At 42.4% G+C, this 144,179-nt stretch overlaps 2 protein-coding genes and 1 pseudogene across 3 annotated transcripts; 2 read left to right on the top strand and 1 right to left on the bottom strand.

Annotated features, from left to right (window-relative positions):
• The first annotated feature begins 32,387 nt into the window (after positions 1–32,387).
• Positions 32,388–135,518, top strand: LOC148016023 (uncharacterized). Of its 2 annotated transcripts, XM_087664126.1 has the most exons (8): positions 32,388–32,796; positions 86,319–86,556; positions 86,709–86,886; positions 86,989–87,105; positions 87,186–87,293; positions 87,389–87,661; positions 134,809–134,916; positions 135,058–135,518. In XM_087664126.1, exons 1-7 carry the CDS (start codon positions 32,487–32,489, stop codon positions 134,887–134,889), a joined length of 1,305 nt encoding a protein of 434 aa, XP_087520252.1. In that variant the 5' UTR covers positions 32,388–32,486; the 3' UTR covers positions 134,890–134,916; positions 135,058–135,518. The 2 variants fall into 2 exon arrangements, with proteins under 2 accessions (XP_087520252.1, XP_087520254.1); XM_087664128.1 differs by lacking the exons at positions 134,809–134,916; positions 135,058–135,518 and adding an exon at positions 87,820–88,279.
• LOC148016025 (uncharacterized) lies at positions 33,680–36,432 on the bottom strand. Its single transcript, XM_087664796.1, has 2 exons — positions 36,061–36,432; positions 33,680–34,767 (listed from the first exon to the last, which is right to left on the bottom strand). The coding sequence occupies exon 2, from the start codon at positions 34,217–34,219 to the stop codon at positions 33,680–33,682; it is 540 nt and encodes a 179-aa protein (XP_087520922.1). The 5' UTR covers positions 34,220–34,767; positions 36,061–36,432.
• Positions 117,821–120,480, top strand: LOC148016024 (uncharacterized; annotated as a pseudogene).
• Positions 135,519–144,179: the final 8,661 nt, after the last annotated feature.

Below are 144,179 nucleotides of genomic sequence, written 5' to 3'. Positions count from 1 at the left end.
TTATGTTTATGTGAAATGTTAACTATAACATGTTAAGAACTCTAAGTAATTACATTTGGGGATTCATGTAATTAACAACCCCAAGTAATTACATTAGGGATTCATGCAATCAACATTAAGATTAGTCAATGTTAACATACCAAGTAAAAACCCAACATGTGATAGATATGGTGGCCTAGAGTTAGCATAGCCCTCATGGCTTTTATAGCAACTTGTTGAGCTCCATTAGGATTTATAGTTAGCCTATCATGCTACTGCTCTTGCCCAATGAGGTATTTGTTTTCACAAAAATACTAGCCTGTCAAGTTTATCAATTGTGTGTTTGGGGGGATTCATCTAGGTAGCACACCCTTGCTGACAAATGGTTACTCATTGTCCTTAAGAAATACCTCATAAATGATTTGTTGATCAAGCCATTTGTCATAAACTTGGGCTGTGTTGGTCCTCGATATGGCCATTTCTTTAGACAAAATTGTTGAGACCTACCCTATTACATGGATTGGGCTATTTGTCTTTCATTGTATAGACTTAATCCTCAATATGTAATGTTGCATGAATGATTAACACTCAATAGGGGATGACGTGTGTCTAAGTATTTAGGCTATTTGTCTTACTTTCGGTAAGCATGGTCCAAGTGTTTAGATACATATGTGGGCTACTTGTCCTATAATTTATGTTTGTATTTGATGTGTTTGTGTTCTTCTAAGTTTGTGCATGTTTGTTATCAATGCTACTTCTAGATAGGTATTATTGCAAAATTTAAAGATCATTGGTATTGTTATAAGTTGTGGTTATAAAGTAGTTCATTGAAAGTTGGAATGTATCAACTCATCATAAACTTTTTTATTTTAAATATTACACAATATTATATGTGTGTGTGTGTGTTTGTGTGTGTGTAGGAACCTATGGACTCATGGTAGTTTATTTTATTTAAAGCTTTATAAGAAATGTAAAAGATAACTTGGTGTTGTAAAAGGCTAGTTAAGTATTTAAAATTTTTAGTCTATTACAAAATTGTAAAGATAGCAAGGAGGCGTGAATACATTTGAGAATAAGATTTTACATTATAAAGGCACAATATTATTTTGAGGAGAATTCAATAATGCATAACTACACTTTTGATTGTCATGCACAATTAAAATAAATTGCGCATATATCATTTCAATGAACTACTGAAGTAGAAAGAGATACATAATTGAGGTAGATCAAAGTTACACTACTTGGTCCATTAGGGATGATTACATTGGCTTCCTTCACCTCCATTAAAATCTTTGAATAAGCCACACACGAAACTATTATTAGGTGGTGCATTATCCACCAATGTATCGTAATATAATTGCAAATCAAATAGATCATATAGTGTCCTTTGCATACACATGACAGTGTGTAGAAATGAGACCAAGAGTCCAATTGCTTGTTACAAATGAGACATTGATTTAAGTTGTTGCTATTGTTCTCGAATACAACTTGAATAGCCTCATGCACTACAACAACAAGACCTTATAGACGCACATTTAGACGTGATTTTTGAATATAGAGAAATTATTACGGGCGCGTCTATCCGCCCGTCTATTTGCGCGTCTACCATTTCGCATATATAATCGCATGTATCAACGAATTTACATGCACAAATAGACGCGCAATAGACGCACACATACATGCGCATATAGACATGCTGGTAGACGTGCTTTTACAAGCACTGGTAAATGTGAACGAAAAATTAAAAATGTCATTTAAAAAAAGATATTTAATTTATTTTTTAAATTTGAATTATGAAGCGCGTGTAGTCTGCACTATAGACGCGCGTATAAACGCAAATTATCTACAATTTACACGCGCGGATAGATGCGCAAAACAAAACTTGAAAAAAAAAACCAGAGAGCATGTGGTTGCTTTGCCCCTCCCATACATCAGATTGTGCATTTGGGAAAAAGACAATGTATCTTACGAGCACGAGAATTGAAAATAAAAGTCCATGTATTCATTATATATCAAAAGCATTTACAAGGAAAGTTTAAGTGCTTGTGACCTAAAGCGTGGCCGCAAGCAATAGGCTCAAAGAGATATCATACATATACAAGAAAAGAAGGCCTCATGAGGAGGTATGGTGCTCCTCTACGAATCTGAAGAGGAAACATCTTCGCTAGTACCACCATGGCTATAAGCGTCGCTATCCCCCTCCTCGCTATGCTCCACATCCGGGTTCACCTACACACACAAAAGATCAGGGTTGCTTACATAGACAAGGTGGAGAAAAAGTTATAATTAGCTATACTTTTAATAGGAAAGTAAGAAAAACATACATTCTCTCGCTGTCGAATCCTCATGGCCCGGTTGTATTGGTCCTCAATGATGAGACCCTTCTCATAGAAGTGAAGCCATGTCGCTGCACAGTTATGGCCTTGATGGTAACCTACCTCTCTAGGAGTAGGTGTCCTACCAACGATGGTAGTCTGCAAAACATTTAGATATATACAAACAATTATGAGTCACAATATATTAGAATAAAATATATAAAAAATTGAAAGAAATATAAATTTAAAAAAACTAGATATCAAAATATACTTACAAACTCTGCCTCCCACGACTCTCTGCTGCCCGATTTGTAATGCGACGATCCCATGGTCTCCATTTGGATCCGTCGCGCCTTTGCGTGCTGGCGACTCTTCACTTTCTCTACTGCTTTCTTATTGGCTTTCTTCCACTCTATGTGGTGGCACATAGGTGGTTGGCTATAGGCTCCACGCCCCTCCTCCAGCCTCCGTAGTGAGTCCCTGGCCCGTGTCATGAGGTGGGATCTTTTGTTGTGAAGCATATCCCTCACTTTTGTGCATCCCCAATCATCCGAGAATCGCTGACCCTTAGGATTTGGGTACCTCCTATGGACTGCCCTCAACACCTCCTGCCACAAGCCGCTTTTCAGACTTTTAAAGGCAATGAAACAATCTTTATACGTCGCATGCACGACGCTCCTCATGTACGCCATTACATCCCTTCCCTCATCATCATGAAAGATGCCACCAGCATCTGTAACTCTATAGTACTGGCGTACAACCTCCTCTACGTGATCTATTGGTGAGGGTGATCGCTCGCCACCTCCTACGCAATCCCCACACAAGCCTCATCCTCCCCCTCGACTCTCCCTCCTTCCTCTCCATCGACTACCCTCTGCCTCGCTGGACGCACGAGCTTCTGCAGATGCATGTGCTTCAGCCGATGCACGTGGAGCACGTGGAGTACCTGCATGTGGAGTACCTACATGTGGAGTCTGGGAAGTAGTGCCAGGCAAAGATGTTAGAGGCGTCCCAGACATGACACTGAACACCTCGTTCGTTGTGGGAGAGCGGCCAAGGTGTCTGGTCATCTCTCCCATGAAGTCTTCCCTACTAGGAAAACCTCCAAAAAATGCATTGACCCCCCTGCCAAAGGAGGCCAATGTATCATTCATGCGATCCACAGCCGGGTCATTGCTAGATGAACCAAGATACGACATCTGCAAAAAAAACACAAGAAAAAGACAAATTTATTTGCATACAAAAAATCATATATTACCTACATTTTCAAAGAGCTTTCTTTAGACATTGAGCATAAAACTTAAGTGCTAATGCTTCTCATAGACAAGAAAAACTGATAAACACAAACATGGGATTGGTCACATTCATCATTGCAAAAATATATTGTTTACTCTCAGAATTGAGAGTGTCTAGTGCGTGTATCATCGCGTGTACACTGCAGAGCACACGCACCAGCACACACGCTCTACGACGCGCCCTCAGACACTATGAGAGGAAACATTTTTCATGTCTATATCTGCATCTACACTGAGATGTAGACGCGCTATCACGCGCTCGGTCAGCTGATTTTAGGCCGACGACCATCATTGATGATTTAAAAAATGCAATACATAATGGAATCACAAATCCTAAATACACAGACAGAGTAGAGAGAGGAAGAGAGAAACAGAGAGAGAGAGAGAGAGAGAGAGAGAGAGAGAGAGAGAGAGAGAGAGAGAGAGAGACTCACCTTGGGTGTTTGGTGTGGCGGGTGGTGGCTGTGGGAGCTTTCCCTCAACCGCCAAGACCCACGGACCGCTTATTGTTTCAAGCGTTCCAAGCCGAGCACTAATGGCTACCTCTCCCATAACCGACGCGCAATGCCTACCTTACGGGTGTAGTGAGCTTACCTCCGTGCCGTTCGAGTTACCACATCTCCCGCGCACTCCGGTAGCTCCACGATCGAAGTGCAAGCTTGAAGCAAGCTCCATCCTCAAGCTCCACGCTCCAAGCTCCGTTGCCGCGAGCAAGACAAGAGAAGAGAAGAAGAGAGGAGAAGATGGAGAGCTTCTCCTCCTCGGTCCCTCACCCTCACACACTCACTCCCTCACACTCTCACACTCCCTCTCTCAAGCACAAGCTCAAGCAAGCAAGAAGAAGAAGAAGAAGAAGAAGAATAGTAGAGCTACTTTTGGCCACATATAAGAATAAGCTTCTCATTCACTTTTCAACTTTATATGCAAAACCCTAAATCCCTTTTGGGCGGTCATCCCCTTTTCCCCTTTACATGCCCGGCCGTAGCCTAGGCCCTTTTTCCCATTGTCCTTCTATCTTCCTAGCTTCCTTTCCACCGCCCATGTACATTTACAAATTGCACGAGTGAGAGCCCGACGCTCTTTTACAAGATTTCAGGGTGCGTCTTTTTATTTTAAAATGCGCCTTTTCCCTTTTGTATTTGCCTTGGACTTTTAAGGTTGCCCTTGCGCTTTTGGCCTTTTCTCCTATTCTTTCTTCAGTCGGGCTACCTTTTTTCTGCCTTTGCCCTGCGTCTTTTTTATTTTCTTTTGCTTTATTCATATTGGGGTTAACATTACCCCCTCCTAGACGAGTGCCAGTCCCATGGCACTCACCGTCGTAGGTAGCAGGCTGTAGCATGCACCGAAGACGTGGGTGACAAGGATAGGCGAGGAGAGCTCCCGAGGTATGTCCTGCCCTTAAGGTGCCCTGAACAATTGTGGGGGATGTACAAAGGGCTAGGGGATTAGGAATGGAGCCAGCCGACCAAGGTCACTGGACGTACCTAGTTTGAGGACCCCTAGGTGCGGTGCTGTGATGGTGTGTGTATTTGTTTGTTTGTTTTTTTTCTTTCTTTCTTTCTCTTTTTTTTTTTCCTTTTTCTTTCTTTTTCTTTTCTATTTATTTTCTTTGTTTTATTTTCTTTTTCTTTTTCACCTTTTTTTGTGGTGGAAAAAATGAATATAATCAATGCCATACTTTGAGGCTGTTAGTCTTTCATTTGGATTTGAGAAATGTTGGGATCCAAAGGCTATAAAGAATGGATATCACAAAGATGATTGTGTCACCAGCCTTGATGCTAGAGGAACTGTTGTTGAGATGAAGAGATACACTTGAGATTTTGCAAACCTCTTTGTAACATGTGAGACATCGAACGATTGAGGTAGCACTTGGAGTGAGTTGTGCATGGACAACGGCAGAGCATCTTGCGAATTGAATCTTGGATGATGAAGAGACGTTCGCCCTTGTTGAGAGCGTGGCTCTTGCTCGAACATAGAGTTTGGCCAAGAAGGAGGAGATAATCGATGATTATGCTTTGGCCATGCTCAGTTGCAATATGTGCTTTTTCTGCAAAGGTGTCCTTGGGTTCTCATCCAGTGGCGTTTCCGTCATGGCTTTTGTTTCTTGGTATCTTGTCACTTCCTCCATAATGGTTCTTTGTGGGGTTGGCGGTCTTGTGGTGACTTGGATATTAAACACTTCTAGCCCTTGACCTGTGTCATTCTGCATCCACTTGTCACTTTGTGAGAGTATATGCTCGCTTGCCTTAAGTACATCGGACCAATGCAATCATGTTAAGACATAATTTTTCAGAATGCTATGATGCCTATCCCATTACTTGTTAAGGTCGCATACATTAACGGTAGGTGAAGGAATTGTGTACAAGTGGGGATCTTGCCCCTTTACTCATAAAAAACAAAAAGCTCTGGCATGATGACTTGCCAAGCTACTTGTACATCATAGGGCTTAGTCGATAGGTACTAGGCGGGATGAGTCCGGTTGGCCATGCGATCGGGGCAGTGCTAGTGCGGGGCTCCCGTGAGGTTGGGCAGGAAACATGTCGGCTGGGACATGAATGGTGTAGTCCCGGGCCACAACCGTTTCCAAAATGTCCGTAAACATCTCATTAAATTCTTCCCTATCCCGGGCCGCCTTTTCTACCCTTGAGCATCTGATGCTCGAGTGTACGTTGGGGGTTTGTGCCACTGGTGTTGCCATATTGTGTGCGTCTCCCAGAGCGTCTGCTCCCCTGGCCCGCGAATTCTTCGGCCTTCGTCCGGGGCGGTGTCGCTTGGGGCCGCATTTCTTGGCGTACCTTTGAAGAGTGGGCACGTAGCGCACTGGCAGAGAGGCGTGTGCTGCATGTTTTTGTCGGCTGCAAAGAGCGTCCTTGTAAGCTAGCTGCCCTTGGTTCTCCATGCTTTCCTTGCAAGGGGGCTTGTAAGGTGCAAACCAAGGGTTAGACCTTGATACAGGATACAACTATTCGCATGGAAGGGATTTTAGTGTGGTTTATCAAGTGTATATGACAAGAAGGGGAGGGGTGAGGCATGCAGTGTTTGTTGTAGAGGGATGGCCCCCATGATGATGTTCGTTTTGCCTTCAGTCATTAGCAGATATTGGCTCATGCTAAGTTGTGTGGACTGGTTATCATGGAGTGGGACAGGGCACATCCTCGAAAGGATAGACCAAAAAGGAAAGAAGGTGTATAGAAAGGGACTACGCCCTGTCTACACCATCAGAGTTGTTGGTCAAGGCTTCCTATGGCGGTAATGTGGGTTGCATGCCCTTCACTTGGAGGTGGGGATGGTCACACGGCTTTTAAATGTGTGATGAGAGGAGGACTTGAGGAGCTTAGCCTCTCAGACCCAACTCTTCTCCCTGCGCTTGACTATCATTACTTGTGTGTGTTGATATTGTTTATACAATGTGACACAAGAATCAGTGTTTATTTATATACATAATGTCACTTCACGAGGATTAGAACCAATTGTAGAACTCGGGGTTGTACTGGAGCGTGGCACACGCATCCAGCACTCATGGCAACTTACTTAGTACCAATAGATATTTTGCCAGATTGAGCAGCATGGATCCTTGTCCGAGTCTACTGGCAACATGTAACTCCTCCTTAGTGGAGAACCTTATCAAGCAGAGGGCTCTCTAGGCTAGTTCCAGCTAAGTCCGTACCCCAAATGGCAATCAGCACTCGAAGGGAAGTTGCTGCCACATATGTTGGGTTCCTTTGGGATCGCCATTTGGCCAATCGCTCCTCAGAGACTGTCATGATTTGAGCCCCTAGCTCGGCCATTGCAGCGCGGCGTTCACACCAACGCTATTCAAATTGACTTCGGCCCTCTGTTAGTCTCTTGAGTTGCTCTATGTCTATGAGATTCGGTCGGCAGAGCACTTCATTGAACGTGACGGTTAAGCGCAGTTTGTTAGCCTCCTCGTCAGAGATGAGTTGCATGCGTTCATGTAAGAGCTTGTTATAGTACTCATCAAGATGTTCTTGCTCTTCCCAAGATAAGGGGAATGGCAAGTATTCTTCAAGCTGCTCCTTAGGGCATGCGCCTATGTCTGCAAGGATGTAGATACGTGCGAACACATTGAGCTTAGCATCCAACTCAGTTAAGCATTCTGCGACACTTCCATGTTCAGCGAGGGCTTGCTCGGTTGCCATTTCATGCAAGGTTCTAGGAGTTTGCCTAGGATTTAGCATAGCTGGGGGCTCAGGCCTAGATGAGCAAGATTGGTCAACGTTGGGATTGCTCATGCCCTTGGGGTTTCCATGTTTCTCTAGAGGCTTCATTGTTGCGTTATGGTTCTTCTTGGACATGACTAGTGTGAGTTCGTCACCTTGTTGTGACTGTGTTGTATCCACTCTTGATTGGTCGATGTGGGTTCTATTGTCAGTGGATTGAGCATTGAAAGCAACTGTTGATGGCAACAGCTGCTTTAATTTTTCAGAGCACACGGATGTGTCTGAGGTTTCACCGCTATTAGGGGAGACATCTATGGGTTCATTGGTGGATGGACTCGATGCTTTATTCATCATCTCTCCAGTGCTCTTCGTCTCAATGTTATTGGGGTCCACAACCACCTGCAACTGTTGTTGTTTTCTCTGCTTTCTCCTCTTTTTCTTGGTCAGTGAAGGTGCATCTCTCAACGACTCAGGACCCTGGACTAGGTCAACCGTTGATGTGCTTGGTTGGGCCTCAGCATTCTCTTTCTCTAGAGTATCTTTACGGGACATGGACATGGCCTGCTGAATAGTCTGGCTAGGTTGTGAGAGCACAACTACCTCCCTTTTCGGAGAGTCTAGCTCTTCAGCCAACTCCCTTGAGTTTAGCTCCTCCAACCTAGGCTTTAGGCGCTTTAAAAGTGCTGGAGTCGTCGTGGAAGTTGGTTGCGACACCTCCTCCACATGTAAACTACTAAGGACACGTTCCGCACGGGGTCTTGTCACAGCCAAGGGTTGTGACTGCTGTGATCCCTGATTTGAAGTAGTAGCAGCTAGTTCAATGGACTTGCTACTATTGGTGGATTGCAGTGTCAAGTCCTTAGAGCCATTGGAAGTAGTGGTGTCTTTTGTTTCCCTCAGAGCAGTCACTTGCGTAGATCGAGTATCCGTTGATCTAGCCATGACGGATTGTACAAGCACATCTTTAGGTTGAGAGCTAAGGGTGGTGTCGTATCCTACCTCTTGGACATTTGGAAGCTTTGATGTAGGTCGAGATTGGGATTGACTAGTCGCACTTGACGAGTGTTGTGCTTTCTGTGTCCGTTTAGGGGAAGAGGGTGTAGGAGGCTTGGAACTCCTAAGTGGCTTTGACACTGGCTGGGAGATTTGCTCGTGGAGATGGTTGTGCTATTTGCTTTGTTGAGCATTTAACCTTGCCCTGAGCAATGTTGTGCCTATGATGCTTGCTATCCTCTTGGGGAATCAAAAGCTCCTTGGGCACTAGTGGCTTTTGCGTATCCTCAACGATTACATCTGATGTCTGCTTTGTCAAGCACACTAGGCTGAGGATCTACCCTCCAATTGGTCTTGTTGGGTTTCTTGATTTCGACCATGAGGGGCTCGGTCACTCCACTATTTTTGACTTGGGGCTTGGTTTTTCGTTTAGTTCTCCTCCTACGCTTCTTTGCTCTTGATACGTCCTGGCCTCAGTCAACAAACGAGGTTTAGCAAGGGGTTTTGGTACCCAAATCCATCGGTTGCCTGCATAATACCCTTGAGCACGTAGCAATGCTTTGGATATCCATCGCAGCGTTGCATTGACTCTCCATAGATGTCTGCATCTATAAGGCTTGGGCTTCTTTTGGGGTCTTCTACGATATTTGTAAGTCCAGAGCCCGTCCTTGGCATTGTCTCTTGACCTTCTTTTTTCAGGCCTGGCCTCACTCACTGGTTCTCATTGTTCGACCTGTGCTTATATTAGTTTTTCCAACAAGTCCTTGCTCTCGTTAGTAGGCTTGACTGTTATGTCAGCACCTTGCTTGCCTTTCCCTCGAGGTTTGATGAGGTCACCCTTGCTAAAGGTTGTGACTATCCTCACACCCAATAGTGTCAGGTGTATCCTCTGTGTTACATAGTTGGCCTCACACTTGTTCACTTTTTGAAGGGCCTTCCTAGGAGGATTTCCTTTCCACAATTCTCGCTATTTGGAGGAACATAGAACAGGACTGGCAAGCTTTCTGTTTCAATAGTTACAAGGATTCTGCACTTCCCTAGAAGTGCTTGTGGGTGTTCCCCGTAAGGGTTAAGAGTTGCATCAGTCGGTTTGAGCTCTGGTTGACCTAGTAGAGTCCATGCTTTGTAAGTCAAGATATTGAAATCTGCTCCTTCATCAATGAGAGCATCAACACTATGCTCTCTTTTTGCGGTGAGTTTGACCCTAAGATAACCAGGTGGTACTATGTCTTCATCTTCCGGGTCTTGTCTTGTAAATTTAAGCCTTTTGACAAATGCCCTTGAGTCCCCGACTGTATGACCAGATGTGGATTCTCTAATGGTGCCTTGGATCGTCAGTGTAGTGATATTCAAGGAGCATCTATTGTCAAGACTGTCATATCTAGTTATTCTCGCTATTGTAGCTTGATGTTGTTGCTTTCCGCTTTGACTAGATGCAGTTCGAATGCAACACATATGTGTTTTTGCAGTGTGGCCTTTTTGCCCTTGTTGGTTAGATGGGCCCATTGAGGTTCTATGGTCTTTGGTTGTCTCTATTCGGGTATGGGCTTTTGGTTGCTCTTTTGCAAGTGAGAATCCATGCTCGTGTAGAGTCATTACTTCACTAGGGTCCAATTTGGAGGACCTGTCATGACGCGCGTTTTCCCTCCAACCTACTTGGGGGAGGTGCGGAGAGCCCCCTTTGCAGGGGTCCGGGGGGGACAGTCCCCCCTGGCCCGCAGGGCCGTTACGATAAAAGCCATGCACAATTTGAAGGACCGTTTATAGCCAAAATTTGAACTATGTGCTCTAAGTTTCAGCCTAGTGATGGATTTGTGATGTGCCTTTAGCTCTACGTGGTCTTTGGGGTCAATTTCAAGGTTTAGATGTGTCAGAATTTGTGTCCAGGATACCTATCTGATTTTGATAGTTTTTGGTTCGATTCTAAGATGTCCGATTTTCAGGAGTTTGATTATCAAAATCGGACGTCTGATTTTGGGTTGGTCCAATCGGCTCATTGGTCCGATTTTTGTCACGTTCGATTCTGGGAGTCGAATAAAAAAAGTGGTCCGATCCTAAGAATCGGATCGGATAGGGTGGTCCAATTCTAGTAGTCGAACGGTTCGATTCTGGGACTGGTTCAATTCTGAATTTATCCGATTCTGGGACTTGGATGGCCTGGTCCGATTCTGGATTGACTGGTCCGATTCTGGGATTCGGACGGATTGGTTCGATTCTAGGACTCGGACGGCCTGGTCCAATTCTGAGTGGTCCGATTATGGACTGGTCCGATTCTGGGTGGTTCGATTATGGACCGGTCCGATTTTGGGTGGTCGGATTCTGGGACTCGGACGGCCTGGTTCGACGGCGCGGATGGCGGCACGCGAGTTGCACGCGATGCCTCTAGACTGACGTATACTACACCGAATCGGCCAACGCCTTCCAAATAGGTACAAAACACTACCAAGAAGTGCGAGATATGCCTGGAATCACTATAGTGCTCGAATCAAGCGACACTCCAAGGATCTGTGCCCCTATTTTCCTGTTCAGCCTGTTATACAGCAACAGAAAACCCTATTGTTTGCTTCTTTTTCTTTGTTTTTTTCCTACCTTAAATGCATACAAATCACAAAGTAAATACCTATACTACTTCATTCCATAACATAAATCTCAAGAAAGAAAAAAACCTACTTGCGAAGGAGATCGAATACCCTCTTCAACCCCCTCGCTTCCTATCTATCTACCTCAAGCACCGGTTCGGGGAAAACCCTACCTAATGCTCGATTCGAAGTGCGCAAGCGCTCAAGGCTTGAATCCGTTGGTCCTGGCAACGGAACCAAAATGTGGGAGCTTTTCCTCAACCTCCAAGACCCACGGACCTCTTATTGTTTCAAGCGTTCCAAGCCGAGCACTAATGGCTACCTCTCACATAACCGACGCACAATGCCTACCTTATGGGTGTAGTGAGCTTACCTCCGTGCCGTTCGAGTTACCACCTCTCTCGCGTACTCCAGTAGCTCCACGATCCAAGTGCAAGCTTCAAGCAAGCTCCATCGTCAAGCTCCACGCTCCAAGCTCCGTTGCCGCGAGCAAGAGAAGAGAAGAGAAGAAGAGAGGAGAAGATGGAGAGCTTCTCCTCCTCGGTCCCTCACCCTCACACACTCACTCCCTCACACTCTCACACTCCCTCTCTCAAGCACAAGCTCAAGCAAGCAAGAAGAAGAAGAGAAGAGCTACTTTTGGCCACACACAATAATAAGCTTCTCATTCACTTTTCAACTTTATATACAAAACCCTAAATCCCTTTTGGGCGGTCATCCCCTTTTCCCCTTTACATGCTCGGCCGTAGCCTAGGCCATTTTTTCCATTGTCCTTCTATCTTCCTAACTTCCTTTCCACCGCCCATCTACATTTATAAATTGCACGGGTGAGAGCCCGGTGCTCTTTTACAAGATTTCAGGGTGCGCATTTTTATTTTAAAATGCGCATTTCCCCTTTTGTATTTGCCTTGGACTTTTAAGGTTGCCCTTGCGCTTTTGGCCTTTTCTCCTATTCTTTCTTCAGTCGGGCTACCTTTTTTCCGCCTTTGCTCTGCGTCTTTTTTATTTCCTTTTGGTTTCTTCGTATTGGGGTTAACAGTGGCTCTTCTTCCTTCTCCTTCTTTTTCTCCTTGGTAAGTTACCCTCCCTTGATGCTTGCTTGCTTGCTTGTTGCTTCTTCTTGTTCTCCTCTCTCTTGTTCTCTCTTTCTTCCTCTCCTTGGCTTTCCTTTTTCCCTTCTTGTGTGTTTGAAATGAAAGAAGAGGTGAGGCATGAAGAGACTAGGTGAGGCATGAAGAGACTGCATGTCGGCTAAACTCAAGCTTCAGAACCGCAAAAAACGCAAGAAAGGAAAGGCGTAGTTTGAAAAGAAATGATTGAAGTATGGTTTAAATTTTGACGTATGCGTCTATTTTTGCGTGTATATGCGCGTCTATTGTTCAGGTAGACGCGAGTTTAGACGCGAACATAGATGCGAAAATAAACGCTAATATAGACGCGCATTTAGGCTTTATCATGATTTTTTGTTTTTAAGATAAGTTTTGATAGTGAATTCTTATCATAAGTTTTAATATATTTATAATGATTTTTGTGTATTTAAAATTGTGATCTTAGAATAATTAATACGCTAGCTTTAAGTTTTTATGTAAACATATGAATGATAAATATTTTGATGTTGTCATGAATTAGGTTTAATCATGTCGACGTCGTCATCACCTAGTGCGGTGCAAGCTGATGAGTCAATGAGCACATCCTCAAGTGAGGATGAAACATTGCGTCTTCATAATCGAGATGTATGGCTACGATGAAAAATTAAATGTATATGTGATCGTTGTCGAGGGTGTATTTTTCGAGCACGTCGAATTGCAATGTCACACCTCAACTTGTATATAGAATGGGACCGAGAAAAATCACTGGTATTCATTGTTTTTTTTTTACCACTAAGATTGCATGTCTATGTTACGGAAATTATATATCAACGTACATGAAACCCCCTTTTGTGGTTGAGCAGGATGCGGTGCCACATCCTCAGATACTCCCTCCTGGGTGTTGAGAGGCTGCAAAACGTCAACGCGAGGAGGCAGAGTTTTCAAGAAGAGTAGAGACTGATGACCATGATAGTAGCCCTCATGAAATGCCCCATTAAGTCGTAGAGAATGAGATTTTGGACAACGTGATACACCATCTATTTTCGCAACCAGTTCAGGGAGAAGGTCACTCTACGAAGCCAGATGATCCACTATATGTAGCATCATCTACTCCATTGTTCGAAGGTTGTACGTACTCCGTTCTTCGTGCGTCCCTTGAGATACTTAACTTGCAAACAATTTATGGATGGAGTAATGTTAATTTGGATGCGTTATTGAAGTAGGTATCAATTCAGTTTGGCTTATGAATCATAATATTAATTGTTCTATTTTGAAATCAGACAAAAATATATGTTGGTGGTTTTTTAACTCACTTTTAAAAATATATGTAGGTTATTATCACAAATGCTTCCAAAAGGAAACAAATTGCCAACCAAGAGAGAGCAAGCAAGACATTACTTGACATCTCTAGGAGGCCTAGATTATGTCAAGATCCATGCATGTGTCAATGATTGTGTCTTATTTCATGGGATTCATGAGTTCGCACGAGAGTGTCCTGTTTGTGGCGAATCAAGATACGAAGTGGAGATGAAGTCAATGGATGTGCCTCGTAAGGTTTTGCGACATTTTCCGATTGTTCCACGTATAAAACTTATGTTCAAGTGTAAGTCTATTGGAAAGCTCATGTCATGGCATGCTAGTCATCGTTCAAGTAATGGAAAATGGAGGATCCTTGCAGACACATTGCCATGGTAACATATGGATAATTTTATGCCCGTTTTCAAAGAAGAGCCAAGAAATTTGAGATTTGGTTTAGGTATGGATGGAATCAATCCATTTGGCATCAAAAGCACATCATACAGTGTATGGCCAGTGGTATTGGTGAACTATAATATTCCTCCATCCATGGCAATTAAAAAGGGACATGTAATGTTGTCCCTTCTAATTCTTGGAAAGCACAAGGTAAAAAACATGGACATTTACTTAGAGACTTTGATTGAAGAGTTAGAAATGTTATGGAAAGGTATTGAGACGTAAGATACAAGTGCATCTGCATCCTCTAGAGATTTCACATTGAAGGCCATGTTGTTGTGGACTATGCACGACTTTCCAGGATACGGAGAGTGTTTAAGTACATGTATATAACTCTATATTTGAAATTCAAGACTTGAATCAATTGCATTTTATTAATTCACTTGTTTTTTCAGGTTTAACCACGTCAAGATATCATGCATGTCCTATTTGCGGTCCCTCTCTAATTTCCTCTAGGCCGGCACGTTTAAAGAAGGTTATCTACGACAATCATCATCGATTTCTTCCTATTGACCATCCCAAATATGTTCTCTCTACTAATGGAATGACTCCACAATCTCTAACCATTCGAGATTGGAAGGAGAGATGGATTAATGCCGACAGTCACCCTCCACTCGGCATGAGTCGGTAAGAAGTGCATTTCTCTTGATTGACTTTAAAGTATTTAGCATGATGAATTGTTTACATAATATATTGTTTGTTTGTTGGGTTCTCTATATTTTTCATCTTCCGTACTGGACTGAACTCAAGATCAATCACATGTTGGATCCCATGCACATATTCAAAAATGTTGTATCTATATTATGGGATCACTTGATAGGGGCTCGTGATTCAGTTAATGTAAGGGAGGATTTACGTAACATTGGTCGCATGATACGAGCCTAGCCACGCATTGGACCCATAGGAAAGATTGAGCTACCCCATGCACCTTGGATGTTGTCAAAGAACGATGAAAAAATAGTGAAGGAACAAATATATAGCTTTTGAACACCCACAGGATGTATGAGATGTCTCAAGGGAGCCTTCGTAAAGAAAAAGAAAAGAGGTGTGGAGCAACTATCTGGTTTGAAGTCCCACGATTGGCACAAAATGATTCAAGTAAGGGTATCTCTAACCATGAATATAGTAATTAGTGGAGTAACTATGTGTAAACTTTGGGGTATGATGACTTTTTCCTCAACTAATCATTTGATCTATGAATATTATTTACATTCAGTTCGTACTTCCTACTAGCATATCCCATTGTGTATCCAAAGATGTACGTGATATCATTTACAAGATGGGAGAGCTTGTGAGGTGTGTATACATTGTATTTTTTCATTATATATCTTTGAATTTCTACACAAAAATAAACAAGCACATTATACATATTGACAGATACGTGAACTCAAAGGAAATTGATCCAAACACATTGCAAGATGCTCGAGTATTATCTGTTGAGGTGGTTTGTTTGGTGGAGGAAATTTTTCCTCGATCTATTTTAACTACTCAATTACGTTTACTCGTACATTTGATTGATGAGATCGCACTTTGTAGGGCAGTTCATGTAAGGTGGATGTTTTTTCTTGAGCGCTTCATGAAAACCTTGAAAGATTTTGTGAGGCAAAAAGCACGGCCTAAGGGAAGCATGGTTGAGGATTGGTTAGTGCAATCATCCCTTGTTTATATCTCTGAATATCTTGCTGAAGTGGATCCCTCTCAACCACGACTATGGAAAGATGATGAAGACTTGAGGATGACCTCTATGGTACCTCAAGGAAAATGAATGAGTAAAGTACTAACAAAAGAAGAACTTCGTAAGTTAAATAGTTTTTGTGTGCTCAATAGTGATGTAATGAGCAAATGGATGACACTATATAATGAAGCAAGGGCAAGAAGAAAAAACGAATGACAAGAATTTCGCACTAGATATGGACGTAATGTCTCATTTCCAGATCATCTAAATGAGTTCCCACGTCATATTGATATAGATTGGTTACATGAGGAAATTGAGAGAATGGAAAAAGAGAAGGAAATTAATATATCTCAAGAAGAGTGGGAATACGCACGAGGTTGCTTATCAAAGGTGAGACATACTATCAATTAATTTGTTTCTATAAGTTTTATTTTATATAAATAATTGACATGTTTGATCTTTTATCTTTTACTACTAGTGCACATTATTCAATGCACTTTGGTGTGAGGGTAAATATCTTCGAACTCAACGTATAGATGAAAAGAGAAATACCCAAGATTGTGGTGTCCTTGCTCACTTCGAGGATGCCAATGGTACCATGGAAGGTTATTGTGGCTTGATCCAAGATATTCTGAAGCTTGAATTCAGACGACTCTTTATATATGTACTGGATGTGAAGTGGTTTAAAGAAGTGGTAACAAATGGTGAGCATTGCACAATCAAACGTCATCCAAGTGGTTTTGTAATCATTGACTCTACAAAATTTCATCAAAACAATAATGACACATTAGTACTACCTCAACAATGCGAGCAGGTATATATGCAAAGGCTAATTTTTGTATATGTATACATGTGATATATATACACAATATAATAAGTACTTAAGTTTTTTGCATTTGTTTTTCAAATACAGGTTGTGTATCATCCAATGGTAAACAATAACCGATGGTGGTATGTCATCCCTATATCTAATCGTTCAAAACCAATATATGGTAATATTACCGACATGGAGATAGTAGATGACAATCCAACAAATAATGATGATGTGCATGATGACACCATAATGGATGATATGCGTGATATAGTATAAGATAAACCTCGCGAGGATGTTCAAGGAAAGGCAGAAGAAGACAATAATGTGATTGTCGATGATATTGATGAAGTTATTGAGCAATATAGCAACACATCTGATAGTGGGATAGACTTATTTGTTTCGTTACCTCTTGGTAACATAGACCTAGAAGTAGATCGTTTAGCAAGGGCTGATCTCATTGAAGATGAGATGGATCATTCACTGTAACATACTTAATTTGCTTATTGATTCAATGTGTATTCCTAATTCTATGGTTTTTATCATGCGCACATGTGCATACTCAAGAATCAATAGTCAAGTTTAAAGCTAAATTGAATTTTCCATAATAAAAAGGAAGTATCTTTTATCATCTTCAAGTACGTAGAGAAATTACGAGATACATATTGCAATGCTTGCTACTAATTGTAAGGTTTCTGTCGCTTGCCGCTAATTACTTATATCACGCTTGTCAACAGCAGCTGGAGGAATTGCCATTCATTAGAGAGCAATGAAAAAGTAATTATTAACTCTATTTTTTTAATTCAATGATTCAATGTGTATTCTTAATTCTATGGTTTTTATCATGCGCACACATGCATGCTCAAGAATCAATTTCAGGTGGTTAAATAATTATTAACTTTGGTTTTTTAATTATGTGAATTGCCAATTTTAGGTGATTAAATAATTGTGCGTCTGTTGGCGCGTCTATTTGCGCAGATATATAGATGCAAAATTCGCGTCTATTTACATGCAGGTTTACACGCACTTATAGACGCAATGATAGACGCGCCCGACTTTGCACGTCTAACATGCGCGTCTATGCCTCATTTCTGTTGTAGTGATGGTGTCTGATAGACTTAGGTTAGTTCTTCCTATTTACTAGAGTGTCTCTATTAACAACCATACTGATTGCTTAAGTTTGGCCATCTCTCTAGATTGTTGGCATGATGTTGTGTTTGTTCAAGAGAAGAAGGTATTTTGGACAAGCAAAATCATGCGATCTCTTGGTCTCTAGCACTTGCACGTTCATTCTCTCCAAGAGGGAGGCACTATCTCCTCGACTATATCCCTTTAGTTCAAGTGATGCCCCTTGCAATTTAAGGTTGAGCTCCTCTCTTGCAAATGTAAAATTATCTCTCATAATATCATGAAAACTTTGCATAATTTCTATAGAGATAAAGCTGATACTCTCCCCAAGAATGAACCACATGCACAATATACTCGTGAAGAAAAGCAAGCAATTTGGATGATGGAGAGGAGGTCCAAAGACTTCAAAATAGATTATTTATTAGATATGCACTTACTAATGTATTTTCATTGATGCTATAGTAGATCAACTCATTATCTTACATAAGGTAGTGACATGTGTTGCTTCTCTTTGCCCTATGCCTAACACTAATGATCTCATCTATTCAAATGCATGCCAGGCTCTCTCCTTGTTGTGACACAAACAATGACTTTTGGTGAAAAAATAACTTGCTAGTGAACATCTAAATGAATAACAAGTCAATCTTCCACTTTACATGTGTAACAACATTACATTTATGATATATGAAGCTTAACAATGTATTGAGTTTACAACTCAAACAATACTAATTTAAGCTTTGGAACTTAAAATTTCCATTTATAATCAATAGAAAATGCAAAATTATAGCAAATTTAGAGCCGATTGCATCCATAAGAGAGAGCAAGTAACAACATAAGAGTTTGTAAAATAGAATGTCTAGAATATTTACATTATCAGGAGTTGTGGTCCCATTCTATGATATTTCTTGTGAAATGAGCATTTAACATAAGCCTACTAGACTCCTCTTTGGCTTCTACAAAGGGCATTCTTATGGACTTATCCTAAACAATAAAGGAGTTGTAACACCATCTTTTCCAATGTTCAATCATCGAAGTAAGGGAATGCTATGCGAGGTTCACTCCTATGCAATTTGTAACATCACCCAAGTCAAAACTAGAAGACCCACAATTTATGTGGAGGTTGCAAGTAGTTCTGTTTGATTTCATAAGAATTGTATCCACAATGCCCAAAGTGGAGTGTAAAAAGAAGGACCAGTCACAAGAGAAATAGGATAAAAGGTGCCCAAACTTGAAAAGAAACCTTAATGTATACAATGTGTAAAAGGGAATAGAGAACTTGTTATTGTATGAGCCCACTTTGAGGCTCTATCTTCTTGATTTACTTAAGAGACTGAGGGAGAGTGAGGGAATAATGAGGGCAAAGATATTTGCTTCTTACTTCCATCTCTTCTTCCTCTCTTACTTCAGTAGCTTGAAAGGATAAGAGATTGAGTGAGAGGAAATGTGTGAGGGAGGGAGTGTGAGATAGTGGGGGAGTAGTTGGGGAGAAGTTCTTCTCCATCCTCTTCTTCTCTTAGCTTGTAGCAAACGGTGACTTGAAGGGCATGACTTGGATCATGAGACCACCAACAAATCACTCATATTGTTTTGACTACAATGCAAGAGAGTGGTAATTGGGTGCATCCACTGCTAACTCATCGATTGCTTTATTTTCTTGCTTTCATAGAAGTGAGAGGGAAAAGTATAGATGGTTCAAAGACCATTGTATGAAAGGCTAAGGTAGTTTGAGCCATTGGAAAGTGTGAAGTCTTAAAATAGCAAAAGTCCATCAATGTCCCATTGGTGAGCTCCATGTTAAGCCTAACATGTTGGTTCCATTGTTGGGACCAAGATGGAATTAAATCTACCAAAGATGCTTGTATTCTTAAAGTGTTTTATGCTTATATTCATACACTTTGCTTACATCAAAATATATACAACTAGGTAGGAGGCCAAATAAACGAGGAATCAGTTTGGAAGATAGAGGTAGGATAGAGTAGATTAGGTCAAATCATACTCCTATTGAACAAAACGTAAAACCTCTAAAAGAAACAACTCAATCTTGTATAAGTCATGTTTTACATTCCGATTCATTAGGTATAGTGCATAGTATTGGGTGTCCTTCAAGTTTAATCTACTTGAGAGATTTAAGAGGAAGTATAAAGGTGGTTTATGAGTAGATAGGTTGACTATGGGAGAGCTCTTTATTGAGCAAAAAATGACCACAATTGTGCATAAGAGTGACCACTTGACTATCTCAATGAGTGATTGAGTGACTTGATGAGTGCTCACTACTTTGGGTACCACACCAAATGACCACAATTGCACGCTCCTAAAAGGGACACTAGGACTCCTCCTACACTCATTCTAAAGACATAAACCCAATTGTGGAGCTACTAGAGTGCACACTCACCACATAGAACTTGACTAGACCATGCATGTAGGCTTGTTTTTTTATGTTGTACCCTTCTTTTTGAGTTTCTAGTAGCTACTTGTGACACGATTGGCCACTAAAGGCTTAGCTTTTTTTGTGAAACCCTAAAAATTAGGCCTACCTTTTGCAATAGTACTCCTGAATTGGTGGCCACAATATTGTGTTTATGATCTAGAGCATCAAACTTGAATACTTTATGAATTTTTTATTAAGAAGTTGACCACAACTACAAAAAAGCCGACAACACCTATAAGAAAGCTAATACAATTGCATCTTAGAGAGGTTATACCATTGAAACCTGAGAAAATAAAAAAATCAAGCATGCTATATGGTCCTACAATTATAGATTTTAATGAAGACTAGTGTAACCATTGCTAGATAGCATAATTACCACCTGCCTTTTTTTTTTTTGTGCTTGAGAGATAACCATGATTGCTCCTTGAATGTTTAAACCAAAAAGTAAGTGCACTACACTACCCTAAAATATGTAGAATCTGGTCAATATTGCTTTAATTACTACCAAACAATACAAATAGCATTTTCTTCTCTATTTTTCATTCCCAAGAGTGATCTTGACTCCCTAAAGGATGAGCACTATAGCCAACCATAATTACTTGTGTGATATTAGCTAGACATTTAAAAATTTAAAATTTATGCCATGACTGTGTATAGAAAGCAGCCATAAGCTGACCACGACTTGAATAGTGAATCCTAAGTGCAACATTATTATGCATGTAAACCCTTGAATTGAATAGTGAATCGTGAGTGCAAAATTATCATATATGTAAACCCCAACTTGAATAGTGAATCTTGAGTGTAACAATATCATATATGTAAACCCTAGGTGAGGCTCATGTGGGAGAAAGGGAATGCAACACACACACACACACACACACACACACACACACACACACACACACACACACACACACAAAACTTGAAAGAACAAGTTCTAAAAGAGAACAAGGGCTTCATGAGTAGATAAATTCATCCTATACAGGAGGATAATTGAGAAAGTGGAATGGGATCCTCATTCGAGAAGGAGCTCCATGGCATAGTGCATCGAAATCAAAAGGTATGTCCCACATCCTGTCTTTGTTGGGGGTAAAGACGCCTTTGCCTAGTCGCCCGTGTATTACTACATTGACAGTCACCGCCACTGCACACTGCAGGTGGCGGGTGTCTGTCACCGTCACTTTATTCTTTATTCTTTTAGTGACAGTTTGAATAAAGGAAGGCCCGGCCACACATTGTGACTGTTGAAGTTCCCATTTCTAGTCTCTCCCTTTCTTGCTCTTGCTCTCCTGCCATAGCTCTCGAGTCCAAGTCGCTCCCTTTCAACTCGTATCAAAGCTTTGCTTTCTGACTCTTGAGCTTGGTTTGTGGCATTCTTAGCATCCCATCGACTCCCTACTTGCATTGGGTCTCCTTCCACGCAGCCATATCCAGCTCCTTCGAGCTCCCGCAACTCACCGGCTTCTCGAGCACCTTCCCGGCATTGTTGGGCACCTTGAGGGCATTACATCAGAGGTATTTGATCATTTTCTTCAGGTTTTACTTCAGTTATCAGGTCTCACAGGCTGTAAACAAGATTGGGGCAGCCACCATTGAAGCTCCCTTGCTTCATATCTCACTTGCCTTTGAACAAGACTTGCTGGAGCTTGTTTGAGGCCTTCCTTGGCTTTAACAGGACCCCTCCGAAGCTTGGCCACCATTTTCTGTAGCCCCAGGACCAGCATTTACAGTTGGCAGAATCGCGCAGCCCTCCCATATGTGTCTTCAGCATTGACAGTCACAACAACAGCTCTCCCCCACCATTGGCACTTGGAAAGGCTCCATTTCGGGCATATGAACATGCTTGATGCTTGCTTTTGATGGTTGATGTGTTGGCATAGTATTTGGACTGATTTAACACTATTTTGGGACTGTCATAATAGTCCACATGCAGTTTATGATAGTGTTACACTGTCATTTGATGCTACAGCTTGTTTGACATTGTCATTTGATGCCCGGTTGGTCTCATTTGTTGCCGGGATGTTAGGGGAATGTATGCCTATTGTTTGGCAACTATTTGGAGCTGATTTTGGTGCTGAAATTCTCAGTTTTGAACAGTAAATCACTGTTGTACATAGCTGGGCTGAAGTCATTTTATTCATGTATACTTATGCCTATGCTTTTCGGGCTATGTTTCAGATATATATGGTGATGTATTGACACTTGGGGCTTGACATAGAGCTTGGTTTTGATTCGGGATCGTTGGTTGAGCTTGAGCTTGCTTTGCAAAGCATTTGGATGCTCCGTCTTGGATGTACTTATGGCATGTATGTTGCTTATGTCTAACCGGTCTTGACATGCTTAGCCTATGCCATTACTACATGCTAGTTACATTGTTTGGAGCCTATTGCTACTGGAGCTTGGTCTTGGCTTGACCTTGGATTCTCAGAGCTTACTTGAGCTATTTATTGGCTTGCCAGAGTTGTATCTTGGGATGTACTTGATGTCTTACATGCTTATGGATGCTACATACAGATGCTCTACCGCCTACATGTTCATGCAAAAGGAAAAGTATTAAAAGGCTACGAACAAAGTGAATAAAGAATTACATAGGATGGTAATATAAATGGAGATGATCATGGATGAGTACATAGCAAAAAAATATCAATTCATATTCCTTGACAACCAAGATAGCCAAGCTAGATGATCAAAACAATCAAATGAAGATATCAATGGAAATCCTCAATAAATTTTTCATTCCTTCACTATAGCCCTAGATCCTCATATAAAAGCTTGTAGAGCATGAGAAAAACAATCAAGAGCTATTGAAAAACCTAGCCAATGATCTTTCTAAGGCTTGTTGCAAGCTAGACCTGCAAGAAGAGCATGCCATCCTCTTAGAACAACTTGTGGTGGATCAATAGAAGAACTTTTACCGCACCATCAAGCAAACCACTGCATCAACTAAACAAGATATCACTAGCCTCAAGGCAAAATTATAAGATACCCAAGTGGCGCTAGTGAATAACTGTACTACAAGAGTTGCTCTTATGGAGTTAAGAGACTAGAAAATGCTATGCTAGCCCTACCTCACCACCCCTCTTGACTTAACATGGGAGCACGTTGCCAAAGACACAGTATCATGTCAACCCTCCTCATTTCCAACTTGTCATCACCTCCTCTTCCAACAAATTTTCACCTTCATGACATAATGTTTCCTAGCACATGATTTAGGCCTACCCTCCCAAACTTATCATGAGCTTAATGTGCTTGAAGAATAATCCAAAGCTTGTAAGGTGCAAGTACCTCTTGACAAATTGCCACTCCCCTTCGACTTCTCAATGCACTTCAAGTTCTCCCACTAAAGGATGACAATAGATTAATCACCATCAATAACACTCTTGCAAAAAGATGAATCATTGAGATTGACCTCAACAACTACAAGACCTTTTGTTGTGATAACATCAAATGTAGCACTTTTCTCATCCAACTTTGACAAATACCTATGGACTACAATTGTAATGACATTGAGAACTTTTTGAGAAGAATCAAAGCATACAGATAAACTACTATAGTACCAATTCCAAAAACCATTTTGATATGTCTTATTGGAACTTTCCTAGTAGGCATGACATTCTTTTGACACCTCAAAGGATCGTCATATTTTACTCAAAATTCCAAATAACTCTAATGCAGTTTCCCCCTATTTCTTCCAACCTAGAACCCTGAAAAAGAATCAACTCACTTGCTCTTTTTTAATCTTAATATAGGTATAAATGCTAGAGTATTGACTTGAATCTACCTCCATGCAAACCTCCTCCCTACTTATTACATAGATATTCTAGATGATGTGATTGAAAATAAGTTTATTTCATGCAACCATCCCTTCCTTAGTAGTTTCCCCTTTACCTTGTATGATCCCAATAGGACTATATGCTTGGCAGAAACCTTCTATGTAAGTCTCTTAGACCCACATTTTCACCACAAGCCTTGTAAATCCTACAATTGTGCTATAAGACAAAAAGACCAAAAAGAAATATTTAAACAAATAGAAAAGAAAAACACAAACTAAGAAGAAATAAAGCAAAAAATTTTGCATTATTAGACACATATTTAGGCCCTTCACCTAGGGATTATCGAGTTAAAGATGCTTTGTAACCTTGAGTCAATTGGCTTCTTCATTAACCACCTAGCTCTTTCTCACACTCGAGGGTCCTTGAGTACAAGACATGACTTTTGCCTACCTGCTTGAGGGTCCTTGAGTGCAAGACATGGTTTTGGCTTACTTGCTCAAGGGTCCTCGAGTGTGCAAGACATGACTGTGTGGATGCATTTCACCTTACTAACTCCCTACTTAGGTTCTTAAGTTTGGGAATCACTTGCTCTTCTACTATTAGAACCACACCCCAATTGCACTTGCATGCACACTTCCCACTTCACATCCCCTAGGTTGCACCTCTCTTCTTGCAAATTTGATGTAGAAAAAGATCCCCTCCAACCCTCAATGCAATGTTGAAGGGACCAACATAGATCTATAAGGGGGTAATTGAACCAGGATGATGAGATTACAAATCAATAAATGAAGAAAATGAAGAAAAATCAAGGATAATGGAGAAAACTAATGGACCTAAATGAGAAGGGGAAAAAATGAAAATGACAAGGAAATGGAACACAAAACAAAGGAAAAGGTTGATGCATGCACAACACACCAATCCAAAGGACGTGCCATCATAAAATGGGTGTATTTAAATTTTTAACGTTCCTTCACATCTTTCAACAAATTGAGTACCATAGTCTCCATTTACAACTTATACTTAAAAGAGAGAACTAGAAATCTAAGCAAGCTCTGAAGGTAATGGTTGAATGCCAAGCATTGTGAACAAGCAAATGTAGGAAATTAGGATTAATTGAAGAAATCCTAATTGTAATGCCAAATGTACACAAAGCTAACTAAATAGAGTGACTCATCTTATGTGTGAATACTTTTTGCTTTCCCTATTCTCTAAGAGAGTGAGATGCAATGAGAGAGGAGGCTTGAGTGAGTAAGTATATGACCTACTCATACACTTGTCCTTCCTGTTCTTCTTCTCTTCTTGCTAGTGGAGATCTTGGAGATCATCAAAGAGCTTAGTGGCGCAAGAGTGCAGAGGTTGTTTCCTAATGAGGAATAGTAGAAGAAACTATCCTTGGAGTGGAGATTAAAGGGAGGGTGCACTTGGATCATGAATCATCAACCCCACTTCATCTTGACTACAATGATGGAAGTCATGGATTTGGTAAGCTCATGAACTCTCTCGTGATGTTTGGGATTGTGTGTAGGACAGAGTTCATGGCTCACTTATAGAGGAAAGGGTGAGGGGATGAGAAGCTCCTAAGTGAAAGGTAGGATACCATAAAGTGTGATGAGCTCTTAAAGAAATGAGATAACCATCTATGTCTCATAGTATTGAAGATTGGGAGAAGCCTTAATACCAAGGGTGAGACATACCTATGAGGTTTTGGCTTTCATAGCATTAGATGCAACTCCTTGAGTCACTTTGAAACTTTCTTTGTCTATAGCACTTTCCGTCTTCCTTTCTACCCCTTCATCTACTTTAGTGCCAATGTAGTAGGCTTGCAAACATCAAGGTGGAGAAGGTGATATACAAGGGAAGAAATATCATTACACTACACCTTATCCTCATCTATGATAATATTTCCTATACCTAAACCATGGAGGATACTCTTACAACAACAACCACCTATTTTTTGAGGTAAACTAATGAGGCCAATTATTATTTATATATTACCCTATGTAAGTACGTGCACTCGCATAGTAATCACACCTCAATGTTTACATGGATTGGTTCCTTAATATTTACATGGATTGGGCCCTCAATTGTGAGAGATACCTTGAAGGGTATAACCTAGACCCATCTCCCAATCAAACAATATGTATCATATGCATGAGAAGACTAGCACTCCCTCTTATGAAGAGATCACCTTTAAAGTTTTCAATTGTAGGTATCAAAGCTCATGAGGATTCTAGCTCTTCATCTCTATTCAAACCCATAAGTTCTTCATCCTTAGTCACCTTTGAAAGAGCACTTTCCTAGCACCTCAAGTTAGCCTCTTCACAAATGAAAGAAATGTTGACTATACCACCTTCAGTAATAGCATAACATCTTCGGTGATAATCTCTTGAAATAAAAAGTTACACTGTCATCAACTACTCTTCTTGAATCCTTGTGCAACATATGCTCTTCTTAAATAAGCATCCGGCAAATAGAAAAGCAAGAGCCATGGACACCTCTTTAGAGATTAGATGGGCCACTAGAGAATAGGTCTCAAGAGAACCATTTGTAGATGCACTTAGAGATGTCCTCTTCTGTGGATGTAGCATGATATTGGGAAGGAGGATACAAATGAGCGAGAGTAGAGGGATGCCATCAATGATGAAGCGTTGGATGGAAAAAGGTATCACACAACCTTTTGTTATTATTGGATAATGTAGAAAATTGTTGTATAGCTTCACATAAAGAAATATATATCTCTTTTTGTGGTGGTTAGTAGTGCATAGAAGCCTAGTGGTTGGCACTTGGCTCACTAATGGAAAATATTTGATCACTTACATCAAATGCGCAAAGCTGGAGGAGATATAGGCACTCTATATGGAATCACCCTAGGGCCTAGGAGCTATGGAGGCAAGGCCTTAGGATGGTCTTTCACGGCTCAATGATATCTATGATTGTGACATGGGGGACAAAGGCATGTGTCACATATACAGGCCTAGCCTATAAATACAAGGATACACAAAAATTTCATGCCTATCTCACTTCAAGTTAGCTCTTGTGTAGGATTGCCATCTAGATTTTTTAGAGTTAATGTGGACTAAGGGGTGCTACCACAAATGGAAGCTTATAGCTACCAGCATTGTTGGGCACATTTGGACCATTGGGTGTAGACATGGCATAGATTTATGGGACATATCTCCTACACAATCTCTCTCTAAGGTTTGAGCATACTTTTTAAGGGAGATGGGAGAGAATATAGGGTGGGATTTTGGCACTTTCTTTCATTGTCAATCACACCACATGGTTCAACATATAGGCCTCTTGATTACTTATTTACTTAAGCCGTGTAATAGATTGTGAGTTTCTTTTTTTGGAAGTATGATAGAGGGTTAATCTTTTTGTACTTGCCTTGGCATACTTTGTACATAGGGAATTTATTGATTGAAGTTTCTTTCTTTAAGAAGAAACAATGAAAGAAAAATGTATACGAGAAATTGTATATAATCAACAATTTTCTATATATGCACCCTAAATGAAAGAGCGAGGTGGAGTTGGACCTAGAATCGAGATGAGGAGTGTGTGCTAAGACACTATGATAATCAAACACTTGCAAAGCGAGAATCTAAGGTTATAGTTAGATAAATATAAATCAATGTAAAATATCCAAAAACATGAGTATTTATCTTCATGATGTTGATCCCACTTGAAGTGCTACCTAGATCCATGTTTTGCAAATATTCAATTCGATGCGATACATAATTTCACTAAATGCAGACCATGCTATGATCTCTTAAGTTGTGCAATGTGCCTTAATACCATGCTATGTTCTCCGTGGACTATGTCATGATCCCTAAGCCATTGTGATGCCTTCAAACCATGTTGTGGTGTCGTTGACCCTATTGTGCCTTGAATTGTGTTGTGGTGTCTTGAACCATGATGTGCCCATTGGAAATTTGTTGTTGTGCCTTGAACCCAAGGATGGTTAGCACACTTGGTATCCAAGCTCATCGTTTCCAAAGTTGCTTTGACTTTGTTGTGCTTGGGTAGACAAAGATACATGAGATAGGAAAAAATCTAATTCAAGAGCTTGGGTCCTCCAAAGCTCAATGCCAATATATAGAGAAAGATGTGACTAGCACATAGTAAGATCATAATCCTTGTGAGGCCTTAAGGAGGAGTATAGATGAGACAAATAACAGGAGAAATAAATAAAAGGTTGTTGAAGGTGGGGTGCACAATATGCAAGGAATGATAAAACAAGCCGTGGACTAAGCATTGGACATAGTAAGATCATAATCCTTGTGAGGCCTTAACGAGGAGTATAGATGAGACAAATAACAGGAGAAATAAATAAAAGGTTGTTGAAGGTGGGGTGCACAATATGCAAGGAATGATAAAACAAGCCGTGGACTAAGCATTGCCCAATATGAATTTTGGAGATAAGATCAAGAAAAGGAAACATAGACATTAACATTCATCTAGTGACCTAGAATCAAAACATGAATGTGGAAAATAGAAGCCCCAATAGCTAGACAAATAATGCAAGCTAGAGATACCTTGATCGTGAAAATGTGGATCAATGAGATTCATACGTATACGAGCATGCTAAGGATTTCCATGAGTTGTAGAGGAGGGGAGGCTGCATGGACATTTTTAGGGGACGAAGCATCTATCTACATTCACACATGAGAGAAATGGAGTAAGATTGGACAAGACCTTGCCATTACTTGAGCTAGAAATGGATTTGAAAAAACTAATTTTTACCCAAAAACAAGAAATAAAAAGGGATAAATGGAGGGTATTAAAATAGTAGCAGGAAAAAATACAAGACTACATAGCCAAGTACATAAGATTACTACTCAAAATTCATACCATGGACATTGTGATAAGCTACATGGAATTTTTATATTGGACTACGTGATTGTGCTAGGAAAGAGACAAAAAACGAATAGCCTAAGAGGATGAGAGCAGCCTCGATGGTTGTAGAGAAGCTGGTTGACCTTGAAGCAAGAAGATGAGGTAGCCGTGGGAGAGGCTCCAATGTGGAAGCTAACTTCAACTCTAGAGCTTCACGAGGGACACCTCAAGGTAGAGGGACTAGAGGGGAAATCAATAAAGTCATGGAAACTATCAGATCCACCCTATCCAACATGATGCAAACTCCTTTTGTTCCCTTGAGTTTGAGGATGGGGTGAGCCCTTTCTAAACAATGGCCAAGGAAATTGAAGATGAGTATGTGGAGGACTAACAACCCAAGAATGTTAATAATAGAATTGGATCAATTCTCAACATTCATTTCAAATCACAAAAATGGAGATATATCCACTAGATCTAAGAGAGTTATCAAAGTGGATTGAGATGGGGGTGCATCAAGTGGAATCCTAGTGCATGGCTTGGCCTCCACTTGTCACTTCTATGTGGATGGGATCATAAATCACCCAACACTATGGTTGATGATGGATATGAGAGCAACTCATTACTTCATGGTTCCCAAGTTGGTAGCAAGACTAGTAAAGTTGAATCTTTTGATGTATATTTTGGGTTGAAAGGAGTCCACACAAGATTGGTGTGTGGAGTATCAACCCAAGTGAGTGGAAAGAGAAGCTATACTTCATTATAATGCATGGATGAATTCCATGCGTATTCAGGCCTCATGGGGTTTGATCAATTCTATATATCAATGCATATCTCTTCATTTGGTAGGAAAGTGCATTATGATACCTTATAATTGGTCTCACTACGTAACTAAAACTAAGAGCAAGGTGGAGAGTAAGACTACAAAGGTAACAAAGAGCCACTTAAGAGTGATCCAAAGGTGAAAAAAGAGAGGAAATCCTGAAGCTAATGGAGGCTTGCGGTCAACATTAGCACAAGGCGAACAAATCAGGTGGTAAGTTATGTTTCAAAACATGAAACACAAGTTAGGGGGGAAACTCAAGAGAGGAGGTGGTTATCCCTTTGCACTATGAGAATGACCAGGTCTTATGAAAGGGAGAATGAGAAACTCATCATTGGGACACAATAAATAAAAAGGCATTAAAAAACCTCCAAGATATCATGTGTTTGAGTCCATCATCTCAAAGAGAATCATAAGATAAGATTGATATTGAGGTAGCACCTCCAACTAGACCACCACATAGAATAGCAAGTCAAGAACTCATGGAGTTAAACAAACATGCTAAATTGTTAGAAGTGAGCTTTATCCAAAGGAATAGCTCACCCTATGGACTGTGGATGTAATTTTTTGAAGAAATGAGATGGGAACATGTGATTGTGTGTAGATTACTGGGTGCTTGGCATGATTCCTATTCACAAAAGATACCCATGCATTGGTGGACAACTTGATTGGTTGGCTCATAGTGGCCAAATACTTCACCAAGATTCACTAGTAGTCAAGATATCACAAGATTTAGCTAAAGAAACTTGCACATAATATGGTAGCTTTGCTTGTTTTGGGATTTGGGATGAGCTCACCAACTTTTTGCACCCACATGGACCATGTTGCAAGGGATTATCCATATGAATCTATGATGATTTATATTGATGATTTCCTTGGCTTCAATAAGACTTTGGAAGAACATAAGGAACATGCAACTAAGGTGTTGCAATGCCTTGGAGTACACAAATTTTGTGCCAAACTAGGAAAATATCAAAACCAAATTTGTAGGCACAATGCTATAAGAGGGCAGGAGGACTTTACTAGAAGTAGAAAAATAATCATAATATTTCGTGATGTAATATTTGAATAATGGGAGTAGACATAGAACTTTGTAGTGAAAAAGATGGGTCTTTTATCTCCAAATTTTCAAAAACTGGCACCAAAACACCACAAGAAGAATTGACTCCAAGTAATGTCTCTCACAATTTGAGTGTGAAATAAGTATTTTGCAATGAGTTGGATATCTTGATGTGCTTGAGATTCGAACTTGGATGTTTTTAAATTGGCCTTCACTTAGTACTCATGTTTGGCCATGGTCCTTTTATCATAGTGTTGGGGTATCTTTTGGAGGCTTGGTGCTAGCTAAAGACCTCATTGTTTGGGGAAAGATGGGTTTGTCTCATCCAAGAGTTGTCTCAAGTGTTGCAAAAGCCTTCTCAAAATTGGGTGAGAAGGAAAAATGCATTTTGAAAAGCAAATAAATTTAGCTATATTTTCCAAAACATGAAGAAACAATTGATTTAAACTTCCAAATCCTTTATCGATGTGAAATGAGAAGCATTTGTTCTCTCATAGGTAGGGAGTAAAGGCGTATTATGTATTGTAAAAAGGTGATTATGGCTCCATTTGGGGAGTCACCGAGATGGAAATTGTAGTGGGACCACATATTGAGTTGGCCATTGAGCATTAGGATCTAACAACTTTTCAAAAAAATCATGGTGTCTACAATCAAAGTTGCATGCGTGATTTAATTAATTCGACCGAAGAGAGGAGGTGTCTATTGAGAGAAAGAGCGGGCGGAGATGGAAGTAGGTGTAAGTGAGGGAGGCATCCAAGGTGATAAGAGATGATTCTTTGGAGAAGATGTCATACTTGGTGGTGTTTGTGGCCCAAAGTGAGCCACTCCCAATTGGCATGCACATTGGTCCTTAGAGTTCCCACCCACACATATGGTAGTATTTGCCTGCCTGTCATGGCCATAGGGAAGGCTCTTCTCATTTAAACGACTCCGCCTTGAGAGTGCGGAGTGGAGTTGAGAGATTATGTGCTAAGCCTTTTGTTAGGCATGTCGCCAAAGACGATGCTCTTGACGTTTGATGTAGAGAGGTCTATTGTCAACAAGCTCAGTTGTCGCACCCACGACAATGGCAATGCCACAGTGACATCTGGTAGTTTCGATCCGTCGGAATCCACCACCTTCCATTGACTGAGGAAGATAGGTAGAGAAGACACAGTCACCCTGAGTAGAGAAGACAATCACCCTCACTGATCTGCGGACACATTCTTCCTGGCAAACAACTCGGGCAGCAGAGGGATCGCACACACGAGGTTGTTGATGTATAAGGAAGATGATAGCTATGCCGTAGTACTATGCACACCATGACCTTGAAGGTGAGGGAAAGGATTGCAATTATGATGCTAGTGAAAGGATTGTAGTTGCGATGCCAACCTCATTAGCTAGCGCAAGAGAAAGCCGTGTGCCATGTAGGATTTTTTTCCAAAATAAAAGTGGGTTTTTTTCTAAAGAATCTTGGGGTGCCACATAAGATTTGTTAAGTTGGGTAGTAGCCTTGGGAAATCTCAAAATAAGAGATAGATATAGATATAGATAGAAAGTTAATGATGTGAAAAAGTATCGAATACATAATATATATACTATATATATATATATATGTATATGTATATTATAAATTATAGAAAAGTTAATGAGTGTGGCGTGATGCGTCAACTTGGGACGTCTCCTGAAGTTGGAAGCCGAGAATGTAGGTAACAGACGCAGAGGCTGAAGCCTGAGAGGGAGAGAGAGAGAGGGAGAGAGAGTTTACGAAAAAAAAGAGAGGGAGAGAGAGAGATGGCTTACGTTCCCCCTCACAAAAGACTGTCTTGCACGGCCACGCCTGCCACCCCTCCCTCCTCCTCCTCGCCTTCTTCTTCTTCTTCTTCTTCTTCTTCTTCTTCTTCATGGAGCAGAAATCTCAAGCCTGAGCTCAGAATCTATCGTGATGACAGATACGTGGGAATGTTCTTCGTCCTTACCGGGCACCCTGACACGCGCGAGCTTCCCCAGTTGGAGCTGGAACGGCACCACAGGGAGACCTTCGCTCACTTACAAGGACGCCCCATTTACCGCCTCAAAATGTCTGGCTGTAGCAGAGACGCAGGTAATCCTCTCACGGATTTCTCTTCCCCTTTCTGCTCCATGCAGCATCCTTTTTTCCCCCCTCCCTCCCTCCATCGTCACTGCTATTATTTTTAAACAAAGTCCATTGATGACACCTCCGATAAAATCCCCCTGAGATTAAACGTACAAGAGTACGAGGAACTTTGTAGTTATTTTCAAAAAAATTCCATTAGTAACACCTCCGATAAAACCCCCCTGAGATTAGATACAGGAGTACAAGGAACTTTATAGAGAGTAGCCGAGTACATCACAAATACAATAGTTGTGTGAATAACCAATCTCGTGGGCTATAATGCCAGACCACGAGTGATGCCCAATCAAATATCATCATTTCTCGTTGTTAAAATTTTCAGAAAGCAACTGCCTCGAGAGACTTTTGAGGGACAAACGCAAACGTGCAGTTCTCTATTTCCATAAATAATCCCCCTTCGAGGTCAAATAGCTGACTGCCTCAGAAAACAGGACGCCCCCTCTGTGCACTTGGATGTTCGCTTGTCTTAGGTTGGGTTTAGACGGGGGCGGGGGAAGTTGATGGTTGGGGTATGCATTTTTGGGTGGAAAAGATCCAAAAGTATCCTTACCACTGGCCTTAAGTTCACATGACATAGGCGAAAGAGTTTTTTTAAAATGTTCCGCCGCCCTTGTGTTCACATGATGGCAGCGGAAGATTCAAGATTTTTTCACTTGATAGAAGTGTGCAATGTGTGAAGAATTGAAAAGTTAATACTATCTCATGTTATAGATTTCAAATTACAAACATGTTTGAAAAGTGAGATTAATCATGACATTGATCTAGAAAGAGAGGGTACATCAGGTTGCTGCCAAAGAACATAGTGGAAAATACATGAAGTGGCACTGTTTTTTTAGGTGGAAGATGATGATGTTTGGCTTTTCGAAATGTTGTCACCAAACGCTCGATGCACTTTTTTCCTTGCATATTCTCTATACATTAATCTTGCAATGTTGTTGCACCGATCAGCCCCAGAACCAAAGTCATTTGGTATAGCTCCACCACCACCTTCGTCATCTCTTTGTGCTCTCTCCATTGCATCTTCTGCTTGGACAGGATGAATTGCTTGTATCTCAACCATTGAGCTTGCTGCTGTTCTTTGATCCTCCTTCATTGAGCTACCAAGTTGTAAGCTTGCCTCAGTCTCGCGTACCCACTCCATGTTAAAAGAGTCACCATGGTATATGCAAATATTATGTGACACAAGACAAGCAACTACGAGCTCTGGCACATGGTGTAGAGCCATGTCACATCGCTTCCATAATATGCGAAACCTTGCCTTTAACATACCAAAAGCTTGCTCCACTGGCATTCTAGTGCTAGATTGAATGAAATTCCAGTGATACTTCATGTGTGATAAGCCTTGTTTGCATCCTTTGAAGGGCACTAACATGTATGATCGGGCTGGGTAAGTACAATCTCCTACCAAATAATAGTTACCCAACTCACCCCTAGTGCATCTTTGACCTAGCTCACTTCTTGTGAAGTCTAAGGAGTTAGGATTGACCCAGCCCACCCCACATCATAGTTCCATATAGAGCAGTTTGTTGCAACTGTTAATTGCAAGAGAATAGGATGGAATCCTTTACAGTTAAAATAATCCTCATGGTTCTCCTTTGGAGCAATGATAGGAATATGTGAGCCATCAATTGCTCCAACGACATAGGGGATACCTCTCAGGGCCTCAAATTCCTTGGCTAACTTCTCAAATCGAGCTTGAGATGGCCACTTGATATATGCTTTCCTTAAGCCCGATTTGAGGATGGCCTTACAAAAGTCTATGACTATGCTACAAGCAGTGCTCTTTGCACACCCATGCAAATTTGCTAAGATATCTAATGATGTGCCAGAGGCCAATCTATGAAGAGCAAGACAAACACGTGTGCTAATACTTAAAGTGGCTCGCATACTATTAGTTTTCTTTTCCATTTGTGGAGCAAGCTTACCACACAAGTAATGAAAAGTCTCTCTGCTGATGCAAAGTCGTCGCTTAAACATACTTGTCGAGTAAGAACCTAGCTAGTAATGTTCAAGAAAATGTTGTGGATGTGCATAAGCCCAAGCCTTTCTATGCTCATTGCCCTTCATACGATTAATTGTCTTTGTAACATTTCTTGAATGGCCCATACACTGAATTAGATGCAATCACATTTGTAGTGCAGCCTCATCAATGTGCATATGGCTAGGAACAAGAAGTTTTGTGATTGCCAAGGAGCACAACCATGCACAAAATAAGGCCATCTTTTTGGAGATTACCATTTTAACTTGCATGCACACATCTATGTTAGTGAGAAGAATTATTCCCTTGTATTAGGTCTTCAATACACACATATATATTAGTGAGATTAAATATTCCCTTATGTTATTTTTTATAGCATGCATTGATAGCACAAGCTAACTATTGACAAGTTAATACGTTAATAAAGATTCAATCATTACAAGTTATTTTGACTTATTTATTAGCTTGATCAAGAAATCCAGCCATGGTAGCTTGTGTCAAAAGATGACGTACCAGCGAGACAGTAGGGTTTGCAGGGAGGAACACGGAGTGAACCCGGCAAACATGGAGAAGAGAAGAGAAGAGAGAAGAAACTTTGATGAATGGAATGATGAAGACTTGAATCATGGAGTAAATGTGATACAAGGGAACAAGGGTGCCGTAGCACAAAGAAGATGATGAAGACAGCCACGAACCACGAACCGCAATGTCCTCCTGAAGGGGTGTGAGGGTAGTGGAGAGGCTGGAGAGAAGAGGTGACAGACTGAATGAATCAGCCGTGAGGAATGAATGAGAGAGTGGCCTACAAATAGGCATAGTCAGTCTCGGATGGCGCCTCTTTTTGGGGCTGCAAACCCTAAACGCAAAAATACAAACTGCGGGTGAAGGGTTTCTCAACAGCTTGGAATTGTGCAAAGGATATTTAGGTGCCTATTCTCTATAGCCTCTTGTCAAAATAAGGTCTCCTTGAGATGATCAAGAAGTGCTTGACTAGTTTCGGCCATGTTAGCCAAAGAATATTCTCATTTAGGAATGGTACAACGAGAGGAAGACAAAGATGGTTGAACTTTGCTTTGGTTTGCTTGAGAGTCTCCCTCAATAGTTGTCTCCTCCCCCATACCACCCGCATTATGATTAGAGGTTGTAGATGCTGCATGGGAGACACAATTGATGGATGCCCTATTATGATAGTATTCATCTACCACATCATACTACTTGCAAGTGCGATGCCTAACATTTCCAGACATTGAATTATGAGCCTTATCAATCCTGTATTGACCTAATATTGCAGCCCACTTTTTCTGACATGCTTCAGCGTCTTTGTCAAAGTCATGGTAAGTAGAAGACAATTTGTCCGCTACTTTGGGCCAAAGGTTCACACCTTGTTTTTGGGGGTTTCCAAATTCCTCATTTATACCGCCTCGAACATGAATGAGTTGGTTGACCCAAAAATCCTTCCACTTGCCTTTCCCCTTGGTGTCATTGTCATCATCATTGATGAGGTCTACTACACCTTTCTTCTTTGTGGTGGTACATTGCTTCTTTGATGAAGCACATTTTGTTACTTCACTATCAAGCTCTAGGGCCTTCTTCTTTGAAGGTTTAGCACGGGTTTGGAGGGTTGAGAAGCCGTTGGGTTCGGACTAGGACCATTCTCCATGGTTTGTAAGTAGATAAAGATGCTTGAGGAGAAGGGCTCCGTGGTTTAGGAGGTGCTTGAGGAGAAGAGCTTGGTGGTTTAGGAGCCAAGTGTGTGTGGGGGGGGGGGGGTGTTCTAAAGAAGAAGGGGGAGGTAAGTGAGAGGGATGTTAACATGGTGGTGCAGCCATTGGGGGGACATGGAGAAAGGAGAGACTGAGAAGGGATAGTAAATGGATTGAGAGAACATGGGTTGAGAGATAGTGTTCTCTTCACCATCAACATGGGAATTGAATTGGCATTTGTCCATATTGCCTAAAAATAAAAGAAAAAAGGGAGCCAATTAACAAAGAGGTAGAGAAATATCCACTTATGCGCTTTGATATATGGGCTTGAAAAGTAAAGCTACCTTCGGTCACACATGCACTTGCGCTTGCACCTATAAACATAAGAAGATACTTTCAAGATGGTAAAGAAAAAAAATTAAATATGCTTTGGAAATGATACATGTATGGTGGCACGCTTTACCTTCAAGTGACCAACTCCAAGCTTTGTAAACTCCAAGGGAAACTTCAAGAGAAAGAAGAAGAAACGTGTGACAACAGAGGAAAGGGTTTTCTTTTTAGTGCTACAAAGAACATTAGAATATTCAAATGTTGAAGCTATTAGTTTGATTTTTTAACATTGGGATCTCTCAAACGTAAAAAATCAAGCCGTTTATGTCAAATCATTATTGTTAATAGGCTGGCAAATGCTGGCCTGTCAAATTCTCAACGTTCGGGCGGAGGGGGGGTGGGTCGGAAGAAATTGACATGGTTTCGGGCGTGACGTGGATACGTGATCGCCTCTACGTGCCGCGTCGTCTGAACACTCCGTTACACATGGCAACTGCGAGGTGGGTGGGAGACGGCAGCACACGGTCTGTTGTCTCCGTCTGAACCGGGCCTTACTTTATAGTCTCGTCATAGGAAGCCTTGTTGTTTATGGCTGTTCACAGACCGTTTGTGCACAAGTAATGATTGTTTTAATATAGTGTGTGAGCTCTCCCTACATTTTGGGCTGAGCATTATCCATCCATGTGACCTTTTTGACCGAGATAAATGGTGTGAGCTGTCTCTTTGTGAGACCAAAAGGGGTAAAGAAGGCTACAAAGAAGTATTAAGTAATCCACAAGTGTACATGTCTAGGATAGTCACTAGTTTCAAATAGTCTATGTTTGCATCTGTTGTCTCTATCACTGCTTTGGCAGCCTATTTTGGAAGGGATATTCCATCCCAACAAGTTCACTAAAGTGGTTTGAACCCAATAGGTTCAGCAAAGCATAAACCACCTTCATACGTGGAACAAACAGTCGAGGGCCATAGAATTTCAAGTGTCTGTTGAGGGCCATAGAATCTCATGCAAGTCTATTTGTTTAAGAGGAAGACTTTTGAATAAACTATTCAGAATAGTTAGAGATAAAGGTTAGTGTAATGCACCTGGGCAACACCCACATACATGTGTTCATATGCTGGGCAGGCAATGGGACAAACAGAGGCGGATGATGTGGCCAAAGGAGCACGTGAGAGAAGGATAGTGCAGAAGGTGAGAGATGGATGTGTGCAAGGCGAGACATGTCATGGTGTGACTTTAATATGGTGTGCATCAAATTGTGTCGAGATGATTGTGGGCAGCAGCTCACTTTTTCCTTTGCGAAGGCTGGTTGATGTTTTGTAAAAAAAACACAGCCTTTAAATGTCGACTTGTATAGGTGTTTTTTGTGTAAGATAGTCCCTCACAGACTTTATTCCCTTGCAACATTTCATTTGAATCTCATACTTGTATAAGTACTTGTTTATTCAGCTTGAAGCCCATGCCTTGTGTCATCATAGGTTCATACTTGTATAGGTGCTTCTTGAAGATGGTGTATAACAAATTGTGGGAAGTGTCAAGATGATTGTGGGCAGCAGCTCACTTTTTTCTTTGTGAAGTCTGGTTGATGTTTTCTCCTGAATGCAGCCTATAAATGCCAAGAATTTGCACTTTTAAAGTCAAACTGAATTAATAAATGAAGGGATGATAGCTTTTGAACGATTGGTGAAATGTTAGGCTGTTTGTGGTGTCAGTTGCATGTCACAAAAAATGTAAGAGGATAAAAACAACATGAAGGCCAAGTGCAGCATTGTGGATCAGCAAACACATTATTTTCTTGTTTTGTTCAGGCCCGAGTTGCAAGCATCAGCGGAGAGTGAGTCTAGTTGCATGTGGAAGGGAACATGAGATTGGGGCGAGCTAGAGTGTTCTTGGCTTCGTTGAGGTGAAGGCTCTTAGAGGCAAATTGTGACAAAGTAAAGAGTTGTCTAGGATAGGATAGTTAGGTGATTTCATGAATTCGAAATGTTGGTTCATGCTTAGGCTCTCTGAGTCAATATTTTTATAGATTCTGAAATGGCCCATAGTTTCTTGCTGTGCGAGCTTACTGACTTGGGATGAAGGCTTTTTAGAGCTTCTTAGACGAGCTTTGTCAAATTTCAGCCACATCTAAGCAAGTGTCTTCGATGCCTATTTGTTGCTTTCTTTTGTTTTTCTTGAGATATTTGGATAGCTCATTTGACTTGGGCAAAATATGTATCCATATCACACATGAACTTATTGGTATAAAATTTCTCCTCCTTTGTTTTGAGAATGAGTAGTAAGAGTGATTTTTCGTATATCATCTCAAATGGTGCTTTATTTGTAGAAGTATGAATTGTGTTGTTATAGGCATATTCTACCAAAGGTGAATACTTTTCCCATTGTTGTTGGCTTCATGATATTGGGGTAAAGGCGATTGTGCTTATGCCGCTCTATATTTTACTTCACACTCCATGACTACATACCTATATACTGCAAGTGGCGGGTATCCATTACTATTACTTTATTTTTTATTTTTTCAGTGACTATTGAATAAGGGAAGGCCGGTCACACATTATGACTATTGGAGTTTCCACATATAATATATCTCTCTCTTGCTCTCTAACTCCATTCGCCATAGCTTTTGCTTTGTTTTTGCTTCTGCTTATGTGCTTTCACGGGCTCTATCTTTCAATTGGTATTAGAGCGGGCATTTGAAGAGCTTCTTCATTCTTTGCTTCAAGCCCAGATTTAAAGCTTCAGCTCAAGGTTTCATGGCAGCCATTGTTTCTTCTCTTTGAGGTATGCATTAAGTATTTCTTTCCCCCGACTTGTTTTAACTTACTCCCGACTTATTGAGGAGCTTCTTAGGGCTTAGTTGCGCCTTATTAAGTGCTTATTAAGCTAAGGAGTAGCCATTCTATCCATTTTGCATGGATAAAGAGCATGTTGTCGAAGTTGCGGATAGCTATGATAGCTTGACAATACTTTCATATTTTAGCTATAACTTTTGTATACGACATCAGATTCAGGTGTTCTATAGCCTCACTGATGTTATTTTGATGCCAGACGTTATGATTATGCTTTAGGATACTACTTGGATTGGTTAGAGCTTGATTAGCTCAGTTTTGTAGAATTTCATTGCTGTAATAATAGTTTGGGCAACAAGCTATTAACACTAACTTTATATCTATTGAGACTTGATGCTATTCAGATATGCCACTTACATGCATTGATGTCTAGCATTGATACTTAGACCCGGATATGATTATGGATAGCTCTACCACTCGGATTTGAGCTTACATGAGATGCTTTGGAGCTTTGGCTTTACGCTTCACTTGCTTTAGTAATTGATATTACAGGTTTGAAGACTTACTTAGGTTTCATGCTCGTGGATGTATCTTGGATTTCGGATAGTTATGTACTTGATGTCTTGAGCTTGTATTGCTTATTTGGCATTCAGATCTACTTCAGTGGAAGCCACTTGCTATTTGTAGTTTTGCTTGGTTCTTTGAGATAATGGGACTCTTGGTTCATGTATATGCTCTCTTGTATGCTATTGGATGTAGTTGCCTTCGCTTGTGGGCTGATTTAATTCTGTATGATTTGGACACCGGCAAATACTTTTATTAGTAGTTTGTCAATGATGTATATGCTTATGGGATATATGGCTTATTGACAATTTGAGTTTGTGACAGTCTTTGGTAGTGGTGTTCTATGCTTAGTCACTGCTAGTTGTATTCTTTATATCCCAGTTGCTACTCAAATATCCTTGGCAATGTGAGCTTGCTTTCTTGGCTATTTGCCCATAGATACTATTATTTTTATTTTAGCATTTGTTATAATTATAGTTTTCAATGTTCTTTTGGAGAGCAGATATTGTACTTTCGCAGTCTATTACTTGGGGTTGGACAACTCTATACTTTGATATTTCCTTATGTTTTATGGTTGAGTTTTGTGGGCTGATTTGTAGTCATTTATAGCAGCCCATTCTCTTGGATTTTACATTGGTATACTATCATTTTGGTTCTTTGAATAATAGTGCTATTTCTAATATTAGAAAGATTGATGGCGTAAATTTCACCTATTGGAAGACGTGTCAAAGTGAAGCAATGCGGAAGCGAATGACCATGACAAAGAGTGAACACACACACACATACACAGAGAGAGAGAGAGAGAGAGAGAGAGAGAGAGAGAGAGAGAGAGAGAGAGAGAGAGAGAGAGAGAGAGAATCAGAAAATTTGCAGTGAAGAATATTGTATAAGGATGTAGAATTATACACGGGTGCAGAGAGAATATTTGCATATGTCTTTGCCTTGAGGACCTCGATCTCCATCATGTTGGGTTTCTACTCACGCCTACCCTCATAGAGGAGTGTCGGTGATCAGTAGGACATTGGAGCACTTTTTACTCTTGGTACAAGAGGTTTTTTCTCTAGAATTAGTCTTATTTCGTATGTGCTTATGTCACACACTTACGGGTACTTATCGTATTCGGGTGTGAATACTCCCTACAACCCTAAAGTTTAAGGGTTGTACTTTGTACTTTCAGATTACACTCTTTCAGTCAATTGCATTGGGTGTCGGGCTTCACTCTCCACACTGTCTATTGTACTCTAAGCCGAACTTTGATTCTCTCTCCTTCTCACATTTGGTATCAGAGCTGAGGCTCTGCACAGATCAACTTTGCTCAGCTCACAGGAGTCCCGGTTTGGTATAGATCTACTCCCTATCCATTGTCAGCTCTGGGAGCTGCCTTGCTCCCGCTCAGTCAGCTTGAGCCCGTCAGAAGCAAATATCCTGCCCTTGACCACCAATGACCTGGGCCACGCAGCCTCTGGTCCACCCCCTGATAAACGCTCTCCTGCCAGGGTTCTGATGCCTGCCAACAGCGTCGTGTATGTCCCATCGTGCGCCCTCACGCTAGGGTTCAAACACTTGCTAGCTCGCCTGGAAGCGTCGCTTGTACCTGTACTTGCGCCGCCTGTCCTTGCTTGTGCGTGTAATTGTGCCTGTGCCTGTACCTGCGCCCGCCTGTACTTAGCTACGTGCCAACTCGCCTGGAAGCGCCGCTTGCACTTGTACCTGCGCTTGTGGCCACTAACTTAATTGGTTGATTGATTTCAAAGGTTTTTTTAAAAATTAAATTTTACCTTTTTACTCCAGATTCATCTTTGGAAAAGGGGATTTTGCTCAAGAGGTACAGTGGTTTGGATACGTGTTTGGGACATGGTTGATGCAAATTTCTAGGAAAATTTATTAGAAATTTTGGGGCTTTTGAGTTTTTTGAAGACATTGGCACATATATTACAATCTTAGTTAGAGATAGATTGTTTTGGACAATTTTGGAGCAAGCAATTTTGGGGTTTTTGCTTATACAGTGTTGCTGAACACTGAATGCACCTTGGACTGCGTGCATTACAGATAGTTTTGACAGAGTGTACCTCAGTGGTATTTGTTGTAATTTCTGAAAAATTTTGAGATTTCAAGGTTGGTCCAGCTTGGACATTGCTCTTTAGCTTCTTTTGGCATTGATTATCATGGCAAATCAGGAAGGTGATGTCTTTACCTATGTATCCAAGGAGGACAGATTGGATGGTAACAACTACTCACTTTGGTCCTTCACAATGAAGAATGTGCTTGTTGCGAAAAATCTTTGGGACTATGTCAGTGGAGAAGAAGTTAGTTCCGGAGTTGTGGCTCTAGCTACTCCTCCTACTAGGAGGACGTGGACAATGGGCACCTCAACTTGTTCAGCCTGCTCCACTTCAGCCACTTCCCCAAAGATTAGTAGCTCAAAAAGCATGGGATACATGGGATGCACAGGCTTTGTCGTTGATTGCATTGGAAGTTCAGCTATCCATCATCCCCCACATTCGTTCCGTAGCTTCTTCATACGAGAAGCTTGGCTAACTTTGGAGTAGATGCTTGTTGGTAAGAATGAGACCCGCATCTCTTTCTTAAAGAAAAAGCTTGAGACATTGAAGATGGATAAGGGTGGTTCTATGCAGGATCACTTGAACAAAATTCAGGCCTTGCGTGAGTAACTTATGAATGTCGATGAGTACTATTCAAATGCACAACTAATATCTACTACATTGAACTTATTACCTCCTTCGTACTTGGCTTTCCACATTGCCCTAAACCTCACAACGAGGATAGCCGCACAGCCTATTTCCTTTCTTCAGTTAGTTAGTTTGCTTCTAGAGGAGGAGCAAACAAGAAGAAATAGTGGTATGGATGTCATAGCCTCTAAGGATGCTTTTATGGTGAGACAGAAGGGCAAAGGCAACCAAGTAAAGAATGCTCCGCAGAGCTCTGGGACTTCAGGCACCTTATAGGGAAGTAAAAACAAGGGGGCACTCAAGCCAAAAAGAGCAAATGCCATTATTGCAAAAAGCCAGGCCACTACATCATTGAAATTACATCACTGAAATGTAGAAAGCGCATCGCTAAGGAGAAGGAGGAGGAGTCAGGAATGTCTGTTTTTGATGCTCCTTCCATTACTGAGTCCGCGTCCTTTGTTGTAGACAGGGACTATTGCTTTTACACATGCAATTATGACACTTCTTGAGCTGATCGAGCATTTAGCTCTACTCAGGATGCAGGCACTTGGTTTTTTGACAACGGTGCTTCTAGGCTAATCACATATTGCAGAGATTTGCACAGTGTGCCAACAATGCATCATACCTTGTTAGAGGTATTGGGGAGATGGTGCTCACAGCCATTGATGGCTCTATTCTCCATCTACAGGATGCTCTGTTTGTGCCCGGTATAAAGAAGAATATGCTCTCTATTTCTTCTTTGGCACGTTGTGGATTGTAGGTCACATTTGATGATGACAGATGCATGGTGAGAGACAAAGAACACATGACTTTGGTCTTGACTAGTACTTTACGTCATGGGTTATATGAGTTGAATGCTCTTTCAATTGATCACTCAGCATACTTGGCATCCACTCTTACTCCTGCTATGATACAGATAGAGTTATGGTATGCTTGCATGGGACATGTGAACTTTGGTAGCTTGATGCTCTTACACGTACATAGATGCTAGATGGATTACCTTTTCTGGAGAGACCTCCTGAGCATTTGTGTGAAGGATGTATTTTGGGGAAAATGCATCGGTTTTCGTTTCCCTGTGATGTTGCTTTTAGAGCCATAGCTAGGTTATAGTTATTGCATTTAGTTGTATGTGGGCCTATGCAGACAAAGTCATTGGGGGGATGCTACTATTTTGTGACTTTTATTGATGATTTTACTCGATTCTGTTGGGTCTACTCTTTGGTGAAAAAGTCAAAAGTGTATGATGCATTCTTGGCTTTTGTTGCACTTCTTGAGAACCAATTTGGCTGTAAAATAAATACTCTCCATTCGGATAGAGGGGGGGAATATATGTCCTCTATGTTGAATTCCTTTTTGAAGCAGAAGGGCATTGTTCATCAGTTCACTACTGCTTATACTCCACAACAGAATGGGGTTGCAGAGAGGAAGAATGGGGCACTCATGGAGATGGCTAGATATATACTGAAAGCGAAGAGCTTGCCACACAGTTTTTGGATGGAAGCCGTTATGTGTGCTTGCCATGTTTTGAACAAATGCCCCACCAAAGCATTAAAGAAAATTACACCTTATGAGGCTTGGAATAGCTGGAAACCTTCTATTGGACACTTCGTACCTTGGGTGCCTTGCATATGCACACATTCCCTAGGTACTGAGAAAAAGATAACGAGGTTGTCAAATGCATTTTTCTGGGATATAGTAGTGAGGCTAAAGGCTATAGACTCTATGATCCTGTCTCTAAAAAGGTGTTTGTCAGTAGGGATGTACTATTTGATGAAAAATCAGAATTGTCCCTTGCTAGTTTAGACACATATCAGGCTGCCCGTGATGTATTTGAAGGGCTGTTTCCCATTACATTTGGTGATTCAGCTGGAGTTTCAGCAAGTGAACTCAATGTTCAGCCAGCTGCTCCATTGGAAAATGCAGAAAATTAGGCATTGGCTGATGAATATTCAGCAAAGTGCTGAAACTGAAATTCAGCAAGAGCTTATGCACAGTTAAGAGGCAAGACAAATGCCTAGATGATATTTATAGACTATGAAAGATAGTCATCTGGATGTATCCATGGTTTGTCGTACTAGAAGACAAGCTCGTATGCATGATACTGCACATACCATGGAGTTTGTTATGGCAGCAAGCACACTTGATGATGAGGAGCCTGAATGTTTTGAGGATGCACAACAAAGTGTGCATTGGATGGCAGCAATGCAAGCTGAATTGGATTCTATTACCAAGAATCAAACATGGGATTTAGTGTCTTTGCCCTTTGGGAAGAAAGCCATTGGAACAAAATAGGTCTACAAGCTGAAAGGGAATGCAGATGGATCCATTGATAAATATAAGGCAAGGCTTGTAGCAAAAGGCTATGTATAGAAAAAAGGTATTGACTATGAGGAGACATTTGATTCTATCTCCCAAATCACGACCATCAGGTCTATGGTTGCTTTGATTGCCCATTATGGATGGACTGTGCATCAGTTAGATATTAAAACTATATTTTTACATGGGGAACTTCATGAGAAAGTATATGTATAGCAGCCCATTGGTTTTGCAGCTGAGGGATCCAGACACTTGGTTTGCAAGCTGAAAAAGGCTTTATATGGTTTGAAACAAGCTCCTAGAGCTTGGTATGCAAAGATAGATGCCTTTTTGCTCAGCCAAGGGTTTATAAACAGCTCATCTGAGTCTACCCTTTACGTATATAAAGAGGGGGGATCCATATTGATCATTTGTCTATATGTTGATGATCTTTTGCTTATAGGAACACATGCTGATCAGATTTCAGCATTCAAACAAAATTTGCAACAAACTTTTAAGATGTCAGACTTGGGGTCTTTGCATTATTACTTGGGCATTCAGTTTATACATGATGCTAGAGGTATTGGTTTATCACAGTCAAGACACATTGGTAAACTTCTTGAGAAGTTTGGCTTACAGGATTGCAAGCTAGTCTGTAGACCAATGGAACTTGGACTCAAGCTATCATTACATGATGATAGTGATTTGTTTGATATACACACATATGGATGTCTTATTTACCTATGCAACACTAGGCTGGACATAGAGTTTGTAGTTTCAGCCCTGAGCAAATATATCCATCAGCCTCACATGTCACATTGGCAAGCTGTTAAGCGTGTCTTTCATTACTTGCAGGGTACTAGATCTCTTGGATTGCTTTATGCCAAGAGGGGACCACTACACTTACATGCTTACAATGATTTTGATTGGGCTGCTAATTATGATTCGCGTCACTCCACTAGTGGCAATTGTTTCTTTCTTGGCTCATCTTGTATATCTTGGTTTAGCAAGAAACAATCCACTGTTGCCACATCGTGATGTGAAGCTGAATACAAGGTAGCTTTCACTACCGCAGTTGAATGCGTATGGATTAGACACTTGCTAGTTGATTTGGATATATTTGCTACAGAGCCTACTCCTTTGTTCACTGACAGTCAGAGAGCCATTGTAGTGGCATAGAACCCAGTGTTTCATGCACGCACGAAACACATTGAGATACATTATCACTTTGTCAGAGAGGCTACATGCATGTGATATCAGCCTTGTCTATTGTCCTACCACCAATAATGTGGCAAACATCTTCACCAAAGTTCTTCCTTGTGACAAATTTGAAGCATTTCACAATGCTTTAAATTTGATCTCCTTTGTTGGCGGACGATCCTTGTACTTTTGATCACTCTTTACTGTAGGGGGATTTGTTGGGTTTTCACTTATGCCTACGCTCACAGAGGAGTATCGGTGATCAGTATGACACTGGGGCACTTTTTACTCTCGGTATGAGAGGTTTTTTCCCTTGGAGTTATTGTCTTATTTCGTATGTGCTTATGTCACACACTTACGGACACTTATCATATTCGTGTGTGAACACCTCCTACAACCCTAAGGTTTAAGGGTTGTACTTTGTACTTTCAGATTACACTCTTTCAATCTATTGCATTGAGTGTTGTGCTTCACTCTCCACACAGTCTACTACTGCATTCTGAGTTGAACTTCGATCCTCTCTTCTTCTCACAATAACTCTCTAGGATGTTGTTTTAAAAAAAAATAATAAGGTTTATTCACTAATTAAGCATATTTTGGAGTTGTTTAACTCATGCTAACACATTTTTAGCTCAATAGATAGCGGCAAATCTCTTTGTTGAATTGGCAAAGGATTCTCAATTCACTTGATTTTTGAATACTCCAAAGGAGGACAGTAAGGGCAAAAAGAAGAAGTCATCTTCCATACCTTTGAGATAGCAATGTCCCCAGAAGCTAATGCCAAAGTCTTCACTTGAAGCTCCCAAAGATGCTAATGAAGTAAAATAGATGGTACCCACGGGGCAAGGAATGCAAATGCAAGGCCATTATAGAAGTGCTAATCCAATGGATTTTGAAGAGCTGGGCATGCATTCTATGATAGGTGAAACGTGTCCACCTGTTCACTCGTAGGACACGTCTTAGTAGCCCATTAGAAAGAGAGTCCAGAAAGCACCGCCCGGCACTCTCACGGAATGTCACAGGTTTTGCGTTCTAGGTCTTCCCGAGTCTGCCACGAAGTGGAAGCATTCCGGCCGTTCCCACTTAGGGTTTTCCTAATGGTCAAGTTTCTAGAAGGTAACTAGCGTCGAACCCCAGGCGAACTACTTTACGCAGAAACGTCAGGGTTGAAGCGGATCCATATTGCACTTGGTTCAAGGAGAATGGGAAACGAGAGGGATGCAAAGCTCGACCTCTCTGCCGGTAAGGCATAGTCCCATTCCGTTCCCCTAAAACAACATAAATCGGCACTCTAGTACTCTAGATTCTAGGTCATCGTTCCTTGTCAATTTCCTTCGAGAAAAGTTCCCGGCCAACCGGGACCACCCATCCGTAGTACGGATCCATGGCCTCATCCACCGCACTTTCCTCGGGGTTGCTTTAGTTGTCTAATTACCTATCACATTTAGTTGACACGCAAAAACAACTTCCTTAATTAGCCAATTAATCACCGATTCCTTCACGTAATCTTAGCACTGACATAGAAAAACAATGTCAAACAAGTTCCTTTTCAACAATTAATCTTATTTATCAGTCTTTGGAATACATCATAATAATCCAGTCCAAAGGCTATTTCATAATCCGCCCGAAGGTAATCCATAATCCACCCGAAGGCAATCCAGTAATCCTTAGGGATTACTAATCCAAGTTTCCATCCGTAGACTAGTATACGGGCCTCGAGATCCAATCCCGAGTTACGTCGGCCTCTTGTGTAGGACCCGGAGGCAAGGGATTTACGGCCAGAGCCTCCCTTGGACAAATACCTTAGGTTTCTTAAATTAAGACAGTAAATCCTGGGCAACCTCGTCGCCCTGACATGATTGTGCTAGGCAATACGTAACTTTCCTTAACTTGGCAAATCGGCCCAAGGAAAGGTGATGTAGCAAGATGTCTACTCATCCTCTTGCAAATTAGACTTGCACTAGAACTTGCCAGCCTTGTTTCAAGGAGTGACAAATCTATCTTGTGATTTAAACACAAAGCCATGCGACGTGGCAACTTGTTGCAGAAACAAGTGTCGCACCTAACTTGGGGGATCATTTCTCCCATCAAACGACGTTCCTTGGTCAAGAAATATGTTTGGTCAAGATGTAGGGTTTGGGATGCCTTTTGACCTAACCCAACCCTAACCGTACTATATCGACAACGTTTGGCCCTAGGGTTTCTAAACTCAATCGGAAGTCTAGTATTGGGCCAATTTACCTTAGGGTAAAAACCCTAGAGTCTTATTGTATGGGCGTCCAATTAACCCTAACATTCCGTGAATGTGGTAGGATCTTGGGATCGAAAGTCTTGGCTTGGTATCCCAAGTGCGATACTAGGCAGGATTTTTAACGTAGCTAAACGCTACCTAGCACTTTGAGGTGTTCGTCGTACCGACAAATTATGCTTTTACGAATCCCTTGAGCGTTATGCCATTACAAGTGATCTACCTAAAACGATCTAATTGTCTTGCGACAAGAGTGATCTTTGCTTAGAAGAGATGCAAATACTTTTTTTACGAGATGCAAATAAATAAATTCAAGATACAACATTCCATGCAAGTATGCGAATCATAGACTTTTACTTCTATGCAACTATAAGGTTAGCAATGACCATTTCTTTTCCTTGCTAAACTCATGATGATTGACAATTTGGGGGATAACTTGCATAAAACCTACATAGATTTACATCAAAAGCTATGGCTACAAACCTTTCGTTTAATGCCATTGAATTCAAGCTTTCATATGAAATGCATCTTTTCCTAAATACAATCTTCAATAAAAGAAGTCCACGTGTGACGAATGTCACAAGACTATCGTTGACTTAATCCGTTCTATGGCACTTAACCTGACTTAAAATGCAAGCATCTTTGCATGCAACAGGCAAGTTCATGGTTTCATTTCCATGCAATGCAACTACTTGGACAACATCCAATGGACTACAACGATTCTCTCATACGAATCCACAAGTAGAAAATTATTACCTAAATGCCTTATGCGCTTTTTTTTTTCGTGGCCAATCAAGGATGCATTTAAACAATTCCATCTTTTTTTAAACCTACGCAATATGCGCTTAGGATTTGCAACTTGAAAATGCAAGTAAACCCAAATGCACGACATACACTAACTCTTGTTAATCGTTCAAGGAGAAATTCCCCAAATGTAATTTATCTTGACTATGTGAATTAAAGACATGCGTAAATGCATTTTTCCCATGAAAAATTAAACGTGCCTAATGCATTCCTTTCATGTGGAATTAATGTTTTAAGAACTTGGGCATGAGGACTCATAGGGATATCCACGCGTAGAGTTGGGTTGGAGGCTCCCGCGTGTGCACCTTGCGTCTTTTGTTTGGGGGCCATCGATGACGTAGACTCTTGACTCGGCAACTCGTCCTTGTCTTTATTCGATCTACAAATTTCCTCCAGCCTTTGGCAAATCAGTCTCAAAATCCGTCTACTCCCTCCCTTGTGCAGAAATTATCCTTACAAGGCGTGGTTATAAAAATCCGGGGAAGGCCGTATGCACAAGGCTTATGGAAGCCTAACTTTAGAAGCTTCTATTTGGAAGCTTCTATGCTTCTGGATCACGACAGAAATGACTTTGGGGGGGAGGGGGGAAATGATTGGAAAAGGGGGGGGAAGATGAGGACGAAGAAGACAACGATGAGGATGGTGGCGATGCAGGCAGCCAGCAGCGGGCGACTAAGGTGGTGGCGGCACGGCACGGCGGCAGCTTCTCAGACTTCCTCTCTCCCTCCCAAGCTACAAGGGGAGGGGGGTTCATATAGTTGGAGTGGGGGGGGGTGATAGCCACACATGTAGCTAGTGGCATGTGCCCCTCCATGCTCCTCTCTCCTACTCTTAACTCCACTCCCTCTCACACTCCTCTCCCGTGCCATGCATCGGCTGAGAGGGAGGGGTTTATAATAAAAAAAATTGCACTAAAATTATCCATCAACCTCTTTTTCCCCGTGAAGGGTGTTCCCGTGCGGCTTGTGGGTTTTTGCCTCGGCCTTATTTGCACAACACGGTTGGGGTTTATTAACGCGCGCGCGTGGTAAGCATTTAATTGCCAACTTTTTATGATGTGGGAGATTACTTTGGGGTGCCTTATTGCGTGGGGTGTGCGGGGTTTAAGGTTGACTTAATATTTCGAGCGGAAATATTACATTTTCTCCCCCTTAGAGGAATCAAGATGTCCTCATCTCGAGAAGAGTTGGGGATATTGTTGGTTGAGAGTACTTTCATCCATCCAAGTGGCATCCTCTTCGAGATAATCTTTCCACTGGACGAGGTATTCTCTCAAGGTTCTGGATCTCAAATGTCTCTCTCTAACATCTAAGATCTTGTCAGGCCGTAGCTCAAGGACTCCTTGGCTAGGCATTACAACTTGTTGATCATCAAGCACGTGACTAGGGTTAGGCACATACTTCTTCAATAGGCTGATATGGAATACATTATGGATCTTTAGGTTCTTAGGGAGTTGAAGTCTGTAAGCATTAGGCCCTAGGCACTTGAGAATCTTGTAGGGTCCACAATACCTTGGACTTAGCTTTTTGCATTCCCCCAAGGATAGGGAACTCTTCTTTGGGCGTATGCGAATGAGAATCATATCTCCTTCAACGAAGGATCTATCTTGACGTTTCAGATCCGCGTAAGCCTTCTGTCTATCCTTGGTGGCTTGGATGTCCTGTCTTATTGACTTGATTTGGTCATCCATATCTTCTAGTATCTGCTTTGAGACTTCAACCCTCAAGGTTAGATCCGAGAAGTTTAAAGGACTTCGACAATCGTGCCCATACAATGCTTGGAAAGGGGCCATCTGAATACTTTGTTGGTAAGAAGCATTGTAGGCAAACTCCACCAGTGGCAAATATTGAATTCACTTTTTGGGTTCTCGGCAACAATGTGCTATTAGCATATCCTCAATAACTTGGTTGACTCGCTCCATTTGTCCATCAGTTTGGGGATGGCAAGCTGTACTGAAACATAGTTGAGTCCCAATGGCTTCGAAGATAGCCCTCCAGAAATGTGATGTGAAGAGAGTCACGATCACTAATGATTCTTTTGGGTAACCCATGTAGTTTGAATATCTCCTTGATAAATAACCTTGCAACGTCTGAGGCTTTATAGTTTGTCTTAACAGGGATAAGGTGTGCAACCTTGGTGAGCATATCAACCACAACCATAATGGAGTTGTATCCTTCCTGAACTTGGGACAGGCCAATAACAAAGTCCATACTAATGAATTCCCATTTCATTTGGGGAATGTCGAGTGGTTACAATTTCCCTGGCATTTTGACATGTTCGGCCTTAATACGTTGACAAGACAAATACTCAGTGACATATTTGAGAACGTCACCTTTAAGCCTTTCCCAATAATAGCTCTTTCTGATTGCATTGAGGGTCTTGGCATAGCCAGGATGTCCTAAAAAAGGGGAGTCATGAGCTTCCCAAAGTATCTTTTGCTTGAGTGACTGGCTTGCCGGTATACATAATCTCGTTCTATAGTAGACAAGTCCACTATTGATAGAGAATTCCAGATACTTTGTGTTATATTAATAAGGTAAATTACGGGAAATGGGCATGAGGGATGACCGTCCGGGGGCCTTGGGCGCCCGAACGGGGTTTAGGGGAGCCTAGAATTAAAGAGAGTCCAGGAATAGTAGGACTCACCAACAAGTGACGGCTGGCAATCGGATTACGATGAGAGTTGCTAGAAATAACTAGGCAAGGCTGGGAGGAAAAAAGATCTCGTGCCCTTTGAGTGTCGGACTGTGTTCTCTTCCGTTCTCTTCATTTTATCAGGCGATTTATAACATTGGTATCAGAGCTGCCATCGCATCCTGTTGGAGCCGTCGGGTCCTGATTCTATTAGTCATTCGCGAAGTCTTTTTTAGGCGATTAAAGGCGAGGGCCAGGCGATTTGACGGACACGTCACCCGTCATTTGTTTAAACTGGCCGTGGGGAGTCGAAAAGCGTGAGACGTAAGGAGACGTCTCTTTGCATGAGATGCCGCAGGGAGACGAAAAGCGTGAGACAGTACTTCACGTGCCTCGCGTCACATGATTGTCTTCGGAGAGCAGTCATTCAACGGATTCGTCACCAGCCGACTGAAGTTAGGAGTCAAATCCGTTACCAGCTGACTGAAATCAGTCAGACCCGTCCTACACATAAAAGATATACTGGTGGTTCACGTGATAGCCTCGTTTTCTGCCAAAGAACTTCATTTCCAGCGTGATTGGCTTAGTTCGGGAAGATAAAAATTATTCCTCACTCTTCGGGCTTATTAATAAATCCAGCAAGAGTTGCCCTCTCATTATAACTAGGGAAGTACTTTACTTTGTATGCAAATTTCTTATCTTTGCTTTCAAATTCCAGTGTATTAATGGTAGAAAAAGGTAAAGAAGGAGTAATGGAAGGTTCTAGTTTTGGGGACCACCCTATGGTAGATCCCCATGAAACGGAGATGCAAGAAGAACAGTGGGAAGAATGCTTTGCCACACGAGAACAATTTGATGATCTAACTGCTCGTGTGCAGGCACAGGGGGTTCAAATGGAAATTTTAACTCAAACACTCACTGAAATAAAATTTCAATTAACTTTATTACTAGAAAGGGGTAAAAATAAGATAAAAACCTCGGATATCCCATCTTCATCGAAAGATTTAGATGTGACTATGCGAGATCCTAAGGAACCCCACCACAAGTTGAGGGATAATCCAGTTCTAAAAGATATAAAACCCCCTTAGTTTCACGGGGAGGAAAAAGATAGAAATAAAGACACTATCTTTAATTTTCTCCAAAAATGGGAAGATTTACATAAACTTAAAAATACTCCACCACGTCTCCAAGCACTGGAGGCCAGTTTAACTTTGGGGCCAAAAGCGTATAAATGGTGGCGAACTTTAAAGGAGGCAAATAAAATACCTGAAACTTGGGCTCAATTTGAATCCGTCTTTTTGAAAGAACTCATTCTTGAAAATGAAATGGAAAGAAATTGGGAAGATTGGGATTATGTCTGACAAAAGGGAAGACCCCTGCTGACATATTTGAAGGAATATCGTGAAATAATCCTCAAATTGGAAGGAATAGATGAATTTCAAAAGACAAGAGGATTCATTAGGGGACTAGATAAGGCCTATAAAAAGGAAGTAAAAAGGAGTTCACCTAAGACGCTGGAAGAGACAATTAAATTTGCATTAATCAATGAAGATAGTACGCGTCCAGGTACACTCACTAGTCTCACTGATACGGAGCCCAAGTCTAAGGAATTGGAAACCTCAAAATTTGTGGGTAAATTTAAAAGGAAAATGCCATTTTTTAAGGGCAAAAAACAACCTTTTGAAAAGAAACAATATGTAAGCCCAAAGTTAAGTCCATATGACTTTGATAAGGCCAAAAAAGAAAAGCTGTGTTTCAATTGCCTATCCCCTAACCATGCTACTTGGAATTGCCCTCAAAGGAAAAAGGGGGAAGACAAAGGAAAGGATAAGGACAAGGGCAAGGGAAAGGAAAAACAAATCCATGTAGTGCAGACCTTAGAACTAAAGGGGCATGAAATGTATAAATCTTTAGAGGTCTTCCACATGGATGTACAACACAAGTGTTGTATGCCAACTTCTATGTGGCAGCCTACCTTTGGGCCACATGATTTAGTTAGAGTGCATGGATTGATAGCTGGAAAGAGGGTTAGAGTCATGATTGATGACTCTGCTATCCACAATTTCATAAATTATGCACTTGTCAAAAAATTGAAACTTCCCCAACAAAAGAGTGGGCATCAATATGTTGTTCGTATGATGCAAGGTCAAGATAATAAAATATAGGATACAATGGTATCCAATTTGAAAATTGAGATCCAAGGATATAAAGATAAACTTGATTTCCAAATTATGAATATGGAAAGAGTTGATATTGCTTTAGGGAGGGAATGGCTATGGCGATTGGAACCATCCTTAAAACGTAGTTATCATCATAATACATTGGAATTTGAAAGGGATGGTAAGACTTTTGTAATTCAAGGTGAACATGAAGTATCTGATAATCCTTTGTTGTGTTCCACTGAGGTTCAGAAGCTGATAAAGAAGGAAGCTTGTGAGGTATATATGTTATGGTCTCTTCCTGTACAAAACACTTTTACTTTCTGTAATATTAAACAACAATTTTCTTATGTTTGTGAGTTGAATGCAAATAATGAATTAAGTAGTTTGTTAGATGACTTTAAAGATGTGTTTCCTTCTGATTTACCAAGTGGCCTTCCACCAGATAGGGGTGATATAAATCACCCAATTGATACAAATAAGGATACTCACCCTATTTCTAAACCACCTTATAAGTTAAGTGAAATGCAGCACCAAGAAGTTGAAAGACAAATTAAGAATTACCTTGATAAAGGGTTTATACAACCCAGTAATTTACCTTGGGCTTCGCCAATTTTATTAGTAAAGAAAAAAGATGGTTCTATGCGACTTTATGTTGATTATAGAGCACTTAATAAAATAACGGTGAAGAATAAATTTCCTATGCCCAGAATGGAAGATCTTTTTGATCAATTATAAGGGGCAAAAATCTTCACAAAGATAGATTTAAGATCAGGCTATCACCAAGTAAGAATTAAGTCACAAGATGTTCCTAAGACAACATTTCGTACTAGATACGGGCATTTGGTGATGCCTTTTGGCCTCACTAATATACCAGCTACCTTTATGAAGTTGATGAATAGTGTCTTACGGCCCTATCTAGGACATTTTGTAGTAGTCTTCTTGGATGATATCTTGATCTTTAGTAAATCAAGAGAAGAACATTTGGAACACTTACAATTGGTATTCCAACTGTTAAGAACACATTCCCTTTATGCGAAGAAAACTAAATGTGAATTCTTTGCACAAGAGGTCAAATAGTTGGGGCATATTATCTCGAAAGAGGGAATCAAGATGGATCCAAAAAAAGTAAGGGCAATTATTGAATGGCCATCTCCAAGGAACCTAGAAGAGCTGCAGATCTTCCTAGGTTTATCTGGATTTTATCGTAGATTCATACGAGATTATGCCAAAATAGCTGTTCCAATGACAGACCAACTTAAAGGGAAAGGAAAAAGTTTTAATTGGGGAACAGACCAAAATGAAAGTTTTCAAAAACTTAAGGTAGCTATTGCTACAGCTCTAGTACTATTAATTGGGGATCCCAATAAACCATTTGCGGTTGAAGCTGATGCCAGTGATAAGGCGATAGGCGCGGTCTTATTACAGGAAGGTCGACTAGTTGCTTTTGAAAGCAAGAAATTAGACCGTGCAAAACAGAATTATTCTGTTTATGAGAGGGAGCTGTATGCAATAGTACATGCAATGAAGAAATGGAGGCACTATCTGTACGGTGCCAAGCTTTTGATTTTATCGGATCATGAAAGCATTAAGTGGCTTAATGATCAACCGGATTTACACGGGCGTAAAGCCAGATGGGCCGAACTCCTCCAAGAGTTCGACTATGAGATAAGATATAGAAAAGGAAAGTATAATATAGTAACTGATGCACTCAGCAGAATGCCCATCATAAATGAATTAAGTTTTACTCAGTTCACTTCCGACTTACTTGAATCTTTAAAAGGGAAATGCCAGGTTGATTCGGCATATTCCAACATATGGGAAGCAATAAAAAATGGGGATCCAAATGAAAGTGCTTCTATCGAGGAATGAATATTTGAGGATGTTTAACAAGGAAATGGAGCATTAGGGGTTGCTCAAACCGGATTCAAGTGGAAGAATTTTACCATTGATAATGGTTATTTACTCTACAAGGGTAGGGTATGTGTCCCGAAAGATAAAGAAATAAGGCGCTAGATACTCTTTGAGTGTCATGATACCCCTAGCGCAGGACATCCAGGAGTTAATAAGACTTATAGTCTTATTAAAAGGCAGTTCTATTGGCATGGAGTGAATAAGGACGTCCTTGACTATGTGGTCAAATGTAATAAATGCCAGGTTAATAAAGCTGAAAGATTGAAAATGGGAGGACTTCTCCATCCACTAGAGATTCCTTCAGGAAAATGAGAGAGTATCTCCATGGATTTTATTGTTTCATTACCCAGAACACAGAGGGGGCACGACTGTGTGTGGGTGATTGTGGATAGGTTAACCAAAATGGCTAGGTTTATTCCAACTTCAAGTGATGTTAAAACTCCAGAATTGGCTAGATTGTTCGTAGAGAACATATACAGATTGTATAGCCTTCCGGAAAATATAGTTTCCGATCGGGATAGAAAATTTGATAGTCAATTTTGGCGTGCGGTATTTAAGAAGTTGGATACTAAACTTAGCATGAGTATGGCGGATCACCCGCAAACTGATGGGCAAACTGAAAGGGTTAACCAAATCCTTGAAGATATGCTTAGGGCATATGTAAGTAAAAGGCAAACTAATTGGGAAGAGTATCTACCGATAGCAGAGTTTGCATATAATAGTGCCAAGCACTCTTCCACTGGATATAGTCCATTCATGTTAATGTATGGGTTTCAGCCCAGAGCTCCTCATGCAGTAGGACTGCATAAGGAAAAGGTTCAGGTAGCCAATGACTTTTTGGAGGATATGAATAGTATGTTAAAATTTGCTCAAGAAAATATTAAGAAAGCTCAAAATCGAGCTAGAGCTTATGCAGATCCTCACCGAAGAGATGTCGCCTTTGAAGAAGGAGAATTGGTTTATCTTAAAGTACCTGAACAAACTAAAACCATGAAAACGGGACAATGTCCAAAGCTTTCACCCAGGTATTGTGGTCCTTTCACAATACTTAAAAAGGTGGGAGAAAAGGCTTACAAGCTCCAACTACCTACTGGCAGCAAAATACATCCAGTTTTTCATGTGAGTAAGTTAAGGAAAAAGCTGGGTGATTTGGATAATTTAATCTTAAATGATAACATTAAGGAGCTATTAGATGACCAATCTATCCCACATGAACCAGAAAGAATATTAAATGTTCATAACAAACGAACAAGGAATACAATTTATCAGGAATGCTTGGTCAAGTGGAAAGATTGTTCAGAAGAAAGCTCAACATGGGAGCGAGTAAGTACTCTAAGGAAAAGGTTTTCCAATTTATAGTTAGACCTTCCAAGTATCGTTTTCGAAGACGAAACCGATTTTTAAGAGAAAGGAAATGTTATATTAATAAGGTAAATTACGGGAAACAGGCACGAGGGATGACTGTTCGGGGGCCTTGGGCGCCCGAACGGGGTTTAGGGGAGCCTAGAATTAAAGAGAGTCCAGGAATAGTAGGACTCACCAACAAGTGATGGCTGGCAATCGGATTACGATGAGAGTTGCTAGCAATAACTAGGCAAGGATGGGAGGAAAAAAGATCTCGTGCCCTTTGAGTATCGGACTGTGTTCTCTTCCGTTCTCTTCATTTTATGAGCCGATTTATAACACTTTGCCTGTAGCTTCGGGTCCTGATCCTTGATGAAGTTCTCTCTTAGCAATTTCTGATAGGTTGGATCATGGCATGCTTCTTCTCTAGCTAGCTTAAGTATTGGATTGTTTGGCATGGATATCTTTGTGGCTAGAGATCTAGCTGTTGATGGATCTTGCAGGATCACAGAATTTAGAAAAGCCTTGCGACTGAGTGCATCGGCAACTACATTCTCCTTTCTAGGCTGGTATTTGATTTCAAAATCATATTCCTCCAACACTTCAATCCATCGACGTTGCCTCATGTTGAGCTCATTCTGGGTAAAGATCTACTTAAGACTTTTATGATCCGTTACTAAGGTAAACTTGTTACCCAGTAAGTAGTGTCTCCAAAGCTTGAGAGCATGGATGACAGCCAACAGCTCCAGATCGTGGGTAGCATAGTTCCTTTCATGGCTCTTTAGTTTCCTCGAAGAGTATGCTACAGGATGACCTTCTTGCATAAGCACACATCCTAAGGCAAGTGTGCTAGCATCAGTTAGCACTTCAAACTCCTTACTAAGGTCCAGAAGTTTCAGGATAGATGCTGATACCAAGCTTTGCTTTAGTTTATCAAAGCTAGATCGTTCAGCAGTCGACCATACAATTGATGCTTGCTTCTTCAATAGATCGGTCAGCGGTGCTGCAATCAAAGCATAGTTTTTGATAAAGACCCTGTACCATCCTGTCAATCCAAGAAAACTACGTATTTCTTTGACAGTTGTTGGCGTTGGCTACTCCAGAACGTCTTTGACCTTGGCCGGATCCATTGAGATTCCTTCCGTTGATACGATGAATCCCAGATACTCAATCCGTCGCTTGAAGAATGCACACTTCTTCTTTTTGGCATAAAGCTTGTATGCCCTCATTGTTTCAAGGACGATGCGAAGCTGGGGTTCATGATCTTCTTACTATTTGGAGTAGACTAAGGTATCGTCGAAGAAGACGAGTACGAAGTCATTAAGATATGGCCTAAAGATATCCTGCATTAGCCTGTTGAAGGTAGCAGGTGCATTTGTCAGCCTGAATGACATGACTAGGAACTCAAAGTAACCATATCTTGTGCTGAATGCCATCTTTGGGATATCTTCTTCCTTGATTCTTATCTGATAATATCCAGACTTGAGATCAATCTTGGAGAAGATCTTCGCACCTTGAAGATGGTCAAGAAGTTCATCTATCCTTGGAATAGGATATTTGTTCTTAATGGTTGATTGATTCAACCCTCTGTAATCAATACATAGCCGAAGCGTTCCATCTTTCTTTTTCTGGAACAGCACTGGAGCTCCCCATGGTGAACTGCTAGGACGAATGTAACCTTGGTCTAACAGTTGCTTGAGTTGCTCCTTCAGCTCAATCGCTTCGGGGATGGACATTCTATATGGTCTCTTTGCAATTGATGCAGCTCCTGGCGCTAGCTTGATTTCATGATCAACTTTCCTTTGAGGCGGAAGTTCTGTCAGCTCTTCAGGAAATACGTCTGCGTACTTCTTTAGCCATGAAGGTTCTTCACTAGATTCCTGATTTTGATCTAGCTTATTTAGCTTAATCAAATAGACAGGTAGTCCCTTTCTAACTCCCTTTATTATCCGAGACGCTTTGACTAATTGAATTTTTGGCTTCCCAGCCTCTCCTTAAACCAATTCGCCTTCGGAATTTCGAAAGGAAACTTGGCCCTTTTCACAGTGAATGTGGGCATTATTAGGTTTAAGCCAATCCATTCCGAGCAAATACTCGTGGATCTTAGGTTCATAACCCTGAATCTGATCGAAGTCGACTTTCCTCCCAGTAGGAATTCCACCTTAGCAGTTTGCCTGATACAAGTGACTTCACGACCATTTGCTAATTCCACAAGCAAGGTGGGTGCATCTTTTGTAGCTATTCCTAATCTTCTTGCACAAACTGGTGAAATGAAGAAATGTGTACTGCCATAATCAATCAAGGTTTTGAAACCTTTACCTTGATAATCCGATGGAGTTTGAATCATCAAAAATTGGCGATTCGGGCCTTTCTTGTAAAGAGCGGCATGGACTGTTGCCCTCTTGAATTCAACTTCCAAGGTGGGGTCTTCTTCATCACACAACTCCTTGTCGGCAACACTGGCGGTTCTTCCTCTGGCCCGGGTGGCGGCTCCTTGGCCACGGATGGTTCCTTGGGATGGTCCATGACGTTGTCTTCCGTTAAGCTTGGGACATTGACTTTTGAAATGACCGGGCTCGTTGCAATGGAAGCAACGGAGATTGTGGCTATTACCTTGAGTAAAAACAAAATTATTGACATTGTTGGTCCTAGCTTTCTTCCTTTGTCCCTGGTTCAGACCTTGCGCTCTCTTCGCCTGGGATCTATACACTTCTTTGTTCTGATCCTTGTAAGACCAAGTCTTGTTATTTCTTGGCTTGGTCTGCACCTCTTGTATTATGGGCGCAGCTCGAATGAGCACATCCTGAAGGTTTGTTGGGCGCATTGATTCGAGGCGGGTGTTCACGGGTGGGTGTAATCCGGCACAAAACTTTGACACCTGTTGTGTCATATCCATTTGTGGCGTATACTTCAAAAGAGAGACGAACTTTGAATAGTAAGCATCAAGAGATAGACCAAGCTGTTTCAGCTCGTAGAACTTGTTTATCTTCTGCGTGCGGTAGGCAGGTGGTAGATATCTTCCTCGCACAACTCTTGTTAGCTTCTCCCAAGTAACTGACCCTTCCGAGATCCCTTGGTCTCTGCACCATTGCTTTCACCAAAGCCTTGCTTCGTTGGTAAGCTTCAGCTTGGCGAGCATTGCTTGGTTGGCGGGTGCAGTACTTGCCGCTTTGAAATAATCCTCCATGGATTCGATCCAGATCTCGACATCAGATTGGACGGTCCTTCCCTTACCATCAAATTCTGGTGGCTTGATTTGCTTGAAGAAACTTCTTCTTCTGAATCACGGCCGTACTTGGAGTGGGGGTCGGACTAGGAATCTGCACTTGAGGTTGTGCTTGGGCATTGAAATTCTTTACGTTAAAACTTTCTAAGCGTTTTCTCGCATTACATTTCATGTCCAGTTCAGCTTTTAGCCAAGTGACCTAGTCACTTAACTTCTTATCAATACTCACAGTCAAGACAATCATTGATAAAAAAAAAGTTTATTTCATTCATATGGGTATAGCCCTTTCGAGTACAATTATTTTTGGGAAGATGGAACAAGCTGATACATTAATTTGGGGAGAATAAGATTATGTTACATTCAGCTACGGGAACTGAGTAATAGTATGGATTGGGATTATGGATTTTTAAGAATCGATAGGTCATTGGAAGATTAGGGTATCCTTTCCTTTGATATCCGTTCTTCTCATAACATCCCAACACCTTGATTCTGTCGACAGGGATTACTCGACTCACTTCCTTGTACACATACTTGATCTGCTTAACCTTTCGACCATCGACATGTAGGGTTGCGTTTGCATGAGCCTCAACAAAGATGAACAGCTTCACGATCTTTAAGTCCTCCAACCACTTGATTCTCTTTAAGTTGGTTCGAAGCTATGCAAATAGGTGGGCAGCTATGTAATAGATTCCTGAATCACCCGTCCATCTCCGTTCCACGTACAGGGGTGAAGGATTGTAGATGCGGTCTAGGATATTCATCATATCGATCCTCCGTTGATATTTTGAAGCACGCATCGCAGTCATAAACATAACCTGGAACACCAAAAATTTGTTCCATGCTTCACGACTTTGCAAGTTAGCATCCATAAGTAAGTAAGGAAATGTTCTTAACAGCAACATTTGCTCTATTTCCTCTTATTAAGTTTTCTTGTAAATTAGTTCCTCGTTGGTTCGCTCTGATACCAACTGTAATGTGTCCACTTGTTCACTCGTAGGACACGTCTTAGCAGCCCATCAGGAAGAGAGTTCAGAAAGCGCTGCCCGGCACTCCCATGGAATGTCACGGGTTTTGCGTTCTAGGTCTTCCTGAGTCTACCACGAAGAGGAAGCATTCCGGCCGTTCCCACTTAGGACCGATCTGAATCAGGGTTTTCCTAATGGTCAAGTTCCTAGAAGGTAACTAGGGTCGAATCCTAGGCGAACTACTTTACGCAGAAACGTCAGGGTCGAAGCGGATCCATGCTGCACTTGGTTCAAGGAGAATGGGAAACGAGAGGGATGCAAAGCTCGACCTCTCTGCCCGTAAGGCATAGTCCCATTCCGTTCGCCTAAAACAGCATAAATCGGGACTCTAGTACTTTAGATTCTAGGTCATCGTTCCTTGCTGTCAATTTCCTTCGAGAAAAGTTCTCAGCCAAACGGGACTACCCATCCATAAGACGGACCCATGCCCTCATCCACTGCACTTTCCTCGGGGTTGCTTTAGTTGTCTAATTACCTATCACATTTAGTTGATACACAAAAACAGCTTCCTTAATTAGCCAATTAATCACCGGTTCCTTCACGTAATCTTAGCACTGACAGAAAAACAATGTCAAACAAGTTTCTTTTCAACAATTGATCTGATTTATCAGTCTTTGGAATACATCATAATAGTGTAGCCCGAAGGCTATTCCATAATCCGTCCGAAGGCAATCCATAATCTGCTCGAAGGCAATCCAACAATTCTCAGGGTTTACTAATCTTAGTTTCCGCCTGTAGACTAATATGCGGGCCTCGAGATCCAATCCCGAGTCACGTCGGCCTCTTGTGCAGGACCCGAAGGCAAGGGATTTACGGCCAGAGCCCCCCTGGCACCCAAGCGTCCTCTTGCTCCAAGTAGTACCCACGGAGAGACCTCTCGTAGCGGGTTTGGTCCACGTACCCGGCGCGGCTAACAACCTTCTTGGATAGGGTCGGACACACAGTCGGGGGTAACTGATGCTGCCTCTCGCTCCAAGCCTTCAATCTGAAGCATTAATTATTTTTCCATCTTTAGTTCTTTGAGCAAAGCAATACAAACACAATCAATCCAGTGGTCGTTTGTTTGGCCAATTGTTAAGGAGTGAATCCTTCTCTCCGAATGCATCTAGTATTCGATCCGGGGTTGATTGCGACTTGGCAAGATTCCAAGGGTCTTGTTGTTTGTGTACCCTTTTATCCTTGGGTTAGGGTTTATACCCTGTTAACCCAACTAACAAATACCTTAGGTTTCTTAAATTAAGACAGTAAATCCTGGGCAACCTTGTCGCTCTAACTTGATTGTGCTAGGTAATACATAACTTCCCTTAACTTGGCAAATCGGCCCAAGGAAAGGTGATGTAGCAGGATATCTACTCATCCTCTTGCAAATTAGACTTGCACTAGAATCTGCCAACCTTATTCCAAGGAGTGACAAATCTATCTTGTGATTTAAACACAAAGCTATGAGACGTTGCAACTTGTTGCACGAATAAGTGTCGCACCTAACTTGGGGGATCATTTCTCCCATCAAACGGCGTTTCTTGGTTAAGAAATATGTTTGGTCAAGATGTAGGGTTTGGGATGTCTTTTGACCCAACCCAACCCTAACCATACTAGACCGACAACGTTTGGCCCTAGGGTTTCCAAACTCAATGGGAAGTCTAGTATTGGGTCAATTTACCTTAGGGTAAAAACCCTAGATCATTATTGTATTGGCGTCCAATTAACCCTAACATTCTGTGAATGTGGTAGGATCTTGGGATCGAAAGTCTTGGCTTGGTATCCCAAGTGCGATACTAGGCAGGATTTTTAACGTAGCTAAACTCTACCTAGCACTTTGAGGTGTTTGTCGTACCGACTAGTTATGCTTTTACGAATTCCTTGAGGGTTATGTCATTAGAAGTGATCTACCTAAAACGATCTAATTGTCTTGCGACTGATCTTTGCTTAGAAGAGATGCAAATACTTTTCCTACGAGATGCAAATAAATAAATTCAAGATACAACATTCCATGCAAGTATGCGAATCATAGACTTTTACTTCTATGCAACTATAAGGTTAGCAATGACCATTTCTTTTCCTTGCTAAAATCATGATGATTGACAATTTGGGGGATAACTTGTATAAAACCTACATAGATTTACATCAAAAGCTATGGCTACAAACCTTTTGTTTAATGCCATTAAATTCAAGCTTTCATATGAAATGCATCTTTTCCTAAATACAATCTTCAATAAAAGAAGTCCACGCGTGACGAATGTCATAAGACTATCGTTGACTTAATGCGTTCTACGGCACTTAACCTGACTTAAAATGCAAGCATCTTTGCATGCAACAGGCAAGTTCATGGTTTCATTTCCATGCAATGCAACTACTTGGACAACATCCAATGGACGACAACGATTATCTCATATGAATCCACAAGTAGAAAATTATTACCTAAATGCCTTATGCGCTTTTCTTTTTCGCGGCCAATCAAGGATGCATTTAAACAATTCCATCTTTTTTTAAACCTACGCAATATGCGCTTAGGATTTGCAACTTGGAAATGCAAGCAAACCCAAATGCACGACATACACTAACTCTTGTAAATTGTTCAAGGAGAGAAATTCCCCAGATGTATTTTATCTTGACTACGTGAATTAGAGACATGCGTAAATGCATTCTTCCCATGAAAAATTAAACGTGCCTAATGCATTCCTTTTATGTGGAATTAATCTTTTAAGAACCTGGGCATAAGGACTTGTAGGGATGTCCACGCGTAGACTTGGGTTGGAGGCTCCCGCGTGTGCGCCTTGCGTCTTTTGTTTGGGGGCCATCGATGACGTAGACTCTTGACTCCACAACTCGTCCTTGCCTTTATCCGATCTACGAACTTCCTCTAGCCTTTGGCAAATCAGTCTCAAAATCCGCCTATTCCCTCCCTTGCGCAGAAATTATCCTTACAAGGCGTGGTTATAAAAAATCGGGGAAGGCCGTGTGCACAAGGCTTATGGAAGCCTAACTTTAGAAGCTTATATTTGGAAGCTTCTATGCTTTAGGATCACGATAGAAATTACGTGGGGGAGGGGGGGAAATGATTGGAAAACGGGGGGGGGGGAGATGAGGACGAAGAAGACAACGATGATGATGGTGGCGATGCAGGTGGCATGCAACGAGCAACTAGTGCAGTGGCGTTTATGGCTGGCGGCAGCACGGCACGGCGACAGCTTCTCAGACTTCCTCTCTCCCTCCCAAGCTTCAAGGGGAGGGGTTTATAATAAAAAAAATTTGCACTAAAGTTATCCATTAACCCCTTTTTCCCCGTAAAGGGTGTTCCCGTGCGGCTTGCGGGTTTTTGCCTCGGCCTTATTTGCACAACATGGTTGGGGTTTATTAACGCACACGCGGGGTAAGCATTTAACTACCAACTTTTTACGATGTGGGAGATTACTTTGGGTTGCCTTATTGCGCGGGGTGTGCGGGGTTTAAGGTTGACTTAATATTTCGAGCGGAAATATTAGAATAGGGGAGCTAGGAGACTTTGGTGGTAGCACGATTTTTCATGCTGTGGTTGGATAGGGGCTGTATGAAAGTAGCCTTTCTCCTCGGATAGGGTGGTAAATAATACGATTAAGCACTAATTACAATAAATATAAAATTCATGTAAATTAAAAATGCACACTTTACCACTTTAACCTTGGACATTGGACATCGTGTTGGCCCCAAAGTGCCCCTCGCAATATTTCTTTATCTTATATTGCAAATGGAAGGAGTACACTTGAGATCCTCTGATTTCCTTTTCTAATCCAAGTGTCTCTTGCTGTCAAAATTAACCAATAAGCCACCAAACCGATTTACCCCTTGGTTTGCTCGAGGATTGGCCTTCATCCTACTCCTTGAAAGACAAATTCAGCCTCGAATCTGATATCGGTCGGCTGGCATATTAAATCTCCTTGAAATTCCTCAATTTGAGCTATTGGAATTGAAGTCATAAATTCTGAGTATGCATCCCGAGGTGGCTGTTAAAACCCTACTTTTTGTCGTAAATTAGGGTTTATAGCAAAGATTTTCTAATATCTCCACCTTTGATGAATCAAATGGTTGGATTTTGCTGAGATAACTCGAGAGATGGTTGGGGGATGAGAGAGAATGCTTTAAGAGAGAAATTTCAAAGTTCTATTGTGAGAAATGTTGTAGAGCTACTTTTGCCCTGCTTAAACAGCCATGGAAGCTATCGCCTACAGCTTAGGACCACGAGAAAGACTACTACCCTGACCTTAGAGGATGAAGCTATGCTACTTCTTGGTGGGGAGATCGGCGGGGTGTGTTTATCCAACTGGGTGAGCACTCGTCCGCACTCGAGGAATGTGGTCTCGGGGCATCGCCTCGTGGCAGCATTTCTCGGCGAGGCGATGCCGAGGTACTTGGGAGCATTATATACGTGATCCCTACCCTTCGCGGGTAGGGAGATGACAATATTCTCCCTTTGCAATCTTGTGTGCAAGCTCGTACTCGTACCAATGATGGCACCGCCTTGCTCAAGCAAGCGAATGTTGTCGGGAGACAGTGTTTGCTTGAGTGCGACGGGACACCACCTTTGAGCCGACGCCCGACCTTGGGGTATGGCATCCCTTTGAGGAAACCCGCCGGGATCGGCGATTTTAGCTGGTGAGAGTCCAGCACTACTTGGGCCCTTGTATTGGGGTGCTAGGTGTCTATCCACGCTCCGCTCATTGGGAGGAGTCTTCCAAGTATCTTGGTTTTGAAGGAAGTAGCGAAATCATAAGCTAGTAGCACAGGGTTCCGCCTTTGAGTCTGTTTAGGCGCTTGGCTCAAAAACAAAAAACAAAAATAAAGACTGCTGCTCTCTTTTGTATACTGTCACCTGCATCAAAAGGACCTTGGGATGCTGTCACCTACTCCTGGAGGGCTCAAAATTGCTCTCACATGCGTAGGATTGATCCCTAGTGGTTGCAAATCACATTAGTAGCCTCTCCTTACTCTCTAACAATCACGATCTCTCTCATAATGGCTAGAATAGACTTCCATCAGTCCCTAAAAAAGTTTTGTCCACTTGCATTGGCAAGTTTTGCCAAGCGAGAGCCTTCTAATCTCATTTTTCAGCATTATTCAACTTATCAAATTAATTTTTAGAATATTGATTTTGAAAATTAATTTAATAATTATTCTAATGCTTAGAAAATTAGTTCCACTAAGGCAATAATAAAATTAGCTAGGCCACATTGTCTTCCAAGTATCCCTGAGCAGTTATTAACCCTTAGATTGGCATTAATTAATTAATTAATGCCTAGTCTCTAATGTTATCATTTATATTAGTGGCCAATAAATTGGTCTCTGCCAAAATCTGATTCCAGATACCACCTAGTACATGTCAAACATAACTTATTACAAATTTTACCTTTGTTGCCACCAACTAATATATCAGGGTCCTAGGTTTCGCATTGTGAAATAATTGTCTTGCACCTCACGTGTGCAAATCACATTAGCATGTTTGATTAAATTTTAATCAAATGCTATGCAAAGCAATAAAAATTGAAGTCCTTGTGATAGACCGCATACGAGAATGTATGGCACAAATCCTTATGATATGCAATAGCCAATGCCTAGTGTGTAAGGCCTAGTGTATTCGGATATGGTTGGAAATGTGCAAAAACTTATGTATAGCAGCATTGGCTTGATGCTTGGGGCACAAGAAAGTAGCATGTTTGGTAATGCATCTGTACCCCTAAATGCTTATTGGGCTCGAGGAATGAGTGCTAGGCATGCAAATGCTCTTTTGGTATTGGTTTTGATGTAAATTCAGCAAATGCACCCTTTTTGCAGCAGCCACAGTGTATGTCAACTTAATATGCAAAGGGGAGTAAAAGACTATGATGAAGATGGAAAAGCAATGAAGTTTGAGTTCTTTAGTGGTGCACAAGATAGACTGAAAGATTTGACTTCCATTCAGGGGGAATTCATCGAGTCCTCAAAGATTTAAAAGGCAGCCACTTTCTTGAAGGGGAATGCATTGCAGTGGTGGTTGACTCTTTTGATGCAAGGTAGAGCACCATCAACATGGGTACAATTCAAGCAAATGTTTGCATCGAATTGGTTGACAAAACATGATAGCTTGGAATAAGTTGGATGCTAAGGAATGCAAGAATTTGGAGTATATAAGAAGTTTTGGGATGCATTGTTGCCCGTCACTTCTTATCGCCTGTTATCCCTTCATGAGCAAGTAGAAAAATATGTTTGTGGGTTGCCTAAAGGAATAAGGGATTTTTGCATTAAATCCATCGTGTCTAGCATGTCTCAGCTTATAGAGACGGTTGCTATAGCTGATGCTTTGTTGCGTGGGAAGGATTCAAGCTTCTTAGAGAGTAGGGAGGAGCCAAATAAAAAGTTGTTCAAGGTTAAGAAAAGGGACAGATCTGAAAATCAGCCTAAAAAGAGGTCAAAATAGTAAAGAAAGGGCTTGAACACATTGACACAGCGTAGGAATCGATGGCTTCAAATAAATGTTTCATTTGTGAACAAGAGGGTCACATTGCAAGGGAATGTCCCAACAAGCAACGAGCTGGAAAATTAAACAATCAGGGAGATCCCAATGTTAGTAGATATGCCAGTTCATGGTTGAGTTTGTGCATATTAGTGGGCTAGGGCACCAGGAGATTTCCTAGATTATTTAGGCATTTTATCTGGCATTTTATGATGGCTATTTTAGCGTTTATTGCTGGTCGATCAGCATTTAATGCTGGTCAACTTGACATCATTTATGGCATTATTTTTGCCTACTTATTCAGGCTTCTTCTTTGCAATCATTATGCATCATCTGTCATTCATCATTTGATAGGTTCTGGTGGAGGGAGAGGAGTAGGTGCTAGTGCCTTCACAGCCAGTGACTCACATTGGTTTTTTTCTGTCTCATATCTTGGTATATGGATTTCATTTTTCGAGTATCTCTTTGCTTTTGAGTTCTTTGTGCAGTGTTTCTTTTTTTCTTTCCTTTGTCTCTTGTATTCAACAGTCTATTATAACGGTTTTCCACACTTCCATCATTGCATCCACTTCTTCTGATATGGTATCAAATTGCAGGCTTATTCTTCTTGCTATTGTTTTCAATTGTTTTAGGTCTGAGTTTTGACTTTCTGTCTACCGATTGGACCTGTTCCGGATCGCTGCGACTAATTTACAGCTTTGGTGACCTTTCTCTACTAATTTTTGTTCTTCTGCTATGTTCCCAGTGTTTTGCAGTTTGTCATCTGCATTTACAAATTTTTGGGACTATGTTCTCAGTGTTTTGCAGTTTGTCATCTGCATTTATAGATTTTTGGGACGGTTTCAGGACTGGGGATGTGTTATTGATTGTCATGAGTACATGCATTTTTGAAACCTCACTTAACATGTGGATTAATTTTTAATCACCTGGTTAAGTAAATGTTGCACATGTGAGGTGTAATTGGAGGTAGAGTAAATTTACGAGCCTAGGACCCAAGGAAATCACGGGATATCAAAGGCAAAAGTTGCTATAAGATGCTGCACATGTACTTGGTGGTAGCGGAGGGACCAACAAATCAATTAATTTAGGGCATTTTCCATCTCCATCAAAGTGGGTGAAGGCCAATTGACTGCCCGAATCAAGGGGCAAATCAGATTGAAGACTTGCTGGTCATTTTGGACAGCAAGGGGAGTTGGAATACCAAAAGGGATTGGAAAAATCCCATTGTACATAAACTTTTTCTTCAATTAAGTTAAAGAAATACCAAAAGGAGTGCCAGTTTTGGGGCGAACAAGGTGTCCATTGTCCAAGGATGTGAGTTAATTTGCATTTCTCAGTTTTGTAATAAATGTTGGTGTTGTAACTAAGTTGTAATCAGACAAATACCACCCATCCATGGAAGGAAGGTTGATTTCATGGTTCCACTGCTGGGATACCATGAAATCCTTTGAATTAGTGGGCTTGTGGCGCTTGATTGTAGCTTGAGACTATTGCGTTAGTGCTGAAATTGCTCTCAATAGTGAATTACAGCAAGCATGTCTTCACATGGTGATATGGGATCAAGTGGAGAGGATGCATCACTCCTTGGTCACTCATGTGGTGAAGGGGGAAATGCAATGACTGATGTTGGGTATGTTTCAGCATGGACAACAAGTTAAAAATGTGGGAAATGGTCCAAATGTTGGCTTTTCAACGTATAAAGGGGTTGATGATCAGCAAGGGGCTGAAGTATTCGATGATAGCTTCAAGAATCAAATGCGTACAATAGCAAATCTTTTTGCTGGATTGGCAAGGATCCCCAGTTTTCTCGATTCGTGAATGCCCCAAGGAAGGATAGCAAAGGTAAAGAGAAGAAGACACCTTTGACAACTTCGGGACAGCCATAAGAATTGAACGAAATGCCTAAGCCTTCTTTGGAAGAGCCTAAAATGCTTGATGAGTATAAATAGTTGGTACCCGTGGGACAACTAGTGCAAATGCATGGCCAACTTGGTAATGCCAATCCATGGGAACATGGGCAGCAAGGTAATTATGTATATGTAAGCATGGGACAACAAGGATACTTTGGTGGTGGTACCATTTTTCATGCTATGGTTGGACAAGCACCGCATACGGGAATGTATGGCTCAAATCCATATGATATGCAGTAGCCAATGTATGGCTTACAACACCCAATGTATCTAGGTAATGCAAGTGGAATGCCTAATCCCATGTATGACAGCATAGGCATGATGCTTGGGGCACAAAGCGGGCCATATGGATATGTATCTGCACCCCTAGGGACTGTTGGAGCACAAGGATTTAGTGCTGGTCATGTAGGAGCATCTAATAGTGCTGGTTATCATGTAAATACAGCGAATGCACCCTTTTTGTAGAAGCCTATTTATGATAACTTAACTTCCATAGGTCCACGGAAGGACTATGATGAAGTTGCTAAAATTGTGAAGTTTGAGCCTTTCAGTGGTGCACAAGATAGGCTGAAAGTAGTTGTTTTTACTCAGAAGTTTGATGTAGCCTACTCTAGAGGCAACTTCATAGAGGCATCTAAGATACTAAAGGCAGCCACATTTTTGAAGGAAAATGCATTGCAAGGGTGGTCTACACTTCTTATTCAAGGGAAGTCACCTACCACTTAGGTCCAGTTTAAGCAAATGTTTTGCTTCAAATTGGTTGACAAGTATCTTTAAAGTAGACATTATGAGAGCTTGGAATGAGTTGAATTTCAAAGATTGCAAGAACTTGGATTAGTATAATAAGAAGTTTTGGGATGCATTGTTGCCAGTTACTTCTTATTGCATAGTACCCCTCCATGAGCAGGTGGAGAAGTATATTTGTGGTTTGTCAAGGGGTATTTTGGATTTTTACATTAAGTCCATTGTTTCCAGCATGTCTCAGCTTATAGAAACTGCCACTACAGCCGACACAAATTCAGAGATTAACATGTATTGATTTTTCTTGATCTAGGGGCATGATCAAATTTCATCTCTCTTGATCAAAGAGGATGAGATGGGACCCATGGGTGAGATTGGTATGGCATGCAAGGGACATGCAGAGCCGGTCACTCCTATCATTGGAAAGCTTTGTTTGCACATTTAGAGTTATGTGGACAGTGAAGAGTTCTTTATTGCTCCATTGGAAGGATGTGATGTTTTGCTTGGTATGCCTTGGTGCCATTGTGTGCATGCAGTGATTGATGCTCATGATAAGATTGTGACTCTCTTCCATAGAGGCAAAGTTCATACTTTGGATGTAAAATTGAAAGGGGAATCTGTCCCTGTTATACCTGCTTCTGCTATTTCTAAAATAATGAGAAATCATCTTTCAGCTTACTTGGTTTTCACTAAGGATAAGAGTGATAATGGAAATGTGACTAGTTTGGATAAAGACTGTATGTCATTTTTGCAAATGTATATTGATTGCTTTTCTCAGTCACTTCCAAAACACTTGCCACTTGGAAGCCTTGAGGATCATGGCATAGATTTCATCCCCGCAGTAGCCCACCTAATTAGCCACCTTATAGGGTTAGTATAGCCCAACAGGAGGAGACTATGAGTCAAGTCAATGAGTTGTTAGATAAAGGGCTGATTCAGCCTAGGTTATCTTTGTCTTGTTCTCTAGTGCTTTTAGTGTAGAAGAAGGATGGGTCATGGCATATGTACATTGACTATTGTTATACTGTCCCCATTACTTAGTTTATTTTAATAAACAATGTGCATATGTATTCCAGAAATTGATTTATTACACATTTTTAAAACTAGCTCTAACTATGAGGATAATTGTTATTATTAATGAGGTATTATATACGAGTTCATGAAAGGAAGGCTTGGAAAACCCTTCTAAGACAAGCTTATCAAAACTATGTTTGTAGTATAGAACAATAAAAAAAACTAGCTTAGTAGATAGTCACTTGACAGTTAAGTATACTTGGGTGACGACACTGCTGGGATGGGTGACCTCTCGGGAAGCTTTTCTTACTAGCTAGTGGAAGCTTCTCGCGCGCAGCTTATGGTGCCAATGAAGCCTTCGTAGGCTGTTGCCAAGTATGCTAAGGTTTATGCCTTGGTTACTGCCTTGGTCGTGAGCCCTGGAGTAATGCCCGCTCGACGACGCAATACGTGATGCTCGCCGTATATTCGTAAATTCTTATCTTTATCTCTACGCTACGTTCCAAAAACGGAGTCTCCTCTCTGACATCATCGATGATGTCATTGAAAACACTAAAAGCAAGCATTCTCTATTTATCCATCCCCCCAACCCCCCCCCCCCCCCCTCCCCCGATTACTATATAAATAGGGACAGAGTGTCACGTCGAAAAAACAACCCATGCAGAAGTCTCTCTACTATTGATGCGACAAAGCTCTGTTGCAATCAGCCGAACGCCTCTCTCTCTCCACACCTATGCGGAAGTGTTGCTCAAATCCATCAAGCTTATTCCATGGCTCCCAAGAGACACCGAGATGTTGAGGGAGGTCATGCTCGGAGAGCTCCCCCACACAAGGAAGTAGTCACTGCTAAGGGCACTCAACATGAAGCTGAAGTGCAAGCAGAAGTTATCCCCGAATCCATTCAACTCGAAGGATCGGTTATTCCACAACAAACCGAGGTTGCGGTTATAACCCATAATTACAATGGATGGCTAAACGGAGATAATTAGGTTTAGTACATAAGAAAATGATTACTTTTAAGCTATTAACTCTACAACTTCCTAATTTTTCTATTTTATGTTATTGCTGTTTTGCATCTTACGATAAAATGACGGATAAGTTAGTAATGTTAAAAAAGCCCATAGGATAAGCTTGTTACATAGATTACGATTAGTTAGAACGTACTAAAACTTACAAATTATCAATTGCTTTTTAGGAAAGAACACAGAAATTGATGAGGGGGATAGATTCTATATATCGCATACATGACAAGTGTGTTAAAAATGTTTTATGGTTATGACTGCTTTTTGAGAAGTAGCGTATTAAGTGAAAGAGAGTACAACACTTAAGGTGATCACATTGAATAATGCCACACTTGTCTGCAAATGAGGCATGAAGTATCTTTAAATAATAAAAATGAAACCCTAACGGTTTTACTATCTTAGGAAATCCTAACCCTAGTGTCACAGTGCTCAAGACACTAGGGGTAACAATTACATTTAATGATAGTTTAAATGCCTAGGGAGCCCCTATCATGGATCAAAGGGCATTCCATGAAATGGGTGGACCAATCTAGAAAAAGAATAACAAAATTCTTGAAAATAAAAAAGAAATATAAGGTCATGTTGGTACAAGTTCATCCAAGTGAATATAGCAATCTATGACAATATAGAGTACGATAGATCATGGAACAAATGGAATCAAGTTAAAGGCTTGTTGAAAAGCTTCGAACTTTGGCCAAGGAAAAGCCTTTGTGAAAAGATTTGCTAAGTTGTCTTGAGTGGGTACATAAGACAATTCTATTTCTCTAGCTGACATCTGCTCATGAACATAATGGTAATGAACTTCTATACACTTTGTGCGAGCATGGAATACAGTTCTGGGCAATGTCAAAGCACTCTGGCTGTTAGTGTAGGCCAGTGTCAGAGCTGTTTAGTGCACATGAAGATCTGCAAGTAACTTGCGGAGCCAAACACACTCCATTGTGGTTGTGAATGCTACTTTGTACTCAACTTCACAAGTAGAAGTAGTAGCTGTAGTTAACCAAGAAACAAGAGATATACCCAAGTAGTAGTAGTTGTCACTATGAGATATAAGAGAATCAGAACATCCAACCCAATCACTATTAGAATATCTATGCAAAGAGAGTGAAGAATCAGCATTGTAGAGAAGGCTAAGATCCTAGGTGTCTTTAAGATACCGAAAGATACGCTTCACTGTGTGCCAATAAAGTACTGAAGGGCTGTGTATAAATTTGCTCAATTCGGAGACAAGATACTGAAGATCGGGCCTAGTGTGACATAGATAAATCAAGCATCCAATAGTGTGCTGATATAGAGTAGTATGAAAAGATCTGCCACCATCATCAGAAGTGAATCTAAAACTAGGCTCCAAGGGAGTAGACACGGGCTTACAATCCTCAAACAGAAAGCATTGAAGAAGCTGTCCAATATACTTGGACTGTGTTATAATGATGCCTTCCTCAATGGTGGCAAATTGAATACCCAAATAATAGTGAAGTAGACCAAGATTTGTCATGGCAAATGTTTTTTGTAAATCAGCCTTTAATGTTGCAATTTGACTAGCATTGGTTACAGTGACAAGCATGTCATCAACATAAAGTACAAGAATAATAAAATCAGATCCCTAATGTTGAACGCAAAGAGTAGCCTTGGTTGGGATTTTTTGAAATCCAAGATGCAATAGATGAGAATGTATGCGGGCGTACCAAGCCCTTGCCCGTGGAGCTTGCTTTAAACCTTACAAAGCCTTCTTGCGACGACAGACTTTGTGCTTAGAGCCTTTAACTACCAATCTTGGAGGTTGAGAAACATATACCTCTTCAGTGAGATATCCATGGAGAAATGTGGTCTTGATGTTCAGCTGATGCATGTCCCAATGAAAGTGGGCAGCAAGGGAAACAACACTCCTGATGGTAGTGATGCGAGAGGTAGAGGCAAAAGTCTCGTCAAAGTTGATTCCTTGCTATTGGGCATAACCCTTGGCAACAAGGTAGGCTTTGTACCTGTCAATAGAACTATTTGATTTTCTTTTAATTTTATAAGAAAAGAAGGATCAGCCATGGAACCATTATGGAAAAGTTGTAGTAGGTGTCAAACATGTTTGAAACATCAATAGTAGGCTGTTTTTGACAGCTAGCAAGGGAGAAGCATTTTCAGCAAAGATAACATCTTGGCTGACAATAACCTTGCTTGTAGAGGGCTGATAAAGATGGTACCCTTTACTATTAGCACTATATCCAATAAATATGCAGCGAATAGCCTTATCATCCAGCTTATGCCTTTTTTGAGAAGGCACATGAGTATACACCAATGATCTGAAAATCCACATATGAGAGAGAGAAGGGTTGGAGCCACTCCGTGCCTCATAAGGAGTGATGGTGCTTAAAGCTCTTATGGGGCATTTGTCCAAAACATATATGGCACATAGAATAGCACCAAACCAAAAAGAATTAGGCAAATTCTTACTCTTCAGCATGTATCTTGCCATCTCCATGAGTGACCTATTCTTCCGTTTTGCTACTCCATTTTGTTGTGGGGAGTAAGGAATGGTGCATTGATGAATACCTTGAGATGCAAGATATTTTGAAAATTATTTGGAAAGATGTTCACTCCCCTATCGATGTGAAGTGTTCGAATGCGAAAGCCGCTTTGGTTTTCCACCATGGCAATAAAAGTCTTGAAGCAAGAGAAGACTTCACACTTAGATTTCAGCCCATATTCCCAAGTGAATTGGAATTTGTCATTTATGAATGTGACAAAATATAGAAATCCACCAATGGATTTGGTCCGCATAGGACCACAAACATAATTGTGAAGGAGATGCAAAATAGATGGCAAATGAACATGAGAATCCTTAGGAAAGGAGAATCGATGCATCTTACCAAGTAAACAACCTTCACAAATGTGATTTGATGGCAAATGAATTTTTGGAAGATCTTTGACTATATCCTCTCACAAGAGCTTCATCAATGCTTGATAGTGAATGTGGCCAAGCATTTGATGCCATAAATATGTATCATGAAAAGATTCCTTTGTTAATAAGGCACTGTCAATAGGTTTTTCAACAAGTTGCTGATCATAAGTATCAAGATGATAGAGACCTTTAGTGAGGGTGCTTGTCAAGACAATGGAAGAAGAAATGTGATCATCATATACCACACATTGGGGGCCATAAAAAATGATGCGAAACCCTAAAGTTGCAATGGTTGAAATAAGATTCTTCTTGATGTCAGACACATAGAGAACATCATTCAATGTCAAAGGAGTACCCAAGACGGAGACAACTTGCACATGTCCAATGCTTCTAACTGCATAAGAGGCATTGCTAGCACACATAACCATACCCCTCTTAGGTACATTAGAGAGGAAATAATGTTCGGCGAGAGGTGATGTGCTCAGATGCACCACTATTGAAATACCAAGTAGTTCTGAAAAAGAGCACCTGAACCATTAGGGACAACAAAGAGATTTGATCTACAACACTTTTTGGGTTCGGAACAATGGAGAAATTGGTGTGCAAGCATTTTTATTGCGAGAAAGTTTGAGATTTTTCTTCAATTTGCTACTCCTCTCTTCTCTCTTAGTAGATCTAATATTTCTCAGCCCTAATTTGTTGATACAACTCTGAATTTCTGCTGAAATCAAGGTTGCTTAGCTACCTTGAAGTGCATGCCCATCAATTGGAGATTGAGTGATCAGAGTAGTAGCTGCAATTGAAGAAAATACAGCTGATTTGGAGAGTATTGCATATCCACATTTGTATTTACCTGCATGCAAGTGTTCTCGATTCAATTTGTGATTGAACTATGTTAGAATCATCCAAATTGGATGCCAATTTGGCTGGTCATTTGTGACAGCCCAAAGTATTGGAATTTGTAGAGAGATCAATCTACATCTTAGCGTAGTATAAATTCATAGCAACACAAGGTAAAGAAATACTGCAAGGAGCACTAGTTTTGGTACCAATCGGATGTCAATTTTCCAAGATTTTTGTGGTACAGTTTTATTTCAGATTTGAAGATTTACTTGCTTGCTATGGCAAGTGTTAAATCAAGTCATCTACCACCCTATCTGAGAAGGAAGGCTGGTTTCATGGTTCCATCACTGGGATGCATCAACTCCTTTGAGTAGGTGGGCCCAAGGTGTTGATTGCAAGCTAATGTATTTACAATTTGCTGAATTAGAGATCAGCTGAGTGTAAATCAGCAAGCATGTCTTTATCATTATGTAGTGATATGGGTTCAAGCAATGCTAATGCATCACGGTTTGAAGGATCATAGACCATTGAAAGGAATGCAATGCCCGATCTTGATATGGATATGGAGCATGGGCAACATGGTGACAATCTTGGAAATGTCAATCTGATGAGTTTTGGAAAACAAAGTATGCATCTTAATGTTGGGCATTTGGATATTTTGGAGGTGGTTCCATATTCCATGCAATGGCTGGTCATTTTTCTTGATGCTCAAGGAGGTTGCATCTCCCCTTCCCTAATGATGGACAACCCAGCTATGTTGTGGATCTCTCATGCACTTGGTTTGCATCCAGGGTATTGTATGCTGATAGTATTTTTTCCATTGGGATCTCTATTGAGTGCACTAGTCATTGTAAGTTGGTATGCAAATGTGTATGGCTTACAGTTATGCTCTAAAATTATGCATTTGCATGACATGCATGGAATGCATGAAATGTACATTTGGATATGATGTACACTTGCAAGGCATATTTAGGATACATGGATGGTATGCAATGTACATTTGCAAGTGATGCAAGAGAAGTACATTTGCATGAGTTGCATGTGGTTTGCAGTTGATGTATACTTTACATGAGTATCATGTGGCAGATCATTGCTATAAGATATTGTTTATCCTCAATTTATAGATTACTTTGCCTTGGTGGTCAGAACAATATTGGGTTTTGGCATGTGGATACATCCCTTATCGTTTTGACAGTGGTTATGCATTTGTGTGGATTGTAACTAGTTTAAGTGATTGGAATTTTAAACATGCAAAGGGCATGAGCATAATTAAGCAATAGGTGCACATGTTGCTTGACTATGATGCCAACACGTGTTTCCAATGGTAATTGTTGCCTTTGTCACTGCTAGGCAATTGAGGGCGAGTGCAAGGATTTAAGGGGGAGGTCTATCAATAAGGACGTGAATTTTTTTAAACTTAATGCTCTTTGGAAACTTAAGTTGTGTACATGTGAGGTGCAATGTGAAATTAAGTTGAATGTGTGTCATGGTGACGAACAATCCTAGCTTAGGCAATGAAAGACATTGATAGAATTTGTTGTGGACAAGTGTCAATGGATGCCCGGTGTTAGATCTTGGTCAAGGACATTGACTAGTATTACTTAATGTTGTTTTGATGAAGGCAATGTCAAAGGGCTATGCAACTCGTTTTTGCATGCAGAGGCCTCGTGAAATTGGAATTTTTCCATATGTCAAGTTTGGGATTATTTTGGGCTGCATGCAAGTGTATCTTCCATGTTGGGTTGTTTCTCTCACATTTTCAATTGTTTGGGGCAAGATCTGAGGATGGAGAATTGAGTGGTGGGTTGAGAGAGAGTAGTTGAGGCATTGGGGACAATAGAGGGACCTGATCTATAGCATTTTCTATGCCGAAACAACAGGATAACTATTGTGCAAGCATTTTTAGGCTGGGAAAGTCAAAGAATTTTCTCTAACTTGTTGCTCATCTCTTCTTCCTTAGTAGATTTGTATTTCTTAGCTGTAATTTGTTGGTACAGCTCTAATTTTTTGCCAAAATCAGGTTTATGAGCTGCCTTGAGGAGTGTGACATCAAATCTTAGCCATGCAACAAGGGATTTATTGGAAACCTGGAAAATTACAGCAGATTAGAGAAGGATTGCTTATCTACAACCAAGTGACTTGCATGCATGTGTAGAACACCTAATAAATGAAAGGGAAAATTTAGGGATTTTGATGCTGTTCATTGTTTAGTGCTGAAAATGCAGAAATTTCTCCCTCTTCAGTCACTTCTCCCTTTGATAAATCCTCAGCCATTCCCAGTAGGTTGAGGATGGACAATAGTGTATTCACTGTCAAAACCCTAATTTTTAGGAGAAATTAGGCTTTCTTAGCCACCTCGAAGTGCTTACCCATTAACCGAGGTCCAATGATCAAAGTAGCGGCTGCAATTAGCAAAATTACAGCTGATTTGAAAGGATCGATGGTTGTTGTTTGATCTGCGGTGAGTGTTGGATGATGTTTTGGCTGGCACATGTGCTTTTTAAAAACTTAGTGCCTTTGCCTTTCATTAAACCTTGTTAAGCCTTAGTTCAAATGCACTTTTAACTTCGGTACTATAACACTTGTTTGCATGCATTTGAGTGCTGTGGTGTTTCAATTTTGCTTTTGTGCAGCCTCTTCTTCAGTTGAATCACATGCTGCTTGTGACTGCTCAAGCTGAAGAAAGTCTCTTGGATGCTGTCTTGTGTGTTTAAAAAAGATACTTGTGAAATTGTGAGTGAAAAACCAGGCATACACTCAGGATGATTGCTTTGCTCCATTTTGTCCCTGGATCGCTTGATTTTTTGCTTCATGTCATTTGCATAGTTCAGATGTCAAAAGGCTTGCTGATATGCTAGACTGGACATGCAATTGTGACACTTAGTTTTGTGTTAGGGATTTTTTCCTTCGAACATACTTTAATAAGATTTTCTCTAAATTTCCCTTGTTTACAAACATTGGCTCTATTTTGTTCACCTTGGACCCACATGCCACACGGGATAGCTCAGCCCACTATAAAGTCTTTCTGATGGTCAAACACCTTACGTGTCGTCCTATTTGAAGAATATCTCTTAGTTGTCCGTGCCACGGAGCTAGAGCTTAAAGAAACAACGATCTTTGGTTAGGTAGTAGGACATTCCCCATCCAGGGCCCAGCTTCGGGATTGGCTTTACTCCACACTTCGCATCGGCATAGCGCAGATAGCAGAGGCAGTTCTAATGGGTCAAGGGATCTTCTTGGTACAACTTACCTCAGCGGATGTAGCATGTGAGGTACTGACTAGCTCACCCTATGCCTCCACGAGGGGGGTCATCCATATGGTCCCCTGGTACAGTGGCCTCACAGTGGAGGCATTCGTGCTCCACAACAGTTTCCTTAGATACCCGGTCACCCTACTATTCCCCGGACTGGCGATAGAGTATTGCGAGCTTGTGGAAGACTTGGGACGGCTCTTCGGCACGGTCCTTCCCGCCTCTTTCGCGGACACAATGATAGGCGTAGGAGTCCCAAAGGTACGGGTGGCAGTGAAAGAGACAAAGAATACACCATAGTTTCTCTAGAGATCGAGGCAAGTAGACACTCCTTCAGGCAGCAAGTCATTGTGATTGGGCAGCCAGGGCAGTGCCTAACATTGCCATGACTTTGGGCATATGGCAGCAGAGTGCACACGCTTCGGAGCTAAGGTGGCTTCACTGACAAGCCCACAAGTGGATGCGGACGGCTTTACACGGGTCCAGAGATGATAGAGAGGGAGACGGCAAGGGGGGCTCACAACCACTCCCTCAGACACAGCCACGGCAGCAGGGTGCAGGAGGGCGAGCGTCACCCTCTTGGCAGAGCACCACGCGGCCTCCCCCTCCTCCTCGCCCCACCCGGCAAGACCACAGGCCCACATATCCACCCCCCACGGAGGCATCATAGGTCGCCTCACCTGAGGGCCCACATCTCTCCTCTCCCCTCCCCCGCCTCCCAAAACACCCACCGGGTGCATCTGACCACCCCACTATCCCTAGATCTTCCCTCTCCCCACCATCACCCTCGCCATCTAGTCCCCCTGATCCCCACCCAGCATAGGTGACCCCCCCTCCCCCCCCCCAAGGAGGTGAGAAGCCCCACACGCCGTCATCCTTCACTCGCTAGGGGTCCCCCTTCCCCTCCCCACATAGCCACTAGTTCATCCGTTCATGTCGATCGACACACTTTCCCGAGACAGACGTAGGTGCTACCACAGGAGTTTTTTCGCAGTGGACCTTGGTCCTACCTAAGAGTTGCGGAGCGCGCAGAGTTCCCACTACCCCTGGAGATGGGAATCTTCGTGGTACGCAAGTCTAGGAGCGGAAAGGTCCACCTATTAGCACCATCGGATGGACCAAACTACGCCTTTAGAGCTAGGTGGCAGACCACATCTCCTAGTGGATGGGAGAAGGTGGATTGACACTTTTTTCCTAGCAGTGGCCAGGTTGCATGATGGACATTAATTGGTGGGTTGGGGCCAACGTCCCTCATCTGAGCATTATCTTTCGAGCCTCTCCGCAGTGGAGAGAGCCGATGGATGTGATTGAGTTGCCCTTGGTACAGGCGGCCCGTTTCTACCAGTGTACGGAGTCTCGGCTCTCAGCCCGGTTGATAGACGCCCTGGTGGTACTACCAGGCGCATCCATCACTCCCATGGTCTGAGGGCTACCATGGGGGAATGGAGTTCACCTTCTAGGCCAGCAGCGAAGTGTATACGTATGCCTCATAGTTCCTCTCCTTCGTCAGCAGCTTCCACACCGAACAAATGCTTGTTCGGTCAACCACAGGTTTCCCTATGAGTTTACACCTTGCGTCCTGGAATGTGAATAGTCTCCACTATAGTGGGGCACGTGGTTCTAGGAAGTTGATTGTCCGGTAGGAGCTGTAGCCTGCCCTTGCCGGACGGATCGAAATCCTACTTCTATAGGAGCACAAGCTCACTCCCGCCCAGGCCCAGTGGGTAGGGAAGGTACTCCCGGGTAGCTCACACACTTTACTGGGAGCACGCCATCGGTGCCCAGGACAGGAATGGGGGTGTTTGCACCTCTATTGGCCCGAGTCTCATTGTCTATGTACGAGACCACGGGAGGATAGTGGCAGGGAGGGTTCCATGGATCAGATTGGATATTGGGGACTCATGCCTAGGAGTCCTCAATGTCTATGCCTCTACTGAGGTTAGGGCATGCAACAGGTTTTGGGTGGAGATCATGGAAGGACTCCTAGAGGTGGACTCTTGGATTGTTGGAGGAGACTTCAATAACCTGGAGGCTTTAGAGGATCAGCAGGGCAGAGGTAGAAACTACTAGGGCATGGCTGGGGAGGAGCAGGAGGCATGGGAGGTCTTTCTACTGGTAGTAGGAGCACGCGATGCTTGGAGAGACCCTACCTTCCACAGGAGGGAGAGGTCACTGGACTTCTCTTGGGGATACAGCCGGCTAGGTGGAGTCTTATTGGAGCGGTTGGACAGGTTCTATGTAGGAGAGTGGGGATGCTCTCGTGGAGGCCAGGTTGGGCAGTTGGGAGGCACCACGTTGTCTGATCATTGCCTGGTTCTCTTGACACTTCATTCCCCAACATTTACCTTAGACACATGATCCTGTCAGATCCCTGACGCAATCTATAGGAGGGAGAAGGTGAAGAGTCAGATTGAGTAGATTCGGACCAGGGAGTGGGGCAAGAGGGACCAGATTGTAGAGGAGGTTGCAGACGTCCTAGCCGAGTCGAGCGGTATCTACCAGGAGGCAGTCCTACAGGTTAGGCAGTAGAGCTAGGAGGACGAGAGAGCACTCCAGTGGGACCTTGCAGCCACACAGAGATTATTACAGGAGGTACTAGGGGATCCCACCCTTCACACACAAGAGGTGTACGTGCGAGCAGCCATTGCCGGCCTTGAGGACAGACGCTCGGAGTTCTCATTCTGCACCTCAGCAACCTTCTGGGCGTGGAAGAGGGACACAATGTGCAGGGAGTTTTTTCGGGTGCACTGGCCCCGCACCTCAAGAGAGTAGATGCGTAGCCTTCAGGATGAGTATGGGAGGACTCGTTCTAGCCCAAAGTGAGGTGATGGAAATTACTAGACTACTACAGACGCCTTTTCTAGCGTAGGAGACAGCCTCAGCTAGAGGACAGCAATGTAGACAGTAGGTTTGGGATCACATCCTGTCCCTCGTCACAGAGGAGATGGGACGCTCCCTCCTAGCCCCCTTTACAGAGAAGGAACTAGAGGAGGCTTTCCATACACAGGATGGACAGAAATGCCTGGGAGAGGATGGCCTTTCTAAGGCCTTCTTCACTACCTACTGGGAGGTGGTGAAGGACCCCTTACTGATGGCCTTCTAGGAGATTTTCACTTTAGGAAAGATGTCAGGAAGTCTTTCGGCAAGCCTCATTAGTCTTCTCCCCAAAGGGGGAGACGAGCTGGAGCTTTCCCAGTGGAGACCGATCACTTTATTGTTGGTGGCCTATAAGGCACTGGCAAAGATGATTGGTAGGCGACTACGCCCTATGCTTCTAGACATCATTCATGACACACACATAGGCTTTGTCCAGGACAGGAGCATCCTAGACAATGTATTCATCTTCTTTGAGGCGACAGAGTGGGCTCAGCATAGTGGGCAGGGACTGGCCGTACTACTCCTGGATTTCGAGAAAGCCTACGATAGGGTGGACTGGGATTTCCTAGAGGGCACCATGGTGAGGTTGGGTTTCCCCTATACATGGATCTGTGTGGTGTCCGCACTTTATAGGCCGGCTACTAGCAGGGTTCTCATAGGTGGCAGGTGAGGAGAGAAGTTTCGGTTGGAGAGATTGGTCCCCGGTAGGCAGCCCCTTGGCCCCGTACCTATTCTTACTCTTTGCAGAGGCGATTTCTCACTTTCTCAGGTCACACGTGAGCGGTTTATGCGGCCTCCGACTTCCAGTGAGAGAGGAGACGGAGTTTTTAGACTCAGAGTATGCAAATGACACAACACTCTACATAGAGGATGATGAGTTGATGTTGGAGAGAGTGAGACTGGCTCTTGAGGTGTTCTATACTGCAGCGGAAGCGAAAATCAACTAGCGAAAGTTGGTTGGTTTCCTTACAGACTCAGACTCTAGTACGGAGTGGGGCATCCACTTGGGATTTAGATGGGCGAGTAGAGGGCAAACTGTCCGTTACCTAGGGTTCCAGGGTGGGACTCGACATCACTCCCGCCCAGGAGTTTCCTCTAGTCCTCGACTCTATTCAGAGGAAGCTGACCTACTGGAGTACTGCTTGCCTATCCCTAGCAGGCCGAGCCTTGGTGGTGAACTAGGTCCTCCTAGCAACAGCCTAGTACATCGCCTCATGTTGGTGCTTCTTCTCATCTTGTGTAGTGCAGCTTCGCCACCTTGTGCGGAACTTCCTTTGGTCCGGGTCAGATGGTTCCAGGGATTCCCGGGCCAAGGTGGCGTGGGCGACCATCATCCGGCATCGGCTAGAGGGAGGGTTTGGGATCATAGATCTAGAGTATCAAAGTATGGCCCTCTTGGGAAAGCTAGTAGTCCAGGGCCTCACTCCAAGGGGGCAGATGTGGAAGGTCCTATTGCAGGAGGGCCTTTAGGATTGTAGATTGAGGCTTGGCGCTGACTGGAGGCCGTCCCTGAGACGGATCTTCACGATAGCCGAGATCACCCCCCCAGATCCTCCTTCCTACGCAACTTGCTCCATGTGTGACAAGGCTTCCGTAAGGCCCTAATCCAGAGCCCCCCAAGCTGCCAGGAGGAGATAGACCGTCAGTTAGTGATCTGAAACCCCCAGATCAGAGATCGGGAAGGGTCACAGATTGGTGAGCGCCCCCACATCTAGTGGGCTGGTTGGGACATGATGGCGGGAGGTGTACATGATGGTGGATGAGGAGGTGCTGCAGCGAGTAGCAGGCTGCCACAGAGTAGAGCTGAGGAGAAGGGAAATAGATGCAGCAATACCTCAGGAGTGGCTTGCTCCCCAATTCGAGAGCTGATAGAGCGTGGGGAGGTATGGGCCCACCAGCAGGTATCTTCCTATAGGTAGCGAGTAGAGTGGGCTGCGCCCCACTTGGCACCTTCACCGTGCAGGAGGGGGGGCGTCTGGCCCTTGACAAAGGGCAGCAGGATGAGGGCATAGCTGTCCTTTCATGGAGAAGGGTGCAGGTGATTGGCCTTCAGGGGAAGATATGACGGCTGGACCCTTATGTCTTCTGGGAGGGACTCAGGGAGTGGCACCTCTGGATCTAGGAGAGCAGACCACTTGATGAGCTGGAGTGGGACTCGGGAGAGTGGCTATGGCCGGCCACTGCGGTCACCAAGAAGCCACCGATGTTCCTGGAGTACGCTGTCAGGATTGGTAGACACCTATTGATGCAGGAGGACATGGATTGGGCACTGTCATGTAGCAGGCATTGGGCGGAGCACAGCATCACGGAGCCTTTCCGATGGACCTTCTGGCACTGCCTATGGGATAGTTGGAGGCCGAGGAGAGTATCGTATTTTTTATGGCTGGTGGCACACAGAGGCTTGGCGGTGGGAAGTTGGCTAGCCTAGATGTAGAAGGAGGGAGGTTGTAAGCGTTGCACACAGCAGCCTATGGAAACCCCAAAGCACTACCTTTGGTCGTGCGAGGCGGCGCAACTAGTGTGGAGAGGAGCATGCCGCATCCTTCGCTGTATAACACCTAACCTTGGATGTATCTCATGGGGAGCTTTCTGCTGACAAGTAGTCAGCCAGGGCCGTCACCTGCTATATGAGGCCAGGATGCAGGACACGATATTCATTATTGAGGCAGGGTCTTGCGCAGTGGTCGGCTTGGAGGCTCTACCCAAGTGCCAAGTACTGGATCCCACAACAGACCATCTCCAAGGTATGGGAGATCATAAGGAGCCTTACTGGATGGCATATCTGGAAGGCGCGGTGTTAGGAGGCTTTTGGCGGAGAGAGACTTTCAGCATTGGCGACCTTAGCAGAACTCTGGACCTCCATCATCCACTCCCTCCGCAGCCGATGGGACCAGGTGCAGGGCGAATCCAGGCTCCACAGGAGGTCCGTTATCATTTCTTGCGCACTTGGGGCGACCAAGACTTGTTTTTCGTGATGCAGGCATGCAGCCCCAGATGGCAGTATAACCCCCCACCCCCCCCCCCCCCCCCCCCCCCCCCCCCCCCTCTTCCATGGCTTCTTGCCCCCATCCCCCCTAGACTGCCCTGAGAGGCTTGTACATCCGATAGATCTATGAGTCTGCATCAGCTCCAGCTAGTACGTTTGAGCATGAGCACTTCCTTGTATTTGGGTTTTTTCTGAAGTAATATAATTAGCCACATTTTATTTGCCAAAAAAAAAAAAAAGAGTATTTCTGATGGCTTTTAAAAGGTACTTACACATCTGACTATATCTTCCTGGTGAGAAACTTCTGACTATATCTTCCTGCTGAGAAACTTCTCTACATATTTTGGGTACTTGTCTTCGGCTGAATGGAAAATTTTATTGACACATGTATTGATGTGGGAACATTTACTGTACTGCTTTCCATCAATACCAAAAAATTATGTAGACACCTTTGTATGTGGACAATTTTTGCTATCATGGAAATGCTTGAACACATTGTTCTAGGGGGGACTTTACACGATGTGCAAACCGAGGAACTTATGATCCTTTTTTCTGCTGCAACTAATGAAGATCATAGGTCAACTCCACCTTGTGATGACAAAGATGAACCTGTTAAAAGCAAGGATGATGCTGACCAAATTGCTGGAGCCTGTGACATGGACATGATGCTGTTGCTTAAATCATTACAGCCTTCACTTACACAAGTTTTAGAAAGATGTAAGACACATGTTCAAGCCTATCCTCAAAACAGTATACTTCCAGATATGTGGCTGAGATTTGGCCAAGTTCTGCTCCATTCAGACCATAGGTTTGTATCAACTGTGAAACAATCTGTTTGTCCATAAATGAGTATTGCATAATGTCTTTTTCAGTTGCTTCAGAGGCAAAACCTGCTCATGTTTGTCCTTTTGAGAGAACATATCTCCAGAATATGCTCAGAAGGACTTGTTGCTTTTGCAGAGGCTTAGACTGGGAACAGAGGTATAGTCCTGATTTCCTGCAGAACAGCATTGGAAAGGGATCTGGCATTTCAAAGACATTTGAAACTGGTCTTTCCAGTGAAGAATTTTCTTTTTTACAACATCTGGTGCTTAGAAGTGACTACCAAAGACATTCTAAAGAGTTGTTTGTATTAGAGGTGTAAGAGCAAACCTCAATCAATTTAACAAATTCTAAAATTCTCTTTGCACTTCCCACAATACTGTGTTAAGCAGTTGAAGTTTATATTGGATGGGTTCAGGTCGAAGATCAGTTGAATCCAAAGTCACAGTTATGGTTAAAGTGTATGCTGCCTCAGTTTGATAAAGAGCATTCAGACATTGTTAAGGCCAATCACATGCATCTTCATATTATAAAGGTCAGATTGTCATCCATTGTGTGATGCATTTGAATTTGTTCTACATCCTCTCTAAAGGACTTAAGTGGGGATTGCTGCAGGTTACGTATTCACCTGTACGACACCTTGTTGCTGATATATCATGTGTCAATAAAGCCCGAGATATGAGGCTTTCTTTAGCTACTAAGGAGCGTTTAACTGACCTAACTGTATGTATAACATTTTAGGCGCATGTTGTGTTGTGTAGATTACATCCTACTTACAGGAGTGTACTGCTGTATTATGCCATTATGTTCTTTATCAGGAGGATGAGAACAAGGATCTGAGGTCGATTCTTGATAATGCACGCATTGATAAAAACATCAAAGGGGGTCTGCGTTGGGCTCTTGGTGGGGAGTATTCAATCACAAGAAGGTTCAAGGCTGTTGGAAGTTGGCATGTAGTCAGGACATCAGTGATCAAAGCAGGGTTAAAATGGCAATTACAAGTTTGCAATAGGGGAGAACATATAGCTTGTTCTGGAAGGCTTACCTATGAAGTTTCTGTAAAGCCTGCTGTCTACAATGATTACAGGAAGGTGAGACAGTACCTCTCATTGAATACCTGCTTGTGTTCTGAACTCTTAAAATTACTGTTTAGAATCTCAGGGATCTTGCTCTATCACTGGCCAAATTTATCGCTTAACATCTGCTACAACTTTCTTAGACAGGATCAATCTCTCTTGTCAATGTGCAGACAATGTTTTCTAGCATCATCTGTTGGCTGTTGAGTATATTGCCAAAAAGTGCTGTCCTTCAAGGGTCCACTGTATGAGAGCTGTTCCTCATTTGGGAGTCCTCTAGTGACTAAATAATGTATAAGAACAAATGCTAGAAGTATTTTGTTGGTACATATTTCAGAAAAAATGAGCAAGCCTTGTTTTCTTTTAATGTAGACAAAGAGTCTTCCTCATATTGAGGATTCTATCATGTGTTACAATACAGCACAGTTGTTCTGTAAACTGATGTTGCTGGTTTTCTGCTGAAGCTGAGGATAATACAAAAGATTTTCTCAAATCTTGATAGAAAGCAAGACTAGTTTTCAGTTTGGGACTCTGAAAAATTTGCTACATTTAAGAGTTAGTTGAAAAATGTGTCTCAGAATTTTTTTTGGCCAATAAGGTAGATAAGTTGATGATAATTTGTGTGAGACACCTTACTCTTGCAAAGCTATGGTGTCTTCTCAGGCTTCTCCTTCATTTGAGGCCCTGATATGGCATTATGGTCTCAATGAGGAGGACAATGCATCCTCTCCTTCATCTTCAACAAATATTGAGTTGATGTTGGACACAGAATTCAGAGAGCACTTGCAGAGAAGGTGGCCATGTTGAGAAACCCTTCACCCTTCACCCGCAGTTTGCGTTTTGTGTTTAGGGTTTGCAGCCCCAAAAGGGGCGCCATCATTAAACTGACTATCCCTATTTATAGGCCACTCTCTCATTCATTCCTTACGGCTGATTCATTCAGTCCGTCACCTCTTCTCTCCAGCCTCTCCACTACCCTCATACCCCTTCAGGAGGGCATTGCGATTCTTGGTTCGTGGCTGTCTTCATCATCTTCCTTGTGCTGCGGCACCCTTGTTCCCTTGTATCACATTCACTCTATGATTCAGAACTTCGTCATTCCATTCATCAGAGTTTCTTCTCTCTTCTCATCTCTTCTCAGTGTTTGCCGAGTTCACTCCGTATTCCTCCTCGCAAACCCTACTGTCTCATTGGTATGCCATCTTTTGACATGGTATCAGAGCTAGATTTGCTCAAATAGCGGCAAGAAGATCCTCCACCCCAATGACGGCAAAGACCGGTGGTGGGTTTCGGCATCCACTTCTCTTCTTCTTCCGCTGCATCAAAATCTCTTTTTTGCAGGTTTCAGGCGTTTTCAACTTGCTGCCCACACCCCTTTCGTAGAGGACATCGTAGTCTTAGCTGTCCCTTGCTGTCATCTACAGTGTGACACTTGTTTCCAGCCTTCCACTCGCAGTTTGCAGGTGTTTACAGTAGAGCAACTGTTGCTAATCACTCTCCATTCAGAAAACAATCTCGTTTTTGCAGATTGCAGGTATATCAGCTTGCTGTCCACACCCTGGACATGGAGGACATCACGGTCCAAGCTGGCCATTGCTGTCTATAACAGTCCAGCACCTTTCCAGCCTACCACACACTGTTCGGAGCTGATTTCAGCATATTGACATTTGTTGCTGGTTTTTCCTGCGTTTTTAGTCTTTCTCTCTCCTGCAGCCTACGTTTTCAGTATTTCTCTCTTCTCACTTGTGTTTTTCTACCGGTTGCAACCTCTTACTGCTGGTCGAATCCTCCTCCCACTGACAGCTCACTTCTAGTCCTTCCACTGCCTTCTCAACCCTTAAGGCAGACATTGCAATTCATGGTTCATGGCTGCCCTCTTCCTTTTCAGCAAGGCACACTGGTATCCATGGCTTCTTTACCAATAGATGACCAGACTACTGGGGGCTCCTAGTACGGTAGGAATGGTCATCCCACCAAAGATTGCTGACTTCGACCTTTGCTTTCCCAACTCCGCCCCCCCCCCCCCCCCCGAAGTATATACGTCTCTTACCTAGCACTTCCTGTGCCACCTCTCCTTTGTAGACCACAGAGATCGTTCTGCATCAGCTATCAGAGTACTATGCTCAAGGTAATAAGGCGCATCCGATGTGCACTAAGTCCTTTCGAGCACATGGAGGATTGATTGGCTCTATGACCTCTTGGAGATTATTGCAATGTCAACAATAGTCTTCTCTCACCTATTTTCAGGTATAGTGGCTACCATGGCCCACGGTTTTATAGTCCGCTCCATCGAGAGACAATGATTATTTAATACTGTCTCCTTGTCAGTCCACTTCTTTGAGAGATAGTGGCTACTCGACTCCTTTCTCTTTTTCGGCTTTCCGGTCTGCTCCATTGATAAGCAGCGAGCGATTGTTGCCCACTCATTGCTCAGTCTGAGCTGCACCCTTCACCCTCACCTACTCAGGTTCGAGAGGCCACCTCTGGGAGTTCTTCACCACCCCAGATACCTTCTTGGGCACGATCAACGACACTTTCTTCATCCTCAGACATTTCGGAGTCTGTGATCCATGAGTTTTTGAATTCCCTATCTATCTCAGAGGGGGATGATCTTTCTTTGACCTCCGAGGGGGCATCTACATCTATTGCAACTTCAAAGGGGGCTCCTATTTCTCCAATTTCAAAGGGAATCCCCACCCACTGTTCAATCCTTCGCACACCCTAGTGGAGGCCTTTTAACTTCTTCTTCTACCCTTGGATGGGATGGCTTCCTTCTAGCGGTCATCTCACCTATTGATACCCAGGATCTTGAGAATCTAGCTAGATCAGGGCCTTGGAGGTTCAGCTGCGACTTGGTGACGAGACCTTCGTATTCCTTCTTACATGGATGCACGGAGCTAGTAGCTTCTCTCCCGAGGTTGAGTTTCGGATTCTCCAGTTCACTTTGTCTATTGTTCTTTATTGCAGGTTACCTTTCAGGTGGAAATTTTGGATCTTAGGGATCCTCTACATCTTCTTCCTCCTCTTCTTTTTGCCTTGGTCACTTGGTCAACATGGAGCCAACTCCTGAGATCGAGTACGGGCATATCCTTATGGTTCTCGACACCACACAATGTTAGGCATTCCTATGCATTGCATGATTTCATATTCTTTATACTAGGGCGCTTGGGCAAGTGAACAATTTTCCCACGAGGTACATTGTTCAAGTGGCACTTGCTGCATGAATGTTCTTTAGCATGTAACATTCCATCTCCATCTCACTCTTCTTTTCTTCCCCTTTTTGGGCCTAAGAGGGGGTGTTGAAAAACCCTTCACCCGTAGTTTGCGTTTTTGCGTTTTTGTGTTTTGCATTTAGGGTTTGCAGTCCCAAAAAGAGGCGCCATCGTAGACTGGCTATGCCTATTTATAGACCACTCTGTCATTCATTCCTTACAACTGATTCATTCAGTTCATCACCTCTTCTCTCCAGCCTCTCCTTTATCCTCACACCCCTTCAGGAGGACATTGCGGTTTGTGGTTCGTGGCTATCTTCATGGTCTTCGTTGTGCTACGGCACCCTTGTTTCCTTTTATCACATTCACTCCATGATTCAGAACTTCATCATTCCATTCATCAGAGTTTCTTCTCTCGTCTCTTCTCTTCTCAGTGTTTGCCGAGTTCACTCCGTGTTCCTCCTCGCAAACCTTACTGTCTCGCTGGTATGTCATCTTTTGACAAGCCCGACTATACTCCTCTTTCACCACTCTATACTCCATCATGAGTTGTGCATTAGTTGGAGTATCCACTTGGTGGCGCTAGCCACCTCTCCTCTCAATGAGGACATACCATATTTGGGAAGATTGTGAAACCCTTGTCTTTATCATAGTAAGGCCCGTTGTCAAGTTCATATAATCCACCCGATTCATATGAACCGAAACCCTTCTCTATTAGTCCTTCTGATGTGTGGGATCTAGTTGTAAGTCAATTGATATTTTAGGTCTTTCTTTTGCTTTCAATAGCTTAGGATTAGATTCTACACTTGCATCATCCACATTAGGTTCACTTCCTTAGGATCTTTTGTTTTTATTTTTAGTTCGTTTCGATTTTCAGTTTCCCATGTTAGCTATCCACAAGTGCATGCTACTTTGTAACTTGGTACTCCCTTATCAAGAATGCCACTTGTACATACTGTACCTTACACATATCTGCAAGACCTATCTATTCTAGGACAATTGTGTTGGGCTTCCCTTGGACATCTACATATGACACTCAGATGTAGGGATATCCATCCTTTGCTTATGGTGCACGTTCATACACTTGATGGGCCACTTAGATGTAGGGATTCCCATCCTTTGTTTATCATGCACCTATCCATCCACATTGGGCTACTCATATGGTGAGCATGCCTATGTGGCATGTCTATTAAACCCACATGCACATATAGATCCACTATGTACATGTCTCCAATGCATGGTGGGCACTTTGGGAAAAATCCCCAAATGTTCTCAAATCTCCCACCCTACCTACCCTACTCACAATTCAACTCTTATATTCTAGTTACTATTAATTATTAATCATCCCCATGCATGATCACACATCAGTGTGTGTAAAAGTGCATGTCTAGATGTGAAGACATTTTGCACTACCTAGCATTTAATAAGATTAAAGGTGTAGGTAGATACTTCAACCTAAGTATTCAAGCCCTATCGGTTGTACTTTCATTAGCAATCTCATTATTATTAATCTATCTTATTTCAGCTTTAGCGTATGTGCAAGCTCTCTCTCTCTCTCTCTCTCTCTCTCTCTCTCTGTGGATGCTGTGACGTGACGGGATCATGGTGAGATGCTGTGATGTGATGGGAGCTTTGACCGCGTGGCTATGACGGGATCATGGTGAGATGCTGTGATGTGATGGGAGCTTTGACCGCGTGGCTATGACGGGACGGGAACTCTGACGTGATGGGCTGCTGTGATGTCTCTCTCTCTCTAATCAAATGGCTGTGACGGGATGCTATGACGACTGCGTGGACATTGACGTGGACGACTGCTTGGTGTGAGGATGCTGACGTGGACTATAGTGATGCAGTGATGTACTGAATGCATTGACGCAGGCGTACTGTATGCAATAATGTAATGACATAGTAATGTACTGACATAGACCCGATGCCAATGTACTGAGATTGTAAATGTAATCAGATTGATATGACACGAATATACTCAGAATGACATGAATGCAGACCTGGGTGAATGTATTGATGCACTCGCTTGTGGACTAGGCAATGATGCATTGACTTTAATTTTGATCATGTCCTAGAGTATGCAGTAATGCACTGACTGGGGCTGTAATTTTTATTTTTGCAGTGACTATAAACAATGTAAGGGCATTTGGGCTTGTAAAAGATTACTGGGCTTGCAAAAATTTAGGGAGGGGTTAGGGAAACCTTGGAAATTTGTAGGAATCACAGAAATTGCTCTGATTTGACAGTACAAAGTACAAGCTAAGCGGCTTTGTACACAGAGTGTGAGAGATGGATAATGTAGACAAATGCAAGCATCAAACCGTGGAAAATGAATATTTGGGAGACGAATCTGATCAAGAACTAACACAACCGTCCATGGAAGCAATGTTCAATACCCCTTCTAAGAACACACGGTACAAGACGTATGGCCGTAGGGTCTGTGATTGGACCGTCTCCCCAGCATTTGACAGGCAGTGAAAGACCTCGCGCACCATGAATGAAAAGACATATGAAGAAATTCATCTCATGATTGGTTCTGAACTATGAATTATGAGACAAGAATTGAAGAAAGAAATACGAGAGCAGGTCAAAGTCGAACTGATAATAAATCAGAGCGCAGAAATGCAAGACATGTAGATAAAGATCAAGAATGACTTACAGGCACAAATGCTGTCCGAAATGCACACGCTGGAAACTGAAATGCTGAAAGTGATAGATGCCTAAAAATCTGAAATCTTAGAACTGAGCGAGAATTGAATACGTTTAAGAAAAAAGAAATGAATGTGCAAGAAGAACTACAAAAAGAGAAAGATGCTTTGAAGGCATGTGAAAGGGAGTTTCACTCATGGGAAAAAGTGGCAAAGACAACACAGAAGCAGATAGAAGAAGCCAGCCCATGGATTGAGGTAGTGAAAAAGAATAAGGGAACATCAGTGAACAAGAGTGAAGTAATGAATGCTACCTTGGAAGAAGAGGCTAGGAGACGGGCTAGGGTTTTACATGTACGGGTAGTAGGATGGGAGGAGAAGAGCAGCCCATAGGAAGATGCTAAGATACTTGCTGACAAAATTGGGGCTTCAGACGTACCTATCGTCAGTGCTTGGAGAGTGGGGAAAGAGGACTCTAAGTCCAAGGCTCTAATTCTTCGCTTTGGGGACATAGAGAAAAAAAGGCCTTCCTCTCCAAGAGGAGAGCCCTCAAGGGTGAGAAGATTTATTTGGATGAGGACCTTACCCCAGCACAAATAGAGTATCGCAGAGAATACATGCCCAAGGTATTGGAGGCTCGCAAAGAGGGAAAGTGGGCTGTTTATAGGAATGGACGATTCATCATCACTGACAAAAGGACTTCATGACAGTACGAGGCCTATGAGACACTTCGGATGTCAATATGGAATTGTAATGGAGCCCTACGCTTGCATGCTGGTTACTTTGAAGATAGCTTCCGAAACATAGATATAGCAATGTACACAGAAACATACCAATGTAAAGGTAGCGGGCTACTAGACGTGCGGGGATATAGGTGGGAAAGTGCATTTCGTCGAGCAACTAGAAAACTAGGAAGCACTAGGGGTTTTGGAGGTGTGGCCATTCTATACCGGGAAAACCTCAAAGGGATAGTGCAAGTAATGAAAAGAGATGATGATGCATGATATTTATGGATTAGGATACATGTACGAAGACCACGGGATATATTCCTCGCAATATGCTACTTTCCTCCTGCAAAATTCTTCCTATGCCACACGAGATGGATCTTCCTTTGATGTACTTTATGAGGATATCATGAGATTTGCTAGCATTGGGGACATATTATTAGTAGGAGATTTCAATGCACTCACTGGAGATCTATTGACTTTGGGAAGTGCACATAGACTAGCCATCTTTAATGGTCTGCCACAATGGCTAGGATCTGACAATTTGACATGTTGGAATCACAAAGGAGGGGCAAGTACTGTGGACTACTTGATAGGCTCACTAGCATTGATACCAGACACCCAAAACTTTGAGATATCTAAGAGACCAATTGGTATAGCAGCAGATCATGCTATTTTGACATTCATGCTCTCTTGTGTACATATGAAACATGAAACACCATGCCTCCCTAAACATCCCAAATACTACTTTACAGAAGACACCTCACACATCTACAGTGGTTCTCTGCAGACTAGTTTACATACATTGGACTTGAGTAGATTGTTGGAAGAATGTACAAGGGATTTAGCAGAGGCCATACATGGATCAGCCATGTATGCATTCCCACACACCTTGCCCCGATGTAGATCCACACGATCTGTTGCTCCCCAAAATAGCTAGTATGATGATGAGTGTAGAGTCACCCGAGCTCGCTTACAGTTAGAAGTGGAGCTAGGCACTTAGACACATCGCTAAGCAAAGGCGTTTTTCAAACGCCTTGTGCGGAAGAAGAAACGAGACTACTTAGCGAAAGTAGAAGTAGAGATGTATCAGCTATTTTTGGGGCAGGATAGCAAGAGCGCATGGAAGATGTTTTATGAAAGATAGCCCCCCATACAGATTACATCACTAGAGGCTTGGCTTGACTATGGGAGACAACTGTATGACCTGCCAGGACAGCCACCTATGCAGCCCCCACAAGCTTGTAGGCCAACACAGTGGTCTTTCTTCACATGGAAAATGGTTAGGGCAAACCCTAGCATATCTTCACATGGTATTAGAGCCGGTGCTCTTCCAAAGAGTATCTTGCGGTGATTGTGGAGGCTAGTTTTTGTGCGGACGAGATTCACACACGACTTGATTTTGACTCATAATGTCTTAGGCACCTCCTTATAGGGATCCTATGACACCCTATCAAGATTCTCCATCATTGGAGGCTATGAGAAGGCATTATGGTCTTGAGGAGGAGGTAGACACACCTTCACCTTTACCGTTTTCTTCTTCTTCTTGTTTTGGTTACCTTACAGATGAAGAGTTTGAGGAGTACTTGCGCATCGCGTACAATTCGGTTTACACTCCTCCAACAAGTGCTACTACTTCATCTGGACTGATTGGTGAGAGTGGCCACCTCTCTGATGTTGGAGGAACCATGACATTTGGTGCATATGGCGATTCATCTCCTTTATCTCAACCATGCCTTATGTCAGATTTGTATAGCTCTTTTGAGTAGTATGAGCCAAAACCCTCTCATGTTTCTTCCTTTGTTGTGCAAGATCTGCATGATTTGTAGTATGTTAACTTTGATAGAGGAGGCTCTCGAAGCAAATATTCTTCGTTAGGTATATCTCTACCATTTGTTTTATTTGAGCGAGTAAACCACACTTCTCAACTCCCTCCCATCCCACTACTATCTTCTCCACATTTTGATCTACTCACATCTTCATTCCAAAATCTTGGATTACGTTGTTTTTCCGCTCAAAATAGACTAGGGGTTGGACGTTCCATTTCTGCTCCTAGCACTTTTTCTTTCTCCATCCCACTATCTACCTATCCTTCATTCACTCCATCTCTTGGTGCATCATTAGGGGGGAATGCCACCCTTTAACATTGTACTTTCCACGTATCTCCACTTTACCATATCCTTACACTCTAGGACGGTTGTGATGGGCATCCCCCTCACTACCCCCGGACACTCACAAACCCCTCACACGACCTTTTAGACACAAGGATATCCATCCTATGCTTATGGACTGTCATCACACATCCTTTGGGTCACTCCTAGGTAGGGATTTCCATCCTTTGCTCCCCGTGTCTCTATCCCTCTACCTTGGGCTCCACAAGCGACTACCATGCCCATACCCTGTCTGCCCTTGCCACATATGGGTTTGCTATGCATACTTCTCGTATGCATTGTGGGCACTTTGGGGTTCCTTCCCAAGTGTACTCTACTCCCCCACCCTATCCTCTCTATTCACTCTATCCCCATTACACACCTCTATCTCCTAGTACTACCACTCTTGTTTGCCAGGGCCAAGAATGCCTTCACAGATTAGACTCGTTTTAACGGGTTGAATTTCGCCACTTGGTCAAACTTCACGCAATAAGTGCTTGAATCTCATGGAATTTGGGACCTTGTTGTTGGTACCGAGAGCCTATGCGAGACCCTCGATTAGCTCACTCTGATCACATCCGTTAATGGAGAGCTCGCCCGCAATGCCAAAGTCAATGTTGAGTTAATGCAAGGGTTGCTTCTTGAATTCCACTCTCAATTACAACATTTTCCCCGCGCATGTGAGCGTTGGAGTCATCTCATTGACTGCTTGCACTTAACGTATCAATCTCGATTTTGAGCTTCAGGAGTTTTCCATTCAGGAAGGGGATGATCTGAAAGTCAATTTGGCCGAGTATTAGGGTTTACTAGCGGAGTTTGCCATTAGTGGCTCCTTGAAGTCAGATGACGATTAGGTCACATTCTTCTTGAACAAGTTGCCCAATAAATACTTCCATTTTATCTAGCACATTATCTCACTACCTAGCTTGTGGACCTTCTACGAATTTGAGTGTTAGTTCTTGTGTTATGCGAGGTTGCATTATGAAGTCCACAAAAAGTCCTCTACACACATCCATTCAGAGGCACGAGGGTTGGTTGCCTCTTCTTTGGCAAGAAAAATCACCAGTGGCAAGAACTCACAAGATGCAAAGGCAAGCCAAAACAAGGGTGACATCACTTCCTCTGATGAAACTAAAGAAACAAGTGTGACACCACCTCCTCCGATGAAACCAAAGAAACACAATCCCGTTGACAACAAATTCTTAAGAAAAATAGGATTTGCACACATTGCCAAAGGTCGGGCCATGTGGATGAGGAGTGTTGTACCAAGGCCCAAGGTCTTCCACCTAGAAAACCACAATAGACTGCTGCGATTGCCTCCACTCTAGTTGGCTAGTCCAGTGGGTCTACGCCTCTTGGTACTGCATCATCTGCTCCATTCACCCTAGTGGCTACTGGACATGTGGTATGCGGACAGCCTCAATAGCCTATATCCTTCACTACTTTGAAAGGCTTAGCTAATTGGTCTACTAGACACTCACCTATTGCACTTTATGCATCCATTCCTAGGATATCCATTGCACCTTCTAGGACCACTTTCCCACGTTTCCGTACACGATGGTGTCCACACACTTAGCCTTTCCCTTTTTAGACTTCCACTCAATACTTATATACTCATTGCATTGCACTTAGCTTTGCTTTGCTTTATTTTTAGTTTTGTTTTTTGGAGTATCTCACTACTCACCTTTGTGCTTGCAGATTTTGATCTCTTTTGCAAGGTTTTGTATTTCAATGTAGGGCTAACATATAGGCTCACACTAGTCCTTCCTAAGCTAGAGATAGGAGATGTGTGCAATTCCTTTCATGGTTCCATCCACTCGAAGTTTTTCTCTTCCCAGTATGGAGGCTTCCCCTTTCGCGGCGAATTGTGCAGCATCTCTCTTGATGCTATCATGGCGGTGTCTTCTATCCTTGCTCTTCCAGTAGGAATACTTCATCATTTTCATCCACATGGTTCTCGGCATCACATGAAGGTTGACATTCTCATGCTCCTCTTTCTTCTTCAACATTGACATCCAGGTTGAGAGGGGGTTTCTACCCTTCTTGGTATTCTACAGGTTTCGGCTCTTGTCTTTGATATTGGCTATTCCTCTTGTTGTACCTTTCCCCATGCATTGCATGATTTCATCATCTTTGTACTAGGGCACTTGGATAAGTGAATAGTTTCCCCACTAGGGCCATTGTCCAAGTGGCACCTGCTGCATGAGCATTCTTTAGTATGTAGCATACTATGCATCCCATTGTGGAGAGCACCACTAGACAGATCCTAAGCTGTTTCTTTGGTGGATTCCAAGGGAGTCTAAGTAGTCACCCCAAAGAGGATAGGGCATTGGACAAAGGGTGGCCTACCAAGCCCTACAAAGGCGGATGGAACCACATTGAACTTTTTTCTTTTTTGGATGGAAAGTTAAGTTTAGGGGTAGCAGCCGATTAAGTAATAGTGACACAGAAGATGGGAGTAGGGATGGTACATCCAACACATCACAAAATAGTAGAAGCATACCTAACCACTCAAGGATGTCAATGACGAGGGAAAGGTGATGAAGTATCATGTGAAGAAGGATGGTGGTGTGGTAAGATAACCATCGCTCCTGTGTAGTCTTGGTAAGCCATTGGGTAGCTGACGTGAACCCTTTGTCCAATATCCTAGTTGCTTTGGGGTGGGACGCTTTGTGGTAAACATTGCTAGCCTTTCCTTTTAGGCTCGGTTTTCGGCTTGAGAGGGGGTATCGAGCTAAAAGATACTTTATAGGTGATTAGCATTTTTAAATAGTCCCAAAACACGCTTAATTAATGAAAAACACAAGTTTGGTGTATGGTTATAGAGAGTTTCAGTGGTCCTTCAAAACCCTAATTTTTTGGGGCACCCTTCAATATCTATAAATAGATGGGCTGCCCACCATTCAGCCTCATCCTTTTGTGCAGGTTTCTCACTTTGCTGTGTAGATTTCAGGCATCAGCCACCTACCATTTGCTGTCTAGCCATCACCGTCTGCAGCCCATCATTGCTGACCTATTTTCAGCCATCGCCTTGATATTGGAGGTCTCCATCTGTTGCATCATCATAGCACTTGATCAGCATGTGTTTTTAGCATGTGGTGCTAGGCGATAGGCTGCTGCTATCTCTCCCATCAAGGGACTACTGTTGTACTTGCGTTTTTGCTGTCCAGCAAGTTGTTAACATTAGCAAACACCTCTCCTATTTCGCCTGATAGTTCTTTGCCTTGGCACTCTCTCATCTCCAAGTGGTGGTCACTACACTTGGGATCTATCTTCGTTGGATGTCACTCTCCGACATTGCATTGGTTCTGTATACACTTACATTCATTTATAACATTCATTCACTTCAGAGTTTCTTCTCTTTGTGTTTTTCTTTGTGTTTGAGTTTTGAGTTTTTGCGTTTGCGCTTTGCGTTTTGTGTTTAGGGTTTGAGTTTTGCTTGTCTCTATCTGAGTCTTTGTGTTTCAGTCTTGGTCGTACACGTCGTGTTTCCTCAGTGCAAACCCTAGCATATCTTCACACAATCCTTAGCTGATGGGAGGAGGTACGCATTTGTCCAATAGCAGCCTGCATACTGCTGAAGAGGTACATATCCATACATGTAGGGAATGGTTGTTGCGTGATAGTGCACATTGCGAGGGGTTCCTTAGAGTAGTATGCTCACTATGCAATCAATGCATACATCTCCAAACTCCTTGATGTTGCTGGTTGTGCAAGAGGACTAGGAAAGGTGGTCTAGCAATGAGGGTAGAGTAATGTATGAGGAAAGGGGAGTCAAAGATCAGAGATGACTAGAGGCGGAGAGAGAGAAGTCTAGAGATAGAGGAGTCGGGAGATAGAGACATAGAGAGAAAAGTCCGGGAAGAGAAGTTCAAGAAGTTTGGAGTCAGAGATAAAGAAGAGAAGTTTGGGGAAGAGAAGTTTGAGAAGTTTGGAGACAAGATAGAGAAGTTTGGGAAAGAGGAGAAATCTGGAGGTAGGGACAGAGAAGTTTGGGGAAGATGAAGTTTGGAGGCAGGGAAGGAGGAGAGAGAAGTGAAGACTTGGGTGAGAGGGAGAGAGGAGAAGTTTGGAGATAGGAATGAGAAAAGTAAGATAGTTTCACTGAGTGAAGAGAGATAGAAATACACAGATTTTTGCAAGAGCACACTTCTATTAGCATGAAATGATTGCTTGATACATTGGCTGCCTTCCTCTCCTTTTATAGTTGAAGAGAGGGGAGGGCAAAAGATCTGCAAAAAATATCAATATCTAGAGATGGAGTGGTGCAGGAGGTTTTCTCCAAACTGTTGCAAAAAAATCTCCAAAAAATCTCTAGGTTGGGAGCTTGTAGTCAGGTCTGGTGTGGCTTTCAGAAGACTCTAGACAGAAAGTCTGGAGGAGAAAATCCGTGGCGGGGTGGTTGTTGAGGCAGGTCTAGTGCCGGTGGTCCGCTAAGGTCCAAGAAGTCTCTAGAGAAATGTAGTCTGGAGAAAAGTCAGGTCGAGTGTGGCTTCAGAAGTCTTCAGATAAAAAGTCTGGAGGAAAAAATCCATGGCGGGGCATTGTTGAGACACTGGTCCGCCAAGGTCCAAAAAGTCTCCAGGGAAAGGTAGTATGGAGAAAAGTCCAGAGCTTTGTCTAGAAAAAAACATACGTTACATAAGTGAAAAGTAATCTACTAAACTACCTTGTACATGATAAAGATTGTTTCTATGCCATAAGTGAGTACAATTCAAACACTTGCTGCTATATACAAGTGTGAAATACAACTCAATTTTTTTTACAAAAGAGCTCAAAAGTGGTATTCCCATGCTCTGTACAAGTCACCCACGGCTAGATGACTCATCGTCCTCCGTGAGCATCAGTAAGTCTATGCTCCCGGCTTCAAAAGAAATCATGGGCCTGTTGGAAAAGAGCTGTGTCTCGATCATGATTAGCCTCTAGGGTGTGGATCCACTGCTGTAACTCCACAATCTTTGCATCTTTCTGAAGAAGTATTTGCTGAAGCTCAATCAGTCTCTGATCCTGGACCTGTATCTGCTGATGACGGTCGGCGAGGTTGGCTTTCAGGAAATTCACCTCCTGAGAGAGCTGTGTCATCCTGATGGCACTGGCAGGGAGGTCCTGGAGCAAAATGTGACTAATGGACTGCGCTGGCTCCATGTGCTGAAGGAAACCGGCTAGATAATGGGCCCTCACATGGAGTAATGATGTTGACATGAGGGGAGATCCCCTAAGAGCTGGTGTGGGTGAGGTGGATGCTGATGTTGTTGGGGAGGAAGCTAGATGATCTCCGTGATGGAGTCCTGCTGCGAAGGATAGTGAAGGTGGTGTCATGACAGGGGGATTGATGGCCAAGGAGGGTAAAATGGTTGCTGAGGATACCTGTAAGTGGGTTGGGCCTGATGATGAGGAGATTGGAATGGAAGACGGGGAGGGGATATTAGAAGTTATGGGTGAAGAGGGAAAAGGGAAAGTAGATGGTGAGGGGGGTGGTGGGGATGAGGGAGGAGGTGGGAGGATGATCATAGACGGAGTTGTGGAAGCAGTTGTGCTGGCTTGGTTTTTCTTTGTGTTTGGACTTGCGCTTGTAAGTGAGGACATTGGGGCCATATTAAGACTTTTTGGTTTTAGAAGAAGAGGGACTAGAGACAGATGGTGGCATGGAAGAGAGGCGCTGAATAAGATAGGTTAAGAAGTGAGCTGAAGGAAAAGTAATTCTAGAGTTACTTTTCTCATTTTGTTGAGCTCTTTTGAGTCTATCTTGGAGTGACCATGCGAGAAAATCCGCCAAGGGTAGGATTTGGCTGTTGAAAGATGATAGAAGACTTCTTGGGCTTTGGCAGCTCTAAAGGGTGTGGAAGGAGAATGTGTGGGGCGAAGATAAAGATAGTAGTGAAAGAAGTGGTAAAGTTTCAGGAGTGGAAGAGGTGGGATTTTCAAGGAGGTTTTCAACATGGCTCTGAATGGTTGGATCGGCGATATTAATGCAGCAAAGGTGATTAGCGGCTAATGGTTCCTTGGGGAGGGTGAGAATGGTGGTGATGGTGTCGAAATTAAGCTTCTATCCTTTGGAAGGTTGAAGATGCCCATGTAAGATTTAAAAAAAAATTCATTAGGAGGGGGAAGTTTAGAGGTGAGGGTATCAAGCTAGGCGAGTGAAAAAGGAGAAGTGTAGCAAGGATGGATAGAGGAAAGAATAGGTGGAGGGTGATGCACAAATATGTAGGTGGACGTTTGCTGTGAAGAGAATGGCTTGCGTACTTGCGGTGAAGGGGGGTTTTCTTTGGAGTCCGATGAAGCTGATTGGTGAGACGACCGATATGTCTCGTCATCAGTGTTACCACCGGTGCTTGTAGAAGTATTCGTGGAGGAGCTGATTGTGTCGTCATCTTGATGGGATGAAGATTGTGGGACTTCTGAAGTGTGGGGAGGAGTTTGGAAGAGGGCACTCAAGAGATTATGGGTTGGGCCGATGGGACGAGATGGGAGGAGTATCACATAAGCACGAATAGGCCGAGGAGAAGGGTCGATGCTGAGGATGCTTGTAGAACTAACATGCTCAATAGTGGCACGTGTGTGGAGAAACAAGGAAGACCATGCGACCTATGGGAGAGGGGGGTTACTTCTCTTAAAAAAAAAAAAAAACTCTTTTTTTTGGTGATGGCGGTGGGACAGGTCTTGGGAAGGGGTAGAGGGCAGGGAGATTAGGTGGGGCTGGGTGGGGGCGGGTTGGGAGGGTAGACAGGGCGGGGTGGCGGGTGGGTCGGAAGGCAGGGTGGGTTGGTGGGTCGGGGGTAGGGGGAAAGGGTAGGGTGGGGGGTTGGGGGAGGGGGGGGTACGTTGGTGGGTAGGGGGCAGGGGTAAAGGGCAGGCTGGGGAGTCAGGGGGTGGGGCGGGTCGGAGAATAGGGCAGGCCGATGGGGCAAGTTGAGGTAGGTGGGGAGCAAAGCAGGGGAATAGAATGGGGGCCAAGGCGGATGAAATTCCTCCCCTCCTTTCTGTTGCTATGCTTTTTTTATTTTTTATTTTTTCTCTTTTTCTTCATTGCTTATTTTTTTTCTCTTTCTTTTTTGTCCCGTAAGGATACATGTCCATGCAGGGTGAAGACAGGGACATTACTCACAAAAGCGAAGAGAGAGGGGTACAATGAGTTAGTTGTGTTGAGAGAGAGAGAGAGAGAGAGAGAGAGAGAGAGAGAGAGAGAGAGAGAGAGAGCTTGATCGTCTGAGGCGATGGCAACCCTTTGTGACCCTCCTGCACAACGAATTGATCCCAGCCTTGCGCCCCTGCTTTCTTGCGCAGCCAGCATCACGTCCACAGGCCTGCGCAACTCTGCACGGCCCCCTGTGCGCAGGGCTCAGGCAGAGAAAGCAAGAGAGAGAAAGAGCGAGAGAGAGAGAGAGAGAATCGAGGATGCTGTCACCTGCACTGGCCCCTAGTGCCTGCCAATGTGACCTGCACACTGCCTACCTGGCCCGCCAATGTGACCTACACACTGCCTACCTGTAATCGTGCTGCGCTGCAGCATGGAAGCCCTGACCAGAGTATCGCAGAATCGCCAGGATCAAAGGGTGTTCTTGCAGAATACGTCCCTGCACAGGCCGGGAAACGACAGTAACAGGGACAGACAGAGAGACATTTTACAAGGACAGATCTGTGCCCAGGAGGCAGCAGATTACTGACGAGCAGAGACTGTAGACAGTACATTCTGCTGTTGCACGTGCAATCTGCCCCTACGCACAGACAAAGAAAGCAGACCCACCTCTGTACACACAGAGAGAGAGAGAGAGAGAGAGAGAGAGAGAGAGAGAGAGAGAGAGAGAGAGTTGTTAAAGTGGTGATACAACATGGCTGGTCTGGACATGGACTTTATTGACCAAACTGTGGCAGCCCTTGGTCCGGATTCTGATACAGAGGAACCAGAGGATATGGTTCCTTGCACAGAGGAGATGCCACGTGGTCCTGACTTCCAGCCTACGGGCAAATGCACCAAGCATACTTCGGAAGATACAATGGATCATCAGGAACGTTCTTATGCTCAGGTTGCTTCTGATTCTGTAGATTCTCAGGATGTTGACTGGGAGCATTTGTTGGAGTTATCCAACACTCTGCTTGGTGATTATGTTCAACACAATCATGAAGCGTTTTCAGACTCTGAAACTGAAGATGTTCTGGAAGCCACTGTGGATCCTAAAAATGTTTTGCGCTCATTCTCAGTGTTTTATGAACGTGCTATTATACTCTTCTTCACTGGTAGGATCCCAGTGCTTTCCTATATTCGCCAGTGGCTGCAAAGTCTACTACAAGGAGAGTGTGTTGAAGAGATTTTTGTTGGGCCCCGAGGCTTTTATGAGGTGTTGTTGAAATCCGAGAAGCATTGTGCCGATCTGCTAACTAAATTGCCATTGTTCTTTGATCGCCCTTTGGTCCATGTTGTGCCATGGCGCCCAATGGCAGATTTTCAGTGCTTGCTTCAACACGAATGCCCAGTGTGGGTTGAAGTGGAAAACTAACCAGCTGTCTATTGGCCACTGCTAAAGGATGCCATGGCCGTTGTGGGCACTGTTTTGGTTTCCCCGAGCCTAAGGGCCACGAATCGTAACCGTTTGTGTATGTTATGGGATATTGCTCGGAAAAGGCCTGCTTGGTTACGTCTTAATTGCTCTGGCATGCATCCTTTGCACTTTCGTTTAAAATGGGGTAACTTTGTAGGGCATTGTTTTTTGTGTGGAAAATTGGGGCATTTTATGGCCGAATGTCCGGCGAAGCAACTGACTTCAAATGTTGAGCATGTTTTGCCTTCCATGGAAGATATGGTGCTTGATGCTTCGTCGCAGGATGTGACCCAGCCACCTAAAGTTTTGGATAAAGGCAAACAACATGTTTCGGGCTTGGATTCCCGTGACAATGATTGGGTAGATGTACATGTCAAAAAAGGTAAAAGGTTTGATAGTGGCATGGCGGATAGTGTGCCTAATGCTTCACAAGATTCCTTGCGTACTCGTATGCGCAGGAAATACATGTTGTCTTCAGAGCACACTACTCATGCTATGGTTTCTTTTGCTCCTCGCAATTAGCCCACTAGGAAAGTATATACGGATGGTCCAAAGGGCCCACCTGCTAAGTTGGCTTTTGATGCTAGAGGTAACGTGATTACCCCATGGGATCGTCGTTATCCCCGTTCCATCCCCAAGACAGTGGATACACCGTCTATCTCTAAATCTGGCCGTTGGAACTCTTTTGTCGTGTTAGCTGATTTTTTGGATGAGGGAGTCCTTGATATTCTAGTAGAAAAGGTTAAATCGAGGCAAGCTTTGCCTCGTTCCTGATTTTCTTTTTGAATACACATGAAGATAGCCCACATGGAATGTGCGAGGCATTTGTTCTCGCAATAAGCAACATGCCATGTGGAGTTTATTGCATGAGAATCAATGGGATGTCTTGTGTGCTGTTGAGCACAAGAGTCACGGTGAAGCAGGAAAAGTTGTGGATTGCCATGGGTTTCGCTTGTTTTATGTAGAGACACATGCCATGCATTATTCTGGTGTGCTTATGATTGTACATGAGAAATATCAGCTTGTTCTTATAAAAAATGATGTACATGGTCATTTTGTGGTGATTGAAGTTTTATTTTAAGGAGAGATCTTATGGTTACTTGGGCTCTATGCTCCAAATGACCCTTTATCCCGCCGGGATCTTTGGAATACTTTGCAGACCTCCTTGTCACTTGGCAGACGGGGTTTTTTGATGGGGGATTTTAATGTGTGTTGATCCTTTACAATCCACATTAGAGCATTCGGTGATGGACACTCCGGAAAGCCGTGTCTGGAATGCATTTGCTCTTGCCGTACTTAAGCAAGATCTTTGGTCATGGCTACGCGCTTCTTCTACAGGGTTTACTTTTCATTCTACGCAGTATACAACTACATGGTCGCGGTTGGACCGCATGTACATCATGCAAGATGATGCTTTTCTTCCTGAGATACTGGAAATGAAAGTGTTACAGCAATATGCCTTGTCGGACCATTTTCCTCTACAGCTTGAGATGCTTGTTCAGCCCATTGCACCTTTTAGACTCCCTTTGCATTTCAACTCGTTTTATTTGAAGCATTCAATCTTTCAGGGTTATATGCAGTAATTGATTGATAGATTTTTATTGGACTTCTCCTCTGAGGGCAATGCTTCTTTTGAACGATTGCTCTCTAATGTGTAGCGGGTTGTTCGACAGTATGGGATCCATCATGCCTCTCTTTGTCGGCGGCATCGACAAGCAGCGGAGGAATTACTGGCTTTGGTTCGTTCTCTACTGGTGGAGACTCAAGATGATGTATTTTTGTTGCCATTGGCTATGCGTTTGGTTGATCTTCTTAAAGAGTTTCAGTTGAAATCTTATCAGCAGGCCAAATTGCAAAATTTGAGTGAGAATTTGCAAGATAGTGCTTGTCAGACTCATAAGTTCTTTCGAGCTCTTCATGCATCTCCTGCTCGAGAGAAAATGACTAGACTCCAGGATGCAGAAGGTCAAATGGTCATTGATCCTCAGACTATTGTGAATATGTGTAGGAATTATTTTCTAGACTTTCTTGGTTCTACTCCTTCACCTTCTGACCAAATTACTCATGCTCGCTCAGTTTTCTATGATTTGGTCCGCAATCAGGTTCCACATGACATGCAAACTACTTTGGAGACAGATATTTGTGAGGCGGAGGTTATGGATGTTTTGTTACACTTGCCCAAGGATAAAAGTCCTGGTTGGGATGGTCACACCAATGAATTCTTTGAGGTTTTTGCTACCAGTCAGGTGAAACCATTGACGGCTATGTTTTAGCAGGTTTGGGAAACGGGATTCATGCCTTCCTCATGGAAAGGACTTATCAAACTGCTTCCAAAAGTTCCTTTGCCGTCTATGTTGAAACATTGGTGACCAATTTCTTTGATGGGTTCTATGTATAAAATCTTTTTCAAAGTAATGGCGAATTGGCTCCATAAGCATCTTCCTGCCATTGAACATCCTCTTCAATATGGTTTCATTAAGGGCCGAAACATTCTGCATAATGTCTTAAATGTGCAAATGGCTATTGACTATGCAAGGCACTCTAATCAGGAGGTGATATTGATTGAATTGGACCTGGAAAAGGCTTTTGATTATTTAGACTGGTCCTTCATTGCAGAACTTATGTCTACTATGGACTTTGGTACTCGGATGTCTCGTTTGATCTACACCATTAGTGTTGTGGCTTCTTCGCGAGTTATGGTGAATGGTGGTGTTACCGAGCCATTTGTCCTTGCACGCTCTGTGAGACAGGGTTGCCCTTTGAGTCCTCTCTTTTTTGCCCTTGCGACTCATTCGGTTCTTTTGATGTTATCTCGTATGGCAGCTTCTACTCAGTTGGCTGGATTGTCTCTTCCTTTTGGACAGCACTTCATTAGTCAATCCTTGGCTGATGACAGCTTTATGATTTTGCATGCGTACAAGGATAATCTTCGCAAAGCATTAGATGTTTGGACTCTCTTTGGTCATGCTTCTAGTCTTCATATCAATGCTTTGAAATCAACCATTCTTAGTTGCACGGAGTCGGATTTGCAGTCATTGGACTGGTAGGGAATGGTTGTTCCCCGTGGTTCCATTGTCACGCATCTTGGGTATCCTTTGGGTGTTGATGTTCAGCCGAAGCAACTACTAGAGTTGATTTCACAGAAACTGACAGCTAAGTTTCTGTATTGGAAGTCACAGGCTTGGCCCTTCCATGTTCGCCTCAAAGTGGCTCAGACAATTATGTTGCCAATGCTTACATATTTCTTGCCATTGCTGCCTTGGACTACTACTACATTGAATGCTCTTACTCAATACATTCGTTTCATGTTATGGAAGAAGGACTCCTTGCATGCAGGCATTTTATGGATTCCTTGGTCGCATGCATGTACCCCCAAACACATGGGTGGTGGGGCTATTTTGGATGCCGAAACTCATATGCTGGCACTCTGTTGGTCTCTTTTTCGTGCCATGTGCTTGGATCATCACCCGTGGGTCTTTATAGCCCATTATTTTCTTGAGGATCACGGGCTTGTGCATGGTAATACTCAAATTCGGAGCTCCTGGTGGCATGTTCTTAATGCAGGCTCTCGTTTTTCTAGTCCTTCATCATCCCTGCTTGCTCATTTGGTATGTTCCTGGAAATTGGTTCTCCAGAAGGCTCAATGGCATCCAATGGAGGACCGCTTAGCTACTAACTCTTTTCAACTTGAACTATTGGCAGCCTCGCGATTACTTTCTTGGGAAGGCAAACATGAGCTCAGATCAAAATTTAACTGCATGGCACGTTTGGGCTTGACTTCAGTTGCAGATGCTACCCTTGCCAGTCGCAATGTGTTGATATCGTTTCGTACAGCCAGGAGGCTTTTCAGGATCCCTCGTGGATACCGTGATTTATGGGGACAGCTTTTGATGGTGCTCCAAAGCAGACTACCCTTTCCTGCCCTTACTTTGGATCGTCCTTGGCAGGACTGGGACCTTGCAGGCCGGCTGAATTTGGAAAAGGCCTCAGCTAACCAAGTGTATCATCTTCTGATTAAAGATCATCAATGGCTGGTTACTAAAGCTAATACTGTATGGGGATTGTGTAAATTTGAGTCATGGTGGAAGGTAACTATGATGGAGGGTTGGTTGAACAAGACACCTTTCAAATGCAAGGTCTTTCTTTGGAGGGTGATGATTGGTGGTCTTCCTCTTGCTTCAGCCCTTTCCAAGCGTCGAATCTCCAACGGCAATTGTGTCTTTTGCACCACCAGTGTGGAATCGGCCTGTCATCGATTTATTTCTTGCCCTCTTGCTAAGAAAATTTGGTCACTCTTGTCAGTGGTTTGGCGAGTAGTGGTTGGTTTCTCGCTAAGCCCTTTTGATTGGGTTTTTGCGCGGCCCAAATACCCCACACCGGCATAGTCGCATATAAAGATCTTGTTTCACTTTCTTAGATACTGGGGCTGTTGGCACAATTGGACCATTTGGGATGCTTTTCTTTTTGATTCAGCCTCTAATGTTCAAGGACATATTGCTAGGCTTAAAGGTCTCTTGCATTGGCAGATAGATCTCATTCGGCACTCTGACTTACTCCCTCGGGAGGACTTACTTCCCTGGCATATGGCAATTTCCTCTGCGTCTTTGCCATGAATTTTGTAACTCTTTTGTCGTTTAGTACTTTATAAATATAACATCCATTACGAAAAGAGAGAGAGAGAGAGAGAGAGAGAGAGAGAGAGAGAGAGAGAGAATGCTATGGCTCGGGGAGATCCTTTCTTTAGTGAGACCCATTTACTAGAGGTAGGGACGTGCCATTGAGTGTTTGCAGTGTCATTGCTCCATTGGAAAGTATATTGATGACTTTGTATGGACCTTCCCATCCTAGAACTTAGGCTTCTTAGCAAGGTAGCTAGTGTTGTGGACGAGGACCAAATCACTGATGTGAAAGCTTGGGCCTTCAGAGCTTGGTTGGTCTGGATGCGGGTTTCTTTGAAAAGGTGCAAGTGCAATGAGGGCTTGGAGAGGAGTGTCACGACTTCGGGATGTTGGAGGCGGCGAGGTGTGAGGGCAGCAAACTGGAATGGCATGATTGCTTCCATTCCAAATGTGAGCTGAAAGGGTGTGTGGCTTGTCCTTATTTTGTGTATTGTGCGGTATGCCCATAAGTAGCCAAGCAAAACCTCATCCCAATGCTAGGGATGTGAGTGACACATGCGGAGGAGGAGGTGACACAATGTTTTGTTGGTGTTTTTTGCTTGGCCATTGGCACGTGGGTAATAGGCTCAAGATTGTTGATGGAAAATCTTGCAACGGCTAGGAAGATCATTGATAAGAGCATTATTAAAGTGTGTGCCACGATTCGTCATGATACTGAGGGGGCAACCATAGCGAGAGAAAACGTGGGAGTAGAGGAAGTTTGCAACTGTAGAGGTAGTAGTATCTTTAGAGGGAACGGCTTCGGCTCACGTGGTAGCTATAAAGAAATACCCTAACATAGAAACACAAAGAGAAACCATACGACAAAGCACAGATTGATAAAAGAACATAGTTAGGGTTAGGGTAACTCAGAGACAATGAATGCATAAAATAAATGAAGTGATATGACTGCTGAATAAAAAATACTCATGCAGCAAACACACTATGCAGTGAATGAATATTGAACCTCGAACTCCTGCATTGCAAGGATCAGGGCAAGAGTAATGAGTTGGAGAGTGTATCGTACTCCAAACAGATCCCGAATCGTAGCAAAGCAGCCTCTAGATGTTGAACACCAGCAAACACAGCCAAGGAAGGCTAGATCTAATGCAGACGACAGTGCAAGAGAGAGAAAGTCTAAAAACGCAGGCGATGAGAGAGAAAGACTAAAAATACAGGCTGCAGGAGAGAAAACAGCAAATGCAGGCAATGGAGAGAGAAAATCTGCTGCGACAGGTTGAGGAGAGAGAAAAACAGTAGTGACAGCAAAGAGGAGAGAGAAAACTGAGCAGTGATAGTTGGAGAGTGATCGGCAACAATCGCTCTGCTGTAAACAGCTGCAAACTGCAGGTGGAAGGCTGGAAACAGGCGCCAGACTGTAGATGACAGCAAGGGACAGCTGAGACTGCGATGTTATTTGCGAAAGGGGTGTGGGCAGCAATGTGAAAACACCTGAAACTTGCAAAAACGAGAACTATCACTGAATGGAGGGCAACATACTTATTTATAGAAAGTTTGGGCGCTCCCAAGTGGGTTTGTGCTAATGGGACACAGACACTCTCTAGGAACGCATTTCTTTTAAGTAAACAAGGTTACTTTGTTAATTAAGTATGTTTTAGGGCTGTTTAAGTGAAGCTAATGTAGTTTTAGCTCAACACCCCCTCTCAAGCCCAACAACAGTGCCATAAGAATGAAGGCCAGCCAGGTCCTTTTTCTTTTCTTTTACCCCAAGGCATCCCACCCCAAAGTAGATAGAGCATCGGACAAAGGGTGCGCGTCGGTTGCCCAGTGGCCTACTAAGACTAGAGAGGGGATGGTTATCTTACCAAGGGAGCCCAAGTGATCATTCCAAAGAGGACAGGGCATTGGACAAAGGGTGCACGTCGGTTGCCCAATGGCCTACCAAGCCCTATAAAGGCGGATGGAAACAACTATGGACTTTTTTTTTAGGGCTTTTTAGATTTGATAGATTTAGCATTAAATGAGGGTTACAAATCAATTTTGGTTCTATTGAGTATCCGTGTTCCAATACGGGAGAGTGATAAGAGATAGTTAGACCCAAGATCTTCACAAAACAAGCATACTATCCCTACCAGGAGTGGGTGTCGGTGAAAAAGAAAAATGACTGAGGTGTGGGTATAGCAAATAAGTGAAGCAAGCAAGACAAGCAAAGTAACCAAGCAAGCTAGGAAAAATTTGCCTTGGAGACTACCATGTGCAATGCTACGAATATGGTGGATCTAGAGTCGACCACTGCAAAAGACCGAAAAGGGATAAATGCGCACAGATACATGTTTAAATGAACGTAATGCCAATGCATGAGGTAATGCAAAGTTAGATGCAAGATGTTATGCTTACGCAAAATGCTATGCAACGATGCTAGTATAGCAAATAAGTGAAGCAAGCAAGACAAGCAAAGCAACCAAGCAAGCTAGGAAAAATTTGACTTGGAGACTACCATGTGCAATGCCACGAATATGGTGGATCTAGAGTCGACCACTGCAAAAGACCGAAAAGGGATAAATGCGCACAGATACATGTTTAAATGAACGTAATGCCAATGCATGAGCTAATGCAAAGTTAGATGCAAGATGTCATGCTTACGCAAAATGCTATGCAACGATGCCACTTGGACAGTGCCCTTGCAAGGGAATTGTTCACTTGTCCAAGTGCCCTTTTACAATCATTTCATCTTGACAATGCGGATGAAGTTACAAATGTCCATAATACAATAAAAACAATAAATGAATGTCTAAAAACTGTAAGCATCATCATTGTCACTATCAAAAGAAGAAGCCGTTCCCCTCACAAACTGGAAGGGAAAGCAAGAGAGAAACACCCTCTCCTTGTCAATCTGAAGTAGGGGAGGATGTACCCAAGTCGATCTTGGGTAGCAGGGACTGAAGAACTGGCTCGTTGACTGCTTTGGTCAAGATGTTTGCAAAATTATCTGATGAAGGCACAAACTCTAGGCGGATAGTGCCCAGCTCAACTTGCTCTCTGGAAAAGTGGATGTGAACTCCCACATGCCGCGTTCGTGGTGCGATGATCGGATTGCACGCAAGGGCAATGCCACTTTGGTTGTCGCAGTAGACAACGGTGGGAGAGTTGCAAGGAAAATGAAATACCGCCAGTAAACTCCTCAGGTAGATGGCCTCGGTGGTGCCATCAAAGAGAGCCGTATACTCAACCTCAGCTGTGGAAGCCGCCACCGTCTCCTATTTACGCCTAGACCAGGAAATGGGAGTCGTACCCAAGGTAAGGAGATAGCTGCCATGGGAACGTCGGGTGTCAGGATCTCCTGCCCAATCAAAATCAGTGTACTCCTGCAAACATAAACCAGAACCATATGTCAGGCCATAAGAATAAGTACATTGTAAATAATACAACACACAAAGACATGCAATCCAATGTGACATCCTAGGTGCTATGAAATACTGACTGAGTAAGCTAAATCTGGCCTAGTATGAATCAACCAAAGAAGTCTCCCTACAACAGACCGATAGGTGTATGCATCGAAGGATTGACCTAGGGTATTCTTCGACAAGTAGATAGTAGGATCAAGAGGTGTGGCCACTGGCCGTGTCTCATCCGTAGTGTACCGTTTCACAAGCTCAAGTGTGTACTTCTGCTGTGACACAAAAATGCAGCCCCTGGATCGAACTACCTCCATCCCCAAGAAATAAGACAACAAACCAAGGTCTATCATCTCAAAGGTAGCACTAAGCTTTGCCTTAATTTCTACGATGGCAGTAAAATCTGAGCCTATGATGAGTAAGTCATCAATGTACAACAAGATATATCTGACCCCCTTTGCAATAGATTGACTATATAAGTTCGGGTCATAAGGGGTAGAATGGTATCCGTGAGTCTGTAAGAACTCATCCATCCTATGGAACCAAGACCACGGCGCTTGCTTCAGCCCATAAAGAGCTTTCTGCAAATACCTTATCCCGCGGGTTCCTAGAAGGAAAGCGTGGTGGCTGCTCCACATAGATTTCCTCCTCGAGATAACCATTCAGGAAGGCACTCTTGACATCTATTTGATGTATCGGCCAACTATGGTGAGTGGCTAGTGCGAGAAGCAACCGGAAAGATATAAACTCTACAGTAAGGGCAAAGGTGTCTTCATAGTTAATGCGATGCTTTCGTCGAAATCCTTGCACTACAAGGTGAGCCTTGTACTTGTCTAAAGTCCCATAAGCTTTTAGCTTGGTCGTAAAAATCCACTTTGTCTCGATGAATTTCTTGTAGCTTGAACGATTCACCAATGTCCAAGTCTCATTTCTATCAATACTCTCTAGCTCCTTCTCCATGGCCTCTCGCCATTGAGGATGTTGAAGAGCCTCCTGCTATGTATCCGACTCAAAATATGCTATATAATCAATTGTAAATAAGGACGCAAATGATGCCTGAGGAGCAAGCCGGGCAGATCTTCTAGGTCCCTCTGGAGTGGAGTCCACTGGTAAGATCCCCGAATCCTGCATGGTCTATTGGTAACCAATGAGGTAACGAGTCTTGCGGAGGGGGCCTAGGAGCTGAAGAATTTGCAAGAATGTTAGGAGCGGGAAGTAGACGAGGCTCAGTAGGCACGATCTGCGATGATGTGGAAGGAGAAATCAGATCAGAATCTGGTAGAGAACTGTACGATATTCCTCTCGTAAAAAACGGCGTCCCTCAGAACAATCACCTTGTTTGTCCGAGGATCAAACAAACGATAGGCTTTCGCTTTAGAGGAATATTCGACAAAAATAAGGAGATCAGCTCGAGGAGTGAGCTTTTGTATCTTATCATTAGGTGTATGTGTGTAGATACGACACTCGAAGTCTTTGAGGTGGAAAATAATAGGCCGAGAGCCAAAGAATGCCTCATATGGGGTCTTCTCAGGAAGAGCCGCAGTCGGGCATCAGTTGAGGATGTACACTATAATGTTGACAGCCTCAATCCAAAGGCGCTCAGGGAGTTCTGTTGCGAACAGCATAGAGCGTGCCATTTCCATGACTGTGTGGTTCCTACTCTCTACGACTCCATTTTGAGAGGGGGAGTTGGTAGAGGTGAGCCGGCAAGAGATGCCATGCTGCTGTAGAAACTCGGAAAACTCGTGGAAGATAAACTCACCATCTCTATCACTCCTGCAACCAAAATGATGTCCACTTTGGTTATGAACCAGCAGTATCCAAGCAAAAAATTATGTAAAAGCATCTAACTTATGCTTGAGGAAGTATACCCACATGTATCTAGAATGATCATCCACTATAAAAAAGAAGTACAATGCACCGTTCAAGGCGGCAGTGGATGTCGGCCCAGAAAGATCAACATGAATCAATCTAAGAGGCGTCTTAGCACGATGTGCGGAATGTTGAGGGAAAGGGGTATGGTGCTGCTTCTCAAGCTAACATGCTTTACAGACATCGTGAGCTAGCTTCAGGCTTTACAGACATGGTAGGCTTTGAAACTATACCTTCCACGAAATTGAAGTATTTCGTGGGAAGTTTGTTTAGAAACAGTGTGACCTGATCGTTAGAGGACTTGGGAGTCCCCGTAGTGGAGAATTCAGCAAGAAGACACCAATACTCAGCCAACTTGACTTTCAAGTCATCCTGGTTAGAGATTTTGAAATTTTGAAGCTCATGGTGAAGATTGATGTGACGGGTCCTTTCTCGAGTCACATAACGGTCAGTCAAGTGTGCCCATTGCTTTGACGCTAAGTCAAAATGCTGAAGTTATGAATGAAACTTAGGCAATAAGCTCTGCATCAGCTCAATAATAGCGGAGGTATTCCTAGCCTTCCATGAGCGGATGACCTTGTATAGAACAAGTGCGGGATCAGGTTGGGGTTCCAACCCCTGCACAAGATCCCATAGGTTCGGTGAGTCAAGGACATGTCTCATCAAGTTTGACCAAGTGATAAAGTTTGACCCATTGAAATGAGTCTTGTCATTGAATGCATGCATGGCTGAGGATGAGGTAGAACCATGAGGTGTCGTGAAAGTGGGGTAAGATGGATTGGTGGAATAAGATGGTGGTGGTGGTGGTGGAGGGGTCTAATAAAAAGGAGGGGGAAGAGATGGGTAGGTAGAAATGAGCAGTAAATGTCCAATGAGTGCCGATTGAGGTGGAGGCATTGAAACATCAATGTTTTCATAAGGTTCCGTGTGTAGGTGGAGGCACAGGGACACGGAAGCCCTTTCGGCTGAGGCATAGTAGGATGACTAGAAGGTCCACTAGGTAAGGTCATGGAGGCAAACTGTGGTACCAATTGATCCACACTCGGGAGAGACTGGGAGGGATACCTAGGCTGCAATGATCCCGAAAGTGTGTGAGAAGAAGGTGGAACACCACCCAGCTGAGGCAAGGATGAGGTCCTAAAAGGTGTGCCTATGTTTCCATAACCCCCTGGTGTGATGTGCGGTGCAATATGAGGTGTCTGAAATGGGAATGTGAATGGTGTGAATGGAAGTGGAGAAGCAACGGAAGAAGATGGTGGGATGGGTGGGTTTTGAATTTGTGGAGTGAAAGGTAAAGATGCATTTTGTTCATTTTTCCCATTTAATGATTGAAAATGAAACGATGATGATGATGCACCATGTAATGAAGGAATAGGAACACAAAATTCATTCTGATTTTGAGAAGTAAACTGAAAAGAAGAAAGGGTAGAAGAAGCACTTGGCTTTTGCTTGTAATCCCCACGACGTGTGTTAACATACAAGAATTGGTCCTCAAGAGAACCTTTTCCATAGTCAACATACTGTACTATTTCTTCCTCATGATTTCTATATTGCAAAACAAAAGAGGTAAAATACGAAGGAACAAAGGACGAATCTAAAGTACCTTGCACCGAAGTAGACGGAAGAGGATGAAAGAATGGAATATACTCCGGATCTCTTTCTTCAACAGGGGGGCCTATCCCTGATGGAGATCTGAAGAGAGAAAATCATGTATACCTTCATTGAGTAGCTTTTCTTGAAGGGAAATCCTTCGGTCGAGCTCCTCAATCTTCTTTTGTTTGTAAGCCATGATCATGTGATATTCTTCATCGGATAGCTTACATAACTTTTTTTCTTCCTTGTGGTCAAAAGTGTCTTCCACCATGTCGGAACTTTATGGAGCAAGCTGATCTACCCACTCTCGCTTGGTTCTTGGGATAGATGTTTCTGGAGACATGTGTTCGAAGTCATCTGAACCTACTGTTGTTCTTGCTTCTACGGGGAGCTTTTAGATCAAGGCCTAGGTTTCTCTCAGAGAACCTTGCTCTAATACCATGTAAAGAAATACCCTAACACAAACACAAACAGAAACTATACGACAAAGCACAGACTGACAAAAGAACACAGTTAGGGTTAGGGTAACTCAGAGACAATGAACATAGAAAATAAATGAAGTGAGATGATTGCTGAATATACATGCTCATGCAGCAAACACACTATACAGTGAATGAATACTAAACCTCAACTCTTGTATCTCAAGGATCAGGACAAGGGTAATGAGCTGGAGAGTGTGTCGTACTCTGAACAAATCCCGAGTCATGGCAAGGTAGCCTCTAGATGTCAAACACCAGCAAATGCAACCAAGGAAGACTAGATCTGATGCAAACAATAGTGCAAGAGAGAGAAAGACTAAAAACGCAGGTGAGGAGAGAGAAAGACTAAAAATGCAGGCTGCAGGAGAGAGAAAACAGCAAACGCAAGGAGTGGAGAGAGAAAATCTGCTGCGACAGGCTGAGGAGAGAGAAAAATAGCAGCGAAAGCATGGAGGAGAGAGAAAACTGAGTAGGCGGCAGGTGGACAGTGATCAGCAATAGTCACTCTGCTGTAAACAGCTGCAAACTGCAGGTAGAAGGCTGGAAATAGGTGTCAGACTGCAGATGACAACAAGGGACAGTCGATATTGCCCCAAAGGTGTTCATTGTTTCAGTGTTTGCAGGTTACGTGAGCTATAGGAGGCGCCATGCACAAACCAGGTGCGTCTCGTCTCTCTCTGTCTCTCTCTCTCTCTCTCTCTCTCTCTCTCTCTCTCTGTGGGCTCACATTCATGCATGCTGGAGCCTCTCTCTCTCTCTCTCTCTTTCTCTCTCTCTCGTAATGGACTCTCTTCTTTGTCTCTCTCTCTCTCTCTCTCTCTCTCTCTCGCATGCGCACCCGCACGCTCGCTCGCGTTGATTCTTGTGCACGCGCACGGATATATTTACTTATGTTTTTCTCTCTTATCTTGCTCCAGGAGCCATCACACCGAAACCAGTCAATCCCTATTGGAAGGAGTACACCAATATACTCCATATCGTCAACACTCTCGGACAAGCTGGTTTAGGTAGTCGCAGGTGGTCATGCAAATTCTGCAATTTCACATTGACCAGTACAATTACGCGTGTGGTGAAGCATTTGACGGGCATCAATTGCACAAACAACTGTAGCGCGTGCAAGAAGGTGCCAAAAGCTGTCCGAGAGAAGTTGATTGCTGAGAACTTCCCAGCAATGGGGGAAGCAGCAAAAGGCCAAGGATCCCAGAAAACACAAGACGCCTTGCACGATGCTCTTATTGGGGAGTTTGGTGATCCTCCTACATAGGTAGAGGAGAGTTTTGTGTCTCAGCCCGTTGCCTCAGAGTAGCCATCTGCTAGTAGGAAGAGGGCTTGTGTCATGCAGGAGGAGGAGGAGGAGGAGGAAGGTTCTAATGATGTGCATGTGCCTAGGCAAACCACCTTGCCTTCACGTGTGCATTCTCAGTCTTGGGTGAGAGAGCGTCAGAAGGTGGCTGAGATGGAGATTGCTCGCACTCTCATTGAGTGCAACAGTTTCAATGTCTTAAGGACTGAGCAGTGGAAGAGGATGGTTAGGGCCATTGCCCAAGTGGATGCTAGTGCTACTGATTCATGGTGTGGGTTGGATTACAAAAAAATGTGCACCATTGCACTTGACGAGCAAAAGGCCTTAATATATAAGGCATTGGCCCCAGTGAAAGCTGGCTGGCAGCAGTTTGGATGCACCATCATCTTTGATGGATGGAGTGATATACGCAGGCGGCACATCATAAATATTCTTGTCTCCTCTTGTCTTGGTACTTCTTGCGCGCTGTAGATGCAGGGAAGGCAGGAGAGAAGATCACAGGTGAGTTTATCTATGGCCATATTCGTATAGCCATCATGGAGATTGGTAAAGAGAATGTGGCCCAAGTTGTTACAGATAATGCATCCAACTGCAAGGCAATGGGAAAAATGGTGAAGGCGGAGTTCCCACACATTGTGTGGACTCCATGTGCAGCCCATTGTCTAGACTCGCTTATGGAGGACATAAGCAAACTACCTTGGGTGCAGCCCACGGTTTCAGATGCTACTAGGATAACCATATTCTTTCGAAAGAAGCATCAGGCTTTAGCCATCTTTCGTAGCCACAGTAATCTAGATATGGTGCGGCCCTCCAAGACCAGATTTGCATACATGTTTTTGGTGTTGCAAAGGCTCTTCAAGCTTAGGGATCCACTTTTGCAGACAATTGTGGACCCAAAGTGGAGGGACATGTCTCATGCACAAAAAGAGGCGACCAAAGCCATTCAAAGGCGTATCCTAGATGAGTCTTTTTGGATAGAGGTGCAGGATTTGATAGGGGCTTTGCAGCCCATGTATGTGATGCTACGAGTTACGGACATGGAGGGCTCCACATTGGGTTTGGTTTATCACCTCTTCATGCAGATGAAGAGCCATATCACAGCATGCCAAGCCTTGTCCCAGCAGCGGTAAGTACTAGATTTTGTTCTTGTACTTCTTTATGACTGCTTGCATATGCTATTTACTTATTATTAAATTTTAATGTAGGCTATGCAGTATAGCACATGCATTGGCCTTGCAATGTGTCTAAACTTTGACGTTGCTGATTTTTGCAGTCGAGATGATATCTTGACTCTTGTAGAGAGTCGGTGGAAGTTTATGAGTCGTCCCATTCATGGGATGGCTGCTTTACTCCATCCTTTCTACAAGACCCCAGGCTTGTTCCATGAGCAGCATCTCATGGAATTGAAAGACAAGTTTATCGCACGTATCTTTGACGAGGAGGAGCAGCTTCAAAAAGATGCAGAGATGTGCAGCTTCATGAATAACTTGGGACCATCATTTTCATGGGCGGTGGCATTGCGTTTGGAGGCTACTAGTCTTCCTCTCACATGGTGGCAGAGTTATGGTCGGCAAGGTCTTCCACGTTTGACTTATTTGGCTCTACGTATCCTTTCACAGGTAACTCACTCTTTGCGCTCTCTCTTTCTCTCTCTTTCACTCTCTCAAGTGTAGCAATGGCAATTATCAAGCCAATGACACCTGCAAATGCAGGATTGCTCAGTGGGTGCTTGTGAGCGCAATTGGAGTGCTTATTCTTTGATTCATACAAAGATCTGGAATCGCCTTAGTACTTCTCAATTAGAGAAGTTAGTGTATTGCAGGGCCAATATGAGGCTTGTGCACGCCTACCATGCCTTGGGGACACCCAAGCAGGTTCGAACTAGTAGCTATTTACATGTTTGAAATATTATATCTCTATATTAGTATTTAAAATTTACATTATTGTTCAATGTTAACAAATGTATACTATGTTGCCATCTTGAACAGGCTGATCCCTCACGTATAAAGCTGGTGGTTGATCCGAATCATCCGATCACAGATGAGGACCAGCATATTAGGGACGAGCAAGAGGAGATTTTGCGTATGCTTCATAGAGAGATGGAGGAGGTGGATAGCCGTGTGACGAGGTCACGCGCACGTGCTTATAGCATTCCACTACGTGAGCAAGCTGCAAATCCAGAGAGTGCTCGACGGAAAGACATTCGCAGAGGGAAGCTACCCATTCGGACTCCTCGGCGATATGCGAATGAGGCAGTTCGTCTCATTCACACTGAGGAGGAGGAGGATCTAGGTGACGCAGTCGAGGCTACAGGCCCTGTGATGGTAGAGCCAGAGTTTGACGACGATGGCAATGTCGTGGCGGATGGAGACATGCTCTCTTCAGCCTCATCATCGTCCTCTTCTGATCATGAGTTTTGCTAGAGCCTAGGCAGTGGACTGTGGGCACTAGTGACTACAGTCAGATCTAAAAATTTTGAATTTTCATATATTTTAGTTGGGTGTTTTTATTTATGACATATGTATGCTCTATTAGGAGCCATCTTGACTTGACATTTGTCACCTTGGTGGATTGTTCCTAACTTCCTTGTTAGCAATTGTACGTTGTTTGATGCAGTGTACTGTGTTATGTTTTGGCTCTTTATCATGTAGACTTCCTCAATGTTAGTTTGATAGTCTCAAATTTCAGTTTTCACTACTAAGTGTTATGTACGTGTTAAATGTTTAATGCTTAAAGGTTTCAATTGTGATGTGACATGGTCATAAGTACTAAGTAGGGAATGTATATATCTTTATGCTTAATGTACAGTGGGAAACACCCTAAAATATCCTCTTGTTTATTATTTTTTTACAAAGGTACGTATTTTTACGTACATAAAAAATTTATCCATATACAACGACGTATAGTACGTATCTATACGTGCCGTACATTACGTATGGAACCACCTTGGGTAGCAAGCTGAAAACACCTGAAACCCACATAAATGAGATGTGTCAATTGAATGGAGGGTTGCATACTTATTTATAAAAAGTTGGGTGCTCCCAAGTGGGTTTGTGCTTATGAGACACAGACACTCTCTAGGAACGCATTTCTTTTAAATAAACAAGGTTACTTCATTAATTAAGCATGTTTTGGGGCTGTTTAAGTGAAACTAATGCATTTTTAGCTCAACAGTATCAAGGTCTATGGCGACCAAGATGTACTTGTTACCCTTCTTGGTGGTTGGTGAGATTGGACCAACGAAATCCAAGCCCCACTTAGTGAATGGCCGCCACATGATGGAGATGTGAAGTGGTAAGTAGTTACTTCTCGTAGGCTTGGGTCCACATCTTTGACAAGTGTCAACGTAGTGATTACCTCCAAGATCAGAATGGGTGGATGACATAAGATCTTCAACTTCATGGGGACACACACATCTTCAAAGAATCATGTCTGGGCCTTGGCAATAAAGTTGGTCTCCACACAATTGATATGGGCGGCTCTTGAGTAGAAGATGACACTTGCGCCTTGCAGACACTTGGTGCAGAAATTAACCATGTGCCAATAAGTTTATATCTTTGTACCAAGCCAATACTAGGGCCACTTAGAAAAGTGAGCAAGTGATTCTGAAGAGCTTGTTGTCTGGAAAATTTGGGTCGAGACCTTCGAATGATGGTGTCTCTCCACTCATGACGCGACTAAGATGGTCAGCATATTATGGTATTTTCCCAAACAGATCCATAACTCAAAATCAAATTCGTGCAAAAGTAGCAACCATCTCCAAACATGACTATAAAGTTGAGATTTGTTAAGGAAATATTTTAAAGCCCGATGATTTGAAATAAGGACAAAATGGGTTTCTAAAAGATAATGTCAAAATTTCATACAAGCATAAACAATAGCCAATGCTTCTCACCGAGTTGTTGAATAATTGCGTTCAACTTTGTTTAGCAAACGACTAGCATAATAGACAGGACAATCGATGTCGGCTGAAGAATCGGGTTGTGTGAGGGCGGCTCCTATTGCTATAAGGCTTACATCTGTGTGGACATGGAAGATCTTGGCCGCTTAAGTAAGGCGTCATCTAAGATACTTGAAGGCTTCATCAACCTCAGAAGAACACTTAAAAAGGGTATGAAGGACTAAGGAGTCGAGAGAGAGGATGGGCAATGTGCGCATAAAGGTTAATGAATCAACAGTGATGTCCAATGTGACCTAGAAATGAGTGGAATGCCATGGTTGATGTTAAAATAGGCATTTTTAATACGGTGATTATTTTATCTAGATCAGGGGCGAGGCCGTTGAGTGAAACAATGTGGCCAAGCAAGGTACCCTTGGTTACAAGGAAATGATACTTGGGTTTAGTCTAAGTCCCGTTTCTCTGCATCGCTCAAATACCTTTTCAAGTTGCTAAAGATGTAACTCCAAGGTTTCAAGTGGCATTATTCCCTTGTCACCTAAGAAAACAAAAAATCATCCAAAAAGGTTCGAAGGAAATCATTAAGGAATGGCAGGAAAATTGCTGTCATGTCCTGTTGGGATGTGCTGGGTGGTGTTTTCAGCCCAAAAGCAAGCTTCTTATATTGGAATGTTCCACATTGTGGAATAGAGGTGGTCTTTGCCTGATCATCTGGATGTATGTCTAGTTGTATTTGCTTTGAAGCCATCCATGAAATTGTAGAGGGCATGACCAGCCACATCTTCTAATACTCTATCAATCTACAGTAAGGGAAAACCATTGCTGATTGTGGCCTTGTTTAATTCTCAAAAGTCCACACAAATGTAGATTTTTCCATTCTTTTCAAGAACAATTACGATAGGTGTAAGCCATTCTGAGTTCTCTATGGGGATGATAATTTTTGTGTCAAGCATTTTATCCAATTCTTGTTTTGACGTCTGATGCATATTCAGGGTAAGCTTATATGTATGAACTCATACTGGACGAACATCCTTGTGGAGTGGATTATGGTGTTGGCCATATTGAGGATGATTGCTTGGAAGATCCTTGTAGCTCCATGTAAAAATGTTAGAGGAGTGGAAAAAAGAGGTTACCTTTTCAAGATGAGAAGGAAATTCCCATAGCCATGCTGCTAGCAAAATGGGTTTGGGACTTCTAGGCTGCCAATGTTGTATTCCCATCGCATGTCTTGGAATTGTTCCAGCTCCAACGGTTGACCTTCTTCTGCTGCCTGTAAAAGAATTGCTGGATCATGGACAGGGGTATCGTCAATCTTTCATGTACCAATAGTGTCTTCAGCCAAGATGCTGGTAACTTACCATATTCAGCATGCATGTCTGCAGTTCTAGGTTCTCTGGAAGAAGGTGCGGTCAGTTTACCAGTGATCCTAATGATATGATGTTGAGAAGGTGCTTTTTGCTGCACTTAACATGTTTCAGGCAAAGGATGGCGTCCTGTGCCTTGATGGCGATCAAAGTGAAGAGTGTCTAATTCCCAAGGATCAAGTTGCCCCAAATCCAAGGAATTTTTGAGTTGGGATCCCATATGTTTGTCTAGGTAGAGGTTATCTGAATCAAGACACCCTATATTTTCTATATCAGTGCTATCCTCTGAGTGATTGTTTGCCTTATATGGAGAGTTTTCTACATTTGTGGTATTAAGCTCTAGGTTTTTAGAGATATCTTGAGAAGTCGGATGGGATGTTACTGCTAGGGCTTTATCAAAGTTTTGTAATTGTTGCTCTTTTCCATTTGGTGGAGTGGCAAGGGGAAGCTCGCTTATTTACACCATATTGCATGAAAATGCCCCTAGCCAATCTAAGAGTGCGGAGTCATCCAAGGATTGGGGGTTAGTTGGTTGAGTGGGTGTGGCAGCTTCTACATCAGCTACCACGATACAAGAAGAGTTTGGCCCTTTCTCTTATTGTAGTGGTGTTAGCCCCTTGGCATGCTAATTCATAGCTCATCCGTGTCCCAATCTTGGCATACCCTGGCTATGGGCAACCATGGGCGGCCAATAAGCAGTGGGTACGATCCCTCCATGGTTGGAGTGTCTACTACAAGGAAGGATATACAGAATTCGAGGTCTTGTATGTGCACTAGGACCCCTTCAATTAATCCCATGGGTTGCATTTCGCGAATATCTGCTACACGAATGGAAAAAGGGGTGGGTTGAGTAATTGTAAGCCCTAATGTTAAACGTGTTGTTATAGGCTTTATGTTGATTGCTGAGCCACCATCTACTATGGCCCCTTTAATAGCATGCCCTTTAATTTCAACCGAAAGTCATGGGCTATGAGAGTCAGCAATGATAAGAATGTCCAACACTAGGTGACAATTGGCACTAGTAGATATTGGGGTATTAATTGGACTAGATTGCAGACCCTTGACTTATTTGAGAATATTTTGCACATATTCTTGAATGAGAGGACTCAAAATGCAAGCTTGGGAAAGAGAGAGATGAAGCCACCTACCATTGTAAATTTCTTGGAGCAAAGCTTCACTTGGCGGCTGATATCAATCAAATTCGTGGTTTGAGGACCAAGATGCTTGTGTCTTTTTGGTTTTGGGACAATGTCGACTATAGTGGTCATGAGAACCTGGGCAAAACTAGCATGGAGGTGTTCCTTTTGGAAGGGTGCATCTACTTTGATAATATTCGTATTTTCCATACCTATAGCATAATATGGGGCTGTTAGGGGCATTGTGGGGGCCCTAGGTCTTGTGGTGGGCGGTACAGAAGAAGTGGTATATGCTGACGGAAGATGAGTGGTCAGCAAAGGAGGGTTTGTGGAGGGTGGAAAGGTGGGGTGAGATGCTAAGTAATAAGAACTATTGCCTTGCTGTAAATGGGGAACTTGTGGGGTAACTTGGTGACAAAGATAAAGGGGTGCAATTAAACTTACTGAACTTGCCTGGAGGAGTGGTTTGAGTCCCTTAAGGCAGTAACATTCACAATCTTCATGGTCCATTTTTCAACAAAAGCTACAGAATTTACGCCGAGCGCACTCACTTGGCATGTGCCCTTGTTGACAATGGGTACACCAAGGAGCGGCAGCCGTTATACTAGAAGTAGCTACACTCTTGAGTTCCTCAATCTCTTTCCTCAAGAGCTCTATTGCACATTGCTCCTCTGTTTGTGCTTTCTCCATCTTTAAGGCCTGTGACTTAATTGTGCAACAACATTAAAAGTATGCGATGATGATGGTAAGAATGTAACTGATTGTTAGGAGAGCTTGTGTGCATTCTTGATCTTTATTGTTAATTGTTGGAATTCATCCAGGCTGGCAGTGGCGTCCAAAGTTTTGTGAATCTTTTGTTGAGTGCTTAGCAAAAGTAGTCTAGTAACCCATTTCTGTACCATGAAGTCGCCAAGGTAAGTCGGGAGGTGCGCTACTAATACCTTTGCTCATGTGAGAAGATTGGGGACCCTGTCTTCATTAGTGTACTTTAGTGAGTTGAGCTCCTGGATGATGGGATCCTTGTGATTTCCCAGATGGTGAGCCTTAAGGAACTCATCTTTGAGGGATGCCCAGGTCGCAAAGTGGTTCTCCAGAAATTGGCTATACCACTCATCCGTAGCGTCCTTCAGGGTGGAGAGGAATAGTATAAGAAATGCATCTACCCTATCTACCCCTCTACTTTGACATAAACTATGGAATCGGTGGACATGTTCTTCCAGATCTTTAGTGGTCAGCCCCTTAAAGGTGAGCACCTTTATATTTATTCTTCCTAGTGCCTTATGAAGAGGCTCAGGGGCATCAGCCCCTGCCCCTGAGCTGCTGCCAGCTCCCGTGCCCGTGTTAGTCATTTTGGACTTATTTATGTTTTGCTGTGGTGCAGAACCTCTTGGAACTTGGCGTCTATTAAAAACTCCAAGAGGAGTTTTAGGAATGGAAATGGGAGTTACCTCGAAGGTTTTACCGGAGTGGGTTGTAGGCATACACTTTGGACTTCCAATGCTTAGCAAATCGCAAAGCCATGTCCCATTGTGATCGTCAAATTGTAGGGGATGGTTGTTGCATGACAGTGCACTTTTTTTTTTTTTGGTGGGGGGGGGGGGGGGGGGTGGGTGGGTTTCCTCAAGGCGGTATGCTCGCTCTGCAATCAATGCATACACCTCCGAACTCTTTGATGTTGCTCGTTATGTAAGAGGACCGAGAAAGAAGGTCTAGCGAAGAGAGGACAGTAGTGTAGGAGGAAAGGGGAGTCAGAGATCAAAGATGACTAGAGACAGAGATAGAGAAGTCTAGAGACAAAGGAGTCGGAGGCAGAGACAGAGAAGTCTAGAGATATAGGAGTTTGGAGATAGGGACAGAGAAGTCTTGGAAGAGGAGAAGCCTGAGAAGTTTGGAGACAGAGACAGAGAAGAGAAATCTGGGGAAGAGGAGAAGTCCGAGAAGTTTGGAGACAAGATAGAGAAGTCTGGGAAAGAGAAGTTTGGAGACAGAGAAGAGAAGTCTGGGGAAGAGGAGAAGTCAGAGAAGTCTGGAGATAAGACAGAGAAGTCCGAGAAGTTTGGAGACAAGATAGAGAAGTCTAGGAAAGAGCAGTCTGGAGGCAGAGGCAGAGAAGTTTGGGGAAGATGAAGTCTGGAGGCAGGGAAGGAGAAGAGAGAAGTGAAGTCTTGGATGAGAGGGAGAGAGAAAAGAAGTCTAGAGACAGGAATGAGAAAAGTAAGATAGTGATGCTGAGTGAAGAGAGAGAGAAGTACACAGAGTTTTACATTGTAAGAGCACACTTCTATTAGCATTAGATGATTGCTTGATACACTAGCTGCCTCACTCTCTTTTTATAGCTGAAATGGGGGCATGGCAAAAGATCTTCAAAAAATCTCAATATATAGAGATGGAGTGGTGAAGGTTTTCTCTAGATTGTCGCCAAAAAATCTCCAAAAAATCTCTAGGTTGGGAGCTTGCAGTCAGGTCCATGGCCAGGGCAAAAAATCCCTGGCAGGGTGATTGTTGAGATAGGTCTGGTCCACCAAGGTCCAAGAAGTCTCCTAAGAAAGTTAGTCTGGACAAAAGTCCAAAACTCTCTCTAGAAAAAACCATAAGTCACTCAAGCAAAAAGTAACCTACTAAACTACCTTGTACATGATAAAGATTGTTTCTATGCCATAAATTGAGTACAACTCGAACACTTTTTGCTATATACAAGTTTTAAGTACTACTTAAAGCTTTTTACAAAAGAGCTCAAAAGTGGTGTTCCCATGCAATGTACAATACACTATGTTTAGACAATAAACCCATCCTAAAACAGGTGTAGAAAGTGGATCCCCAGTAAAACTCCATCTTCAGTCCTAGAGAGAGAGACAGCTGGATCCAAGTCTGCTCTCTCTCAACTCTTAGGACATTGGCCCTGATGACTGAATTCAGTTTAGATTGGATGAGGGGGAGTGTAGGACAGTCCAAGCTATAGTCGAAGGATAGGAGCCGCAATCCATGTAAGCCCATCCAAGTTGCCATTTGTGAGTACCTGTTGGGTTTTCACTAACATCTACGCTCACAGAGAAGTGTCGGTGATTAGTAGGACATTGGGGCACTTTTTACTCTCAGTACGAGAGGTTTTTTCCCCTAGACTTATTGTTTTCTTTCGTATGTGCTTATGTCACACACTTACGGGCACTTATCGTGTTCGGGTGTGAACACCTCCTACAACCCTAAGGTTTAAGGGTTGTACTTTGTACTTTCAGATTACACTCTTTCAATTTATTGCATTGGGTATCATGCTTCACTCTCACACTGTCTACTGCACTTTGAGCTGAGCTTCGATCCTCTCTCCATCTCACATTTGGTATTAGAGTTGAGGCTTTGCACAGATCAGCTCTGCTCAGCTTCCAGGAGTCCTGGTTCAGTACAAATCAGCCTCCTGTCCACTTTCAGCTCTGGAGCTGCCCTGCTCCTGCTCAGTCAGTCTGTGCCCTCCTGCCAGGTCTCAAGGATGCCCCAGCCCTGTCAGCGCAGCCTGTGTCTGTGCTCTACAGCCTGCGCCCCTTCTTGCAGCTCCGTCCCTGACTAGCAACCTGTGCCAGCATCCGCCTCTGTGTGTGCCCGCCGCCACGCCCGCCTCCAGCGCTGCCTGTTTGCCTAGGAGTTCGCCAGCTCACCTGGAAATGCTGCCATCTGGTACTTAACCTGCGCCTGCGCTGCCTGTCCCCGCCTGTGCCTGTACGTACACCGCCTGCGCCTATACCTGTGCCCACATGTACTAAGCTACCTGCTACCTCGCCAGGAAGCACCGCCTGCACCTGTATCTGCACGTGGTCACGAGCATGAGTAATCCACTGATTTAGAGGTTTTTAAAAAAAAATTTACCTTTTTACTCCAAATTCATGTTTGGAAAAGGGGCAACAGGTACAACGGTCTGGATACGTATCTGGGACACAGCTGATGCAAATTTCTGGGCAAATTTATTAGAAATTTTGGGGCTTTAGAGTTTTTTGAAGACATTGACACATGTACTAGAGTCTCAGTTAGAGATAGACTATTTTGGACAATTTTGGGGCAAGAAATTTTGGGGTTTTTGAGTTTTTTGAAGACATTTGCACATATACGACAGTCTAAGTCAAAGATAGACTGCTTTGTCGCTGATTGCATTGGCAGTTCAGCGATCCATCATCCCTCACATTCATTCTGCAGCTTCTTCACAAGAAGCTTGGCTAACTTTGGAGCAGATGTTTGCTGGTAAGAATGAGACTCGCATCTCTTTCTTGAAGAAAGAGCTAGAGACATTGAAGATGGATGAGGGTGATTCTATGTAGGATCACTTGAACAAAATTTAGGACTTGCGTGAGCAACTTATGGATGTCGATGAGTACTATTTAGATGCACAGCTGATATCTACTACATTGAACTCATTACCTCCTTCGTACTTGGCTTTTCATACAGCCTTAGACCTCACCACGAGGATTGCCGCATAGCCAATTACTTTTCTTCAGTTAGTCAATTTGCTTCTAGAAGAGGAGCAAACAAGAAGAAATAATGGTGTGGATGTTATTGCCTCTGAGCAATCTTTTATGGCTAGACAAAAGGGCAAAGGCAGCCAAGTAAAGAATGCTCCGCAGAGCTATGGGACTTTAGGCGCCTCACAAGAAAGTAAAAAACAAGGGGACACGCAAGCCAAAAAGGAAAAATTCCATTATTGCAAGAAGCGAGGCCACTACATCACTGAATTTAGAAAGCGGATCGCCAAGGAGGAGTCAGGAATGCCTGTTTTTTATGCTCCTTCTACTATTACTGAGTCCATGTCCTTTGTTGCAGACAGGGACTATTGTTTTTACACACATGCAGTTATGATACTTCTTGGGCTGATCGAGAATTTAGCTCTATTAGACACTTGGTTTTTTAACAGTGGTGCTTCTAGGCACATCACATCTCGCAGAGATTTATTTGCTTTTGTTAGTGTAGCTCTAGTTGGCAATTTTGTACGGTGTGCCAACAATGCATCATACCCTGTTAGAGGCATTGGGGAGATTGTGCTCACAGCCATTGATGGCTCTATTCTCCGCCTATAGGATGCTTTGTTTGTGCTAGGTGTAAAGAAGAATCTGCTCTCTATTTTTTCTTTGGCACGTTGTGGATTGCAAGTCACATTTGATTATGACAGATGTATGGTGAGAGACAAAGAACGCATGACTTTGGTCTTGATTGGCACTTTATGACATGGGTTATATGAGTTGGATGCTCTTTCAGCTGATCAGTCAGCGTACTTGGCATCCACTCTTACTCTTGCTATGATACAGATAGAGTTATGGCATGCTCGCATGGGGCATGTGAACTTTGGTAGCTTGATGCTTTTGCAGCGTACACAGATGCCAGATGGATTACCTCTTCTGGAGAGACCTCTTGAGCACTAGTGCGAATGATGTATTAGGGGAAAAATGCATCAGTGTTTGTTTCCCCATGATGTTGCTTGCAGAGCCACAGCCAGGTTACAATTAGTGCATTCAGGTGTATGTGGCCCTATGCAGACAAAGTCATTGGGGGGATGTTACTATTTTGTGACTTTTATTGATGATTTTACTCAATTTTGCTGGGTCTACTCTTTGGTGAAAACGTCAGAAGTGTATGATGCATTCTTGGCTTTTGTTGCATTTGTTGAGAACCAATTTGGATGTAAAACAAAGACTCTCTATTCGGATAGAGGGGGGGAATATATGTCCTCTATGTTGAATTTATTTTTGAAGCAGAAGGGCATTGTTTATCCATTCACTACTGCTTATACTCCACAACAGAATGGGGTTGTAGAGAGGAAGAATGGGTCACTCATGGAGATGGCCAGATATATGCTAAAAGCGAAGAGCTTGCCACACAGTTTTTGGATGGAAGCCGTTATGTGTGCTTGCCATGTTTTGAACAGATGCCCCACCAAAGCATTAAAAAATATTACACCTTATGAGGCTTGGAATAGCCGGAAACGTTCTGTTGGACACTTCGTACCTTTGGGTGTCTTGCATATGCACACATGCCCCAGGTACTCAGAAAAAAGTTGGATAACAAGGTTATCAAATACATTTTTGTGGGATATAGTAGTGAGGGCAAAGGCTATAGACTCTATGATCTTATCTCTAAAAGGGTGTTTGTTAGTAGGGATGTACTATTTGATGAAAAATCAGAATTGTCCCTTGCTAGTTGAGACAACTCAATGTTCAACCAGCTGCTCCATTGGAAAATGCAGAAAATCAAGCATTGGCTGATCTGAATATTCAACAAAGTGCTGAAACTGAAATTCAGCAAGAGCTTATGCACAGTCAGGTGGCAAGTCAAATGCCTAGATGATATTTATAGACTATGAAAGATAGTCATCTGGATGCACCCATGGTTGGTCGTACTAGAAGGCAAGCTCGTATATATGATACTACACATACCATGGAGTTTGTTATGGTAGCAAGCACACTTGATGATGAGGAGCGTGAATGTTTTGAGGATGCACAACAAAGTATGCATTGGATGGCAGCAATGCAAGCTGAATTGGATTCTATCACCAAGAATCAAACATGGGATTTAGTGTCTTTGCCCTTTGGGAAGAAAGCCATTGGAACAAAGTGGATCTACAAGCTGAAAGGGAATGTAGATGGATTCATTGACAAATATAAGGCAAGGCTTGTAGCAAAAGGCTATGCACAGAAAAAAGGCATTAAGTATGAGGATACATTTGCTCCTAGCTCCCAAATCACGACCATCAAGTCTATGGTTGCTTTGACTGCCCATTATGGATGGACTATGCATCAGTTAGATATTAAAACTGCATTTTTACACGGGGAACTTCATGAGAAAGTGTATGTATAGCAGCCCATTGGTTTTGCAGTTGAGGGATCTAAACACTTGGTTTGCAAGCTTAAAAAGGCTTTTTATGGTTTGAAACAAGCTCCTAGAGCTTGGTATGCAAAGATAGATGCTTTTTTGCTTAGCCAAGGGTTTATAAATAGCTCATCTGAGTCTATCCTTTACGTATGTAAAGAGGGGGGATCCATGCTGATCATTTGTCTATATGTTGATGATCTTTTGCTTACAGGGATACATGCGGATCAGATTTTAGCATTCAAACAAAATTTGCAGCAAACTTTTGAAATGTCAGACTTGGGGCCTTTGCATTATTACTTGGGCATTGAGTTCATACATGATGCTAGAGGTATTGGTTTATCACAGTGAAGATACATTGGAAAACTTCTTGAGAAGTTTGGCTTACAGGATTGCAAGCCAGTCTATACACCAATGGAACCTAGACTAAAGCTATCATTACATGATGAAAGTGATTTGTTTGATATATACATATATGCTCCAACAGTTGGATGTCTTATTTACCTATGCAATACTAGGCCGGACATACAGTTTGTAGTTTCAGCCCTGAGCATATATACGCATCAGCCACACATGTCACATTGGCAAGCTGTGAAGCGTGTCTTTCGTTACTTACAGAGTACTAGATCTCTTGGATTGCTTTATGCCAAGGGGGGACCACTACAGTTTGATGCTTACAGTGGTTCTAATTGGGCTGGTGATTATGATTCACATCACTCCACTAGTGGGAATGGTTTCTTTGTTGGCTCATATTGTATATCTTGGCTTAGCAAGAAACAATCCACTGTTGCCACATCGTCATGTGAAGCTGAATGCAAGGCAGCTTTCATTACCACAGTTGAATGCGTATGGATTAGGCGCTTGCTAGCTGATGTAGATGTATTTGTTACGAAGTCTACTCCTTTGTTCACTGACAGTCAGAGTGCCATTGCAATGGTACGGAACCTAGTGTTTCATGCACGCATGAAACACATTGAGATACATTATCACTTTGGGAGAGAGAGGCTGCATGCAGGTGATATTAGCCTTGTCTATTGTCCTACCACCAATAATGTGGCAGACATCTTCACCAAAGCTCTTCCTCATGAGACAAATTTGAAGCATTTCACAATGCTTTAAATTTGATCTCCTTTGGTGGCCGATGATCCTTGTACTTTTGATCACTCTTCACTCTAGGGGGTTTTGTTGGGTTTTCACTCATGCCTACTCTCACAAAGGAATGTCGGTGATCAGTAGGACACTGGGGCACTTTTTACTCTCAGTACGAGAGGTTTTTTTCCCCTAGACTTATTGTCTTCTTTCGTATGTGCTTATGTCACACACTTACGGGCGGGCACTTATCACGTTTGGGTGTGAATACCCCCTACAACCCTAAGGTTTAAGGGTTGTACTTTGTACTTTCAGTTTACACTCTTTCAGTCTATTGCATTGGGTGCCATGCTTCACTCTCACATTGTCTACTGCACTCTAAGCTAAGCTTTAATCCTCTCTGCATCTCATAGTACCAACACTCCTCACCCACCTCTGTTAGCTATCTAGAGGAAGTCAATGCTAATGTGGGGTTTTTGTGGCACGGGAGCTCTCATATCTTGTGTAACAAAGTCATTGTTCTAAAGAGTGCCTCCACAACCATAGGTGCTACACTTGAATTTGCTTTGGTGATAGAGAGTGGAGTGGAGGGCTTACTCTTGATCATGCATGATATCATCATCGTCAATGGCCTCTCTATGTGGTCCTAGCCATCATAATGGTCTCTCTCTAGGTGGCCAATTTGGTCAACGAGTGGGCTTAATCGTTTGTGGCATAGGAAACAAACCTAAACCTTAGCTCCATACAAGAGAATAGGTGTCACAAGAGTGCCAAGCAACCATAGTTTGGTGCGAGGTTCCTGAAACTGTATGTGGGCACACTAGTTCTCAATGGCCCCTAGGGTTGTGTAGCCTCATGCCAACCACGCCTCTACTGCCTCCCTTAGTGAAAATGTTAGGCTAGAGAAAGTAACTCCTAATTATACATATTCTTGCACATGCTCCACATCTTTCCTAGACGTAAAGTGATACATAGATCAGGCTACCCATACTGTAGAAGTGTTGAACATCATAACTTTGGTTTTTCCAAGGTTCACTGTGAGATCTCTATCTTTGCAAAAGGTATATAGTGCATCCAAGTGATGTTGCAAGACCTTTGGTGAGTCCGAAATGAGTACAATATCATCAGCATATAGTAGTATCAGTATTTTAACACTCTAATCAAGCTAGTTCCAGATCCACCTCCCCCATCAATGTAGCTAGACACCTCCTCTACGTATAGTCCAAATAGTGTGGGTGAAAGCAAGCATCCTTGTTTTACTCCTATGGTGCTGTCAATCCTGTTAGACATCCCTCCAAGTGCGCGCATATGGCCTGTCACTCTCTCGTATAATGCATAGATGACCCATTGCATACCCTCTGGCACTCCCATCTCTAGCAGTCTCTGCATGAAATGTGCTTGAGGTCTTGTGTCAAATGCTTTACAGAAATCCACAAAGTGACAATAAATCCTCTTGTTTCAGGCTCATCCCTCCTCAATGATCACCCTAAGTGTGAGGAGATGATCCAATGTGGTGTATTCATGTCTAAAACCAGCCTGCCCCTATGCTCTCTTCCCTTGCATCTCAGCCCAAGTACTAACCTCATACTTGTGGTTGGATTGGGATTTTGTGAAACTAGGGGATTTTCTGAAATGTTTAGCTAATTAGATTTACCAAATGGTTGAGGATAAGAGATGGATGACTGAAAAAGCAAACAAAGTCATCTGTTCTTGGGTTTTGGGCAAGATGGCATCCATGGTCACTTGATTGCCACAGCATCCATGTCTTTATGGCAAATTACTTCCATGGTTTTGGATAATTTGATACTTGGAGAGGTGGTTGCTCCATGGATGGATATCATTCGCACCACCCCTGTTGTGCCTGCTTCATTGGCCCTTCTTTGTTCTTGTAGCTCTGTATTTTTGTAGCCTTTTGGCTCCATGAGTGTTTATTGCGTGTCTTTGGTTATGCGAGGTTGGCTAGATGGCCTGTTGTAAATATTTCAATTAATTAATTCAAACTTCTTCATGAAGAGAAAGAGAGTTGATTGACCAAGTGGGTCTAGCTCACTTGGTTAAGTTGAACGCATGGTGACGAGATGGTCTTGAGTTAAATTCCTATATCCACACAGTCATTTAGTATAGTAATTAAAAAAAAAGGGAGATCTGAATCTAGGTTAGCAGGTTGATAAAACAAATGGCTTACCGCTAGGGTAGGTACTTGATTTTCAAATCACTACTCGTTTTTAATCTTTTCAGGGGTGGGCTTTATTGATTTTCAAATCACTACTCGTTTTTAACTTCTGAGTTTCAGGGAAAGGTAGACTTGGATATAGATGCATTGGTGCAATGCATTGAGAAAATGTTGAAGCAAATATGGACAGATTGCCTTTGAGGATCACTACCTCAATGTAAATCAATGGTATGTCTGTCTGCCAGAATTTAATGCATCACAGAATCTTAGATATATGGATCATCATACTTCTCAACACTGAATGATTCAGGATATAATTTGAGAATGGTTGAAATTGTGCTCTTGGTTACATGTGTTGAAAATGTGTAGATGCAGCAGCAGTTGAGGTGAGATGGAACAGGCAAGGTTAGGAAGACGGGTGGTAAAACACAACTTTTGCACTGTTGGATCTACCATTGTAAATAACAGTAGTGGCCCCTGTCTTGCTGCTTAACTCACTAGTGAACTGCTAAATTTCTTTCACGGGTAATGTCCTGGGGCTTATGAACTTATGACTGTAGGTTTAAACTATTCAGATGTACAGTCTTCAAGTTCAATTGCATCATCTGTAAAGGATAATCCCGTTTACTCCTAGAGCTGTTGCAAAAACTTTGCACACCTGGCTATATTTCTTAGCTCCTTTCAGTGCACTAATCACATCAGCTCTACATGATCCAAGAGTCTCCTTAGAACTCTAGATGCTGACACTTTCTTGTAAAGGTCGGTGTTTTTGAAACTCCAAATGTATCTGACTACTGCACCTATCAAGTTCTCACTTCTTATTGAATTTTTGCCCATGTTGGAATCCTTTCCAAAAAAATTAGTGAGAGGTTAATCTTTAAGTTCTCATTAAACCCTGCACACTTCACCCAGCCTTTAATTTTATTCCAGAACATTTTCACTTCTGAACACTCCTAAAAAGATGTGTTCCACTGATTTGGTAGCTCTTCTGCACAAATGAACTTGGGCAGAATATTAATCTTCTTCACTAGTCCAGGGTGGTTTCATACGTTTAGTACGATATGTTCAGTACACGAATATGTACAGTATGGAATGTACAACGTACGCAAAATTTTTAAGAATAAAATACGTTGTTTCATACATTCATTAAAAAATACATATAAACTTTAATATAAAATCAGCCTACACATAAAATGTGCAACTTAAAGATAGATCATGAAGGGGCCTAGGCATTGTGGAGAAGAACGAGAAGAGGGAGAGGAAGAGGAAGAGGAAGAGGTATTTGGAAAAAGAAGAGGGTGTAATATGTATGAATGAAATTTGAAAGTGAGAGAGGGGGGGATGGATAGAGAGGAAGAGGGAGAGGGAGAGGGAGAGTAGGGCGAGTGAAGAGGATAGTGGCTTGAAAGTTGAGCTTAAGAGAGGGAGATTGATGAAGATGGAGGCTGATTTGTGTGGTGAGATGGGGGGAGGGGGACTACCCTTTTATAAGGACTGAGGTGAGGGAGAAGAGAAGAGGGAGTGTGAAATAAGAGAAGTTTGAATGTGTAACAAGCCAAAAAGAAGAGCAAATTTTCAAAAAATACACCAATGGACATTTTGTTTTGATATAGTCCAAATGCACGCAAACCATATGGTACCCGTACGAAATGAACATACGGTTCTGTGCCGTATGAAACGTACCATACACGCATGAAATGCAACCCTACACAAGTCTATCCCTTGTCGGAAACAATGTTGTGATCGGCCTCCATCTCACAAAGTTCAACCTAACAGGATCAAACATACTTGATTCTCCTCCAATTATTTAGCCCTATCAATGGGAACTTGTTTTTCCACTTCCTTTTGCCAGAGCTTTATTAAAATCTCTTGTGCAATTCCACAAATGTTTCCCACGCTGACTTGATAAAGTTGTGAGCTCGGTACTCTCAAGGTATTTTGGGGGTAAGCTAATTAGCCTCTTATTAAGTTCTTTAGAGATGAAGCCATTTGGGCAGTAGTAGTTTTGGATGGTATTGAAATCCAATCCACACAGGAATTCCAAAATTATTGAGAGAACTCAATCGGCTTAGTACCTTCTCTTTCTTCAAATAAACAATGTGAATTGAAGTGCATCCTTTGAATAGTGCCTATCAAATAATAGTGCAATTTCATTTAAAATAATACGAGGAAATCCCTAAAATTCCTTAAGCCTCCTTGAATGCTCTATCAAGGCTTTCTTCTCTCTGTCAACAATGTCTAATAGGTGGGCCTTGAAAGCATCTTAATATCTACATTCTTAATTAGAACTTGGCCATCATTATCTTTCAGCCTAACAACCATTGTTTCCTTTTACCTTTTGCATTTTAGCATTCAGAAGAAAAAGCAACTAGAGGGATTGTCTAGGACCTTTCACTTGCCTTTCCAATTTCACCATCGCAACTTGGACTTAATTTCTTTCCAAAGCCTCAAGGAAATTTTTAGTGTTTTGAAGCACTTGGATATAATATGATCATAAGGATAAAGTATGTTGGATTTAGGGTTGTAAGAATGCAAGTACATAACTTGGAGAAGAAGATGCTTGAGAGAGCATAGCTCAAATTGTATTGAGTTCTCAATAAAGAAGATTTACAAGATTGAGTATGTCCTAAAAGTAAATAGGAATATTTACAAAGCTAGGGGAAAATACCTCCTAAAGAGGGAAAAAAGTACCTCAGCAGTCCTAAGTGTGTCCACATACATCACTACCAAAATATAGTAACAAATCTCCCTTGGGGATGATGTGGTGAACGAGAGCTTATACCATGTATAGGAAAGTGCCATGCCTAGTGGACGAGATCAATCTATACATGGGAGAAAGCCCAAACTTGTGCAGAAAGCAATTTTTCACGAGGCAAAGCCTTTGTGAAAAGATTTGCAAGGTTATCTCGTGCTGGAAGCCAAGCTAATCTTTCCTACAAAATCTCTCCTTGCCATAATTATAGTACACCTCAATGTGTTTAGTACAAGCATGGAACATTGAATTCTATGCAATTGTCGATGTGCTCTGACTGTTAGTAAAGATGGTGGTGGTAGATGATTTTTCAACACCCAAGTCAACCAAGAGGCATCTAAGCCAAACACACTCAACCATAGTTGTGAAAGCTACCATGTTCTCAACTTCACAACTAGAAGTGGCCACAATGGGTTGTTTTTTGCTCAACCATAATATGCATGAGCTACCTAGCATGAAGCAAAAGCCACTTGTGAATATACAAGTATTGTAACAAATAGCCTAATCAGAATTTGAAAAAGCATGTAAATTTGGCAATAATGATCCCCCTTGGCATAAAACAACCCAAGGTACCGAGGCTTGAGTATCACTTAAGTAGCGAAAGATCCGCTTCACTACCTACCAATACTTAGTGCTAGGCTATGCATAAACTTGCTCATCTGTGAGACTGCAAACAAAATGCCAGGCCTTGTAATGCATACATAAATCAAGCATCTAACAACTTGTTGATAGAGAAATACATAAAACTCTCTTTGGCATCATGCAAGCTCAACTTCAAACATGTCTCCATAGGAGTGGCAATAGGCTTGTAGTCTTTAAGACCAAATCTTTTCAATAATGTCTCAACATACTTTCTTTGACACAAAACAATATCTCCATCACATTGCTTTAATTGAATGCCCAAATAATGGTGCAATAGATCCAAATCCAACATGTCAAAAGCTAAATTTTACTTACTCTTAAATTCAATAATGTCTCTCATTAGTATGAATGAGCAGCATGTCATAACATAAATCGCAATGATTTGAGGCACATTACCCTCATGTGTAACATATGATGTACTCTTAGTGGGACTATTTTGAAAACCATGGCTTGTCATCTTTAGTGGTTCTTATACTCACACGCACGTGCATGTGCATGCGCGCCCGTGTGCACACACGCACACACACACACATAATCTTAAATTTCAACTACAAAATCATCCATGCTGTGACCTCTTTGAAGTGCATGGTTTGCCTTGCATTGTGTTTTAGTTTGCTAGGTCATGGACTATTATTTGCAACTATCATTCATTGACTACATTGCAATTGGTGTATCTGGATCGGGCTTGTATTCTTGACTATCATTACAACACTTCTCTTTGTAGCTTGTGCATTCATGTATAAGTTGAACACATCTATCAAATTATAATCCTTTGGGTCTCGGTCATCCCATAATTCTTTCTTAATATGCATAACACTAAATGCAACTATAGAATTTGAAATGTTGCATGTTTGACTTCTTTCCTTCAACACCATATATGACTATTGTGGGTAACTTGCTCATAACGTAAACAATAAACAGTATTCTCTGTCAATAATGTTTGGGCATGCTTTTTTTATCTTGCAACCCCAAGAGTGCTTCTAATTCAAGAGATCATATATAAGACTTTGTAGTGAATGTCTAATCACATGGCATAGTAGTCTTTGGTGTAGAATCAATCACAAAGCTTATGCGGCATAGGCCCATTTCCTTTTTCCAAAAAGTGATACCAAATGAAGCAGTGGTTATAAGGATTGGCATGGAGACTCTACAATGACTGATATATCATGCTAATTTTTAGCTATAAACCATCCATATTATGGTCTTTCTAATGTGCATAGGATGTCTTACATTGCATTGAAGTCTAGTAGTATGTTAAATTGCTTCTATTTATAGTTGTCATATATAATTTGGATGTCTTTTAATATATTTCACTGGTATGGACTTGTATCATTTATTTATCTCATCAAACACAAATGTCTTTTGCTAACATATGGGTTTCATCTAATAGGATTGTGATAGCTATATGCATTTGCATCTAGCACATGGAGAACCATGTTGCGCCTTTGGGTCTACCACCTTCATGTTCATCAACCATATGCACGCAAGAAATGTAGCTAAAGGCTTTCAATAAGCAGGTCAGAAAGGGGCTCGTTAGATTCTAGGAACAATATAGGATTTACGACCAGAGCCCTCCCTGGCACCCAGAGACATATCCAACTTCATTCTTATGAGAGCATCTCTTTCAACATCTTGTCATGCACAACTAAAATGAGCATTATGTCTACAATATAAATGGCACATGTAACTATCTTTTATCTATTATGTGTTGATATGTTCTTTTCATTCAACATATCTATTAGAACCTCAACCATGCTTCTATCATTTTGCTCTATGACATTGCTTTGTCATGGAAAGCACTTGCAAGTCATTTGTGTGGAAATGCCACACTACCCCTCTCATGTGCACTAATAAAAAATGGCCTTAAATACCTTAGAGAGTGGAAACACCTTGGTTTTGGCCACATTACACACACCCATGCCACAAACATTTCAAAGATTCGAAATAGCTTTGTGTTTTACCACTTTATACATCCATGCATTTCTCAAGAAAGCATTACTAAATGACACAAAGTATTTGTAGCCACCAAGTTACAAATATACTATGTGGAGGGAAATCCACACACTTTGTCTCATTATGCACATATTTTCTATTACTAGCACTTCAAGACATTGGAAGCTTTGCCAATCCATATTGTTGGATCTATTGGTGATGTGAGATAGGAGAGTAGCACCTTGAAATGCATGTGCTCTCATTCGAATCTAGCATACATATTTGTGTAGTTGACTCTACTTAAGCATAACATTTAACTTCAAGGCATGGATGGCTTCATTTCTTTGATTCACCACTTAGAAACTTTGTTATGGTTGCAAGCTAGAACCCAACACACTATCCAAGCTTTAATGGAATTACAAGATGGAGGTGAGAAAAATTTCACACCCCACACTCAATCGTCTCTCACTCTATTAGTCTCAAAAAGGCATAAGAGTTGCATAAGGAAGAATTTGAAACCGTGATTCAATCATGTAATAAGAGAAGTTAATGATTAGAAATACAAAGTAGACATCTATAGGACATGATCCATATCCGTGATGCTAGGCCCTTTTGCACTCATTAACTTCCTATTTTGCAATTTTTAAGACTTGGGGAGGGGCTTTCTCAATGGCTTAGTTGGCCACAAAATGTGTGCACTTCAGTTTTTGAAAATTTGGAATGGATATTTTTTCATCTTCATCCTTTCTTAGGATGGTCTCCATTCGGGCCTTGCAAGTGTTTCCTATTGAAACATCCTTGCACTCTTGTTTTACACCCTCTTGACTTACATTTCTTTCCCATTGAAATATCATTGCACTCTTGTTGTGTACATTTACAACTACTCGCAAACCTCTTGATTGGCTTCAATTCTCGGCTTTGATTATCTTGAACATTACTTCCCTTGATCTGGGAGGGGAAATCCCTTAGGTGCTTGTATTTGTACGAAGTTTATGTGCATTCCTCAAGGAAACATGTCTAAATTTAGGCAAGCCAAGGCCTTCTTAGGAGTGTCTTTGTTTTTATATGCCTTGGGGAGTGTGAGGGAACAAAAGGGCTAGGAGATTAATGAAGAAGAATGGTTCCCCTAGTTGAAATGTGGTAGATAAGGCATGCATCCTTTTTATTAATGTGCATATACACTAGTCTTTGACTATTGAAAGTGAATGAACCTTTGCCTACAAGAAATTCCTACAACATATATAGCTCAACTACATGGAATCGTATAGGTGGGTATAACAATGGATAGATAAAATTTTAATGGAAACCATTTCCCCCAAGAGAGATATATTTAGAGGAAAGGAATGTGACCCTAAAGATGATGTGGATGATGGCAATGGTTTCAAGTTCAATTTGACTGTTGAAGAAAAGAGTTGGGGTACTTCTTTTGATTAGATGTGGTAGCACACTGACATAGGGTTTGTGAGCAATATGTTCTTGCTAGGGACTTGATTGCATTGCTAAATGAAGAGGCTAAAGGTTGGGACCAATGCAAGTATGAATGTATAAAGGTCCTCAACCAAATGGATAGGGGAGACACCCTTCGTGTTATACCCTTGGGATTGTATAGGAGGGTATAACAATGGATGATCCACCATTGTCATTATCAAGTGGTGGTGGTGATGGTGGTGTATAAAGGCTATTTGGTTGAGCTAGATAGTGGAGATTCATAATGCTAGAATTTGAAAGGTAGTCCAAATTTTTAAGTTAAAGGGCTATAGTAAAACCTCAATTCCTTTGTGAAAGGATTGCAAGGGTACACCTTCTCTTCTTATCCTAATAAGTATATCATTATTTTGGGGGGTAAATTTGTTTCTATCCTTCTTGTGAAGGACAAATCCCCCTTTGAAGGGTAATACAACCTTCAAATTTGAGCAAGTGCAATGGTAGCCATAATCACAAAGGGGAGAAGAATGAGGACTTATCCAATCGGGGAGTCATGGAGAATGAATCATCGTAGGTAGTGATTCTACTATTATCTGGGTATGTTATAATATAGCTATTTTCTTATTGGGGATGGACTAGGGGGAGACTATTCTCTATTTAAGCTCAAATATTAAACCTCAAGGTGTCCATACCCTCTCCAATAAGAGTCCACTCTTGGGAAATGTGTGATATCTTACCCTTATACTTACAAGTGATTTTTGAGCTTTCCAAGCTATAACAAAATTGTCAAATAGAGGGGAAGTCACATAAGAGAAGAGAGTAGAAGAAGGTGCATGCCCTTTCTTAAACACTCCCTCTATCGCTCCTTGTGAGTCTCATACAAGCATGCTCAAAGACTTTTTCTTGCCTTTAAATGTGAATTGTGATATATAGTATTGATTGTCTATACAAAAGAAAATTTTACAACTCCCATAAGAGATATTCTACCAAAATATCACTAAACTAAGTTCTACGCAATGGGGTCATGGCGTAGCGGTTTGGGTTTGGGTTGAGTTATAAGGGTATGTGAGTTCAAACCCTACACACCACATAACCAAAGGCATAATAAAATATCTACTTGTAAAATAGTTCTACTTTGCTTTCATAAGCAACTTAGCTACACTCCTAGCAATAGGACTTCCACTCATGCATCTCATGATAACAAGACATTCTTCTAAATGTTTTTCAAAAAAATAAGAAACTATGCCAAAACTTGTCCTTGGCCCTTACATATAAGACATCATTTATTGCATTCTAGGTCTTCCTTAATATGACAACTGTAAAAATGCTCCAAATCTTCATCTCCTCTTCATTAAACTTCCCTCAAATCCCAAGAAGAACTTGCCTAGCAACAAAGCTACTCAATAGCCCTACTTGATCCTAAACCTTTTTATGTTTGTTATAAAGGGATTTTACTTTAGCACATTCCCTAAAAATGTGCACTACATCTTTCTCCTTTCTTCTGCACAAAGATACGTAGGAGAGAGGTTTTCTTAACTTCATTAACTTTTTCTTTGCATGTAACTCATTCACCAAGACCTTCCAAAGAAAGAGGTCGTGCGTAGGAAAAGAAGTGAGTCTCTATACTCTCTTAACTCTATTTTTGCATGCACCCATTAAATTTATAGGAAATCATTTCACCTAAATAGCCTAATGTAGAGATCCATATAAAAATATTGCCACAAAAGTCAAGCCTTGTCTTCACCTTCACAAGAGGCGTGCCTTTGTGATTCACTCAAAAGTAAATATGACTATAATCATCCACAAAAGGAAGTGGGCCAATCATCCCTAAGATTATCTAGTGTATTGACGTATCTACTCAGTCTCCTCAATAGAAACTTTGAACCCTCTAGCATTAGCATCAAGAACTAGAAACAATCATTCCTAGCATCCCATAGATACCCTATCTTTGAACACCCTTTTTTCAAAATGCAAGAGAGTGATTAGCATTGATACCCCAAGGAATAGTCTCATCCCTAAAAGCAACTTGTTAAGCCAAATGACAAGCAACAATTGCCTTTGAAACCATATCTCCATTTCCAAATTGAGTTCTTTCCTTCTACATGTATCAAGTTTAAGACCACATTAGAATTTCCCACTAAATTATTCAAGCACAAGAAACATTTATCCATACAACTCAATGGTTTCAACTTACAACGTGCAGACTATAGCTAGTGAAGCAAAATTGCCATGCTGAGGCTAAAGCTCAAGTAGCCTTTTTTTAAAAATAAAGAATATTCCTAACAATCTTATCTTGTTTTTCTTAAAGGCCTAGACCATCACCTTCTTTAGTGGATGTTAATTATTTCCAAGCAATAAAGTGCCATCTCTTATACGGTCCAAATGTCCACAAAAAACAAAGGGAAAAATAGTAACATTATACAGAGCATATGAAAAAAACATTGATTTAGCAAAAACCAATTTGCCTTTTGTCCATGAGTAGCATAGGACCACTTGTGAATCTTAACATAAATTCTCTAAAATAGCCAGTTGAAGCACTATTGAAGAGAAGCCCTTATTCCAGGGAGACAATCTAAATAGCATACTTTCTATCTTGGGTGTAAATTCTAGTGTTGTAATCTAAAAGCAAGTGTGGGGGTTCTAAACAAAGACTCCACTAAAGTTTTATCCACTTGTATAAGACTTGAGTTATCATATGCAAAAACTTGATTTGTAATTAATTATCCATATGGAATCCTCA

This window comes from Lygodium microphyllum, chromosome 23, assembly GCF_053477565.2.
Source record: "Lygodium microphyllum isolate KBCC chromosome 23, Lygodium_microphyllum_v1.1.10, whole genome shotgun sequence".
Classification (NCBI taxonomy): Eukaryota; Viridiplantae; Streptophyta; class Polypodiopsida; order Schizaeales; family Lygodiaceae; genus Lygodium; species Lygodium microphyllum.
Note: the sequence above shows the minus strand (reverse complement) of the source record. Positions and strands in the feature narration are given on the sequence as shown.

Bases quoted from the DNA above. Each gene is read 5' to 3' on its own strand.
- LOC148016023 (XM_087664126.1), top strand. From the start codon at position 32,487: ATGGCTTACGTTCCCCCTCACAAAAGACTGTCTTGCACGGCCACGCCT. The intron at 86,887-86,988 runs GTGTAAGAGCAA...GGATGGGTTCAG, and splicing joins AAGAGTTGTTTGTATTAGAG to GTCGAAGATCAGTTGAATCC. The intron at 87,662-134,808 runs GTGAGACAGTAC...TCTGAGTTTCAG, and splicing joins TCTACAATGATTACAGGAAG to GGAAAGGTAGACTTGGATAT.
- LOC148016025 (XM_087664796.1), bottom strand. From the start codon at position 34,219: ATGTTAGTGCCCTTCAAAGGATGCAAACAAGGCTTATCACACATGAAG.